At 34.3% G+C, this 119,208-nt stretch overlaps 4 protein-coding genes and 2 long non-coding RNA genes across 7 annotated transcripts; 4 read left to right on the top strand and 2 right to left on the bottom strand.

Moving 5' to 3' along the window:
* Positions 1–9,762: 9,762 nt before the first annotated feature.
* LOC120350404 lies at positions 9,763–11,691 on the top strand. The gene is made up of 3 exons (XR_005570747.1): positions 9,763–9,913; positions 10,265–10,369; positions 11,587–11,691. It is a non-coding gene; the product is annotated as an uncharacterized LOC120350404 (long non-coding RNA).
* A 12,958-nt stretch (positions 11,692–24,649) lies between these two features.
* On the bottom strand, positions 24,650–31,025 carry LOC120350402. Its single transcript, XR_005570746.1, has 4 exons — positions 30,937–31,025; positions 29,024–29,098; positions 27,404–27,481; positions 24,650–24,918 (listed from the first exon to the last, which is right to left on the bottom strand). It is a non-coding gene; the product is annotated as an uncharacterized LOC120350402 (long non-coding RNA).
* A 1,607-nt stretch (positions 31,026–32,632) lies between these two features.
* Positions 32,633–63,290, top strand: LOC111052880 (lateral signaling target protein 2 homolog). Of its 2 annotated transcripts, XM_039423569.1 has the most exons (12): positions 32,633–32,910; positions 45,462–45,608; positions 48,438–48,569; positions 50,079–50,392; positions 51,224–51,395; positions 51,972–52,081; positions 52,612–53,541; positions 55,115–55,177; positions 56,100–56,216; positions 57,072–57,226; positions 60,291–60,490; positions 62,329–63,290. In XM_039423569.1, exons 1-12 carry the CDS (start codon positions 32,836–32,838, stop codon positions 62,464–62,466), a joined length of 2,553 nt encoding a protein of 850 aa, XP_039279503.1. In that variant the 5' UTR covers positions 32,633–32,835; the 3' UTR covers positions 62,467–63,290. The 2 variants fall into 2 exon arrangements, with proteins under 2 accessions (XP_039279503.1, XP_039279506.1); XM_039423572.1 differs by lacking the exons at positions 32,633–32,910; positions 45,462–45,608 and adding an exon at positions 46,966–47,146.
* Positions 63,291–64,620: 1,330 nt separating this feature from the next.
* LOC111052884 lies at positions 64,621–67,123 on the bottom strand. The gene is made up of 2 exons (XM_022339694.2): positions 66,948–67,123; positions 64,621–65,812 (listed from the first exon to the last, which is right to left on the bottom strand). Exons 1-2 carry the CDS (start codon positions 67,082–67,084, stop codon positions 65,011–65,013), a joined length of 939 nt encoding a protein of 312 aa, XP_022195386.2. The 5' UTR covers positions 67,085–67,123; the 3' UTR covers positions 64,621–65,010.
* Positions 67,124–68,552: 1,429 nt separating this feature from the next.
* On the top strand, positions 68,553–71,527 carry LOC111052883. Its single transcript, XM_022339693.2, has 3 exons — positions 68,553–69,046; positions 69,790–69,907; positions 70,730–71,527. Exons 1-3 carry the CDS (start codon positions 68,658–68,660, stop codon positions 70,955–70,957), a joined length of 735 nt encoding a protein of 244 aa, XP_022195385.2. The 5' UTR covers positions 68,553–68,657; the 3' UTR covers positions 70,958–71,527.
* Positions 71,528–81,292: 9,765 nt separating this feature from the next.
* Positions 81,293–118,890, top strand: LOC111052888. The gene is given in 17 exon segments (XM_039423555.1): positions 81,293–81,434; positions 99,407–99,608; positions 100,745–100,768; positions 101,271–101,383; positions 101,990–102,114; positions 103,690–103,805; positions 104,569–105,318; positions 105,321–107,126; positions 107,601–107,801; positions 108,510–108,677; positions 109,850–109,985; positions 110,295–110,405; positions 110,622–110,732; positions 111,088–111,249; positions 113,564–113,850; positions 115,156–115,325; positions 116,128–118,890. Coding segments are annotated over 17 exon segments (4,842 nt in total). The 5' UTR covers positions 81,293–81,371; the 3' UTR covers positions 116,425–118,890.
* The last annotated feature ends 318 nt before the right edge of the window (positions 118,891–119,208 follow it).

Below are 119,208 nucleotides of genomic sequence, written 5' to 3'. Positions count from 1 at the left end.
CACTCTCACCTTAACAAAACAGTAAAAATTTACAATAATCGACAGTAATCGGCTTGAGATAACAGTAAAAGTTGCGACATAAATTTCCTATACCATGGGATATCTACCTACGCTAATGTTTCTCTATGGTAATAATCTTATGGGTTGCCCCCTCAATGGCGGATTTCAATTCCAAGTACGACACTAGCGCTGCATGTGAGTCTATGCCAACGTTAGTAAACAGAAGGTTGATCACTCACAGGTGTAAGATTCGAAGTGGTGGGGGGAATGCCAGCGTGACGTCACGTGTAGTAAAAAAGTGATAGAGTAACCACACTGAGCATACAGTTTATTCACTGTATCTTCAAATACATCGTCGTTTAATCCCCTCAAGATTGACCTAGAACTTAAAAATTCTCCATACTTATAGCGAATTAATCACCGATTCTAATGATGTTGTTTAAAATATCAAGTTCATTCAACTTTTATGAATAAAATGAAGTTGAAAGTTTTTCAAGAATCTAAGCACGTTACACGATAAAGTTAATAAGCTGGAAAAGCGTTAGTAGACAACGTTATACTATTATAATTTCAGATTAACCTATAAAAAATCTTGATAAATCAATGCATTTCAATAAAACAATAAACCGATCCCGATAAATCCAATGAGTTTCATCATAGCCACCTCTAATACAAGGCCCCGGCTTACGATATTGCAACGTCGCAGTGTAGGCCTAGAATTTAATACATGATTGGTGAATAAGATCAGCTGGTATTTTTTAAAATCTCTTTCACCAATCATGTATTAGATTCTAGGACTACACTGCGACGTTGCAATATCGTAGGCCGGGGCCTTGTATTAGAGGTGGCTATGGTTTCATTCATATAAATGCACTGAACACATGCTGGTATCGAGCACATGTTCTACGAGAATCAAAATATCTCATCCCCGAAATTCACAAGCTGATGTATAGCCAAACTACAAAATATAAACACGACCTAGAATATAAAGAAACCTTAAGGGTTTGAAAGGGAAGGTTAGGAGGTGGGTTTTTTGCGTTTATATTGCAAAATGCTTGTATTATTCAAATGTTTTGTCAATTATTGTAAAGCAGAAACAGAAAGCTTGCATGTCAAAAAATGTTTGTGTTATATAATTTGACTATAGGTCACCGTATGACTTTCAAGAATGCGATATTCTGCCTACTCTGTACTACAGCCTACGTCACGGCTGCAGTTCCCCCACTCCAATTGCATTTCAACTAAAATACTATAGATGAGTGACCAACCTTCTGTCTACTAACTTTGAGTCTATGCATCTTTAAGGTCTTTGCTTAGTGAGCACCTAGGACGTATAAGGAAGCTATATTCCAAGTTTTGTTACAATCCATCCAGTAGTTTTCCAGAAATCGTGATCAGTGAGATAAGAATTTTATAAGTATAGATTCACTATGAAGAGATAGCAGACCTTGTGTGTCTGCAGCGTTATTGCCCTGACACCAGCTGGCTCAAATCTTTGAATAGTAGACTTGAGATGCGCGGGAATACTAGCGTCAGGTGATCAATTTTCATAACGGCAAGGAAAGTTGTGTGAACGCCACACCAGATTTTTTAGTTAGTTAGTCAATTGTAACCAGTATTTGTACAATAATTGAAAAGCAAAAGGCAACATTTCCCACTTCAAATTTCCTTTTATTACTGTTTAAAATGATTTACAAAAAGTTTTAAAATATACTTTATCATTTCAAAATACTAAATATATATCATACCAATAATTGAGGAGCAATGTAAAAAAATAAAGTAATATTTCGTTTTTTATCAGTTCACAATTTCTTATACTCAACAATCTTTCGATTTAAGATATAAAAAAAACTAATATTATACAACTTTTGTGATGATGAAAAAATATTGTAGCCTAAGTAAAGTATGAGCTTTCAAGAAAAATAATAACAAATTCTAAAATATATTTTTTCTACAACTGCGCATAAAGAAATAATTTACATACTCAATTCTCCTCGTAAAACAGCTTATTTCTGAGGAGAATCTACTTTTTCGCTCGCTAACCATCTGCACATGCACAGTAGATTTTCTTTACCTAAACATTCGCGCATGTGCAGAAGATTTTCTTTACGCTCGCTAAGCAGCTGATGGTAAGCAGCTCGCCAAAAAGTCAGATCTTAACCTAAAAAGTCGGTAATTGTAACTCCGCCGATATAAGTAATTTAACAGGTTTGGGCAGTTGTAGAAAATTTTTTGTATGTAATTCGTGCATAATGCTTCTTTATCGCTCTTGCAAAATTATCACGCTCTGCTTCACGTCGCGTGATAACTGTTTTGCTGGAGTGATAAAGTCGCGCATTATGCTCTTAATACATAAATAGCTATTTTCTACAACTGCACGTAAAGAAAGAATTTACATTCTCAATTCTCCTCGTAAAATAGTTTATTTCTGAGGAGAATCTGCTTTTTCGCTCGCTAACCATCCGCACATGCGCAGTAGATTTTCTTTGCGCTTGCTGATCAGCTGATGGTAAGCAGCTCGCCAAAAAGTCAGATCATGGCCTACTCAACTCATGGCCAGTACATACAGCCGATCAGCTGTTCAAAAGCGTACACTTCAACCCGTGTTTACATTGAAATCCCTATGTCGAATGGAATTTTTCATGAATAAACGTTAATAATTCAACTGATAACTACTTTTTCGAATAAGGGGTTGTTATTTTATTTTACCAATACAATTTTTATCTCTCATCATAAATTTCAAGGGTAGTAATCATTGAGTTCTCTTAATATTCTTAGTTATTGGTTAACCAATGTGTAGGTTACCCATGTTTTAAATTAGCTTTTTCAAATTCAAACATGTATTTCAATTATTGTAAAAAAATATAGTAATATAGTGTAAAGTTGAGTTGCTTGAGCTTTGAATTAGGCCTACCTATTGTTTTTTTCAATTTTGATTACAGTATTGCTCAATTTCTACGAGAGGAATTACAACCATGGCTTTTGTAGTATGCTAATATTTATAGCTTTATTAGATTTAAGGAATTTTTAGATTAAACATAATTTTTTTGAAAAGGTAAATTGGTAGGCTATTACTCATTTTATTATATAAGTCACTATTGTAATAAGAATTCTTATCAAATCATAACAAGAATGGCTTGAAATAGAAAAATTTTGCAGTGTAGGTTATCTTTAGTATTAAAACAGAACATACATTACGGTATCTCTAACAATATTATTATAAACGAATAGGCTATATGTGATCAATGATAATACTGCTAGCTTACTCAGTAAAGGATTTCAATATTCAGCCTGATCCAGTAACTTACATGAATCATTTTTATCTAATCTGTTTCTACTCTTAACAAAGTGAGTTTGGCACAATTTGAAAATTTGACGATTCCCCGATCCAGGACCGTGAGGAATACAGTACATCTTACTCATCGGAAGTAAGTACTGTACCGGTAAGTAAGTAAAGTGTTCTTTATGGGTTATGGCTGATCGATACAGTGTAAATAATAATTTATTGCAGAGTGAGATATCAGAGTTTTTATATTTATATCATATGTAAGACCATGTCATATCATGAAAAATCTATGCATATTCTTCAATAGCGCTAATGAACCAATGATATGTCTATTGACGCTCTGGTAGGATACTACTTGAAAGATTTATTCTTGGTCACAACAGTAATAATATGAATAATATCCTGATACATGAGAATAATTGTATGATCACATTGAATGGATATGTGCAAATTTACGTAGAATCATGCATGACCCAGAAAACAAAATTTGAAAAGTGCTATTGAAACACGATGTTTACACTGAACGCAACCAAGCACGCTTTCAGTGTGAGCTAGTGTTCCTTTTGCTCTTTTCAGATATTGTACGTTTCTTGTCTGCACGCTTGGTTATGCATAATTAAGCGCGCTCTTGAACAAATTATATTAATATTCATGATGGTCTCTTCTAACATGCAAAGGCTAGAGTCCCCCAGCTGAGTTAAGATTATCTGCTAAATGGCAGGGGAATCATAGCGCAATTAATAACCCAATTCAGTGTTGCTATAAATTTGTCATTTCATTCATTGAATTGTTATTTCATATGCTAAAAATGTGTATAAAATTTGAACATTTTCTGCTCATTTGGTTTTGAAAATCCTGATAAAACACAGATAAACACTGGAAACGCCAATTTCTAACACACCTTCTAAGCCCTTTCAATAGCCTACATAACTAATACACCTCAAGTTACCTGAAATTTTGTACCAAACGTAAGAATTTTCTCTTGAAAGCTAAGAAAACGCTGGTAAGAGCAGAAAAATCGCCTATTCTGGGCGATATAGAAGTCAATAAGGTTTAGTTATTTTAAATTTCTAGACCCTATAACTGAACAACATTAACAACATGTTTCTGTCAATTCTTGAAAAAGCGCATACCGTATTGGTCGTCTTTGAAATTTTTTTCAATTACGGTCTCAGTCACTACACCTCCGAGTTTACGGAGGTAGTGTCTTAGTGCGCCACTAGAAGGTTGAACATTAACTATATTTCATTTTGATAACTTTAAAGGGAAAAAACACTCACATTCTTTTGGTGTGGAGACGACCGTTTCGAGTTTCTGTTTGGCTTGATAATGTACAACACCAGCACTAAACGGTCGTCGTTACACCAAAAGAATGTGCTTTTTCAGTTTAAAGTTATCAAAATACAATACATTGTAATAATATTGGTAATAAATATGGATAATCAACAACGAATCAACTGAAACACGACTTTCTTACTTATCCGGGTGAGTAAATAGATTAATGGGTGAAAGAATGAGTGTCATTTCACTTCTACCTAATATATATTAATATAAAATATAATGTCAAAAACTGATATGTTCATACTTCATTCAGTTTTGAAGCTCTGCTATTTGAATTACAGCACGATCTTCAATAACTTCTCCTTTATCAATTACCCACAGTTGTGGGGTCAGAGGAAACACATACCGTAATCCAAAACACTACTGGCAGATTAATGATTCTAAACTTTGAAGAAAGTATAGGTATATACAGTAGTTCAATTGAAATATTATTCATGATTGTAAATGTCATAATTTCAATAAAAAAAATTATGGTGTTAAACTATACAGTTAATTTTGTAGACCTACCAGGGTACACTATTTTATAAATTGTAACTCATTCTCTATTAAATGTATGCCAGCCATGAATCATATATACGGTATATGTATATATATATATATAATATTTATCCTACACGATTTAAAATCAACACTTTTTTACTTGGAAGTTTTGAAATAATAATGAATTTAGTCTTAAACTCCAGAATAGAGTTGAGCGCAACCGTAAATACATTGTACTTAAATTCGTTTAGAAAGAAACTAATTTAGTTTATCAACAATGTTTTTATAATTTATTTTTGTTCAATAACATGATAATTCTTATTTATAAACCATGCCTCTGCTAAACTTGATACTTTTGTAAAAGAAGTAAGTTTGAATTTGAATAAGCTATCTTGAAACAAGTAACCTAGAAATTGCTTAACAAACAACTAAAAATATTAATATAATTCAATGATTACTACCCTTGAAATTTATGATGTAGGTTAAAATTTGAATTGGAAAAATAAAATAACAAGTCTTTATTCGAAAAGAGTGATTATCAGTTGAATTATTAACGTTTATTCACGAAAAATTCCATTCAACATAGGGTTTTCAATGTAAACACGGGTTGAAGTGTACGCTTTTGAACAGCTGATCACCTGAGTGTTCTAGCCTTGTAGTTCCGTAAGCAACGGTCAGATCTTAACCTAAAAAGTTGGTAATTGTAACTCCGCCAATATAAAAAATTTAACAGGTTTGGGCAGTTGTAGAAAAAAATTTGTATGTAATTCGCACGTAATGCTTCTTTCTTGCAAAATAACTGTTTTGCGCGAGCGATAAAGTCGCGCATCCTACGCTCTTAATACATAAATAGCTATTATCATCACCAAATAGTCTACTATAGGCCAATACGATACTGGTAATTGTGGAGCAATCTAAAAAGAATAAAGTGATAATTTTTATTCTACTTTTGTCTGTTCACAATTTGTTATACTCAACAATCTTTTGATGCAAGATGAAGAAGACGCTTCATAATTTACATGGGTTCAAACAATAATTGCATTTGACAAAATAATATGTCCTGTTTAAAACAAACAAATAGAAAATCTTGAACGTTTAGATAATATTATATAATTTCTAATTCATAGTACCTAATCAATCCACAATAACACTGACTTGAATAACTTATCTGAAGAAACCAGTAGTTTTGAAATCTACCTGGTATATAATGTGGCACTTTATGTTCTCTTTAGTTGCAAAAGAAGACTTTTTAGCTATTAAATCATCGTATGTCTCCCAAAGCCCGTCTGTTCTTCGGGTATAAGCAACATAATGACCTATTTCATTGACATTGTCGTTCCCGATAAAACCAACACAACCTCTCAAGTGGAATTGTGTACCATTAATATTGAGGAGTGTGGGAAGCTCTAGGAACCTGAGAGTGCACTGCAAAAGTCTTTGTAAATTGTTTTCAATTTGGATAGGCTCCAAAAGGAGATAATCTAAAACCGGTTTCGTTAATCTCCTTTCGCCACTGCATGCAAAACTGAACCCCTCAGTAATTTGTCTTTTTTGGCACTTTGTTTTTGTAGAGCACAGTTCGCTATCTATAATTGCATTCAAATATTTAATGTCTCTCACTGAAATACTGAATTTATGTACACTGAGAGAGGCACTCTGTTGAAGCTTCTGTTTTTCTCGCCACAGTTACGTGAAGTGCAATTGCTCTCCTCAATGAGAGTTGGCTGTGTCTTCAGGAGATGGCACGCAAGTGCAGACACACTTGTCTCACATTGCACTCTATTGATGCATTCAGGTAAGGCTGTAGATTCAAATATATTCATCAATATTCTTCCTCTCTCTACGTACGTGCTTCTTGAGATACCTTTCTCGACAATATTTTTCACAAATATAAAAAATGGCTATGTGGAGTTTTTAATAATAAATCTAAAATCACTACCATCTATGTAACCTGTGCAAAATAACTGAGCAAGACTGTCGAATGCACAAGTGTTCGACAAGATTATTTTTCTCCTCCAATAAAAAGTGGTTTTAACTGTAGATTTCCATTTTTCAATGAACCAATTGTCTCTGACGATTTTTCTTTTCGAAGGTTGAAAATGGTGAATTCATTATTTTGTGTCAGGTAAGAAGAATGTTTCCTTTTCCTATTATCTTCTTCGGTACCTTGTCCTCTCCAGTTTTCAATTCTCCTTGATTCTTCAATTCTTTGTAGTAGAGTCTAGTTCCCATCATGTGCTGTTGTCTGTGTCACCAGAGATTCTTCGATAGCTCTTTCTGAAGACTTGAGTACTATTCCTTCATTCTCCTCATTCTCACCACTCCCTCCATTATCTCCATATTTTTCATCCTGAATAAAATTTATTTTGGGCAGTTGCCAGCTTCATCCCTCCTTTAATTGCTTTAATATGCTGAAACACAAAATCATCTACTCGTAATGGAAGCGTCTTGTTTTTGAAAGTTGTGTTTTTCAAAATTCTAAAATGTGTTTCAACAGCTGCTGAACTGGCTGCTAATCCGCCATATTTAAAAAGTGGAACCATAACACTGGTCCACAATGGGATTAAGGAGGATCTCTCCAAAATATGTTTTATTAGTTCAGGCAAGTATTGCTGGTTTTCTCGATTACCTTTTATAATTGAACCTTCAATTTCTTTGAAAATATCCTGAATTAACGAGGGTATGGAATGGATTCCCCTCTTTCAAGAGATTTCTTCCTTCCTCTTGAGTTCCATAATCCGTTTCTTAGAACTCAGCATAATCATCTTGAACAAGGCCACCAATCTTTTGAATTAAATATTCCTTGCTCAACTCACTTGGAGTAACGCGCCCATCGTCATCAATGCCTTCGGTAAGAGAAATCGCAACCCTTATTATGATATGCTCCAAGATGTTGCACATCTCTTTCAAATCACTACATTATAGCACTTGGCACATACTTCTAATGAAAAAACGTTTCGTTATTCTAATGGAATTTCGAAAACACTTCCATGTGGTCATTAACTTAATGACATGAGCTACATCATTTCTTATAAAGCAATTGATGTCTAAAAAGTTGGTTCCATCATTTCTCACAATGCCTAAAAGCTGTGCACATCGATAAATGTATGCTTGCAGAGATGGCATAGTTGTGAATGCTTGAATACAAGCTGACATCAGTGCACCACTCATATCAATGACCACTTCATGCGGTGTAGGTACATCACATCGCAGAAATGTGGCCAGCCAGTGACGTATAGTCTCCGTATCTTGTCGTTGTGATAAGAAATTACAAGCTGTGTAGATTTTATTATTTCTCTTATCCCTAATCACCATGGAGTAGAGTAATATATGACAGATTTCACTCCAGGATCTCTTCTTAATATTTTAACCAACCCACCAGTAGCATCAATTGATACTGATATGGGATGGTTATTTTCACAGAATTCTCTGTAGACATTAATTTGTGTAGAGCTGTGATATCTTACTGCAAATTTATCATATGCTACATCTTGTATTATACCCTTATACCGTGATTCGTGCATAGCTCTTCCCAAAGAAACTACTGGGTTGTCATCAACATGAGCTGCTTTCAAATGTTTTGACTTTGCATGCCGGATCTGACTTGCAGTTGGCAAGTGGGCGGGCTCTACGTCTCCAAAATTCATCAACCTATCTGCCTGGAGTTTAGTAAACGTAGTGGAAGCCATGTTTTCATCTATCACTTTCTTCAGTGTCTCTTTCAGCATGCTTCCAGATAAATCTCTTTTTAACTTTGATGGATGTTTAACTGAAAAATCACCCTTGTAGGTGCAAATGAACTTTACTGGGTCCCCATCTCCAGGCAAATTTGGCATGCAGCAATGTAGTTGTGCTTTGCAGAAATTACAGGTACCATATATATTAATAGCATGTAACATGTCAGATGTGATTATGCGCCCCCTTTTGTATAAAATCCAACAAGGTAGTCGTGTGTTTTTCCATAAATTTTCATTAATAACGTGTGTCCATGTTTTCCTTTTCAGTTGTGCATAGCTCCTCTGTCCTTTTTTTCTATGACTGTCCTTATAATTTACTTGCTCAGGTCTTATGGAATCCCAATCAGATCTGCTAAGTGTCAAATTAAATTGTAGAATATTTTCAACTTCACCTTGAGAAGGATCCCTGCTCCCGGACTCCCTGCTGGTGGAAGAACTTTTAGATGATTCTACTTTTTTTGAAGATTGAGGAGAAGTAATAGTAATACCATGAGGATGAATGAGAGAGTCCAATAATCCAAATCTGTAACAATTGACAAAGACAATATGAAATATGAAAATTATTACATCGTGGCATTGGTTCTTCTCTATAAATCTAATAATCAAAATATTATGCTGAAACAAGTGATTCTTTTTATTCAAATGAATATAATTCGAATAATTATTATTGAACGAAAATCCTAATTAAGTGCTATAAATCACCCCAAAGACTTCTGCTATTGAAAATATTGACAACAGGATAAACAGCTAGATGGAAATTCGATATTCATTAATTATTAAATATACAATATTTGCAGAAGCAGAAGTCTTCGGGGTGATTTACAGCATTTAATTGAGATTTTGTTTAATAATTATTATTCATTAATTAGCATTTGCAACTTCCAATTAATTTCCATCTGTAGAATATAAACCCCCACCACGTATCTTGGATGGCAAAGCAAGGTAAACAGTGTGTACATCAGTTTCTCCTTCATTTGTACATCAGATTCTGTTTGTTTTTAATTGATGAAATGGAAAGAGACATGTTTTTGTAATTCGCTTTTCTTGCTTCTTCATTTAAACAACTGAGGTAAGTAGAAAATTCTAATCGTTATGGAAAGAATTCATGAAAAACATCATTGTTGAGATACTTGTTATTGAAATTTAAAACAAGTGAATTATTATGCTTCTGATACCACGTAACTTGTATTATAATAATGTTGTGAATCAGTGGTTTAACAACACAGATCAGATGGTTTTGAGTTTTTTCAAGAATACTGACTCTATTGCGTGAATAAAGGGTTAATATTGGTAAACAAAGTTCTAGTTTTTCATAACACCTACTATGAGGTTAAAGTTTAAGAAGGAACTTTGTCAATCTTCTTTCAAAATCTAGTTTTCAAGATACGTGTTATTGTAGTTTAAAAATCTGTTGTTTCAGGAGTGACATACGTGGTCCAAACCAAAGTAAAAATGTCAATGGAAAGTGATGAGGATGATATTATTGATGAGTTAATGAATAGATTGGAAGCTGAAGATACAATTCGTAAGTAATATTTATAATCATAGTCTAGATTGAATAGGCCATCATAAATGAATGATTTTGCAAGCCAATTTTGTATGCCAGTTGATTGGTAGCTTAAGCCTGTGTCATACCCAGCTACTTTAGTAGTTGGTAGCGAGGTAGCTGCTACTAAGCAACAAGAGTGACATAGGCAGCTTCTAGCAGCTACCACTATGTCACATTATTTGCTATTCAGTGGCAGCTGCTAAAGTAGCTTGGTGACACAGGCTTTATAGCCTTATTGGATCTGAATAGCATGCAACGGCAATAATAATTATCTGTTTTGCTGGTTACTACAGAATGCTTTCAAGTTTTCTTCTGACAAAACCCTTGTACAAAAAAAACCTATGAAATGCCTATGAGGATGGTTATAAAATGAATGAAAGTGAATGAGAAATTTTCAAGTGATAGTTGGTGTTATTATCAACAGACTGATAGCATAATTATTGAGTATCAAATTGTTTTTTAAGTTAAGGAAGTTATTAACAATAGGCTAGCAAAGTTCTTATTTATTTTCATTTTTTTCTGAGGATGATGCCCACATAAGCTCTTAGCTTGTGCGTGGATAATGGATGAGAGAGATGAATGGACCTACAGCTTTAGGTGGGTTCCAAACCACCGGGAAGCGATTTTGGAATACATAAATTGTATTAATTCAGAGGAGTTTGCCAAGCGGTCACCGTTACAACGAGAGTGGTAGGGCGCCGCCGCTTATCTAATCTCACCGATTAGAAGCGCCTCTACCAACTAGGACAATCTCTTCCCTAAGCTTTATTTTAAGCTTATAATTTTCTAAGCTAATATTGTTTTTGGTCCTTTACAGGTTGTCAATTTCCAGGAATGTGTTTTTACAACATGAATTCAACAAATTTTTGTTACAACACGATTTTAATTAGATGTGTGACCAACTGTCCACAATCAAATTTTTCATCAAATTCCATTTAATAAAATAATCTTGAATTCACAGCTGATTATAGTTGAGGTACCCCTACATTAGACATGGACTATTAAAATTCTATATTTATGAATGTCTTCTCTATGGGTACCTTACTTAATCAGTTGTTGGTTCAAGGTTATTTTATTGAATGGAATTGGATGAAAAATTTGATCATGGACACACAGCTTGAGAGTTATCAAAATAATATTGGCCTAAAGCATAGTTCCTACTTTTACATTCAAGACAATCCACTTTTTTACAGGAATAATTCGGAAAAGTGGTCCAAGAAATCAAGAGGATACCGTCATTTCACAGGAGGATGACATCATTTCACAGGAAGATAACATCATTTCACATGAGAACATATTTACACAAGAGAAAGACATCATTTCACATGAGGACATACTTACACAAGAGAAAGACATCATTTCACAAGAAGGAATAATTCGGAAAAGTGGTCCAAGAAATCAAGAGGATACCGTCGTTTCACAGGAGGATGACATCATTTCACAGGAAGATAACATCATTTCACATGAGAACATATTTACACAAGAAAAAGACATCACTCCACAAGAATTGGCTGTATCCTCCTACAGCAATACTACATATTTAAGTCTCATTGAGTCAGCTGATGTAGTGTTAGAAGGTGACTTGAATATTAGTGATATAGTAGGGCAGGACATTATGCTATCAGAAAGCTCTTTGAATATAATTATTGAAAATGACAGTTCTTTTGTTGAAAAGCAAGTTGATAGCCATTTATCCAGGAAAAACAACAGTGGAACAGACAGACATTGAACAAGATCCCGATGATCCTGACTTCATTCTTGACAATAGTTATGACAGTGATTCATCACATGATATAGATGAGGATAATGGAGAAGAGAACAAAATAGACAAAGAAAATCAAGTATTAATTCAAGAAACCCAGACCTCCATAGAAAAGGGACCTAATGGCTTAGTTGAGGCAGAACATGGTCCAGTTCAGGAAAACCCAGGAAGACAGAAAAGGAGAAGAAATAAAAGAGCTGTGCCCTCAGAATGGGAAGTGAACCGACAGAAACGGCTTCGTATGATGGGAAAGGAGTACATTGGATTCACTAGGAAGAAAGTTGGTGAGAAAATGGTTGTTGAGAAAAGTGGGGGAAAAGAAGAAAGAAAACTGGGCCCAAAGTGCAACTCCAAAGTTTGCAATGCCAATAAGAAGAGGCATTGTGGTGAAATTTCTGAAGAAGATAGGAAGAGTATTTTTAAATCTTTCTGGGCCTTGTCATGGAATGGAAAGAAAACGTTTGTGAATTCATTTATCACTAGAACAGTCCCAAAACGGAGTACTATAGCAGACCCTAGTAAGAGCAGGAGAAAAGGTACATTTTCATACTTTTTAGGACATAAAGGTGAGAATAAGGTAGTTTGTAAAAAGTTTTTTTTAAACACTCTAGCTTTAAAAGAATGGATGGCACACAATTGGCTTGAAAAAGAAGATGATACTTTGACTGAAGAAGCTGATGAAATCCTCGATCTTACCAATACTAGTATTGACAGTTCAAACAATGGTTCAAGACATGGAAGAAGAAGTGAAAAGGAGGAGGTTATAGAGGAATGGTTTGATAGTCTTCCACAAGTACCTTCACACTATTGTAGGAAGTCTTCCAAAAAATTATATTTTGAACCAGTTTGGGATTCTAAAAAAGCAATGTACAGTGAGTTTGAAAGATATGCAATGGCTAATCAAAAACCTTGGGGCAGTATAACATTATTTATGAATGTCTTTGAAAGGAAAAATCTATCTATATATGTTCCCAAGAAGGATCAATGCGATGTTTGCTCTTCTTTCAAAGCTGGGAACATTTCTAAGGAAACATTTGATAACCACCAAAAACAAAAAGAAAGGGCTAGAGAGGAAAAAGAACGAGATAAGCAACTAGCTATAGAAGAAGAATTATATTGTTTGACTGTGGACGTTGAGGCAGTGACCCAAAAGTTTTTAATAAAGGGGCATACCCATATGGAGGGTGACTTTGTTCACGCAGAAATTGAGGTAAAACTTAAGGGCAAAGAAGTGTATGTGCCTCATGAGTTTGTGAAATATACTCAGAAGGCTAGGCAGAAGCCTTTTCCTTACAACACAAAATACCTCACACACGATTTTTTTAAAGACTTTAGCAAATTATCCTACTACGATTCTATCATACCAGGACGTACATAAGGTGACCCTGTGGTTGTGGACATTCATTGCCTGCAATATGACCCAAAAGAAGTAAGGATTAAATACAAGCTCAACTTCGATGAAGAATTTCAAGATTTACCAAGGAGGCCAGCCAAAGTAAGGAAAGACATGCAACCTTCTCGGTTATTTAAGCATAGACTTCCTGTGACAGAGTCTAAGTGGAAACATCTTCAGGACCTAAAAACTGTGATTCCCAGTGATTACCATCAGTTCTATGATTCTCTACCATATAAGAAGGACAGAGGATAAGAAGGACTCGTGTAGTTTGAGATCTAAAAACCTACACATTTTTTTAAAATAATGCCTATCCTTGTCTTATCGTGCTCTATTTTCTATTTTTTTTTTTCAAAAAACAAGTGATTTTGTAATAGTAATGTTAGATCACTTTTCACGACTTGCAGTGCAGTATTTTTCATAATGGTAACTGGAAACTCACCGAGTGCAAGTCTTGTAGACTGTGAAGAAGGTTCACCAGAGCTGAGAGTGCACTTCAGAGTCTCTAAGGTGAGTTTCGACTTGCCTTAATATGAAAAATACTGCAATGCAAATCATGAAAAGTGATTGAAAAGTGATCTTTAAACATGCAGTCCTTCATTGATCAAGAGATTCAACAGTACTGTTAGTCAAACAATTTTCAATTTTTTAGTACTGGTATTTTTATATTTTATTTGAATTTTATGCTGAATAAACCAGTGTGAATTTTTTCCTTCCAATTCAGTGTATGTTTTGCTCCTCATCCCAAAGTTTATAATATATTATGGTTTATTTGTCATATTATTAATCAATAATATTTTTTCTGCTAACATTCAATACCACGTATCTCAAGCAATATTGGGTTTTAATACCACGTAACTTAGGTTTTATTTATTATTCTTGCTAAATCATCAACATATAAAATGAAAGCTGCTTAAATCAAGCATGCTAGTTACATTGAATTGTTGTAAAATTGCATTGTGTATATATAACTGAAAATGTTTAGAGGAAACAGTTTTTTCATTGTTGTGAAAATTTACGATTTTGTAGATACATGGTATTAGAGTTTAGCCGACGAAATGGGACTAAAACATCACCTTACATTTACGAGTATATCAATAAAATAATAGATTTCTAAGAGTTGAGAATATTTTTTTCAAGTTCAACACACTCAAATCATCAACTCTCAGTATTTATTCAGATCAAATAATTTTTTTGGGAAAGCCAGAGCAGAAAGTCTCACGAAGTAAGAAAATAGTGAGTAGGTTTTTGATTTTTGTATTCAAATTTTTCAAATAAGTGCAATATTTCTAAAGTTTTTAATTTATTGTGATACATTCTGTAATTTATTTAGAGTATAAAATCAACCTTCAAAATTCAAAATTTTGAATCATCATTCTTGGGCTGAAAATCAAGTGACAAAGCAGTGTGTGATTTCATAACCTTATCTTTTGAACAACATTAACATTTTATCAAAATTTTTGGAGAGAAATAGTACAGGCTCAGCCTAGTTTTTCCTCCAATTTCATAATTGTATTATGATTATAGTATTTTATACAATAAATGAATGAATGAATGAAAGTAGAGCTTAGTACCTTTTTCAAAAAAGGACATAGAGCTAGCAAAACAAATTATAGGCCCATATCTGTATTAGGTACCTGTTCTCTCAAAAATTTTTGAAAAAATTATTCATAATAGAATTTTAAACTATCTGGAAAAATTTAAACTTTTGAGTGAATGTCAGAATGGTTTTGTAAAGGGCAAATCAACAACTACAGCTGCAATAAAATTTTATTGGAAATGTTATAGAAGAGATTGATAAAGGCAACTATGCAATGGGGCAACTATACTACTTGATTTGTCCAAGGCTTTTGATAGCGTAAATGTCAATATTCTCTTGAAAAAGCTTTTTTCGCTGGTTGTGAGGGGTGTTGCTGGCAAATTGATTAAATCATATATGTCCAATAGGATGCAATACGTTAGTGTATGCAATGGAGGATATAGAGCGAGCTCTGATAGATTGAATATAAGCACTGGAGTCCCTCAAGGATCCATACTTGGACCTCTTCTGTTTGTTCTCTATATTAATGATTTGCAGCTCTCAATTCCCAGAATCTCGGATATCACACTTTATGCTGATGATACTTCCTTGTTATTTCATAGCAAAAATATTGTTGACCTTGAGATCACATCAAACTTATTCACAAATCAAGTTGTGCAGTTTTTTAATGAATGCGCCCTCTCTGTGAATCCAAGTAAAAGCCTGGCAATTCAATTTGATTTAAAGAAGACACATCCTTTTGAACCAGATATTTTTATAAATGACAGCTTTGTAGAAAATGCTAATGTAGTTAATTTGTTAGGTTTAACTGTCGATGACAAATTGTCATGGAATGAGATACAATCCATGTATTGTTCAGCATAGATTGAAGTTTTCCGACAAAGACCCTCGAACCTATGGTCTGAGACTATTAAATAAACTACCTAGATCTCTGTCCATGTCATCTGCAACTTTTAAAAAAGATCTGTATACTTTTCTTGCGGAGAAAGCATATTATAGTGTGGAAGAGTTCCTCACTGATAGATAAATATTGTTTATTTCATGTCTGTAGTATTTAATACACGTGGTTAGATTGCTGGCTGTGACATGCTTATTCATATGACATTCTTTAGGCTATTTTGAATTATTCTGACGATATATGTTATAAATAATAATAATAAATAAATAAATAAATAGATTTTATTGTCGTAGACCAATATAGGTAATTGACAAAGTCATAGTAATACAATATTACAAAATAATAGAGTCAAAGCAATAGTTTAAAGTCACAAAGTATAATAAATTACATCAAGTAGAATCGAAGAACTCTGTCAAACAATAGAAAGGTCTTAAAACCAGCCACTCAAAAAGTAATTTTTTAAAATAACAATATTTTCACAACATTTCATATCCAATGGCAACTTATTGTACATTCTCAAGCCTATGCTGTCATAGTGTTTCATGCTTATGACAAGACGTTGATATGGAATATCAATGAGGTCTTTTTTCCTGGTGTTATAAGCATGAATATTGGATCTTTTATTCAAGCTATGGAGATTCTTTCTAGTGTGCATGATTACTTGAAATATATAGAGGTTTATGACAGTCAATATTTTTGTTTTTTTGAAAAGAGGTCGACAGTGATCTAGATACCCTGCACCGGTCAATATTCTAATAGCCTTTTCTGCAAAAGCAAGACCTTATTGATGTGGCAGCTGTTTCCATATACTAAAATTCCGTATGAAATTATGCTTTGGAAAAAAGCAAAATATGAGTTTCTGAGGTATTTTTCCGGTACAAGATTCTTCAACTGCCTTAACAGATAGATAACCCTAGATAACCTAGCAGAAACGAAATTTATGTGGGGTTCCCAGGTCAACCTGTAATCAAACATTAAGCCCAAAAACTTTAAACTATTGTTATTGTTGTGTGTATAGTCCCTGAGACCAAATGTCATAAGCTGAGTTTTATCCTCGTTTAGTTTAAAGCCATTCGCTGTGAACCACTTGGAAGCCTCCGCCAAGGTATCGGCTGTCATGTTATGTAAAGTGTGTACATCTGAATGAGAATTAAGAAAAGTGGTGTCATCAGCATACAACACAGTCTTGCTGTTGATTGTGAGAGGAAGATCATTTATCATCAATACAAAGAGGAGTGGTCCCAATATTGATCCTTGGGGGACACCGTACTTTACTTTAGCAAGATCGGATCTCTCATTTCCTACACAAACAACTTGCTGGCGATCGCCAAGGTACGATCTAAAAAGACTAAGGCTCCTTCCACTGACTCCATAATAAGCTAATTTTTCAAGCAAAATATCATGATTCACGCAGTCAAATGCCTTGCTCAGGTCACAGAAGGCAGCCTGAGCAAAGCACCGGTTTTCAAAAGACTCAATTACAAATTTTATTAGTGCATCAAAGGCGTCAGAAGTGGATCTTCCCTTCACAAAACCAAATTGATGCTCAGACAGTACCCCAAGATTTACTAAGTATTCATACACCTGTATATACATGACAATCTCTAGAACCTTGGAGAAGACAGGTACTATTTGGATGGGTCTATAACTGGAAGGTTCCTCTTTTGAGCCCTTCTTATGAACGGGAACAACTTTGGAGACTTTTAATACATCGGGGAAAACACCCTGTGTAATACACCTGTTTATACAAATGGTCAGTACTGGCACTACAGAGTGAGCAATAGTTTTCAGAAGACAGCTTGATAGACCATAGAAATCTTCACTCTTCGAAACTTTAAGATTATGAACCACTTTAAAAATCGTCTCTTGACTCACCTCATGAAAAAAGAATAAGCTGTTTTGCACTTTATTTACATTATCATTGAGCAAGGTACTGGCTGTAATTGATGGCTTGTCTATCTTCTCGTGCACATCATCTACTGACTGAATGAAATAATTATTAAGTTTGTTTGGTTCAGGAGTAGATAAGTTTACAACATTCTTGTTGAAGGATAAAGTTTTGATAATTTGCCATGCTTTCTTACATTTGTTATTAGAAGATTCAATGATTGATGCAACAGAATCCCTCTTGGCTTCATCCAATGAATTTCTGTACAGTGCTCTGCATCTAAGATAAAGTGTTTTCGAATGTTCGGTTTTTTGTTTTTTGAAGTTTTCATGTAAGAGAGTGAGCAGAATCTTAATCTTACTAAGTTCAGGTGTGTACCAGTCAGCCTTGCATTTGAAATTCTTTCTATTATTAACTTGGGAAACTTTTTTTCTACAGGTCTTTCTAGGGATAGTTAGATTGAAATAATATAGAACTGTATTGAGGAAGGATTCGAATATATCATTTGCATCTGACTTTTCCATGACAGCACTCCAATTCACCAAATTCAGAGACCGATTAAATTGTAGTAATTTATCTTTAGTAACAGGTCTTGAAGTAATAGTGACAAAATCGTTAGAACTAGACTCAACAGAACCACAGGGCACACATATCGTGACACAATCATGATCAGAGTAGGAAAATCCTATAACACTTGAATTTGTCATATCAGGTTGTACGTTTGAAATAATATTATCGAGACAGGCTTGGTCTCTAGTGGGCAGAGTATTGAAAATATGATGATTAAATTGTCTCAATAGATTTTTCAAATTATTGGAATGACAGGTTTCCTGATTGACATCAAAGGCAGAATTAAGATCTCCACCAAGAACAATAGTATGGTCATTAAAGCATCGTCTAGACAAAAATAGAAGCAATTCCTCCAATTTGGCTAAAAATACTTTTGGGTCTCCACAAGGAGATCTGTACAATGATACGATAATGAGTTTCCTGGCTCCAATAATAGTACAGGTGGCCTCAAACTCACGTTCAATACATAGAAAATTCAGACTCAATTCTTGACTTTGAGAGTAAAGATTCTTACTGACAAATATTGCAACTCCGCCATTTTTGTGTAATAATCTACAGTAACTACTTGTTGCAATACAAACATCCATTTTACTATATACGATTTCATCAGTAAGCAACCAATGTTCACTTATACCTATAATATCAATATCTTCATTAATTACAAAGTCATTGAGAACATTTAATTTACCTCTCAATCCTTGAACATTTAGATAAGCAATTCTTAAGTTGTTAAGTTTTTTCAACTGTTAAGTTTTTGTGATATCTTTTTATAGATTTTGTGTATTGTTTTACAATTTATTGTAAATATTGTCTTTTGACTTTTTTAAATAATTGTAAATATTGACTTGGCCTGTACTTTCTTGTATTGTTTATGGCTTAATAAAATATCTTATCTTATCTTGTCTGTAGTCTGCTAAGGAAAACCTACCTGTAAAGAAAGTTGAAGTGCAAGTTGAATTATTACCTAGAATTTCATTAGATTGTTATGGAGTTGTAATTTAAAAATTCAAATGAATATAATCTGTTTTCCTATTGTTTAGTGTAACTGTTGGACTTGGAGTAGACTAAAGCGGGAGACAGCCACTCGGACGACGGAGCGCTCGGACGACTTTGTAAACAAACCATTTACCACTCTGTCGACATTGTAAACAAGCTATATATAGCTAATCCATGACGTAGGCAGCTCTCAGCGCTCCAGGAGGACGTTGGACAACACATCCATAGGAGTTTATTCATGAAATAAATTTCCACACTTCTATAGAAAATCAAGTGACACGAGTTTTGTGAGAAAATAGAAAAATAGTTTGGATTGATGGATTTTGGAACTGTAATTTGGACATAACGAGTTTAGGAACGGTTTACTATTGGGAAATCAGATCAGGTACCAAGATCATGAGCTGGAAAATATAAATTCAGCATAACTTAATACATTTTTATTTTATTTTCAGGAATAAGTCAATGATATATAAAATTAAAATCAGAATAATAGATATTTATTTTTTCCTCCAAAAATAAGTAAAAATGTAGTATGAAAAAACAATCAGATAGATTTTGTATATTCTCTTGAGTAATATTCAAATACCGGTACCAAGGCATAAAATTACAATCATCAACATTTGTAAGAAAAAAATTTATGAAGAGTCTCATAATAGAAACGACAGAACAAAAATTATATGCAATAATATAAAAATTCAAAGAAGGAAATACGGTACCGGTAGTTTGTTTTCAGATGTTCATATTTTTTATTGAATCAATAAGTCAATGCAGTATGTAAAATTACAATCATCAAAATTTGTAAGAAACATGTAGTGAGATTCTCATAATATAAACGACAAAATAAAAATTGTATACAATAATGATATAAAGAATTAAAAAAAAGAAATAGTTTGCTTTCAGAAGTTCAGCATGTCATCATTTTACTTCTAATGAATTCATGCAAAGTAGTGTGAAATTACAATCATCAAAATTTGAAATAAACATTCAGAAGAAGTTTCATTATAAAAATGAATAAAAACAACAAAACAAAAATACAGTAATAATAATATTAGAAAATTCAAAAAATGGATAGTTTATTTTCAGGTGTGTGGTGTGTATCATGTCACAGTCCCAAAATATTTCCCTAATATCTTTTCAAAATATTTCCCAAATGTTTATCAACTTGGATAAACAACATTATTATAATCCAATTGCAATGTCAGATAAAGAATTCATTTTTTCATTATTTAACCTGCAAACTTAGGTCAAGTGATCATAATGCACAATGGAACTGAAGCCACATGTGAAATAGAAAATGTAGTTGGACATATACAATACGAGCTTTGATTCAGTAAATGTACATGGATATTTTCTTCATGGTGTTTTTGAATAGAGAATTTTTCTCAAAAGAATATTAATTTTTGAAAAACTTATTCCTTTAAGAAACCTCAATTTCAGTATTTTTATTTATATTTAATATTATTGATCACCTACTTATTCCATTATCTCACAAAAGTAATAATCAGAAAAAAGTTTCAGGCCTACCGTACTGTTTTTGCACAATCTTAAAAAAATGATACCCCACTTCATCATAATATAATATGACGGGGTAATAAATAATATTTTATGATATATAAATAGTATTTAAATCAATAAAAATTATTATTGATATATAGACTAGTAGTATCAATAAAAAACTTTTATTGAGAAACAACCAAAATAAATTCCTGTTGCCATAATTATATAATAGCTTACTATAATAGAAAACAATCAAAGCAAAAGATTCACATAAAGAAAATATTTTTAATTATTTTCTTTATATTTATATTACAAGTAGCCCTATACAGGAAAGAGACAAAAGATTCACGTTTTCAATTATTCTACTGACCTGGGCAATAGTAATTTTAGTGAAACCCTTCATACTCCAATATCGCTATATACATCATCTACTTCTGATCAAAGAAATAATGAGACTATAAAATATTATTCATTGACCGAGCAAAGCGAGGTCCAAGATTCAAGTTGACTGTTTTGCTTTTCTCTTGATGTGTGTTCCGCATTCACAGCGAAACACTGTATTTACAGCCTGGTTGCACAAAATCCGGTTAAATTTTAACCGTGATTAATTTCACGAGAACCAATCAGAGAAGACTTTTTTGATGAGACGGCTTCTCTGATTTCTCATGGAAAAATCATTTCAATCATGGAAAATTTTTTCTGAGTTCTCGTGGAATTAATCACAATTAAAACTTAACCGGCTTTCTAGTTTTTGAAAAATTTAATTTGAACGTGGACTATGTCCCATTTTGGCAAGCAAATTTTCCAACTCCAGCTGTTTAAAGTATAGAACTTAACTAAATCCCGAGTTCGGAAACCGGTCCTTAATGCCCTTAGGCATTAAAAACCAATTTGCAAAAATAGACGAAATACAGCTGACTCAATTTGTGTTTTCTTCAGGATAATAATATTATGAGAGTAGAGGAATTTTCTCCATACTCCAATATTACCTACTTGCTTTCTTTCTAAGGGCTACTCGTATTTATATAAAAAATATTGAATGCAATTTATAATCCAGCTGACAGTTGATTTGTTTTTTAATAGAATAACTAGTGACCCCTGGGTTATAGAACTCGCTCATGAACTGTTGTATTGTACCAGCCTGCCAAATAGCATCAGCTTTTTTAAATGAATTGAAAAATTACATGAATAGCATCTAATTAATTCCAGCTGACTAAATGATAAAAAAATCAAAACAAATTTTTCTGAAATCAAAATCTCTGAAATCCGCAATTTGTAATTATACCCTGAGTTAATGAGAATTATTATGGAAACAGTTAAATATCTCTTTTACAAGTAGTATGATATGACATTAGGTTCCATGGGGATCCTATTCCAATTGAAAAAAAACTACTTTCTATCGCTTCAAAACTATACTCATCCAACTTCATTTTTCAAATAGGAACGTGGTCATATGATACATGATTTCGATTCAGAATTTAAAAAGAAAATTAATGACAAAACCTGCACATATCTAAATTAAAACTGCATTATCTAAAAACGTTTCAATGATCTCAACATTAAAGATAATACTAATAATTAATTGATCGAGCGAAGTGAGGTCTAAGATTCAAGTCGACAGTTTGCAATTTCTCTTAATGTTTAAATGTTTATATATTGCGCATTTACGGCGAAACGCGGTAATAGATTTTCATGAAATTTGACAGGTATATTTATGTTCCTTTTCAAATTGCGCGTCGACGTATATACAAGGTTTTTGGAAATTTTACATTTCAAGGATAATATAAAAGGAAAAAGGAGCCTCCTTCAGTGAAAATCAGACTATAGAATTATTCATCATAAATCAGCTGTCGAGTTGACTATAAATTGCATGCGTCATGGCATCTCTCATCGTCATGGCATGGTTATCTCTATGTAACTTGGTAAAAAATTAGCATCTGTGTAGACTATAATTGCATGCCTCATTGAATGCAATTTTTATGCACTATTAAATAGGATGCAAAGAACTTATAACAGCTCGTCTGGGCGCCTAGATGTCTTCTGGTTTTCTCGCGCTAAATTCTGGAAAGAGTTATATGTTAATTAAATATTGTGTAAGCATGATCTGATCAAATAATAAATAGTTAGTGTATCAGTGTGGATTTGCTTATGGTTTGGGACGTCGTTATAACTGCGCGAGGTCTACTGTTCACAGAACTACTAGTGATATAGAAATGAAATATATAGGTACCTACATTGAATAATCGAGTGTTAGTAAACACTAATAGTAGCTCTACTCACAATTTTAACACTGAACAAAAAAAAATTGTCAGAAAATTTGTCAATGTCAAAGCAACTGCTATCACAATTAGTATTATCAATTACGCGTATGTTACAGTCAATAGACAGGCAGACAGACGTTAACATTAATATAGAACTTATAAATGAAATAATTATGTTGAGTATTATTCAGCTGAAATCATGTGTCGGCGCATAAAGGACAGTCAGTGTGATACCAGCCTGCCAAATAGCATCAGCTTTTTTAAATGAATTGAAAAATTACATGAATAGCATCTAATTAATTCCAGCTGACTAAATGATAAAAAAATCAAAACAAATTTTTCTTCTTAAGCACTTTCAATGTTATTTGTATATCCTGAAAAAGGACGATGGAGTTAGGTCCGCCACTAAGTAGACCCACGTTAATCCACGAAAAGCAACCCACGCTGTGGAATGTTTTTTTAAACCATTGCTATAAAATTATTCATAATCAATCAGCTGACAAGTGATTATTCATTGCATGTATTACACAGATGTCTAGAGAAGCCTAGCAATGGTTTACAAAGCATCCCACGGCGTGGGTTGCTTTTCGTGGATTAGCGTGGGTCTACTTTGCGGCGGGCCTTAGTGAACTCTGCTGTCCAACGAACTTGACCTGTAAAAAGGTTCAAAGAATACGTGTTCAACATTTGAAGCTGATTGATTAATTCTCTCTAATGTTATTGTAGAACATACAAACAGATGGACAACGACTTTGGCCTTCAGTAAGTCAAAGGTGAGAACTCGCTAACGCTCGTTCAATAAATCATTGCAATTGTTTATTTATTTTATTACTCAGTGAAACCTGGGCCCTGTTTCATAAAACTTATAAGGCACGTAATACAGGATCACCATTCCAATTACATGCTCAATACAGCTGATAAAATCAGCCGTTCCTGTATTACAGGACTTCCAAGTTTTTATGAAACAGGGGTCTGGGGCCTGTTTCATAAAACTTACAAGTCCTGTAATAAAGGAGAATCACCATTCCAATTACATGTTCAATATAACAGATAAAATCAGCTGTTCCTGTATTACAGGACTTCTAAATTTTTATGAAACAGGCCCCTGATTGTATTTCTCAACTTTCAACATTATTTATTATTTGATGTTGAGCATGCATTATAAAATGTCTTATTGCAACAAAAAAATTTCTGTCTCATCATAGAAATATGAGAGATACAAAAAGAGAGATTCAGAGTATAATTAACTTTTAAACTTTCTTTTAGAAAACTCAGAACACATTTTGAAAATTCAAATTTCTAATATATTTTTCAAGCTTTCAAATGTATTTTCATTTCTGTCAAGGTATTGTTTACAAAAATCAGAATATATCACTTTTGTAAATTATAAATTCACACAGGAGGTGCTAGAATGGAATAGGATAATAATAATAATCAATAACAAATTCGAATAAATTCAAATTAATTTTATTTATCAAAGATATAATATTATTTGCTACAACTGTATTTGCTTACATCGTAATACCTGTCTTACAGACAGTAGTTTCATAAACTTGAATACTTGGCTAAGATGAAATACTAGCTTAGAATGCATTTCAGTTCTCTCAAACGCGATTCTTATTGTCCTGTAAGTGTCATCCCACACTCATCCACCATTACCCTCCATATCATGGTAACAAAACACCATATCAATTTTATCCACTGTCTTCAGTAGCCTGATCTGAAAAAATAAATTAATTGATATCAGTACCAGAAATTGAATATAATTTTCTTTTATCTTGGCAGCCACCAACATTTGTGACATTAATTGCATCAAAATTGTATTCCAAGAGCAGTATATCACGACTTATACAAGTTGCCAATCTTTATTATATTAAAGCCACATAGACAAGAAATTCACAGCCAATACGGCTGATTGTCACGGACAAACAACCTCGAAATCAATTAGGGAACGTACTGGAGGCTATGGGAAAACCTCCAAATCACGAAAATTTCACCTCCTGGCTCCCTAGAGACCCCCAAATTTTTTCGACATTTGAAATCAGCATCGCACAGAAAATTCGATAAAAGCTTTTTTGTTCAGCCCCCGGAGATGAGCCTATAGCCATAGTTCAATTTCAACCGAGTTCAAATGGGGACCCGGGAAATTGAGTTTTCATCGGGCGGAGCCCGCATCCCAGCCGGAGCGCGAAACGCGGAGCCTGCTACCCAACACTATATAGTCACAAAAGACAATTGGGCGGGCGCAGCCTGCCTCCCAGCCGGAGCGCGAAGCGCGGAGGCTGCTAACCCACGCGCGAGTTTCTAAAGAGTTGCTAAGTGTTCTTTCATGAGTGTAAATCTTTTGATCAGACCCTTGTCTGATTCAGCCGCCTTCATTAAACTATTCTACTATGAGATTTGTTGAAGCGTTTTCCTCTCACATAGAGCATTCATTTTATAGTGAGATATAAGACACTACAAATGCCAAAAAAATGTTTCTCATCCATTAGATTTTACAGTAACAAATTTCATGTAGACCTACTTTATAATGCCTGAATACAGGCGAAGTCATAGAGGTCTTTCTTTAAGCTAAGGTAACTTTTCTCCATTCAATACAGATAAGTGGAATTATCACCATTAATAAGACAGTCAAAGTCCTGGAATGTGACAGAAATTAATTGTTGATGGAAACATCTGAAGGCCACTTTTAATACGTCATACGTCAGAAATAAACCCTCCTCTACTCAGTTACTCAGGCACTTATTTATACAGCAAGTTAATGAACATTCCGTTCTTATAGTCCAGTCAAGAAAAGGCTATAAAGGGGAATGTTTGGAAGAAAATTTTTGACCCTACAGTTCTGTTTAGGGTAGTAAGGAGGTAAACATATCAAAAGTCCCCACCCCTACCCCATGTGCTAAGGGGGTGTGGGTGGTTCAAAGGTACCATTTTTTGGTTTCTCGTATATAAATCTAAAACTATGAATCTTAAGTACATAATTGTTACTGTATTTACAAAATTTAAGCTTACATAATTTCTTACAATATTCATCTCACAACTTTTTCTATACGGTATCTTCTCTAGTTTTCGAAAAATTTTTGAAAAAACATGTTTGCCTCCAATATATTTCAATTTTTGCTCTTATAACTTTTTAAAAATCGATGGGAAAAATTCATGCTGATTATGAGCTTATAACGCATTGAATTGTCTTCAATTTGATGTATAATTTCACACTTATACGCATTTCCCTATAACTGTTGCAGCAGCAGTAGTGTTGATTGTGAAATCTCCATTTTTTCAACAATAGACCAATTGACAAAGGAATTTGGAGGGAATGTTTTAGACACAATTTTTGACTTTGCAGCTTTGTTAAGACTAGTTACGAGAAGAACATATCAAAATTCCTAACTCATGTGCTAAGGGGATGAGGGTGGTTTCAAAATTGCATTTTAAGCGTTTTGCTCCCACGCTCATATCTTGAGAACAATGTGTTCAACTGACATAACTAACTATTCAAAAATGAAGCTTAATAAATTCTCTACACTTTTTGTTTGCTGGAATTTTGTGATATTCCAAAGTTACCAAGATATTCGCTCTTGAAGGCGTGTAATTGTTAAAATGACAGGTTTTTATCCAATGTTTTGCTCTTTCAGGGCTTATAACTCTCCAACAAAGCATCATAAAAACTGATGGTTATAGAGCATTGAATTCTCTTTGAAATGATGCATTATTTCACTATTCCAAGTTTTCCTTTCATAGTTATAGCAGCTTCAATGTAGGGGGTGAAATTTTCATTGCTGCAACAATTGATCGTTTAAAAATCACATGTGAAGGGGGTGTCTGTGAAACAATTTTTGACTTTGCAGCTTAATTTGGACCAGTTAGTAGGTGAACATGCCAAAAGTTTGCATCTTTATCTCCTCTGTTGAAGGTGTGGAATCGCTGAGTTAACACTTGTTGCAGCAATGAAAACTGCACTTTTCTATGTTTACCTCCTTAAATACCCTAAACAGAACTGCGGGGTAAGAAATTGTCTTCCAAACATTCCCCTCTATACCCTTTTTTGAGCATCCATTGCCTGGACTATTATATTAGCTTTAGTATGCTGCTTGATAGGCCATAAATTAATAGTTAATACTGTTACTATTGACTTGACAGTTAGTAGTAACAGTTGATAATAATTGTAAGAAAAGCATAATAATGTCTCCTCAAATATTACTTACAATTGATATGATGGGCAAATGCTTTCCTCAAAACCACAAATATCGAATAAGAAGATAGTCACATCATACAAGGTGGACCTGAAAAAACATTTTAATTTGCATTTTAATTCAGGTTTCCAAAAATTCAACACTCTTGTGAAAAATCATAACTTATTACTCTTGAAAGTTTTAAATTTTTGGAGAGATGAATTTAGAAGATTTCCTTCTCTCTTTGAAATTCAATGGATGGGACAGGAATAATTTTATCTGTCCCCCAGTTGTATTGGACGGGAATTGCAGGAAACTGAAAAATTAGGCGAACCAAAACTTATGATTTCTTGATCATCCTCAATGGATCACAAGGTGAAACACTGACCAAATGAATGTAACCTATAATTGGTATAGAGAAACAAGTTTAAGACTATCTGGAAATATTTCTCAGATCTTATATTATGTTATTTTATCATAGATTGGATTATTTCAAACAGTTGAGGCAAAACAACAAATCGGTGCGGTGGGGGGGGGGGCATGACCCTCTTGTTCCAGAAAAAAATTAGTTTGTTACTCATAAACATAATGAGTTAATAGAGTTAAAACACGAGGAGAAAAATTAATGTTCTTGCAGCTTACTGAAAAATGTTAGGAATCATTTTCTTTAGCTCACTCATGGATTTCCAGAATTAACTAAAATCTCAGTAATCACATTTTTATAAATGAATCGCTAACCGCAGAAAGGAAACATGTCCAACTGATAGCATTGCAATGGCGACGTTTTGAATAAATCATTTAGGCCTACTGCAGGTTTTGGTTTTATCAAGTGTTTTGTCACCCCTGTAAAATTATGAAAACTGGACATGGTGCCTTTCTGCGGTTAGCGATTCAGATAGGTTCACAAATATTATTTAATGGATTGAATTTTATATTATTAAAAAATTATATTCAAATTATGAATGTTCATTATAAGATGATAATGTACTAATTATTGTATGAATCAATGAACTTTTTTGAAACATTTATTTCTTTTGATAGAGTCCTGTTGAAAATATAAAACTTTCTGAGCTTACGGGGTTCCATGCCTCTATGCCCCCCCCCCTGGAGCCGCCACTGCCTCTAGGCACACATTTATACAACAAGTTAATTAACATTTCGTTCTTATTAGTTTCAGTATGCTGCTCGATTAGCCGGCCATTAAGTCTAGGGCCACACGAGCGCACAAAGTGCGTCCGTTGCAACTTACTTTTTGACGTCCGTTGTAGAAATACATAGAAGTGAATTGGTGACAACACACGAGGTACGTGCGTACCAAGTAACGGAAGTCGTAACGGACGGTGATTTTTGAACTGCGTCGAAATGCTACAATGCACGTCGAGACATGCAAAAGTTATTACTTCGTCTGGTTCAATTGCGAAAAGCCAACTGACGTTGACGCACCACACTCAACGCTCGTGTGGTGTCATTGGCGACGGCCGCAAAAAGTAAGTTGCAACGGACGCACTATGTGCGCTCGTGTGGCCCTAGCCTAATCGTTAATAGTAATTGTTAATAATTACTATTGATAACTATAACTAACTCACAGTTAATAGTAACAGTTGATAATAATTGTAAGAAAAGCATAATAAAGTCTCCTCAAATATTACTTACGTTTGATATGATTGGCAAATGCTTTTCTCAAAATCAGAAATATTGAATAAGATAGTCACATCATACAAGGTGGACCTGAAAAAAAAACATTTTAATTTGTAGCTTCTATACAATTATAAAATTTCTTGAGCTGTGTCTCACCACTGTTTCAATAGGCCTTACATTACAATAATGACACAAACACACAAAATCTTCAAACTCAATTATTTAATTCTATGTAGCCTATGCCAGATACATCTTGTATGTATTCTTAAAATAAGATTGACCATGATATAATATACAGTTAAAGAATAATAATTAAATTTAGGTAACACAAAGTAACTCATTAACCAAAGCAATTTTTCAAATCATTCTAAACTGTATAATTATGTAACTGATATATTATTTATTACTTCTTAAAGTCCAACTTTGTATATGGAAGTTAAAATTTTCATGTTTTTACTGTATATGACTATTGTCAATGCTAACTGTTGTTTAGCCTGTGACAAATAATAAAATTAATTGAATTGTATCACAGCAAACATTTTAAATAAAAAGTTTGTAGGCTATCTCCACCACAATCGGAAAATTGATTTTAGTAGTTTGAAAATAGAGAACAGTAATAAATCCCTGCATTGATGGTGCAAAGAGATATTTTTATCAGCAAAATTTCTAAAAGCCATTGTCTATAATATGAACAGTAGGATCCCTGAAGGTGGGCTAGGCCAACAATAGTTGACAAACAAAAATCTAATAAAGTGAGGTTCACGTTGTAATAGCAGTGTTTGATTAGCAATGGCGTTGCTATTATCATTGTTTATCATTCGAAAAAGCAGATAGCACTACGGCCGCTATTCCATTCTAGCTCCGCAATGTTGCCAGATGGTTTTTCAACAATGTGGAAGTATAATTAATAAACAAAATATTTTATCTCAATCATAAAAATTTATATATTACCGAATTGAAATAATATTGAAAACTATATTTTCTTGACGAATAAAATAAAATTTATTATTTAAAACAAGAATGAACAGTTGATATACCAGTATTAGGCTAACTATCGACTATAGAAGTCAGTTGCAAGGCTGAGAATCGGCAAGGCTGTTCCGCTATCTTTCTTTAATATCATTGTAACATGGACCTCAATATAGGCCTATAGGGTAGTCGGAGAGGTCTGTGTAAGCCAATACTACTCAGCCTGTACTGCATAGCATATCAGAAATAGGCCTATAGCAATAATCTGACTATCAAACAGACTTATTAACTTAATGGAAACCTATTTTCAACTTTAAATTTTAATAAAGGAACATATTATAATTATAATAACAAAATTTAGGTCTACTCAAAATATGTTGCCAAGATATTGTAAAATAAGCCGTAGGCTAATGCAAACGACTTACCATACTTATTCGTTTGTAAAAGAGTACTGTAGTCATCAGTGTACAATATGTCGATATCATCATTTGACAAATTACTTGAGAAATAGCCTAACCATAATTCATGTCTAATTTTTTGTATAATTATATTATAAATTGAGTTATTTTACAGAACAGTAGCTTACAAATTTCTATCCTAACCTAAGCTGTAAATAACTAATAGTGAGTAGGTTTTTGATTCATTCAAATTTTTCAAATAATAGCAGTATCTCTTGAGTTTTTAATTTATTGTGATATATTCTGTGATTCATTTAGAGTATAAATTCAACCTTCAAAATATTCAAATCATTATTCCTGGACTGAAAATTAAGTTAGTGCCAAAGCAGTGTGTGATCACATAACCTTAACTTTTGGACAACATCAACATTTTATCAAAATTATTGGAGAGAAATAATACAGGCTTAGCCTAGTTTGTCCTCCAATGACATAATTGTATTATGATCAAAGTGTTTTATACAATAAATGAATAAATGAAATAAATGAATAACCCTGACTTACCTTATTGCACTATGTTGTTATGTTAACCACATAAAAAGCCAAAATGTTTTTTAGTATATTACTAAACTATGAAAGCTAACTTTCAACTTACGCATGAGAATATATTCCACTTTTTTCCTAAAAATTTCAGTGCAATTATATGCTGCGCAGGAGATTACCATTTTCATAAATAATAATTACATAAATAAATAAAAATCTGCTATGGAAAACAAGCTATGTTTAACAACAATGTAAGTCAAACACCACAAACACTTACACAACAAACTCAAAAAAGTTTTCTATAATATTTCTATACGATGCATGACGTCACTGTTGTGACGTCAAGATGGGTTGATTTGGCAGTGGATGTTGGCTTCATCGACTTTCAGTATTAATATACAATGGGCCGTGTCTATTCTATAACTGCTCTAAGCATCGCCTATAATACTAAAGCTGATTTTACACGCTCAAGCCATTTGCGCAAACTGGCTTGCGCAAGCCAAATTTGCGCAAACGAGCGAAATAAAATTCTTTTGTTCACACGCTCAGTTCAGTTTGTGCAATTTGGCTTGTAAATTTCACTGATACTAACCTAAAAACCAGCTAAACTACAATCAGTAGCAGTTATCTATGGAAGCAGTAGCTATCCAAATCAGTTTTGATCTATATCAGATTGTTATTCACATCACGTATAGTATCCATATTATCACTTCACAGTCTCCCTGTCAGCTTCTTGGTCAACTGATCGCATTTTTTCTATTAGGGCATCATAAGCATGAGATTTATCCTAGCGATCACTGAATTCTTTGGACTAAATTTGCCATAGATAAGGTAAAGATTTATAAACTTCTATTAAATCATTCAGGAAATCTTTTTAATTTGCCATATTTATTCATTATTATGATATACTAATATTATAGACACTATTAATTATGAAACACTTGAGAACTAAACACTAATATATTTAGCATGAAAACTTGAATAGGTAATAATTAATAAAAATTACAAGACACAAACTAGAGGTTCAGTTGTAATTAGGATTCGCGTGCGCATACGCGAAAACGTACTTTTGGCCTGTCAGTTTGCGCAAATGGCTTGAGCAGTGTTTAAACGTTCATTCCAATACTCCAACCGCAAGCCGATTTAATGTCAGAGCAGAATTTGCTCAAGCCAGATTTTTTGGCTTGCGCAAGCCACCGTTCACACGCACAAATTCAACTGCACAAATGGCTTGAGCGTCTAAACCCGGCTTTAAACGTGAAACTCCATTGCTACCATTACTACTTGCTACCATTCTTTATCCTCCTTGCTTGCTACTCTATTATCTACTTTGACTATGCATGGAGTTGCAGCCTTAGACCAGTTATAGAATAGACACGCTGGAAAGTCTAGCCTCTGAAGCTAACATCTACTGTCATATCTCCAAATCGTGACGTCATCATCGGATAGGGAACTTCCAGATTGTGTCTATTTCAGAAGGATGTAGATTATTATTCATTAGAATGGTAAACTCCAGCTGCGCTCCCGCTGAAATAGACACAATCTGCTATGGAAAATAATGTAAACAAACTCTACAGAAAAGTTTTCTATCTGATGCTGACGTCACGATTTGGAGATATGGCAGTAGATGTTGGCTTCATCGACTTTCAGTATGAAAATACCAGAGGCCGTGTCTATTCTATAACTGGTCTAAGGTTGCAGCTCCTGGCTACTCTTTGTACAGTTTTGGCACTCGGATCGACACTCCACAGTCTGTGTTCAGTACTTCGTTCATTCCAGTTGTTTGATATTATTTTGTTGCTGTTGCATCACTGACGACCTCGTTTTTGTGAAATAAATATCCGTATTCACTGCGATTTCATTTTGATTTGTGTATTGTGAAAATGTTATCATCTCGATACAAAGAACTTTTTTTCTTTTATGTTTCTTAGCAGTAAAATCAGGATATTACCCACAAAAATGGAATCAATCAGAAAATGGTTCTACAGGCCAAGGGTAAGCATATAGCCTCAAACGTAACTTCTTAACTTATTTCTTTTTAGGCCTACAATTACTTTATAACTTATGGAAACGAATTTTGATAATATATTTGAGTTAGCCTTGATTTTTATACCGAGTGAAATACAGTATAAGTAAGAACTTTTCTATTAAGTTACTTCCTGTAACTTAGTAATGTATCTTTGGAACACATTTAATTTGTCTGAATTATTTTTGTAAGGCAATTTAGAAATCTTTGATTCATAATACATTTTATATCTCTCGTTAAAATGATTTGATTTGGTCTTTTGTACCGTTTACATTGACAATATGGGTATTGTTGAAAGGATTACAGATATCTTATCAAAGTATTGTGTTGACTTGACCCTCAATTTTTACGTTCAATTAGAGTAGTACCATACCATAACCTGTAATTTTTCTAGGTCAGTGAATTACATCTTGTAAAATCAATTTCATTGTCCATTGCGGTCGAACAATTGTATTTCAACTTTATTATGCTACTGTAGGTTACTTTGTAAAAAATATTTGTGATTTTTTAATTAGAGCTTGAATGAATATATGATTATATTTGTCGACAAGTTTCGCTCTCAAACAACTTAGGTCCAGTTCTCTTACTTTCAAATCTAAACAGATTTCTCTCTTGAAAGTGACATGATTGAGTGTTTGTAGTAAATGTATTTTACTCAATGCTGTCAATATCTTGATCCATTTATTTCTTGTCCATAATTCTATGTAGAACTATTATTTGGCTTCATCGAGCAAAATATATTAGTTACTTACTTGTTACAGTCAGTGTTTTATTGGGACGATTCTCTGAATAGTTTACGAAAACATGCAGTTTTTCTATATTTGGGGCTTGGGGCTTTAAAGAAATAGGCCTACAGTGTAGCATGAAGAAGATACATTTTGTCTACTTTTACATTATTGCTCTCTTTGCAGAAAGTCTTTAAGAGCTGATGATTTATTTAAAAATTTCACTAACCTCAGTCCGTCATACATAAATCCTCAGTTCATTCACTTGATGAACAGCATTGGGTTGCCAACTTGTCAACCAGGTCGACTACTAGACCAACCTAAGAAAGTTCATTCTAAACTTCCTAAGCTTTAGTTTCAGATATTATATCATTCATAACTTTGCATTTCATCTATCAAGTTTGAGACACATAGATGGTGAAAATTTTATCTTCACACTGTCTTTAAAATTTGATGTTTAGAGGTTCACTAGACTATCTATTTTTTATTGTAGATAGTTGGCATTTTATAGACTCAATTAAAATGACTTGAACTACTGGTGTCGTAAAAACGTTTATATTAATAATGCAGACTATATCATCTGTAATTTTGTGAAGTGGCATTTTCATGATTTATTATGTCTATCTTCCAATTGAAGTAGTTGTCAATATTAATAGCTCATGTTACTGTAAATTTTAAGTGGTTTCATCGATATTCTATTTGAGTGTTATCACCCTTACATACAGTCACTTTCTCATTAAATTTTTCAAATCTACTAAAATCGTATTTAATTAACTGATTACAGACAAAGTTTATGTATATCATTTGCTAAAAAATTTAACAAAGATAGTTTTACATTTTTTATTTGAGTCATAAATAACTGGTTCTCTTGGAAAAATTCAACACAAAACATTGTAACAACTAGGTTCCAAATCCTTCCCTCATTTTTTAAATAATTGACTGCCTTCTGATGTTTGTAACAACTATATTGATTTAGCCTATGATACTTATTCTAAATTATTGACTTTGAAAAATCTTTTTGTAGTGGACATGATTTTTCACTTAAATAGCCTTGTTCAGCTGTTGGATGTCTTCCTGATTCGAACAATGAGGTTAATATAGTTGGAGACCTAGACATTGAGAGATAACCGCAAGCACTTATTTTCCGGCTGCTATCAGTTATTGCTTTCAATTACAGTAGGCCTATTGGACGCTCTTTTCACTGGCTCCCGTATGATGTTTGATCTTTTCTTTGCACATTTCTCATAATGAACATGTTTAAGACCTTCAATGACAATTAAACGGTCTCTAATCATTTGGCTATAATTTTCAAATGTTTTTTATGTCGTTATTTTTTTGTAAGTAATTTTGTTTGAAGAAAAGGACTGAGCTGTGAAATCACCCTTAACTACCTTGTTTGTGCAATTTCTTAGGAGTTTTAGGTATGCAAATGGAGTGATCCTCATGAACTCTATGAAATTTTTCCAATATAAATTGACTTCTCATTTATGTTTTGGTGATCAATAGGGTTGTACAATAGGGAAATGGGTGAATGGTGTTTATTTAGAGTTTCAAGTTGCATGAATCAAAGTTTTACATGGCATCCGAACCTCTGGCTAGTGATCTGTAGCCTTCAATGAGCAGCTGTATTCCAGGGCAAAATGCAATTATTTTACATAATTATTATTATTTAGAGGAGCTGTGTCTTCCCTATGTGTTAGAATATATCAGATGGAAAAACGACTTCTAAAATATGTATGATTATAGCTTTTTACACTTCCTTATTAATGATTTCATTCGTTTGTAGTCAAACATGTTATAGTAGTCAACTAACAATAAAATAGACTGATACATAAGCTGCGTGAATTATTGGTTGAGGACTCAAATTTTTAAGGCTGAAAATGCCTTGTATGTGAAACGTTGGTCTACCTGGCAATTAAGGAGAGTCTAGCAATGCGCAAATAGTTGAAAGCATGTTAATAATGCTGATTGCTAACTTGTAATAGAATTCCGTTAACATGTTTATTGTCTTGGAAGAATGGAAGCTTTTTGTGAATGCTTCCCGCAGAAAGTAAGTCACTCCATTGTCTGCGGCGGCGAAAAGTCATAGCTCTCTGAATTAACGGTGCTCCATTCGGGTAGCTATAGTCCAACTGACAGCATTCTCCATGAACAGCATCAATGCTTCTTATTCAACCAATGATGTCAGTCAGTAGTGAGTCAGTTTGGAGTGGCGGGTGGCTCAGTGGTTGACTGCCTACACCTGTAGATTGGATTGCGTTGGAGGAGAATATTGGCGCTCGTGTTAGGCTACCTACTTGTTGCGTCACTCTAATGTATTCAGCTGCTGAATTCAGATCTCCTCGCATGCAATCCAACTCTCCCGCTCAACCATCGATGACGTTTAACTAAATTTCAATGATTTTCCTGTCATCGTTTGAACAAAATTTATTCCCCAATTGTTTGAGGAATAAAATCGTCAATTCAGTTTTCCTCGTTGCGATGAAAAATCTCTTATTATCTTAGGTCAAACGTCAATTTTCACCTCCGCAATATCTAATGAGAGGAGGCGGGCGGGCGGAGGAGTAGAGGAGTAGGATGATGAGAGGAATTGCCGAAGCGTGCGAATGAGAAAGGTGAAAACGCTTTCCCCTCGACCAAGCAGATCTTCTCCAGCTAACCAGCTAGCCGTATCTTAATTTTAATCATTATTGCGCAAAATATTAAGTCAATTATTTGAATTGAAAAAGTAAATCCTATCCATCTAGTTGAGCTTGTAAGGAATCTTTCTTCAGTACCCAAAATTATCTTTGAACTGACATTTTTATTTTAGAAATAGAATGAAACAAGTTGTAATTTTACAGATTAAATTCATTTTATTTTCACAAAAGATTTAAACTACTTATTGAATACTACTATTACTACTACTGTACTACTTCCATTTCAATTATTTGTGATTATGAAAGATTAAAAACTCTGATGGGAGAGGTACTTGATTTCAGTGCTTCTACGTAGAATCTAAAGCTATTTATTGTGGAATAAAATTTGTGATTCAGGTCATGTCCTAAAACAATCACTGTAGAAGGTCCATATCCATAGCAATGCTCAGTTGAAATATTGCCTCATGGCTTATGTTGTGTTCTATAAAAATAAAAGAATTGGAAATTTATCTTTAAGAACATTTGATTCTTGTAGGTCTATTAATGATACAACGTGCAATCTTTTTATTAATCTACATTGTATCTATTTTTCAATTAAAAACATGCCAAAATAGATATTTGTATCGAACATTATTACTACTAAGAAGATAATAATTTCTCAGTGTAGAAAGAATTGTATTTTCGGGTATCCGACAACACTAACATTTTCCGGACATTTATTTGTATTTGGATAGAAAGTTGTTAATAAGTCAACTATTGAAAGAATACATAATGCCATTTCAAGATGATTTACTGGGCTTCTCTCTATAAACATAGCTCATAACAAATCTGAAAAATACATTGATTTACAATAACAAGAGTTCTTATCACTTTTAAAATAATTATCTTGACATGAACATGAGTTGTATCAAAACATCCATTAAAAAGAACATTACAATTGTTCAATAGAATATTTAGCTATTTATAGAGATTAGAATAATCTTAATAACTCTTTCATTAAAATTTAAACTATGTTTCAAACGCGATAAACAGATTCAGTTTCAATCCCTGATTAAAATTTAAACTATGTTTCAAACGTGATAAACAGATTCAGTTTGAATCCCTTATTATTATTATCCTATTAATTAATTTGTTTAATGTGGCTTCCTTAGAAAAATATAATTGAATCGTATAATAAAATATAATATAAATACAATTTCTACGAAAAATATAAAAAACCCAATGTTAATAAAATATCCAGTGGAAAAGTATGATAAAAAAGGTATATTGTTCTATAATATTCAGCAATATTGTTTGTGAGTAAACTCATAATAATTTAAAGTCACTCGACCATCAATCAGATTTTACCTCAGAATTCAGAGGCTACTGGGTTCAATTCTTGGTCAGATGAAATATTTGTTGTAATGGCTTACCCTTACACCAATATGCTACCCAAAAGCTTAGGATAAATCTTCGCCTTTTCACAAGGTTTCTGGATATATGGACTTTTTATTATAAAAAGAATGAATGGAGTCAATAACAGAGAATACCTGTTCCTGTTATTTGATTTTACAAAAGAATGATCTGTATCGGAATGGTAACAAAGATTGATAATATTTTTGAAAGCTCATGCATTGTATTTGGATCTTGGATCGAGGTTATGAAATAATAGTAGTGGATTCGTTGTATTCTGCTCGAAACTAACATAAATTGAGCAAACGTTTTTTTTTATATTTTTCATCAGATTTTAACCTATCTAGTTACTAAGTTAGTACATAGTGATTAAGAGATTATTTAAAATGATCGTAAACTTGGCAAAATTATATCATTGTTGTTTTCAACTATATGTACCTTCAATGAAATTTTGTGATTTTCATTGTGACTATCTCGATGAGTCACTTTGAACCATGGTGGCTGAAAGAACTTTAGTGCACTTTTGTAGGTTCTACTGAAGGATGAAGGATGTCGACCATCTTAAAAAGGAAAATAATCGAATACCGGTTATCTATACGAATATAGTAGTCTTATTTATGTTTGCTATCGGTTGTGAGTGTGTTTTTAAAATGTTTGCCAACACCTGAATACATTAATTGAAATTTGCGACAGCCAATCTTTACGAATTTATTTCTGTGAAACGTCATCTAGTGAAAGCAGTCTCTGTGAATAGTTTAGGCTGAATGAGCATCTTCCATTTCTCACTTTTACTCAGGTTTCTTTAATTATTTGTTCATTACAGTATGAATATTTTCTAACCTTATTAAGTGACACTCGTTCATTGAAAATTTGTGAAGTGATACTGCTTTCTTCCAGTCGTCAATTAGTTGAATAATGCAGAATTTTTCCTAAAAATTAATATTTTCTCCTAGAGCTATCAATGGAGTTCATAAGCATTATTATATTATATGAAAAAGTAGATGAACTTAAAATTTATAAGTGAAGAATCTTATTCTAATATCGGCAATATTTTCTCTTTTCATAATGTAAATATCTTTTTGCGACTGTATATTTTTAAGGAAAAGAGGGGAAGTATAATTATTGATAACCGGATAATATGTTAATAAGATGCCAGTGAGAGAATAGATTCACCATCCTCCTCGTTTGTAGAAACGATTATAAGCAAGGAGTGACGAGCTGCTAACTGCCCCCCCCCCCAACAGTACAGCAATTATCGGCCCATCGGACGTCAAGGATATGTTGATGCGGCCCTGGCTCAGAGATCGCTGGTCTGTGAAATTCGGTCTTGAAATGTTAATTACAACGATGTTATTAAATAAAATATAACTCGATGGCTTCCTAAACATTCTACTCGCTTGCATATTTTCAGAAACTTATTCGCCCAGTCTTCGTGTTAGTACGGATTTTACTTACCCAATCTCCATAGTTGCGAGTTTTCCTTGTTTCTAGGAAAGCGTTGTTGAAATGTGCACGCCTTTTATACTAATTGGAATAAATTCCTAGAAAGATCGCAATATAAAAAAATAAAGCTCTTATCATAATCAATCGTAGAAAGATTACACGGATTCTATATTTCTTCTTCGCAAATGATGAACATTTTTACAGTTTATGAAATTGGATCAATTGTATGTTAATAGGTAGGCTATTTATCTAAAACTTATGTTCGAAGATAAATTCGAATAAATACTACTTTGTCACACAGTTCTAATAGAGTTATTGGTTTTAAGTTCCTGTTTCGATATATTTAATGACCTGATTGTTCCATCGTTCGATTATAGCCTATTAAATTTGTAATTTTCTCATTCCTTGTCTTTTCTCCACCCATACCTCGATACCTGTACTTCAGGAGTAATAGTTAAAATTGATATAAACTAGCTAATAATTCAACAATGTTGTTTTGAAAACGTAGGATATCTTAATAGTTTTCTAAAGTTGTTGCTGATGCGGTCGATCTCATTTAATTACCATTGAGCTACTCTGGCAAATTGAATTGACACTCAAAGAGAATTGCGCCACTCTGATATCTATGATTGAGCTCACTGGCTTCTTGTGCATTGATAAATAATAATTTCACATCTTTTAAAACATAATGAAAAGTTTACATGATAAACTTAATGATTAATAATTAGTTTTTTATTATTAAATTTGTTCTAGTGTATGAGAACTGCAACCTTGACTGAAAGCAACTTTTCCTTGATAGTGGACAGTCTTCATTGAATATTTCTAGTTATTGTATTGTAAAAATAAGCATTATTTATTGCATTATTTAATTCAATTATTATCCAGCAATTTATTTCTTTTAAAAAGAAATATTGAAATTTATTTTTCAGTTTTATTAGATCTTAATCTATCAAATAACAACATTAACTGTTCTGTGCACAGTGACGCTCCAATATAGTTGATAAATAATTAATTACTCACAAAAACGATGACTATTTTCTGATTGTCCCAGTTGGATACAAAAATTGATGAAAAATGTCCAATCTTACATAGGCAGCTATTGACAAGATAAGAGTTCAATCGGTTCATCAAAACATCTTTCAGTATTTTCTGCCTACAAGTGTAATGAAAGCAAGTAGAACACTTTCGTAATATTTATATCACAGACCTCTTCAGTACAGATCCAATCTAATATCTAAGTAGCTCCAGCTCCCTTTCCAAATCTCCTTGTTGATTACAGTCTGGGTTCTTCAAAACTTAATTTTTTCAAAAAAATCTTTATCTAATGAATACATGTTATGTTATAGATAGAAGATGATTTCTAGTGTGACTTGCATAAATGTCAATCCATACTATTTTCTTAGCTTGAAAATCTCAACACCTTACTAGGTTGTTGTTCGTTCTGTTTTTTTTCTTTACCATTAGGCTACTTGAAATCAGTATGCTCAAGTTTCAATCTACAGCTCTGAAATATATATATTTTCCTATTCTCTGGTAGAAACCCATAAAAAAGTTCTGAAAACCTTGAAATCACATGACCCACTAAGCATGTTTCAGTGATTGATTAGAGACACGACTTTTTTTTTACTTTTTATTACATATCCAGTAGGCCTATTCAAGAAACAGATGAGAGGTGTGAGAAATTATTGTTTGTGCCTCAGTCACTTCTAAGGAGAGAGTATTTTATTGATTCAAATACAAATCATACAATACAATTTTGAAGGGAACAACATGCATTGTTAAGACAGCTGAGGTGAGCTTGAGCTATCGCAGATTTGCAATGTGAGAATGCCCTGAGAAATATAGATGAGGTTACTGCTTCAGCTACTCGATTTGGAAATTATTGGGTTACATTGTTCAAGCAGTAATTTGGATAATTGCTGCTCTCTAATAACGTTGTTTTCATAGTCTCAGGCTACTCTGTTCATCCCCATTTATTGCTAGCCTACCATTTATCATTTGATTCTGACCTCAACATCAGAGGAATTGTGCTTTTACAGGGGTTAGGGCCGAAACACACTAGGCGTTTTCTCAGTCGAGTCGGCACGACGGGAGAGGAACGGTTCTGCAATTGGTTGATTAGGTTGGCGTATCGAGAATTAGTCAATCGGAGAGCTACCGATTCGGCCCTAAGTTTGCAAATTTTTTGTCAAAAATTAGGTACCTTCTTCCTGTGCTAGATTTTCTGTATGTGAATATATAAGCTACTACAACTAATTTAATCGTAAATCTAATGAAATAATAAATTGGGAAGCGGGTTTTCCGTTCTAAAATTGTTTAAATCGTTCTAAATTAGTTGATTTTTTTAGATGACAGCATTCAACTTGAAAGTTATACAAATCAGATGTAGTGGATCAGTGTAAATGTTAAAACATTTAAAATAGCATACATGACTTTAATATCAAATTTGATTTTATGTGCATGTGATATAAGTTTCTCTTTGAATTCTTAAGGCTTGAGGTTAATAGTTTTTAATCAGCGTTCAGCCAAGATTCAATATTAGAAATATCAGATATAGAATATTCAATTCATAATCGAGCTTCCTAATCTGAATTTTTATGAGATGTCATAGTCTTTGAACGTCACTGATAATTCTGTTCCAAATTGCGTTGTTTTCTGAGACTCGGATTACTCATCCCTTATTAGTTAATATCATCTAATAGGAAGATATTCATGTTGAACCTTACATTTTGAAACAGTTATTCTTCTAAATAAACTAAGATTGTTCGAAGAAGTATTTCATTGTTTCTTTTAGTGAATCAACTCATTTTTCTGGTGAGAATGATGTTCACATAATCTTTGACTTGTACATGGTTATTCGGATGTATTATTGTGAGATGAGATGACATGAATGGCCTTGCCGTTTTAGATGCATTCCAAACCTACGGTATGATTTTAATGTAAATGACTAAATTTTATTAACATTAAAAAAGAGTTACCAGTTGAAAAAGAGTAACAAACGTACGTCACTTACGATATTCATTCTTAGTGATAAGATACCAATTTCAACGTGACTGCTGAGTTTATAAGTTAGCTAAACAATCCCTGATTCTGTTATTGCTCTCGATGTCTGAATTTATACTTGCTTGATATAGTATCTAATAAGATCATATCAAGGTGTGGCGAAATTCAATATTTTACCCAGCAATTCAAACTGATTCATCATGAAATATTTATATCAGTGTAAGGTTTCAGTTGAAACCAATATCTTGTTTATTCAAACGGGACTGTTTCTTCATCACATAGTAAATCATCAGGAGTGGCAAGCTAAAGATTTTTTCACAAATTGAGTCCTTTCAATTATTTCAAATCTTGGAAGATCCCACAATTCTACTGAATCATCTCTTGTTAATCCTGTATGTACAATGATTCTATTTTTCTATTGATTGCTATTAATATTTTTATCTTCGTTTGTCTTGAGGGAATACCATGCCATAAACTCTTGGAAGTGTCGTCATTGGAATAAATAAACTCTGTTTTTTGCCGAATGATTCAGGAATTTACTCATTCTTCGATTACTTCCAAGAGCCCACTTGTATCTGTTTACGTCATGTCAAAACATTCATAAGGGTTCGATCAAGCCAGTAACTTCAACCTCATCTACTATAATAAAATCTTTCGAATAACTTCAATTTCCTGTTTCCCTATTTCTATATTCGATGAATGTGTATGAAATGACTTAACTATAATATCGTCTTATCTAATTTTATAATCTAATCTAATATTGTCTATATAATTGAGTACTTTGGCATTTGTATACTTATGAGTATACTGATGAGTATTCGTAGTCAATTTTTATCGCTTTTCTAGTGTACCATAATACGACTGATTACTATGAATAAAAGAGATGCAACATTAAAATATAATTCAATGTGTATTAGAACTTGATGGTTCTGTGTGAAGAGTAAAGCAGCTGCAAATCATTGTTATTGGAAAACCATTCTAAAGTTCATTATCCATACAATAGTTTGAATAGATCATAACAAAATAATGGTTAATATGCATCAGAATGTCTAATATGAATGAAAGATAGTCTGAATGCTGTTTCAAAATCTTGGTCATTACTTTCTTGGATCGTATAATTTATTTTATACCAGTCTCATCTCTGAATCTAAGACGGATTTCAGGCGATTGATGGATTTATTGGTAACCTGATTCTATGATTGTTTAGGGAATTTTCAATTGAGAAAGTGATGTACTTTTATCAATGTAATTTGACCAGATATGCTTTAGATCTTAGATTTTAGCAAAAATTTAATTTGAACGTTTACTGAGAAGTTGAGTTTTGCATTTTCCCAATCTATGTATTTTCTGTAATCATTTTCTGTAATCCGTATCATTATTACTTACGCCTTTAGCCCATATGTCTTCCGTGATCATCTACCTTATTATTTCCAGAAAATTACTGCATATTTAATTTGGAGGATGCGATTGATGTTGTGGTCGCACTATTAAGCTATCGATTAGATAAATTAAGATTTGTGCGCCTGCTACTCCCTCTGGAAGGGTGACCACTCCTCCAGATATAATTCATGAGTCCAATAATCGCATACCGGTGGTTTGGAACCCACCTAAAGCTGTAGGTTCACTTATCACTTAGCGTGTCCCTATACAATGGAGGAATGTTGTGGTGCCTTCATACTTTGAGTTTATACAGATGGATACACTTTGCATAGAAAAAATGTTCATGACATGTTACATGCCACTTGAGCTCTGCTCAGATTTGTGGCTTCACGTAACAAATGACAATAATAATAATAATAATTAGCCGTCTCATTACCCACGCACAAGCCTGGAGCTCTTGTGGCCTCCTCGCAAAAAATCCATATATATATATATATATATATATATATATATATATATAAAAGCGAAATGGCACTCACTCACTCACTCGCAGAACTAAAAATCTACCGGACCAAAAACGTTCAAATTTGGTAGGTATGTTCAGTTGGCCCTTTAGAGGCGCACTAAGAAATCTTTTTTTGGAGCTCTTGTGGCCTCCTCGCAAAAAATCCATATATATATATATATAAAAGCGAAATGGCACTCACTCACTCACTCACTCACTCACTCGCAGAACTAAAAATCTACCGGACCAAAAACGTTCAAATTTGGTAGGTATGTTCAGTTGGCCCTTTAGAGGCGCACTAAGAAATCTTTTGGCAATATTTTAACTATAAGGGTGGTTTTTAAGGGTTTTAAGTTCGTCTTTCAGCATGTATATTCTTCTTATTCTCTTAATTATAATTGGAAAATGTCCATACCATATGTTAATATAGAAATATAATCTAGAGAGTACCTCTTCGAAACAGTTGTTGACTGGTAACTAAATTAATAATTTTGTCAGGTTGGTATTAAGTTGAGTTGACTTTGTTAGGTTGGCACCAAGTTGAAAATTAAAATGCATTTATCGCGGAAAAATCGATTGGGCACTGCTATTCCTGGGAATATTATATTACAAGCCGTCAGGCTCGCTTCGCTCGCCATATCCGTTTAGTCTGGACCCCCGACTGGATCGTCCTAACATTATGATAAAAATGCTCAAATGAAAAATGCAGGCGAGCGAAGCGATCCTGCTGATCTCATTCTTGGACGATCCAGTCGGGAGTCCAGGGGCGAAGCCCCCGGGCTAGACGGATATGGCGAGCGAAGCGAGCCTGACGGCTAGTATAATATATAACTATCGCACGGTATGTGTAACACAACTAAATAAATAATTTATATAAAATTTTATAAATAAATTACTTTTAATTATTGTAAATTATATTATTATATCAAGTAAATAAATTATATTCATCCACACGTAGACACCAAGAGAATATTATAAACTTTGTGTGTTAAGTCTTTAAAGTATACTAAAGATAATTTACAAGTTACAACCATCAATGAAAAACTTTATACTTCTATAAACTATAAAAATATAGAGGCAGATTTATTAATCAGAGTAGGGCTTCGGAATCAGCTTCAATTTAATGTTTTCTCAGACGAACCCAGAATTGAAACTTGGTCGTTAGTAAGACGAATCGCTCAGAGTGCGAGGATGAAAGAGTATTGGAGATGAAAGCGGGAGACTAACGTAAATAGTAATAATAATAATGATGGCGTTTAGGATAATGGTTAATGGTGAATTACTGTGGTCATTAGCAAAATGAAAAAAAACTATAAAGAAATTTTTAACTTGAAACGTTCATTTATGTATATTCTCCTCAAAAGCATCAAGTGTTTTGCACAGCCAGTGAAAGTTTAGGACCCTAATAATGTGTGTTTTGTTTTGTGTTTCAGAGAGATGACACATCGCTTCTAGCTCAGTTTTTCTACGCGGACGATGCACTGAACCTTGTCGCCGCCGAATTGGACAGCTTTGATGGCCGCAAAGATCCTGAAAGATGCACTCTCCTAGTCAATCACTTGCGTCAATGCCAGGACAAGGTTAAAAAACCATTTAATTCTATTATTTATTCTAATTCAGTATCAATTGAAACACTATAAGATACAGAATGAAAAGCACTCACAAAACATATTCTTTTAGAATTTGCTCTCTAAATAACTAATTATTGAAACACTACAGGGTAAAAAGATACTCTCAAGAAAAAGTACTATTTTATTATTTGTTCTCTAAATCATTATTGATTGAAACCTTAGACAGGATAAAACATGTACTTACAACAAAACATGTTCTTCAATAATTTGCTCTCTAAATAATTATTTATTAAAATACTTACAGGATACAGATGCAGTCAATAAAAAACATAGGTATTCTTTTATCATTTGCTCTCTGAATCACTATTATTTGAAACACTAGGCTATACAGGATAAAAGATGCTACACTTTGAATTACGTTGGGTTGCTATGCAAATCAAGATCAATTGAGAAAAGTTTTCACTGAATTAGAACGACTAACACTTTGAAATATACATACACTATCCAGATACTTTCTCATTCAAGTGTCTGGTTCCAAGTGTTTTCACAATTCAATTACGTTGATTGGATATCTGTCAACCGGACCATCCATTCTAAAAAAATCGAGAACAGATTAGTAATCAAGAACATAAGTGTTACTGGACAACTAGACTATACAATCACTCCTAGCGAAATTCAACAAATTTTCTAATACGTTTGATTTCAAACCTTGAAAAATATGAGTAATAAAAATATTTCGAAGTGGAGCTCATTGAGAAAGTTTTTGTTTTGGGCCCGTTTCGATTGATAAGTGATAGGTCACGTGCTCACGTGTCATGGAAGCAAATTATATAAAAGAATTTTAAGATTTCATTGAGATAAATTATTGATAAATCTTTATAGAAAATATTCGAAAGAGAATCATGTGGAATCTAAACTTCTATTGTAAATCCATTGTTGTCATTATGGCATTATTTGTATTGTTAAATATTGTCTTTCAATATTTATTTTTAAATTCTCCAATTTGAAAACGTCCAGTTCTCTCACTCTTTCTCAAATTTAATGAACTATCAAGTTTATTTTCAAGTCTTATCTTTCAATTTACTGAGTTACTATTTGTGTGGAACACGAGTTTAATTAGGCTATATAGTTTTTCATTGAATTGTATGTTTAATGTAATTTTGTTGGAATAGTAATAAGGTGATTGAACTATTGTGATGTTTATCTTTTCAACTTGTGAAGTAGGCCTATGTCTCATTCAGTTGAGAGTGTTATAGGAATCTAAGCTACTGCGTACATATCTTTGTTCAATAATATGTCTCAATTACTCTCGTCTCACTATTATTACTTCTGTTGATCTCCACTGTTGTGCTGTAGTAGACAAACATGCTTCAACCGTTGTTCAACTCTGTGTGTTCACATAAGCAGGTGTTTCGTTTCAGATTTTTTGAAAGTTCTATTATTTTTGGTTAGGCCTACTTTGAAATAGATAGGCATACGAATATTCAACGTGGTCTTGTTTTTCAATTGTGCTATTTAATTCATTATGATCAGTTGAAAAACACCAGGTATGAGTGTGTGATCACATTAGGAATTTTGTCAATGCTTGGTTGACATTGACTAATGTCACCAACTGCCAACTAGAATCTAATAATTATTGTTCTGTGTCAAACTCTAAAACTAACTTATGAATGTGATTGCTTTGGTCGTTATTTAGGTCGTTTAAAATCTTGTGAACCCTCAGTTGTTCATTATCGCTCTATAAACAACTGTGACTAGAAGACTAGTGATAAATTTTCTCAAAGTCTTACGAAATGCTTAGCACAGTGATGGTAAAAATTAGATGATTTCTCAAATGTTGATTTTACATTAATGCTTGTATGTGGAATACCTTGTACGTATCTTGCTGTAATTTATAATCAAATAAAAGTACAATATGTAGTCTAACGTAAAGAAATTTGAGTAGAATAGACACCATATTATGCTTTAATTCACCATGGAAAAATTTTACTACATCTCTGACAATATTATTTATACATTACAATGGTGTGTGATAAATATAATCAGTAATGAATGAATTGTGGAATTAGAGTTTGTCTCAGCAGCTTGATCCTGGGTTACCCGAGACATAGAGTGGCGCTCTTGAAAAAACGGCCGCACTATATATTGGGATGAATATATATATATATATATGAAACTTCCCATTAATATAAAAACAATTTAAGAGTTTCCCCATAATAAAATCAGTTTTACTGAGGGGATGAATGCATACAATAATGCACATTGAATTATTGATCAATAAGGATTAAGTTTTATCTGTAGTTAGCTTTTTTATTTTTTTATGTGGGTTTTTAGTTTAAAATCTCTGTTTTTGTTCCCAATTATAACATATCTGATGCTTCCAATGTTGTCAAGGGTTTGTAACTTATTGAATAAAGAATATTTTATCTGACTTTGTACTGAAAAACAAAGAATGCAAGTACATTATAGTACTTGACAATGAAACAGATAGTAACTTTATTGATGTTATTGTGCTGAATTAGGCATCATCATAAGCAAAAATTCATATTTTGCTATTATTTATTTATTTTTTTTTTTATTTACAATGCAAATAACACTAATGTAATAACATTGAAAGATAAAATAATAAGACAGTCCTTGTGCTATTTTTCTTCCAAATTTATAGGTGAAAAAGTCCAAAGTAAGGTTAGAATTTCACGTGTTCAATTTTGATAAAATTTCAGTCCAAAACAAAAATGAAAACTATAAATTTTGAATTTATTATGTTATGTAGGATGTATAAAGTTGATACTTTGCAAAATAACTAGGATGAAATGATTATAATGTGTTTGTTGGCAGGTGTTGACAATATGCAACAAAATAATGGACGAATTGATACCAGACGAAAGGGCCGACCGAGACTTTAGAGTGAAATTTCCTGACGATGTGATGCAGGACAACCTGGCCGGCCAGCTATGGTTTGGCGCTGAGGTCAGTTCTCAACATTGTTTCCTTCAGTTTTAAATTGAGAACAAGTGAGGCGAACAGGCTGCAACTTCGTCAAGCTTGTTATCTAATTACCTGCAATTAGTGATGATACTGTATTAGTGTAAAGTTTGATTAGACTCTTAGGCCGGTTGCAGACGAGCGATGTGGGACCGACATACCACAGAACAATAAGACGATAACGCAGAGAGACTTTCACACTACATTCGAGAAAACGCGCATTAGTGCAACAGTTTCCAGATGTCTGTATCATACTCAGGTGTTTCTATCAGATGTTTTCAAGCGACTGCGATTGTGGTACAGAAGCTAGGGTAAGCGTAGTGCTGAAACCAGTGGTAAGACAATCGCAAGGAAAATATTCGCATACTACAGCGCGCAACTCCATGTGGAAGAATCAGTGCCACTGCCATGCCTGACAATGCATTCCATATGCACTGCGATTGTGGTACCACAGATGGAAAATAATCGCTCCCATATCCGACATGAGATAGTGGTTCGTCTGCAACCGGCCTTAAGAAAGCTATATTTTCTCTAATCGTTTATCTGCGATCGAAAAATCTAACAATTCATCTACTTATCTTCAATAAATTTCCAGATTCCATCTAGCTCTAGATAACTACTTAATATTATTGAGTTGTAATTTTAATTTCATATTCATTCGTTTCTCTGTTTAAACTATTAACTCTACTCGTAATAAATACTATTTTAGTAGGAAGTTACTATCACTTCAAGTAGTATCAATTTCGACTCTTTCAGTTGAACTTAGCAGTCTAATGAGGACACCTATAGCACTGTTTCGTTCTTTGTTAGGAAACAACAACAAATATTGTTAAACAGCAGTTTAAATAATGCAATTTTTCCTTATTTGATAATTAAGAATAGAATACTAATAAGCAGTAAGTACTTTGGTGCTAGCTTCTCTAATTGTTACACCCAACTTCACATTGAAATTTAATAGTTGAAAATAATATTATATAATATATTAAGGGATATCATTTCTACATTTCATATTATTTCACGGTCTGTCTTTCAAATAAAAATTCTTAGATCAATTCCATCCACAATTTATGGACGCCAATCACTTAGGCTGGCCACTAACGTAACATTTCACATGTATGATACGATTGTCAGAAAAACAAACAAGAATTCTCTGTTCACCTATACGGAGGTTTGTCGGCTGCTGACATACGTCGAAGCCACAGCTACTAACGTCCAGGTTTACAACTCGGACATGTGAAACGTTATGTTAGTGGCCAGCCTAATTATATCAATTTATATATCACATCATCATCATATCTTATTTATTTACTTGTCATACATACTATATAGACAATTTTCATACAATGCATTCAGAAACAAAATCAAATTACTAAATAGGAAATAAACTACTACACAATAAAATAATTAGAAATGATGGTTAAACTCGTGAGTACGGTCCAGAAAAGGTAGCGTTTAGGACATTTAAGTGACATGTGAAGTGTGGCTGTGTTTCAGTGCCTTGCAGCAGGCTCGAGCATAATGAACCGTGAGACGGAGAGCGGTGAGATGCGTCCGCTGGCCAAGGCGCTGACCAAGTCGCTGGAGAAGGTGCGCCAACTGCTGCGCGAGGCAGCCCTGCGTGCGCATGCGCCGCCCCCTCCCCTCCACGACTTGGCGCACGACCGCCTCGTCGAATCGCTCAAGATGTTCGACCGGCTGCTCGCTCAGTTCGAGCTCTGCTATGTCAGCGCTATGGTCCCCGTCAAGACCGTACAGGAATACGAGCTTCAGCAGTGTGTCATCGTCCTCTTCTCCGAAACACTCAACAGGTACTGTACTCTATTCCCAAATTAATGATGATACTATTCCCATTATAGGACTATTCATACTCGCTCAGCCGGCAATAGTCTCGAGTGAGAATAGTCACTCTGGGGTGGCTCAGAGCACTCATTGGCTGTCTTCCGGGCTCAACAAAGAATCCTGAGGCTCATGTTTCATAAGTCAATCCGCTTCTTCTGTAGAGCATTGTTTCTTCAACATGGAATATTAATTATCTCTGGTCTCTGTATGTTTATGTATCATTCGTCAGTCTTTGTCTACAAAATAAAAGATAGCTGGATGACTAGTGCTGACCTACACCAACATAATAATAATACATTTATTTCACTGCAAGTTAACAATGTTTACAAACATATTTGAAAAATTCAGATTAATTTAATAAAACAAAACATTTTCACTCGTTCAAGTAATTTATCCAGAACAGCACCGAACAAACATCTATGAATTCAAACTACATTAGTAAGAAAGTGTTCAATGCTCTTCAATTGTGTTTGAAAGCACCCCAGTCAATCCACAAATTCAAAGTAGGATTGAAAAAAATTGCTCATAGAAAAGTGTCTGTAGATACCAAATTCTCTTTGATGTTGAAGAATAAAAATCTTTGTTATTAATTATATGACAATAATTATCACTATAATATTCGTATTGCTATTCATGATAAATAAATATATATGAATATGAATAGTCCGAAAATGACAGTTTTTATACTTTGAAAATAGAATAAACCTTTCACACATTATCACCATAAATGAATTATAGAAATCCTACTTAACTCGGCTTATGATTTTGTGTTAAATTCAGAATTGTGTTTGATATTTCAGAGCATTAGAGAAGCACCTTCTGAGCCATGAGCAGGTGGACCAGTACGACCCAGCTCTGATGTTTACCATTCCACGTCTGGCTATCGTCGCTGGTCTTCTAGTTTTCCCCGAAGGACCACTATCTCTTGACGATAATCCTCAAAACATGTCTGAAATGTTTCGACCTTTTAGGGTGAGTAGCTTTTCATACAATCAAGTTGTATTAAAACCCGACATCAATTGAGTTTTTCGCTACTTCAAGATTATCAAATTACAATATAACTATCTGGTACTATTTTATATGTTTAGGAGGTTTGATACCGCTTTTCGTAATCAGATTTGTCCTAGAAATATAAAACTCGTCAGGTGGTAAGCCGTTATCATTTTTCTAGAAAAATAATAGTTATTATTGTTTTGTTGTAACTCATCATTTACATAGCAATTTAAACGATCTCAAAGCATGTTTGTAATGAAGAATCTCAGGAGCAAAATTTGAATCAACACTAATATCAAAATTGTTTTTAAATTGGAGTGAATATTAATTTATAGCATGGTCCAAAAAATGATTTGCCAAGAATTTAATTTCAACAAAAAAATACAATTTTTTCAATATCCCATCCTTTGTCTGCAATCAATCTATTATTTCCAATATATAATTTCTATTGATTTATGTAACTTGTCAAACTTATAACCGAAACTCTTTTGTGTATATCAATATGTTTTCTATTGAAGTCAATCAACTTATCAGTAGTTGTAAATTTTCTTTCAGACCCTCCTTGTGAAAATACGAGAACTACTTTGGACTTTATCGGATAACGAATTGTTGAAATTGGAAAAGATGCTGTGTTCTTGTGAGGAAGTGTCTCAGTCACCAATAAGGTAAGTTAATAATACTCTTTGAATTGAGTTGTATTTCAATATTTTGGAAGGTTTCATATTGGAAACATGTATCGATTTTATAGGCGAAGAGTAATATTCCCAGAATGTGGGTTAAGAAGAATTTTAACCCTTTAATGTACCAAATTAACTCTGTTGAAATAGTCTTATAAATTTTCAATCAATATTTAATTCAATCTCTGGGGTTTCATTCAATTCAAACATTAAGGTTTGATGTTTGCCTGAAATTACTTGCATGTCATACATTAATATAGTTCATCAATATGTGGGTTTTTGTTTGGTATCGTATCTCTTTGAAGTTGGAATGAAATCGCATCTCTATTCAGTTGGGATGGATTTTTATCAATCAATTTGAAAAGATTGTTTGTCATATTCTAACTTTCAGATAGGTTATTATAGGAATGTATTAAGTTCAGAACCATCAAATCAAAAAAGCTTTCTATCTCATTAATTACTCTTTGTCTGCATTATCACCTAGTTTGAGCCAACAATTTGTATTTTGTATGTTGCAGTGAAGTTGATATCAGCGAAGTAGATGACAACTCGGAAGAGTGCGCGGCCGAAACGTCGGAGTGTGAAACAGTGCGCGAGAGTTTAGATGAAAGGACGCTGCCAACGTTGAACAACGACGAGTGTGTGTTTGAATGTGATACTACGACGAAAGATGAGACACTGGAGCCTGAACAGAGCACTTCGAAGGCGAATGACGAGGACTCGAACAGTTTGAGCTCGCTGCTCGACTCTGGGCTGGGCAACACGCAGAGTGGGAGTGAGAGGGATAGTTTGTCGGACAGGTCGCCCGACGCGCAGCCGCTGCCAGCCGCCGAAGACACCAATCAAGCCACCGGCCAAGTGCTGCCAACCGATGACTGTGATATTATGAAGACCGAAGACAACCAAAGCACTAGTAGTGTAGAGCCGTGTGGATTCAGTCTGAACGGGCAATGGACTCTGCCGGTGATTCCGTGCTCGTGTTCGCAAAGTGCTTCGATCAACGAGGACGTGAGCATGACGCACCGTGGCCTCATGAACCGCGGCATCCCACAGGATGATGGCTCCTACCTGATATGTGGCTCGAGTCCCGTCACGTGTGACTGCTGCCAGCGGGCGCGACCCCCTACTCCCTCCTCCAACCAACCATCCAGCTCAGACGTCCACCCCGCGTTTGTTCATCCCGTTGTCGACGCCGAGAATCGCAGAATCATCCTGCCGAATGGAGCGTCGATCCTGTTTGATCGCAGTCCGCGCTGCTGGAAACGGAAGGCCGCCGACAAGCGGGGGCAGGGGGGCCAGAGAGGGCGCAGGCACCCGCCAGGGGAGGCGTCTGTCGACCTGCAGGTGCGCTACGCTCACAACTGGAACGCCCTTCACCGTCATCGCAACTCCACCACTGCCACCGCCCCCGCCCCCACCACTGCCACTGACATTCCACATGATAACATGTAATTACTAACACTTGATCTTATTTTATAGCTTCTGTAATGTTGCATACAAGTCTGTGAGATATTACTTCTAACATGAAGAGGAGAAACCCATTTCTCCTTCCACAGTTTGTAGAATAGACAGAGACGGTCATCCTGCGCACATTTGGATGCGCCGTGTCATTTCGCTTCACGTTCTTGTGATGAACACATCTCCATAATCACATAAACCAATATACCTGCTGCCAGTAAACAATTATTGGAAAAATGCCAGGCAATAGCTGGAGGGGGGAGTGTTGGCGCGACGCGTTAGAATGCTGCTAGGCAGTGGGAGTGATTAGTGGAGGATAGAGCATCGGACCTCTCTGTCTTCCAGAAAGAGCCGTGTTAAAAGTAATATCTCACTGACTTCAGTTCACATGTTGGCTCAGTAAGCTGGACTAGCCTGGTAAGGGTGCAATTCCTTACGAAGGCCAATGAAGACCAGTGCTGGCAAACCACCAATCCACACACTGGCGCTGGTCGACATTGGCCTTCATGGGCTAACATGTGGATGCGGCATCATCATGTATTTAAATCACAACCAGATAGTAGTTCACACTTCTGCAAATAGTAACTCGCATTCTGTTATAGATATTTCAATTACGAGAAAACTTTTGGAATTGCAGTAACGTGAGGGAGAATTAAGTACTGTGCATGCGCTCTGTTTCTCTTGCAATCTTTCGAACTCTTCAATAGCCGACCTTTTTCTTGAGACCGGACGTTCTCTTTACCTGAAATTCGAATAAGAGTGATTTCATTCTTCACAATATTGAAAATTTCTTCAATCTGGTGAAACCACGGGTTGCTACCTCAGTCCTTTTCTACAATTTTTCATTATATAATCTGGAATTCTGAGTGTTCACTATTTCTGAACTTCATACCACGTTTATTCTATCATTTAGTTGTGGAGTATACAGTGCATTTCATGCTAAACTATGGCTAGCATGTAATTACCAGCTGACCAGAGGTATTTAGCAATAAAACGTACTTTTGATTCCGTCCCACTAGTCATTACCATCAATAGTTCATGGTGGTAATGCACTACAGTTCGGTCGCCATAAGAATCAACACGGAATGCAAGAGTTTGGCTGAAGACTAAAAACATCACCCCATTCCTCTTTCATGCCCACGTTATTGCAAGAGGAAAGACAGGATTGGTAATGTTTCATAATATAGATTCTATCCATATTTCCGTGTCGCTTCTCAAACTAAAGGCCTACTAAAGCATCAGTAAGCCCACTACTTTTAGCTTTTAGAGAATTGAGGGTTAAAGCTATGCAGTCTGATGTACAGCAATGGAAATATATGCTACTATTCAAAACCATTGGCTACTAAAACTAAAAATCTTCTAATTCTTCATTGTTTTTTAATAGTATGTATCAACTTGAATTCAAATCGAGTTCAAAACAAAACTGTTTTTGTTCCTCTTTCATGTGTCATATCAGTCATTATAGTAAAGATCTCAGATCTATGAGGTTATGATACAAGTCACTTAGTTTTGTCACTTGAATTTTCAATTGCAACGTCTAATTCTTATCTGTTTTTTTCACAGGGAAGTCTCACATAGCCTGTCATCTTCTTGTTCCAGTTGTACTTGTAGTGTTCCTTCAGGCAGGTGTGTATTATAAGTAATTTTCTCAGTAATGAGCTTTTACAAAACTTAGAAGCCGTCATTATATCAGAATTCTACTTTTTTCAGTGTTGTTATAAATTACCAATGAATGTAATGAATGAATGACTTTTAATGAAATCAGACTTTCCAAATTTCTAATTAAATCATCTTTGAAAATGATCATCTTCTCTGCTCTCAGGCATGGCCTGTATTACTGCTAGACCGAAGGGGTCTACTGCTAGTATTATTAAATTGATTCAATGCCTTTTGCAATACATTATTGATAAACTGGAGGATCGTAAATCTATGTATTTGTCATTAGGATTACAATTTTTCACATAGTAAAATAACTTATTCAAATAAATAAATTCAGGAGCGATCAAAAAAATTGTGAGCTCTTGATCTTTTGTAAGTGAAACTAGAAATCTACATATTAAACTATGAAAACCGGATATTTTCTAAAAAAAAAACTAAAATGGGAAACACTAATTAAAATGAATTCTAGTTTTACGTATGTGCTTATTACTTTCATGCTCCCTTATCTTCTAATGTATTTACTTCTATTTTTCCAAGACTAGATTTCAAACTTGAAATTTTCTTTATAATTATTTTTTTACAGATTAATCTCATATTTGATTAAAGTTAAAAACATAAAAACATGACTTTTCACTGCATTAGTATTGACAAGTTTTTGTGATGAGATTTTGGTTCTACAATCTAATGTAATGCAATTTTGTTCGAGTATAGGATTTTGTTTCCTATAGAATGAAATTTGATTCTTATTCATGTATATATGTGTACATTATACATGTGTACTTTAGTGTATATAAATGTATTTGTACATTTAAAAAATATATTATTTGTGTTAGTCCAATTCAATGCGCAAAATGATTGTCGAAATATTGAAATGTGATTTTACTTGCAGCTATTGCATGAGCAGTGATACTTCCTCGTTCGATTCAGAGTACCAGGATGAAGAAGAAGTGGCTTTAGCCGTTAGAGCTGCGGAGGCTGCTTCAAGCGAAGCGCGTTCAAAATTCAGGTACACACTGAAATTAAATTTATCATTCTTGATTGTTAACAACAAAATTTGTTGACATTTAATAAAGTCGACTCGTAAAATAGTTGCATACAGTGGATACAGACTAGATAAGTAAGTGTATCAATTCATTTTCATGTAGTAAGCGAAACAAGAGATCTTATAATAAATGCGCAGTCACTTATAATGAATGCACGTTGGTAGTAATGTTCTTATGCTGGACTATTTCAATCAACTCTATTTCTATACTGTAATCCATCAAGTATACTTATATTTTCTCACCAATCACGTTTATCTCTAAAAGCCACTATATCTACTTGAAAAAGAACGTAACGAGATTCTTGTTGAAACTGTATTGATTACCACTTCAGCGAGCTTAATGTACTCTAGTAATTTAGAGTGTAATGCAGTTGCAAATTTGGAAATGAAGAGCAATATAATACTGAGCTACTGTTTTAAAATCCGTTTGAACATAAGATTTGAGAAACAAAATGTTTTCAAGTGTGACTATAAAGATACTTCTCAATAGAAGTGTAATTTTCTTAATACTGTCTACAACTTTGAAAATTCTGCCCTGTCAGTCATCAGAACAATCTATTTTTCCAATACCAAAATGCTTTCATCATTTTAAAAATTATCCAACATATAACTGCGAGATAAAGTCCAATTCTATTTATGATTATGAAGATACTTCTCAATGCATTCTTCATCATTTCGAAGCTCATTTTAAAAATCATCTTAACATACATCTGCGAGATACAGTCCAATTTTATTTATATAATTATTTTCACAGTTATTTATTGGAGTTTTGATTAATTTTATTTTCATAGTTATTATTGGAGTTTTAATGAATTGCAGGTCCAGTGAGGATCTCATCCATCGTTTGTTTGTTTGTATTGCTGGAGTTGCCGATCAGTTGCAAACCAATTTTGCGGGCGATCTACGCAATATTCTGAAATCTGTCTTCCTCATTAACTCTTCCGATAAGACTGATACCGAAGAAGAAGCTGAAGGTATTTGCTTATATTGCCTGCTCTCAATAGAATAATATAGAATATTTATCCGCCATTGTATACAATACAAAACATTAGGCTTCATAACATGTAAAACCAATCTACACTATCCAACGTGGCATTTCAAAATCATCAAAATATCACAAAGACTATAAAGTGCTCTGTCTTTTTGTGACTATGACTACTGATCTGTATTTTTAATCTTACAATAATTCTCTAACTATTAGATTGTAACCAAATTATCAAAATAACTATTGATGATTAGTTTAAAAGTGATCTATGCTAAATAGATCAAAATTGCAAACATCATTTCCTCAACAATGTAAGGTACCTGATTTTTTGACTGAAGTTTCCTTATTCTCAATCTCAAATTCAAGAAATACTCAAGACATGATAACTTATCGTCTATCGTTTCAATTTTTCAGTTCAGAACTGTTAAATAGGAGATTGATCAAAATACATTTGAAACATAAATATGTTGATCAAAGAAATCGAAAAATGATTTCCCAAACTAAAGCATACTTGGCTTAGAGTTTTAATCATAAATTACAGAATAGTATTTGAAGAATAGTATCAGAATAATTAAGTACATAAATTAAATGAAAAAGATTTTATTCATCCAAAGAATAGTCCAACAAACAGAAAAATCAGTATCTTATCATCGAAAAATAGAACTTTTTCAAAAATAGAATGATTTAACATAATGATAAGTTTCTTATATGAATGAATAAAACAAAAATGCTCCGAGGCCTAGCCTATGTGGGGTGGTATGCATAAATTGGTGAAATACAAGAAATATTTTTAATATGTATATTTGAATTGTTCAATTAATATTATAGAAATAACTACTTAGTTGGCCTACCCTTTTTAGAACTTTTTCACTTAAACACAACTAGATTGAGCTGAAACTAGTAGTGTTTATGTAAAAAGTATTGAAAAATGGTACTATGAAGCTATTTCTATGTTGAGTAAAGTATTAGAATGAATATCGGGGCACCGAGCTTCGCTCGTTATTTATTTATTGACTATTGATAAACCGAACACAATTCTTTAAAATGATTGAGGAAGGACTTACAGGCACAACCCAAAACTGTTTCTTCCCCCGAATTTTGATTTATACACTATAAATAGTCCAAAAAGTAGGCTATGTTCCATACACTTGAATTCAGGTTCTATGTTCAGTTCAAACATTTGAAAAAAAAAGTTATTAAGTTTATTTAGATTATTTACAAACCAAATTGAATAACAAAATAACACTCACTAAAATTGTCAAATAATGATCAACTTTGAAAATTATGATATACTCTAGTTTAGAATACAGTAACTATATTACCCACAATATTGCCATTGACTATCACTCTTCTGATTGGTTAGCTCGGTCACATGGTACAAATCCGCCATTGAGATTATCTATCCTATCTTATAGCATTAGACATTTGGAACTTGTTTTACCGATTGGAAACATATTATGAACTTAAGATGAGTTTGATATATCATGTTCGAAGAGAAATTGATTATACTTGAATATAGACAAAAAATATAACTTTGAAAAATACTAATCACGCTTAAAACATCAATTTTCCTTTCCTCGGACTCCTCGCGGACCACTTCTAAAGCTTTCGCGGACAACTTATTGGGAACCAGTGATCTATATAAATATGTAAAAAGATAAATTTCAATTTTGTGTATTTCCTCATCCCATTTATTGGATCGAACTTCAAATAATTCAATTTGTAAATATTTTTTGTGGCTCAAGTGAATATAACATTTAATGAAATATTTAACCATGATTAAGTGCAGATTAAAGACGTCTTGACTTCCCTGATTGATTCTCTTCAGTACTGAGTACCCTAGCTATAGCAATAGCTATTGATATGATTTTCGAGTTGCATTACCACGAGCAGTGGTTAAGATTAGAAATATCACTAAATATAAATAATAATGATTGTGTGTGTTATTTTTCAATTTCTTACATGTTCATTAAATTCATCAAGTAGTACTATGGCTAGAATAATTGGCTCTTCCAGAGTTTATATTCAATGTTGTGCTTTATTTTCGTCAGACTTATTGGTTGAATAAAACGAACTATTTAAATGTTATGGAATCTATTGTGATGAGAATTCCATCATGCTTCTAGAAATAGATATGAGAACTTTATTATTTGTCAATGGAACAAGATTTATCACAATATCATGACACATTTCAAAAGTTTTATGGTATTTTTTTTTTTGGAAAATTCAGCTTTCAAGTTACATTACCTACCTTTCATTTTTACTCGCTATTATCTACGATTTACTATTTCAAGTTCCAAAACTATATTGGGAATATAGAAAAAACATGAAAGAAATTATATCGAAGTTAATAATCACAAAAATATACTTTAATAAGTAAAAGCAAGCGATTTTACTTATAATCCCATATAAGCTCCATTGTAAAATTCAAATATTTGGAATCTTCATGGCGGCGGCGGGAAAAAAATCCATTGGCCATACTGTGGGTAATATAGTTACTGTAGTTTAAAATGATTATCATGTCATGTCAACAAATCAGATCATTTTGATCAAGTCGATTATATTTTCTGGCTAGATAATATTTCTCGCTGATTGATTATACAGCTGGAAATAATTCTGTCTCTCTCCCACACACGCATCTTCTGTTTCGACAGACGACACACGGGATTATCATCTGTTTTTGCAAGGATAATGTTATCCTTTTCATGTCCTTCAGCGAGTTTTCCCAGGGATGAGACCTAGTGCAATAGCAATAGAGTTTTTATATCATAAACCTACTATGTTCCAAATTTCGTGAAAATCGTTAGAGCCGTTTTCGAGATCCGTTGAACATAAATAACCAGATATAAAAAGATATACAGAAATTGCTCGCTTAATATAATAGGATATCTCAATTTGAATTTCAGTATTTAGCACAAGCAGCTGAAATTAATTCTTCAATGATATCTTATCAGATGTTTATTTTCATTTTCTAGTTGAATTATTTTGATATATTCGACCCTTTTACGAGTCAATTATGACAATAGTGATAATGAATGTTGTTTGGCGAATAGGAGGTGATTGCTGTGAGAACGGAGAAGAGGCGCTGGTGTGGGGAGAGAGTGAGAGGGCGGAGGCGGCGGATGAGCAGCAGCAGCAGCAGCCGGTGTCGCCCCCGCCTTGGGTGCCCGACATCCTGGCCCCCACCTGCATGTCATGTACGGCATCCTTCACTGTTGTGCGCAGGCGCCATCACTGTCGCAACTGTGGAAAGGTAACATCTATTAGTCTCTCTCATTTCCATTTCCCTGATAGTAGCTTATGTTGATTAATTTGTTAATATATTCATCAAATCTTAAATTGAGAGTATAGTATTGGTGTATGTAAATTCAACTAATTGTAGTTTTCACGGGACAGTGCCGAATTTGATAGGTTTTTCCTGGCGTTTGGATTCTTCGAAATACTACTTTGAGATCTTACATTTATAGTTTTATTTATTTATTTATTTATTTATTTACATAAATACATACATGGAGACAACAGGTTAAACCCTTATATGTCTCCTTGAAACATTACAACATTCTTCATTCAAAAAATTAGATTTAAAATAAACATCAAGCTGAGAATAAAACAAGAGTAAAATAAAATAAGAACAAAATAAATTATATAACAAAAAAAGCATCTTAACAAGAGAAATATGTTTTTTTATTAAAAAAAATCCTATCTTATAGCTAGGATTCCCATCTATCCTGAATCTATCTTATCCTATCTATTGCCGAAACTACTTTCCAAGATAAAATATGGGAGGTGGGAAAATATGCACTTAAAATATCTTACATGGGTACAAACCATGCAATACAGAAATAACAAAGAATCATGTGGGCACTGAGAAGAAAGTTAGAAGAAGATAGTAAGTTAGTATTACGTTTTTTAATTTGATTGAATACAAGATCTTGCGTGTTGAGTTAGTCAGTTGACGATAGTCAGTGAATTAGTCGAATTGATACTTAGTACTTAGTAAAGTAGATAACCTGGAATCATGCGCAGCATTACATTATTAACTTGCTCTTGATAAACAAGTTTTATGACAACGTTTTTTTATACATTCAAACTAAAAGATGAGGGTTTATAATAAATTTCTTGTTTTCATAATCAATTAGACCATACTTTTGGCTATAAAACCTTCAAAATCTTGAAGTGTAAACATAATTCCAAGCTGGAAACTACCACTTCAAATATAAATTGGAGCTGGATTCGCACATATCAGCTTCAGTGGAAGTGACCGTTACAGTGAGAATATTATTCCCATAAGTTCTAATGGGGCTCGCTCGGCCGTGCTGAGTAAAAATAGTCCAATCAGAACCAGGGGAGACATTTAGGGGTAGCCGGAGGATCCTAGCCCCCCCCCCAAGGATCAGATAAATAATCCAATTTTCTGACTCCAGCTGAACTTAGCTAAATCCCGAGCTCGGAAACCGGCCCTTTGTGTTTAATGTTTCTTTTCCTTTCTAACTGAAAGTTGTTCTCCATTTAGAATATGATCCCCAATGAAATCGTTAAAATTGTCATTGTAAAATAAAAATTAATCTGATTCCATGATTTTTAACAACCCTGTTTCGGTGTATTCCTACTTTTGGGCCTCTCTGTACATTTCTAATAAATATTTCATTATTTAATCTATAACTACTAATAATGTATATGTTTGTATTGATACTTCAACCACATTTTTATAAAAGAGAAAAAATGAAGCATATAATAACATCTTCGAATGTAATGTTTATGGGGAAAACCCCAGTACCCTTTATCCTTCGGGGGTATTTCAAACCCCCTCCCCCTCATACCTTCTGGTTTTTGCCCCCTATAACAGTTTGGTGAAATGGCGCCACTGATCAGAACTCATGGAAACTTATGATATTTTCACTGTGCCGATTAGTTCCAATAATATGTTTGAATCCAGCTTTGATATGTTTGAATCCAGCTTTGATATGATCTGAGTAAATTGCATTCTAAATGTTTATTATTTTATTTATTTCTACTTATTCATTTATTTAATTATTTTACATCACACAACTTCCAGAAAAGTACCACTTTTTAAAAATGTTTATTTTTCAGGTGTTTTGCGCGAGATGCAGCTCAAACTCAGTTCCTTTGCCTCGCTTCGGCCACCTGAAACCAGTGCGCGTCTGCAATCGCTGCTTCGTGTTCCACGTCACTCCCTTCCTCATCGATCAGATCACTTCGCTATCCTGAACCTCAAACCATGCATAACAAATCCATTGCAGTCTTATTTTTATATTCGATTCGATAATAGCTTTTTAATATTTTTTATATATTGACAGAATTGAATCTGCGCCTATATTAATGCTCTAGTAAACTGTAACATGTTGATAGGGGCTTAATTATACAAGCACATTAGCTCTAATAAGAGAAAAATGAACAATTATTTTTTAAGCAGTATAATAGCTGTTCAATAATTAATTATCACGGAAAATAGTCCAGTATTTGACAAGCGAAACGTTATTTGACAAACGTTGAATAGTTTTTATTAGAACTAATACATTCTAATTTTCTAAAGGAATATTAATTTTTGATTTTTTTTTAGTTTGAAAAATGGCCTAGTGAACTATAACAGATCTAGAATATTAGTAACTCAGTTCAACTCAATGTGAGTCAGTCAATTCATTAATACAATTTTTCGTCTTATTTTGTTTAGATCAACTTCATTTACTTTCAATCATTTTTTCCATATTCACTTCTATTTTTTTGATGGATGTATGAGGTTTTTCTCGATTTATTGTTTAACCATTGTAAAACAACACGACTTTACTGTGGCTGTGTGAAATGCAATTTTATTCCTTACAAACGAACCAATCTAGTATACTTTTCACTGCAAATAGATGTGTATAATGTTATGTTAGTTTATGCTCTTCACATGTTTCAATAGTTGATACGGTATAAGCAAATAAGAAACAAACACCAGTTTAATTTTAGTTATTTTTACTTGTCATTCTAATTAAATAGTGGCGATACTCTGTTATAAATTGGATTTTTTGATTAAACGTTTAATAATTGTTTGTTCTGAGTTAATTTTTCTCTCAAATTGGAAGTCTTCCACAATTCAATAATTATTAGCTACTTTTGTTCCCGTTTTCAATTCTCAAGCTTTGCATCCAACAAGAATATGTCAAATAATTCTGAAATTCTCTGACTTATTGCTCCTATGCTGCTGTAGAAACAATACCTTATAAGATTGGCCCAAGCCATATGATGCGTTTTCAGACAGGTCTGTAGGGCAGAAAGCTCTCCGCTGGACTGACTGGGTTGGCGTTAGGGGATTAGCTGATAATCAGTCAATCGGAGAGCTTTCTGCCCTGCCGACTCGTCTGAAAAACGCCTCATGTGGCTTAGCCCTTACTTATATAATGTTTCTTTGTCCTATGTTTAATCACATGTCGCATAAAGAAAGGTTCCACCTTCTCGACTTGAACAAGAGTGTCACTCTAGCTCTGATCATTTGATCAGGTCTTAAAAAGCTGCAAAATTCGCTTTTTTTATTTCATGAATAATCTTTGAGTCTCATGAATATTCCCTTTAATTTTTAATGTGATGCTTGAAAGTATTAAGTTATTTGACTACTAATGGTATCAATACCGTATTGAATTGCTGAATCACATTTTTAAGATCTAATACATTTTATAAAACACGACTTTGTCTTGTGAGTTCTTGAGCAGACTTAATTAATAATAAAGAAAATCCAAAGCCATAAAATGATTATACTCTTATCCCAGTTTCTCAAAATATTATCAAATCTTGACATGGAATTTTCGTCTTTTTCGAATAGGAAATAATTACTGAACTTTCAGAGAATTGGCTGATTAGCTATATAGATTCTCGGATCGTACTTCATAACTTACTTGTGAAATTGATAAATCATGTTAATAGTGATTATAATAGAGTTCATCACTGATTATGATTTTTCAATGATAACGATATTACTAACATGTAATTTTTGGCCACATAGTGAGGCTTCCCGATCTTAGAGTTACCAAAATAATATTGGAATGGTACTGTTTTACTGATCAATAAAGGGGTATGGATTCAACATTTTGCAAGTTTCTGGCTTTGCCGTTCTACCTGAATTGACCAAAAATGAGACTCCAGCCTTGCGAATGTTAATTAGAATGGAGCAATATGAATGAAATTTTTCCAGAGGAAAAAGCTCCAAGAGTGAACAAGAACGGAAAAAGAGAAAAATTAATTTCTCAGATAATAAAAGTTGAGGACAAACAAGAAGAGTGTCCATGAGTCTGAACAAGAGTGGAAAAAGAGAAAGATTCATTTCTCAGAAAATAAAATTTGGTGGATAAACAAGAAGAGGGTTAAGATAGTCCAATACATGTACAATTTTCATTCAGCATCTTGCATTTCGAGAGTCTTAACTTATGGCTAATAACAATAGCTTTGTGAACAGGTTTAACCATTTAGAATAATTATAGAACGCAACAAATAGTGATAAAAATAGTAGAGTTTGGTTATAAATTTAAAATACTTTCTGAATAAAAGGAGGTTATTCTATTGAATTAATTATAATTTTATTTAAAATTATTTCATTAGAAATAATCTGTAAATTTTATGTTTATACATGATACTGAACAATAAACTTACTTTACCGGACAGACATTAAAGTATTGTGATACGGTAATGAATTACAGTAAAATTGTATCTTTGAAAGTCTTGGAAAATGAAAGAGTCTGAAGATGAAACCCTTACTGTACTTTAAATCACTAAAGCACTTCACTTAGCCGAAGTTTTTTTGTGAAACTTGTTGTTAGCCGACTCAAGCAGGAGTTGTGCTATCTGAAGTTGATTGTGATGACTCTTACGTGCATTCACACTATCGGCAAGTGTCTGAGGAAAGGCGATCTTATGCCGACCTATCGACTTGATTATAAGGGCAGCCACATACAACACAAAATAGATACTGAAATACAGCGGGATGTACCACAATTTTCGACCGATATAGTAGTATCCAAAAAGAGTGTTTTGCTGTCGCTCCTCTTGGGGTGGTTCGGTGATGGAAGGCAGAGGCTGTTGGTAGCCTGAGTAGGGATACGGTCCACCATTATCGTGCTGATAGCTGTCGTAGTTGTAAAGGTGCTCGACATGTTCACCATGTGTGTGTTGGTCATCATGAATGAAACTAGTCGAATACTCCTCATGAGTGCTACTTGGAGGCTTCAACTCTTCCACAGCCGAATGAGTTTCACTTGCTGAAGGACTAACATACACTTCGCCGGCATGCTCATACGTGTTCACAAACGTGCTTGGGTGATACCGGTCTGTAATCTGTTGCTTTTCTGGTTGCTGATATCTGGACCATAATCTGTGGTCTGCTGTTTGCTGAGTGGGAGAGTAATTGTTGGAGGAATCAGCACCATACCCACCAGAAACCACTAGTGCTCCATTATAGTTTTTCTGATATTGTTTTGTATTCGGAACATTGGTTTGAGGCCGAGGCAGCATGTTGTAGGCAACTGATGAGTCATCGTCTGAAACGTTTTCCACTGAACCGACTACATAATATCCGTTAGAGAACCTGCAACAACAAATTTCCGTTAAGTTGTAAATGTAAATAATATAATAAAGTTGATTGCATTTGAATGCAACACAATAAAAAATAAACTACAGTGTAGGTGAAAAAGAGAAGCTATTATATAATATGATATTTAACTTTTTTTTAATACCGTGTACGGTAATATGTACGGTTGGTTGGACTCCTATTTTATCAATATGTATGAATTAGTTTGTAAATTGGTACGATAAACCATCATCTTTCAGCAGAAATGCATGGGTATGTAATACCTCCCAGGAAAAGGGGCCCCCCGGGAAATTTTTAAAATTTCGGAAGTTTAGGATGCATTTTTCGGCCTGATTTCAACAAAATTAAGGTTTGAGAGGCAGTTTAGATCTATTCAATTATAATAAATTGGTTTTGTAATATGTTTTCACTTGCAAAATTAACGTTGATTAAATTATTGTAGATAAATCTAATAAGCTAATAAAAGGATGACAAGAATAATTTACAGTTATTAAAATGCTATTTTCTGTTTCCAATGATTTTTTGAAATTTTGAGAATTTGTTGGGTGGGCTTCAGCCCATCCAGGCCTTATGGAGTCGGCGCCAGTGAACTCATGATAACAATAATTACACAAATATAAATAATATTCTGTACTTAGTTTATTTTTCAGCCAAGGGCTATGACTTCGGTGTAATTAGGCTATAATTTAATTTTAATGGAATGTACGTGTTTCTTCAAGTGTTTGCTTTGGCTGTTTTTTAGAGTGTAGGCCTAGAACTCAGAGTTGAGAAGTATACGTTCTATGTTAATACTCCACCCAGGCTAGCTTCCAATTAAATCAATTTTCAACAACTTGTTCAGCTATCCCTCAATTCATTAACATTCTTTTACTTTGATATTTAGTATTATTCAAGACTTTCTTTCTAGTTTGTCTATTTGGTGCTATAAAATTTGGTGGTATTTATTTTTCAGGGGAGTTTCTCTGATTTCTCATTCTAGTAGCACTATTGTTCATGAAATGACAAATGAAAATTCTTATAGAATTATACAATAAATTCTATTATTGCCCAAAATTTGAAAAGTAGGGAACCAATCAGTGAAGAGACGTCAAAACTACAATGATAGGTGAGATTTTTTTTTTCATTTTCATACCTTGCATTTGGAGCCTTTTCTACTTCACCAATGTCCATCGCGCAGTTGGAGCATGTAGCATCACACAGAAAAGAAACTTCTAAAAGTAGAAACAAAAAAGACAATATGAATGTCATCGATTTTCTAAGACGAAACATAGTAAGAGATTTGTGCCGACAGCTTGGAAAATCACATCTTTGTTGATAACGGTTCTGGTCTTTGCAGGGCGTCTCTGTCATTTTTTTCATTAGCACTCCACCTATAAACTACTAGCCAACATCTTCTGGATAGCTTGAACAAATAAAATTTGTGGATTCTAGTTTTGGAAAATCCTAGGTAGCCTCCCAATTTTCTTTGAATATAGGCATGAATAGAGTAAACTGTAATGTTGCACCACAATCTTCTGCCAGACTCTCCGCCAAAAAAATTAAACCAAAATGTTCGAAATTTCTACTTTTATTTCGAATCTTGGAGATTTTTAATCGAATTTTCATTTTATCAATAAATACAGTATTTACCGTACCGTATGTATGATTTCTCCAACGTTATCAGAAGATGGATTCAGAATTTATGATGAATGCTTATTTTTTATATTTGAATTTTCTCCAATAAGAGACGATGTCCAAACCCAAACCTTGTAAAATTCTGAATTTGATTAATGATAACAATTATTATTGATCGCATTGTTTTTTGAAAGGTATTTTGCCTGTTTCAATTAGAAAAAGCCTAATTGTAATTTCTGAGTGTTTGGAGAATTTTTGGCTATTGAATAACTTGTTATTTTCATAGAGATCTCCATGTTTCTCATAGAGTACGGCATATATAATTTGGAAGCTGGAATATGGAATATAGACTACCTACTCGACTTTTCATTTTATTCATATGAGGAAAATCTTGTTAGAAATATCCTTATTATTTTATTACACAATTTTTTCATTTTCTGGGAATGTGAATTCTAGGACTCTTAACACCAGTTTTGAAAATATGCCAAACGTACATCTGGATATGGGTAAGGTGGGTGATTAAGAATATAGATCAATAATATGGAAACACATTTTTGAATTGATTCCTCGATGAAAATTTGTCATTTTTAGTTGGTATGCTTGAGAGAAACTTTATGAAAAATATTAATGATATTACAGTATTAGATATGTTGCAAACTAACGGCTAGTGATTTTTGTAAGAAATAGGTATAACAGTAGATACTATCTCATCAAGTTATTTTTTGGTTTTCGACATACAGGAGTATCATAATTGACACCGTATAGTAACTGCAGAATACAATTGAATTCAGTGATAAGAACAAAAACAGAATTGAATAATAGAAAATATTATTTCACAAGAAGTGAAGAATTATATTGAAACGTGACAAAGATGAGAGGAGGTGACATTGATGAGTTTTTGTTGGCCAAGTAGAGGACATTGTAGCCCTACAGGATAACTTTAACGGTCCTATTGTTTAGCTGGTCAAAAGTGAAAAACTATGTCATAAATCTAGATCGATGGTGCGCGACAGAGATGCGATTTTTCCGGTCTCTTTTCGGTGCATGGAAGGAGAGCACACAGCTAGTCAGGTGATAATCTGATGACATCCAAGCGTGGAACGGTGTTAGTGAGCGATTAACGCATAAGTGCTAGCTGGACGCTTCGGAAATCTGGTGTGCTTGTTAGTCGAAAAATAGAAACAGAAAAATGTGCTAGTGACTTGTTATCAGGTGGATTTGGCTCAAAATGTGGATGGAAGCACTTTGTGAAAGACGAGCGGTGTCTTTTTTGAAACGAAATTTTTTCGGTCCGAGTGGACCCCTAGGTTCCAATCATTCCCACACTAGACTCCATTATACAAAATTCAAGGAATTTCAAAACCAACCCATTGTAGGCCAGGATATCACAGTCAATTTGGATACTAATTTTTGTCGTTACTGTCATGAGTACCGCACGAAGAAAACAACTACTACGATATCACGATGTTTCTCGATCAGAAGTTCTATTACGTTTACCCTTCTCATCATTTTATCACTCTTGACAAATAGTTCTTACGCCAATGCTCAATCCACATCTGTGACCACTGGCCTCACTCAAACACTTGATCCAGGAATTTCTACTTCGGCTATTGTAAGGTAACTACTTGGATATTCACTCACTTCATGATCATCAGAAATTATTATTGTTATTCAAAATTGCTTGAATTGAATATAAGTAAATGAGAATTTATCTAACATTTTCTATATTTTATAGCACTTAATATTACAACATGAAAGTTTCACGAAAAGCATGCTGATTCTTAATGACATTCATTCAGTTCAAATGAGTAAAATTATCACAATTAATAATTAAGAATTATATTGAAATATAGACTATTAATTTTATTTCTTTTTATTAAATGCGAAAATTATTATACCGTATGAGAAAGTGTGATAAATTGATCACTACAGCGTATAGCCATATGCATTTGTTTCTTTTAGATCCTGGAAAATTTAATAGGTACTGTAATAAATCAATTCTTATGAGGGGATTTGAATAATATTTTTTTATCAGACAATATCACTAAAATAAGCAGCTTCACCACCCACTGATTATGGAGCTAAAGACCCTATATTTCTTAAATTATCATCAATTCAAGAATATATTCTGATAGGCCTCTATAATATCTATATAATATTTCCCACTAAATAATAAGCAGCTTCACCGCCCACTGATTATGGAGATATAAAGGCCCTATATTTCTTAATTAATTGTCAATTCAAGAATATATTCTAATATTTTTCAATAAATATATTCATACTATTGTTATTACAATATATCAAGTTTGCCACAAAAATCGAAGAGTCACACTATTATGAATTCAAAATTCTCATTTCAGTCGAAAAGAAAAACTGGAATTTGTGGAGAATCAGCCACAAGCGAGAACTATTCCTGGCGCTCCATATTATGAATTTTTCATCAACGAAGCATCTTATAAATTCTGGGCTGTTTTTCAGGTGAGCATGTTCAGAAATATCTCCAAATGCTATAAGCCAGTACCACACTTATCATGCAGCGTTTTGATTCTACTCATGTCCGATATTTCAGAGTGATGGAGGGGTGATGATGAGAAGATCACATGACATGCACCATTCCAGGTCGTTGTTATCATTGATCATTATGTGATCGGGTCGGGTGGGAACGGAAAGCTGCATGATAACTGTGGTCCGGGCTTTACTCTTAGCATTCTACCTCATTTATTTACTCCATTTTAAATCATTTTACTGTAGGCTACATCTTATGGTACTTATTATTACCATTCATGAAATAGCTTATAGTTTTGCTTCTATTCATAAGTTTATTTTCCGGAGACTTATTTTCTAAGATAGAATATTTATCATAGAACTCAATTTTCATTCATGCTCCTATCCTCAAGTGAATTATGAAACTCATTCCCTTGAACAATAATATAGTCTTTGAAAAATGTATTTTATGTTATATGACCCAGGTACTTATTCTTCCATGCAGGTACTGCATTTTCCAAGTTCACTATTTCATTATCATAGCTACCGCAGGCCTAATATTGTATTGATCTAATGTATAGGCCTAATATTGGTTTTTTGAAGCTGCATAAGAATTGGAATATGATCAAACTTTCATTATTAAATAATTTTTTAACTACCTAACTACTCAATAGTTTCACCTCATTGGTCGAAGATTTCCACCTTGTTGACAGCGCAAATTGATCAATATTGTCTTTATAAATATTATCACAAGCTGATTAATTTCTCAATTCCAGTATTCAATAATAAGAACATTATATAATTTTGCGCTTACAGCTGACAACCGTGTTCATACTTCTGTACTCGGCTTTCGCGGCCATCTACTACGCCAAGTACACTTTCCTGACTGAGATCGAGACGCTCAAGGATGAGGACATCATACTGCGGCGTCGGCGACAGTTGCGCTCCAACACAGCCATGCAAATAATAGCTGCCACCACATCTCTGCCGCCTCCTCTCCTGCCGCCTCCTCACAGACGCTCACCAGGTCGAGGTCGCCACTAAATTAATGCTGTGTTGTTCATTTAATATCGAGGAAATTAAGTATACATTTAGAAAACTGGGAAAATTGGTTTCTCTAGACATTATAAAATATATTTGAATAAACAGAAGAAATGATGATTTTGATGGTATAATGTGTAATTTTGATGAGTTCCATAATGTATTGTGATAACAGGCAGTTGTGTTGTACTTATTCAGTGCTATGTGCTATGTTTCTCAGAAATCTAAAGTTTGAACAGGCGCCTGCTTCCAAAGCTGGCGCTTTACATCTAAAATATATAATCAGGATCAGCATTATCTTTCAACTGATTCTTTTATTTATTGAAATGCTCAATTTATTAATTTGAACAAATTAATATTTTTTGTTGATTGATTGATGAGATACGCTACTATAGAACTGTGAAACCTAGAAATTGATTGCTAGATACAGTAAACCTACACAAAAAGAATTAAATAGATCGTTTTATTCAATTCGTGAACTATGATAGATAGATAAATCTATTATAGATGGATTGATCAATAAAAAAACTTTTAACTTTGTATTTATAGAGTCACATTTTTATACAAGGAATATAATTCAAATGATTAAATCTAAAAATAAGTGTGCGCGTAAAAAATCGTTCTCCAGATACTACTTGAACAAATTCATAGATTTAAGAGCGTCAATAAAATCAGAAATAAATATAGCTTATCAGAGGTACATAGACTCATTACAATGCAACATTAAATCCAATATGAAACAATTCTGGAATTACGTAGGGAGTAAAAAGGAATCAAGGTCAGTGGCAGATTGTTTTGAATGGAATGGATGTAAATATACCAGTCAGGAGGTGCCTCAGGCATTTTCTGATTATTTTCATTCAACCTATATTAATTGCAATAACAATAACGATACTACGCCTCCGAAAACGACAATGAAGCTAATAATATTAATCATATTTTGCCACCTCTTGATAAACTTCAAATAAAATTTATCTCTGAGGAAGAAGTCAGCTCAGCCATAGATGACCTGAAAGCCACACGCTCTTGTGGACCTGATGGAGTGCCAGGATATATAATAAAGGATGTAAGGATATACTCACTAAACCCTTGAAATTTATCTTCAATTTGGCTCTCAAATCAAATAAATATCCTGCTAAATGGAAAGTTGCTAGGATAACACCCATCCACAAATCTGGTGCTAAAAATATAATCGGAAACTTTCGACCTATTGCTATTTTGAATTCAACAAGCAAGGTATTTGAGTATATACTTTACAGTAAAGTATTTAATCACGTAAAGCCTGTAATCTCCCCTTTTCAACATGGGTTCATGCCTTCGCGATCAACGGTTACTAATTTGCTGCAGTTTTCCCAATCTGTTTCCTCTGAGCTAGATGTACAAGGTCGCGTCGATGTAATTTACTTAGATTACAAAAAGCATTTGATACAGTAAGTTTCACAGTACTTTTAAATAAGATGCAATCTCTCAGAAGCCCAATACAAGACACTGTCTGTAAGGGGTAACAAATTGCAATTTTTTGGAGTTGAAGGTTTTGCATAATTATTATTACAATGCCGTTGCTCTGAAGAAGTATTCTCTACCTTGCCTATCAAAAGCTTGTTGCTCATAAATTATCCTTGTAATAAATTAATCTCAAATCCGGTTTGACGTACTTCAAATTCATTCAATGATCTTTGAAGCCCTGCAATATAATCATGATAAGTCCCCTGCACAATCTGTGCGAGGTATCTTGCATATAAGTGGCCGCAAGGACCAAGGAGTGTTATTAGCTGTCAGTTTAGACCTGGCCGAACAACGGGACCGACTTGGCAGCTTCAGCCCTCAGGCATTGAAAAGTGCATTCATATAACTCCACAACACAAATCCACTGTCATCTTCCTTACATGCTTTTCCATGTAAGCCAGTGACAGAGGGTTGGTTCCATTCACACTCAATTTCCTTTTGCATAATATGAATTGACTGTCATTTCATAATGAATAAAATATTATCAACCTTGGTGAGTGGCCCATTGGGATTTTCTAATGAATGATTTAATCATAACTATATGTTTTCATAAGAGTGATGAAACTCGTGAAAATGATTTGAATAGAAGTTTTAGAGGAGAGTATCAGGTACCGTATTTTAATTCCTGTAGAATGTATTTCAGTAATATTCTCTCTTTATTGGAAGTTATTCACATCATAAGATTATAAATTCAATTACCTATAACGAACTCCAACAATGAAAATCCATTAAAATTGTAGCCTACTAATACTCCTAATTCTAGTTTCAAAACTTTATTTTTATTTCATTTTTCTTACCGGTGTATTTAGTATAAATCAGTAAGTTCTTCTCTCATTCCATTGACATGAATTTCATCTGAATTTCTAATCCAGATTTTGAAAAAAATGTTCTCAATAAATATTCAGTAGAAATAGTAAGTTAGATGTTCAGTATCAAATCCAATGTATAGGGTAAATCTTTGATCGTTTCAATTATCAATATTTATTCTTATAATAAATTACAATCATACACCTCATCTAGCGTATCTGCATCATCAGACCTTAATAATGTTCCTGGTTTATGAGTTCAATGTTATTCTTCGAGTTGAGGGTTAGCAAAAAATTACGTACCTAACAGCTAGGCTATTATTAAAGAATTGGGTGAGGTAGAGGCGGTTACGTTTTTTATCAAAACACATTCTTGTAATTTCCTCCATAAGGCTGCTTATAATATTTTTTTTCCTTTTTTGTCTCATCTACGACTGTGAACTGTATTTTCGAATTTAAAACTTTAACGTTGTATATGATCTGGAAATAAATTATTTTGGTTTCAATTTGTGTTACGATTATTTTCATTCCAAGCCAATATTGCGAATCTCTGGCTCCAGACATTTTTGCTTATAACAATGATCGGAAGGAAGAGGCGATCATTTGCCCATTGTATAGCTCTTATTAATATGCAATGCGCATATGGAAACGGAAAAGAAGTTGTAAACCGACAAAAATTACAGACCGTTATACGGTACGTTTTCACTTTCAAGTTTCAAGTATGTTCAACAAGAAATTTACAGGCCACACATTTCAAAAATGCTATCCTGATGTTTCATAGCTTCCATGACTGAATTAATTGGATAGAATGACAAGATAGAATCATAAGACACAAAATGTCAATCTTAGATGGAATTAAACATTAAATCCAAAAGTAGGTACCGTACCTAATAGTATAATAGACTAGTATAGATTTACAATCACTGCATATTATTAATTCAAAGTAAATGATAAAATATATTAAAGTTGTCTGTAGATCACCTTTGCTAACACTTTTTATTTACGACTAGCAGGTAACCCGTGCTCCGCAAGGGTCTAATTAATTACTTGACAAACTCAAAACTTGACGTAATGAAATCTTGAAGAATTGGAAATAGGCCTACAACCATCCCCGGTAGTTTATATGCAAAATTTCTACTTGAATCAGTCTAGTAGTTCAGACGTGATGATGCGTCATTTGTGAATTTCCTATCTCGTACTTGTAGATGCCAGTTCTTTCCTGTATTATAGTATAGATGAAACAAAATAGTACCTATTGTATTATTTATTAATGAAAATGCTCCAGGGTTCATTAGTCTGTGAACGTCAACGTAGTATTGAAAAAATATCAATTATTATTGAATTTCATGTGCAATATCTATTTGAATTTTTATAGGAATGCCATTCCCAGGGGAAAGTGATGACCGATTCTTTCTCTGAGATACTAATATTATGAATATTTACGTTTCAGGGACGAGGAATTAGAAGAACTTTAATGATAGTGATGTATTGGATTCATTTGATGTATTTCTACTGTACCGTATACAATATGTTTCATGTAGTGCCATGAGTATTCAGACAATTCTATGAGTGTGTCAGGTCTGTAAAACTGGTAGCTGGTTGCATATTCGTGCAGAAAGCAGCCATCAGCTGCAGAACCCTGAGGCATAAATTATTCTCATGACCAGAGAGAAGGACGCATCACCAGCTGGGTCACTGATTTAATTATTTTTTGCGGCCGCCAACGCATCTTCACTTGCCCAACAACAAATGAATAAATATTTTCCATTTCACTACTCACTCACATCAGAAAAAGACAGATGGAATAAAATTTTCTTCGAATTTCCTTCACATGCTCTATGGTTTCAAGTTTAAGCTTTGACCTTTAAAAGTGAATAGCTCAAAAATTAAAGGAGATATCTCAAAACTTTACTGAACAAAACTTGTAGGAAATTTATCTAGCTTTATTTTTGTTCAGTTAATCATGTCGCTGAAATGCATTGTTTCCGAAATATATGCGTGTAAGCCAGAAATTAGAAAACGCAACTTTTAAACCACCCTCATCCGAGGGGTAGGGATGAGGACTTTTGATATGTTCACCTTCCAACTAGTCCAAACAAAGCTGCGAAGTCAAATTTTGTGTTCCAAACATTCTCTCCGAATTTCCCTGTCAATTGATCTATTGTTGTTAAACTGAACATTTTACACTCAACACTATAACGGCTGCAACAATCGTAAGGAGACTCGTAAAATGATGAAATAACACTTCAAATTGAAGAAAATATGCTCTATGAGCTCATGATTAGCAACATTTTTTTCAATCAATGGTTGAAAAGTTATGAGAGGCAAAAAATATGAAAAAATTGGAGCTGGAAGGGTTTTCTTCAAAATGTGACACCATCGAGAGCTCATACCTAGGAAACTAGAAGAGATATGGGAAAATGTTACGAATGAAACTTGTAGGCTAATTCGTAAGCTTTAATTTTGAATTCGTCAAAAATGTCCTAAATACGCATATTGTTCGAGATATATGCAAAAATAAAAATAATGGTACTTTTAAACCACCCCCACCCCCTTAGCACAGGGGGTAAGAGTGAGGACTTTTGTTATGTTTACCCCCTCACTATCTTTAAAAGAGCTGCGGTGTCAAAAATTGTGTTCCAAACTTTTCCTTCTATACTTTTTTTGAGCATTCGTTGCCTGGACTATCCCTTTCACATCTAAGAGCGAAAGAAGAAATGAATTTTTCCTTAAGATTAAGCCGTTAAATTGCCTCACAACTGATATACTTCAGCCGGGACCGACAACCGTCTAATGTGACCACCCGATGACAGGTTCCAGTTAGGACTTGTTACATGTAAAGCCGAGTCCATACTGAACAAATATTCGACAAACATGTTTGTTGAAACAGTTTGGGCAAATTTTATTGTGTTTGACAAACAATGTTTGCCCGTGACCAGAGTGGACGCGTCACAAAACAAAATATTTGTAAGTGGGAATAGCAGGTTTTTATGTTTCACAGCAAACACTGAAAATGTTTTGAAAAACAGTATTTTGTGTTAGACAAACAATGATTGTCCAAACTTTTTAAAATGTCCCTGAGCCCATCAACAAACATGTTAAGGGCATGCTGAACACCCCCCTGTTCAGTGTGGACACGGCTTTAGAAGATACAGTATAAAATGAGAAACATAAACTAAATTATATAATAACGGTTTCTGGTTGCGTATCACATTCAATGTAATTTCACATCTAAACATTATGTCATCATTATTGCCAAACCATATTTCTATATGGAAATCCTATATTCAACTAACAAGTGAATTATTGCACTTGGGAATTTCCACAGTAATAATCCTCAATAAATACGAAGAGGTGTAATAAAGAAAGCTGAAAACTCATTCGAAAACTCTACGTTTTAGATCCGATTACCCGGACTCGTGGGTCATCTTGTCATCGTCTCTCGACAATTCACTGGACAGAAAACTCACTGAGGATAGAAGCGTACCTTACAAAGCTTGAAATAACGACAATGAACCAAGTTCAGAGCTCCCATTCTGCGACGCGACGCCCACAACGAATCGCTTTTGACTCGCGCGAAGATTGTGAGACACGGAAACGCGTGAAACTCAAACACCTCCTTACACCTCAAATATTCTCAAACAACTAGCAGCTGTAGAGAGAAGAAATTAAAAAGTCCAAAGTCATGGTCACATTATCCGATGGATGAGATAGAAAATTGGAAGAGAAAAAACTCTTTCTTCATGGATGAAACTTAACGGTTGCGCATCAATCATTTTATGTGTTTACCTTGTTATTAGTTTCACTTTTTTATCAAAACGATATTGGAATCAGTGAGTTTTCATGCATTGCATGAAATTATATGATACCTAAGTGAAAAAGTATCTTAGCATTATCAAGCATTAAATTGTAGTTCAATTCAACTAAGGTGATACGGTAATGAATCAATTCAACCATAAATTACTAAACTTTGTTCGAAAACATAAACAACAAGGGAATATAAAATATAAATATTTTCTCCAGAATATAAAAGGGGGAGAATGCAAATCCCATATTTTTTATTAAACATTTCTTAAGTATTTGATTCAGTAGCTACAATCATAGAGTACCGGATATTCATTCAACAGGGGTGACCACCCACCCTCCTCCAAGGCCATGGACGCAACCCCCCTCCCCTGAAGTTGAAAAAATTTAGCTTCCATCCTCCCCCTTGAATTGGAAATTCAAGGAATGATTTTTTTGGACCCCCCCCACTCAAGAAAATTTCAAGGACGCAGTAGGCGTCCAAATCCTGTCATTTTGTTCGATACATAATAATAACTTCTTCTTACTTCTTGCGGCTCTGAAGTCCTGGGTGGACCTTGGCCTCCTGAACATGAACTTGGCCTCCATACTTTTCGCTCGTGGGCCCTCCGCCGCCAGCAAGAAAATTTCAAGGGCGCAGTCTGCGTCCATACCCTGTCATTCTGTATCCAATTATCGATAAATAATAATTGGGCCCCCTGGAAAATCGAATTGGCAGTCTCGTCACATAGCTAGATTGGATTATGTCACGTAGATCGGTTTTAAAAAAAATCAAGAATATAAAAGTGAATCATTTTAAATCTATATTCAATTTATTTTTCAATGCATGCTTTATTTCAATTCGCCTAGTGAGAATTCATCTTCGTTGTTGCACGACGTTTTCTCAGAGATGCAACTCTCATAAGCGATACATCAGTCTGGTAAGTTATGATCACGTCACATTATGGTAGACCACTTGCAAGCCGCTGCACCTCCACAGCCGCACTTAGCACCGCAGTTGACGCCTGTATTATGATTTGCGCGGGTCAATGCCTCTCCTCAACAACACGATTGTTTCTCATCTACCAAGTTTCTTATAGTACTTCCTAGCTCTCCGTCATAATTTCAGCCCTCACAACCCTCGATCATAATCTCAGCTGCGAGTACTCGGTTCTAATAGTGGATAATAACAAGCAGTCATCAGCGTCGCAAATCGGCCGGCCTTCAATGCTGTATGCCAATTTTCTGCACCGTCTTACCACTGGTCGGTCGCTACATCCATCCTGCAGTGCGCTGACTCCAGTCAACCGCAACATCTGCAGACCCGTCGCAGAGCAGGAGACGTAACATCTACAGACCCGACGCACCTCTCCTCATGCCATAAATGCACCTCACTCCGTTCATAAATCTGCGCAAAATAACCTTGCAACTGATTGTTTTTTCTCGTTGATGCCTCTCCTCATTAGGGCCTGTAGATGTGCCTTCAACACATTACTCAGAGTTTTGAGTTGTGCTCTGCTGAATGGTTATCGTCAAAGAGTTCACCTTCCAGGCTATAATTGACGAGCAACGTATGAAAGTATATTTACTTGAATTGGAGACATAGCACTTTTTCTAGTGAGTAGTGATGCATACTTTTCCTAATAAATGAAGGGAGTAGCGGAAATGTTTAAAAAATAAATAACTGAGAAATAGTTATGGGAGGTTCAATCAAAATATTGTTGGAATTGAGTTGATACAAGGAAAGAATTAAAAACACTTGAAAGTGATTAGAAATAACTCCACTATTATAAAGCCTAATAAATAATTGAATAAGTAGTTTCTTATTTTTTTCTTCATATGTTTTATTATTTAAATCATAGTCATATTATGTCAGTTTTTAAATTATTTTACAGTCCTAGCCTAGCTGTTTCTCACATCCTCCCCCTCATCGTCACAATCACATAATATCTCATGTATATAGCTCCATATTATATTAATAATGATTATTCATAATTTTTCAATAAAGATTAATTATCTTCGATTTATATTGTGATTCCTCTCATTTTCAAAAGGAATCAAATAACAAATTGATTTTAACTGTCAAATCACAATTTGTCAGATTAGATTAATGAGATCGGATCGACTATAAATAAACCCCATATAGTCAGACTAGCCGTCAGGCTCGCTTCGCTCGACATATCCGTCTAGCCAGGGGGCTCCGCCCCCTGGAGCCCCGACTGGATCGTCCAAGAATGAGATCAGCAGGCTCGCTTCGCTCGCCTGCATTTTTAATTTGGGCATTTTTATCATAGGCTATGTTAGGACGATCCAGTCGGGGGTCCAGACTAAACGTCTGGCTAAACGGATATAGAGAGCGAAGCGAGCCTGACGGCTAGTAATATAATATTCCCAGGAATAGCTTTGATTAAAGTAGCAGTGCCCAATCAATTTTTCCGCGATAAATGCATTTCAATCTTCAACTTGGTGCCAACCTAACAAAGTCAACTCAACTTAATGCCAACCTGACAAAATTATTAATTTAGTTACCAGTTAACAACTGTTTCGAAGAGGTACTCTCTCTAGATTATAGTTCTATATTAACATATGGACATTTTTCAATTATAAATTAAGAGAATAAGAAGAACATACATGCTAAAAGACGAACTTTAAACCCTTAAAAACCACCCTTAAAGTTAAAATATTGCCAAAAAATTTCTTAGTGCGCCTCTAAAGGACCAACTGAACATACCTGCCAAATTTGAACGTTTTTGGTCCGGTAGATTTTTAGTTCTGCGAGTGAGTCAGTCAATCAGTGAGTGAGTGCCATTTCGCTTTTATATATATAGATAAAAAACGAGATTGCACTGATTCACAATGAACAGACCTGAAAATCTACTGCACCAAATAAGTTCACATTTGGCAGTTGCTTAGTTTTGCCAAGAGAGGCGCACTACTAAGAAGGACTTGAAAAAAATCGAAAGATACGGTTAAGATAAGGAATTATTTGAAGCGTTTATCTGCGTTTTTAGGAACTAATTGACAAAAATGCTCAAATTTAATACACAGGCACAGTAAGGTGTTAAATGTTGTATTGAAGGGGTTTTGAATAAAGCCAAAGATACGCCCCAAAATCGATGTTTTTTGCTACACTTTCTCAGCTTTATCAAGAACTAATTGACAGAAATGCTCAAATATGACAAAGATTCTCAGCTAGATTCTAGAAATTTCTTATTAAAAGAGCTTCAAAATGTCGCCAAAGATATACGCCCAAAATAGTTTTTTCTCAGTTTTACAGAGAAATTGGAAATTTGGTACACTCCCATATTTAATATAGAGGATTTTCGAGTACTGATGGATAGAAATGTTCATATTCGATACAGAGCTGATTTTGTGGTGGATGATACGGCCGGGGATTCAGGGGGCGCTGCCCCCTGCCTAGACGGATAGGGTGAGCGAAGCGAACATGCCGGCTAATAATCTATAACATGTATATAGTTTCATTTAATTTAATTAATCCCAGAGCCAATTATTATTAATTGATTAATTTGTTATTTCAGTGTTTTAGTGTTCATAGCTGATAGAAGCGAGCTCATTACATTCCTACATCATACAAATCTCTTCGTAGTGGCTCATAACTTTCGATATCCATATCGAAGTTTGTCGATGGTTTGACATATTGTGGAACCGTACTTCCCTAAAACATATTAATCTTCCTATTTCCACTTCTTTATTTCTCAGAATCACCACTGAAAATTCCGTGTCTATATGAATGGAGGAAACCATGAAACGTGTTTATTGCCTATCGTCTTTGACAGCCGGTGTCATTGACATTAGCTCAGCTACGTCACTCCAGTCGTCAATAATCGTGTTATATGGTTTATGTCAAGGAATTAACAGTTAGACAGTGATTAATCAGAGCAGCTAATTGGAACTTATTAATGTCTGCTGATGTTCTGATCTGCCGCCTCTTTGTTTGTTTATGTTCTTCAACTGGAATGTGACTCGTGCTCCTCAAGATAGTGGTGTGTGGCCGTCGGGAGCTATTCAGTTATTACTATATTTTGAAAATGCTTTGTTATATATATACCTGAAATATAAGAGTTAACAACTATAGATATTGTGGTAGTTCTAGAAGCCGGTGCATGGCAGAAGGCCCTGCAGGTGTTGGAGGGAATTTTTCGTAGCCGCAGGGAAATTTGAAAGCGCAGAGAGCGTGGTGCAGGTAGCGTGTGTTCGGCGGAACATTCGCTGTGAAGTCGTTATGCCAGAAGGCAGCAGAGTGATGTTCAGCATGTGCTCTACCATGTTGTGAAGTAAACGTCGCCGGCATCAGGACAATGATGGATCCGCGCTCAGGATACAGGCGAACAATACCGCAGTTTATCGGACATTCTCCGCCACCTGTGAGTAAACTTCACTATCAACAGATATACATATTTTTTCATTAATCCTCTGATATTAGAATAGAATAGAGAAAAACTTTATTGAATCAAATGAGCTAATTCAAGCAAACCTTTTAAGAGAGATAATAACATGTGATTCTTACTGGAATTATCAAAAGATAATTTTTGATACTATATCAGAATGTGAGTAATCATGTTTTACTTGTAAAATCACTCCTAATTTCACCTGTAATGACTGTTGGATAGGGACTGGTAAATTCTTGATTAGGCTATAGCAAAAATGTTCATCACCGTTGTTCAAAACCTTTTAATGAACTATTTTGGAATAGGGTATATTTTTCTTTCAAGTAGGTAGCTTTTGAATTCTACTTCCCTTATGATATCTTTCTGAATGTAAATTGTTTCTCACAATGAAAATGTTTTATTCTTATTCATACATTTGAATTGAAATTAATTGTTATTATTAAACTAGAAAATTTTATTAATAGTTGGTACTGCATCTCATCCTCTCCAATCATTTCATACCCTTGCTTTATCTTGAACATTATATCAATTACGAGATATCTATTTTTTCCAGTACGATTTATAACTTATGTGTTGGAGAGATTTTATTCCTGTTCCTTGAAAATGAACCCCGCTGTTAATTGGTGTTCCCTCGTTAATTGATAGCTTCTTTTCTTAACATTATGTCTATTTCACCTATTGACATCACTTCTTCTTCATGGTTTGTATGATAAAGATTGATTCTTGCAGCTGACATTCATCTCTCAAGGTGCTTCTTCCAAAAACTGCGTTGGTGAAATGTGTTCATAAACACTTTTTCCAATTTGATTGCGAAGGGGTGTATCTAGTAATTCAAGATCATTTCAAGATCATAGACCAAGTTATAAAAATCATCATGTCATGCCTCATCATCATCATCGCCCACAACCAATGGTGCTCCATGAATGATGTTATTGTTGTCTATTTCAAGTTACCGAATGCTATAAATTTCCAAATTTCTATAACCACATGAAGAGTGTGAATGAAATATATAATTCATCAATTATTGTATATGCTACGCTAAATTCCAGATGATTGAACGCTCAAAAATGATGAATACGCATAGATTCCAGTATTAAGAATAAAATTAAACGTCGCATTGATTAGAAGTTTAATTCTACTTCACTGGTCATAGACCACTAAGTATACAATCCTCTACTCCATTCTACTGGAATGTAACAGTACATTCCGACATATTTAAATGAAAATTAAATTTAAAATAAATTTAATTCTACTTCACAAGTCAATGACCACTAAGTATATACTGTACAATCTTCTACTCCATTTGAACAGTACATACCAGCAGATCAAATATAAATAAATTTTAGAGTAGAATGGATCTAAATATTCATGAAATAAAGCGTGTTGATAAATTATGATATATTGAATCATTCATTTCAATGATACACACTAAGAAGCGGAACTCCAGAAGTATCTATATGATTTTAAAGGTCGATGACCTAGACCTCGTCTTCTTCTTCGAAATTTTATAATCGTAAACATTCTATTAGTATGGTAATTTATAAAAATAAGCTCCTTCATAAATTTCCAAAAAATGTATTCGAGGAACGCAGATTGGGAGGGGGGTCCCGAAGATCAGCAGTGTTTGTGGGTTTATTGGTGGTGGGATTTTCGAGTGTTGATGAACTAAAGAGGATGTATTTCAATCGATTTAGGTATGTACTGGCTTTACGTCCACTTCAAAGAATATCATGTGCAACATGCAGCACTCCTTACAATTGTAATTGAGATAACCTTTGAAACTCAAAATTGTATTATAACTGAGTTCTTGAAAGCCATTTTATGAAAAGAAAACAAGAAAAATATGGTTCAGTAAGATATTTGCTCAAATGAAAGTGAATTTGAGAAGAGTGAATTGGGATAACCTTATTTGAAACTCAAAATTGTATTATAACTGAATTTTTGAAAGCCATTTTATGAAAAAGAAAACAAGAATAATTTGATTCAGTGAGATATTTGCTCAAATGAAAGTGGATTTGAGAAGAGTGATACTGGCACCGGTTTGCTATCAAGAAGTATCAGTATTGAATCTATTTAGAATAAATTTAAGTATATCAAGCATAGTAACGAAAAAAACAATAGTACTGTAGATTTCAACGTTGAATCAGTAAACCCCTAATTCTAAACTTAATCCAGGCCATGGACATGTAAGGTATGAATGCCTGCATTCAGTGCATGTATGAATACAAAATAAAATTATTAATTGAAAAAAATAAAGTTCACAGAGAATGCTTGCAATAAATGTGCATGTAGGTATATTCCCAATTTTATAAATATAATTCTCCAATGGAATTATGGTTCTTAATCAAAGTGAAAAGTTAAAAATTCAGTCAAATGTTCCCTGGAATAAAATACTACTTATTATAGATTAAAGATCAAACAGGGATAAAACATGGGGTTTGCGCTTTTTTTTCTTCAGTTCGTTCGTATTGGCTGAGTGAAAATTGTCTCCATAAAGGACTAAGGGACTAAACATGTTCCACTTGAACCAGAGCTAAAAATATATCCAAGATCTAGTGAAATCAGTAATAATTTCTAATCATTTGAACTCCATACAAGAAATTGACATTAATTCTCATGTTATTTTTGTCAGAGACAAGAGATTAGTGTCCAATTTTTTTCCAAGAACCTTAAGGAAGGCAACCTGTCAGATGACTTACTCTCACATCAATACACCATTAAAGGTCTCAATACAGCATAGGGGTGATATTATATATTTTCGCGCACGTACGCACAAGCATGCGCAACACACCTCATGCTCGTCGGTAATTATTTTGTGCGCACGAGAAGTCAGACTCGAGTCACTTCATTTGGCGAATGTCTTCATGTGTTCTGCAAGTTTTGTCTGTCAAAAGAAGAAAAGAAGTCGAGTTTTTGTGTTCGTGCAATTACATGCCGGTTGATATGAAAGCGATCCCCTATAATTCATTTCCGAGTAGCAAGGAGGAAAAATTACTGGAATTGAATTTTTGCCAGCACGCCATGGGTGGTCACCATTCTGCAATACTCTCAAGAATGATGATGGTCACTTCTTAGGGAAAGGGAGATTCTTTTTTCAATGGAACTACCAAATGCAGGTAGTCGAGAGATGTTGTTGAAAGTGCTGCATCTATCCACGGCCCTTTAGTATCCAAATGCACTTCTGGTATAGATCCATATAGATCTTTTGGAATTTGACATAGGAATCTGGAAATTTATGAAGACCAGCAATTGACTTTAGATTGTTGAATCAAATTTCTTCCATCCAGATCGAAATTAGTTGTTCAATATCAAATTAGTTGTACAATACACCTAAAATAGAAGGATAGAATAGACATATAATAACATGCATTATTTCTAAATATTGTGAATTTAGTGTAAATTAGGCATCCAGATCTTTATCGATACTTTAATATATTATTCTCCTAAGGTTTTCATCCTAGCTTGAACTATTAGTAACTGATTAAACTTTATGATTCACTTTTACTCCTTATAATAGATTATTAAGGTACTCCTTGTCTGCTGAAATTCGAAAGTTAAATGGAATTGAATTTTATAGTCATCATAATGAACAATTCTTTTTGATTGGTAATATCATATACTATCTCGTAACTTGAGTTTCAAGTTTTTGTGCAGTGTCTCACAATATTCAGAATAATAATATTGTATTAATCTTTCAGTTGGTTTGAATTCTAAAAAAAATTCTTAATATAAGTCTCCTGATTTTGCTTCCCTTTAAATCATCATAAGCATATGGAATGAAACACTCCACCCTTTCCATAATATTTTATGTGCTAACTATAGAATTAAGTACCACACTATACAGTCTAGAAGTTACGATGTTCGAAGCGAGTTATCGGCACATTTGACAGAATCAACGTCACAGCTACACACTCAAACAGGGCTATTAATCTACGTGATACGCTTCTAATGTTTTGAAAATCGATGGGCATGAATTACCGCCGATACTTGAGCAGCGAGAGCGCGCTACCATTACTTTTTACGACCTTCACGCCTGAAGAGCGACCACAAAAAAGAAGAGCCGATGAACGATGTAGATGTACCGCTGGACCGTGCATGAGTTTACCTGTTCGGCATTGAGCATCGGGAGCGGGAGGACATGGGGCGGAAGAATGGCAAGTCTGGGGAGCCTTGACTGCACGTCGAGGACAGGCTACATTATGGTGAAGGGTCTCTTATCAGTATGTTAATCCGCTCACAGCATCCTCCACTGCAAAAAGTGGAGCCCTCCTTCCATCACAATCTTGGACGCTCTGCATTGAGCGTCTTGCCTAACCATACTCACATCGCCCCGTCAACCTGTGTAGTGTATATCTTCATTATCACGGTCATTATCGTTATGGACACGGTTCACCACCTGACACCTGACCATTCTTGCCGATGGCTGTCTCGATTACTGTATCCTCACATTATGTATGTGCACTTGAGGAAATGCTCTCTTCGATCACATTAGATAAAAGAAGTGAAGCAACGATGCTCATGTGCCGGTGTTAATAATTGTAGGAGCCTAGTTAATATTCATCGTACCTTACTGTAACTATATCATACTTCATCACAAAGAACTCTGCTCTAATCATATTTTGAGTCCAAACGTTGCCTCCTACATTATTAAGGAAATGGTCTTGAAACAAAAACGTTTTTTTAACATAGGCCTAACCATAGACAGTAGATGTAAGAGTTGAATGGGATCTCTGATGCTATGAATACTATTGTGAAAACGATAAGTACAACTATGACTATAATAACTCCGCATCATCTTGTTTGATCGTAGTTTCACCCATTCACGTTTAATAATATTGATTGTATTATTATCACGTACGATTGAATCAGCTCTATCACAAGCTTCACTTGGAGCACTTATCACAACCTACCAAGTATCTTTTATATTCTCATTTCATTTCGCTTCTCTAAGGATGTTTATACAAAACACAATAAGAGATGTACGGTACTCTTCAAGTTGGATCCCACAATCTTTGGATCAATAATAAGATTGTAATAGGGACTTGAAATTGAAATTTAACCTCATAAATAACCTAAATAGCCTGGATTCCTCTCACAATTTGGTTCTGCGTTGTGAGTCTAGCAATAAGTTCAATAATCTCAAATCTTGCGCGACCATTTATCATATTAAGCAGTGAATCTTGGTTTGTCCATTCAACCATACAGTTGACAGTTCAGGTTGAATGCTTTGAATGATTGCTCTTCCATTTACAATACCTCCTTTTTTCTAATTTTTCTACAACACTCAACCGACACGTAGCTCTTCACTTCCATTCTACTCTGTTCCGAACGTATCTGGTAACATTTTTCTATATAAACTGTAGCCTAGGAGTGCAATGATTTTAACAGCCAAACTAATTTTTAATTGAAGTACTACCAATTTGAAACAGAATGTCATTTCCTACACCTATTCAATAAGTCCAATATCGGAGCATAATCCAGTTGAATTTGATAGTGAATTCAAATTGAATGAGTTAAATGTGTAGTCCAAGTCAGAAATAAGATTATGAAGTGCTATCTGATCAAATAAAATTTATCTTATCCTGAAATGGTTAAGATTCTGATATACAACAATAAATAAAAGACGTTTTGCCTAATTTGTTACCTCTCTATAGTTTCAAACGGAACCTAAAGAAATCATATTTATGAACATTTGATTTTTTAAAGAATAAATATTGTTTGATTTCTCTACAGCATTACACATTTTCTTGTACAGTAGTTGTAATAGATTCCATGAAATTATCAAAATCATCTCATTTTTTATAGTTTCAAAAATTCGTTTTCATTGTTCATTTGATATCACATTTTTATACTGGTGACTTTCTGATACTGATGAATATGTTCTGTTTAGACCTAAACGTTGGCTTCTTTTTAATAAACTAATAAGTCTGGATTATCCTCTATGCAAACAAAACGTTATTTGGCAATAATTCGATAACCAGCCATGTGGTAGTCGGACAAAAGAACATAATGTTTGTTTGACTCTTTTTGATGCGCGTTGAAAATTAATGTCAAAGCTCCAGTTGTACATGTAGCTTACCCATACAATATTGCACGGCATGGAGATAAAATTCCGCTTGTCTAAGAGATGATTGCTGTCCTCTCTCATTAGACATACTCTGTCAGTGCTAGGCGCCAGTCAGGGTATTTCCATTTCCAACAGCTCCGTTATTCTATGAATAGAGATGATTTTGTTTGGATTTATTGAAGATGAATTGGGGACTAACTGAATCTTGGTTCACAGGATTCACTGCAATGTCTGTATGATTTTGTAATACTTGATAATACATAATTTCATTTCTAGATGAATTTGAGTTCATTCCTCAACTAGAAGTCCAATATAAGAAACCAACATGATTACAACCTGACAGATTCGAGAATCATCTCTCTAGAGAAATAATTCACTATCGAGAATTACTTCTAGAAAATCTAGAAAACAGATTCAGTAGCTCTTTCTTCAAATTTCAATTTCAAATTGGATTCTAATTTCTCATAGTACTCCATCTTCAGATTATTTAATTATTCAATTCATTCAGATTCAATATGAATCGATCACATTTCATTCATATTACAAAATTCTAAAACCACTTCACTTGTTTATAAATGTTTGAAGTGTTTTAAATAAAAGGCTACTTCATGTTTTTATATTGGTTTTAATAAGTACAAAAGTCTAGTACAAGTTGACAGCTCCTACACTTTATTCTAGAAATGAATGTTAATCTATTGTAACTGTTGAGTAAATGGATTGGGTATCAGATATCGAGGAGCAATATTTATAGAGCTCTTGACCTATAAAGGAAATGTGGCCCGGTGAGGTCCTGGCCCCGAGGCCTAGTGTCGACGAAAAAGTGTTATTGCCAGTTTGGGTCGAAGCCCAGCAGGAGACCTGCTTATGTGTTGAGATAAGAGGTGTCATGCACCAGTTCTCATTATTAAGTTGATGTATCTGCGGCGACACCAAATTATCAGCTCAGCTGCATCTCCTCCTCTCCTTTCTTTCTTCTCATCCTCCTTCTTTCCCCTGATATTATCCCTGATGCAACATTCATCTCTTGTCAGCAGCAGATCCGAGGATGTATCGCCTCTCTCCCATTGTCCTCCATTTGCTCCTTCGACCGTAGAGACGTCTTCAGAGTTTGGTTACAGTGATCCTCAATTAAAACTTCCTGCAAAAAAACGCCGTCTGAGTCTGTGAAGAGGTGAACATTCTCCGTAGAGCTAATCGACTTCCATCCTGCACAGATCACCAGTATCTTTTTCGACTAGCTTTTTTACAAATCACCCTCTTCCTCTTAAAAGAGAAATTTCGGCTTTTCAATAAAAAAATCAACTCTCATTTTGTGAATATTACACAACTCAATTGTAAGAGATTATTTCAAGTTTAACCAATTGGGTGCCTTATCTGGAATCTTAAAACTCTTTTTTTATAATTTGTGTCAAATAGTTATCCCCTTTCTGATGAGAACATCAAACATAAGAATATGACTTCTTGTAGTCCTTCATGAGGGTACGAGAAGGCCTGTAGCTATTGCACAAGTTTCTGAAGAAGCTGTCTCTTCATTTCCTATGCTCTTAAATATTTGTGTATTGATTTCTATCGCAGATCCAACAACCAACACCCATCCAAACATACTCTAGAAAGTCTAAATGCTCTTGAAGGAGGCTTCTTCTTGCTCAGAAATTATATTATATCAATTTTTTGTTTAGAGTGATAATCTTATTTCAGGTTTTGGAAATAAGGTAGAAACACAACTTCGAATCTTATTTTCATTATCGGTTTCTCTGTGTGCAAGCTTTGAAGTCGAAAGTAGAAACACAAATGAAGCACTGAATACTTGAGGATTGGAGGCACTGTATTACTGCACTGAGCGCTGTGTTATCTGCTCCTCACAGCTCACTATATCATCACTCATTTTATTATCAATGACCGAACTCACAAGAGGAAGGATTACAGGAAGGAATCCTATTTGAAATATTTTCAACATATTATAAGGATACGATTTAGAATTTGACTTTCCAATAAATTTAATTTTACATTTTCATCAATTCATTATTAAAATTCTTCTTAAAATCAAGTCATAAAATTGAGTTTCATCGGACATTTCTCATAGGAAATGAAGCGATGTTTGGGGTGTGATCTGGTGATGAGCCGTGACCGGCGATTGAGCTGGGAAATGATCAAACACACACTAATTCGATTCCCATCGATGGGCCTCGTCTGCAGCTCTGTTGTCGTGTCGTGTTGTGTCGTACAGCTGTTGCCGTTGTTGCTGTCTCACGATTAGGCGACAGGCAGAGATTCACTTCAAACTATCAGTATTGTCTGAACGGGAAGTAGTGTAGTTATTTATGAGAATTGCTGACAGTAAAACGTGAACTCACTGGCTACACGCAACACACGCGTCCGGCCAGTGTGGGAACCATCCCATCCCATCCGTTCGGCCAATGTACGCGGCTCTGGTTACGAACAATGACAGGCGTCAACTACTTACTGCAATTGTTGTCATCGTACACGGCCAGCCTGAAAGACAGGTGCGAATTTCGCTAAGAAAAACGCTCAGATGTGCTACACGGATCGATTGCAATTTTAGATGAGAGTAGAAACCATACAGTTTTACTACCGTTTATGAAGATGTAAAATGATTTTGAAAATAATATTTTTGAAAAATAGCAATTCTGAAAGCAAAAATAGCAATGTGGAAGTAGGCTACTGCATTGTGATTCTACCATGAAAGATGAAGATGATCTTACTTTAAGAAATTCAAAATAGTTTTTTCTCAAATGTATTAGATATCAAACATTTTCTATCAAAAAGTGTATTTTTGTCACTTACCGTATATTGAAAATCAAAGTAAGACAAAGAACAAGACTAATCATTGTTTATATGGAAATTGCAGCTCGTAGTGTGTTCGAGAAGGATTTTATATTTTGAATGTAGAATGAATTATTGTAAGGGTAACATAAGTTCCAGTTAGCAGCAGTGGGAGCTATTTTCTCATGTAAGAAGTTCACAAGTGTGTTTAAAGGGTGGATAGACTCGAGTTGTATGCTATTTGCTATAGCTTCAGAGTTCGGACTATAGACTGATTAAGTTCAAGTACTTATTACTCTTATCTTAATGTTTAGTTGAAATGTTTGTTCAGTTAGAGAAACCATGTGCTCCTTCCTTGAATGCTTCATTGATTGTATTCTCAAAGCCTTTTGACTGATATTTTATTCAGTTTTTCGAGAAACGATAATCTAATTGAGTAGAAAGCTCTTCACCTTCCCACAATAACCTGGTCTAGAGTTCTTCTTTATCAATGATCCAATTTCGACTGGAAAAGCAGATTTGATATGGATGCTATTACTCGTTCAACTCATTTGTTATGACAACGGATAAATGTTATAACGGGCAGTTGAAAACGTGTCTCAAACTAAGATCGATCGGAGAAACAGTTCTCTCAGCAGAAGCAGAACATGGAAATGGCCGATCGGAGGTTAATGGCGTTAATGGCTTGACAAAATTGCCGCCAGCCGCCTCAGGAGCTGCCTCACTGCTGCCTGCAGCTCGGCAACTCTGCAGTCGGAAAACTGCTACAAGCCTCCACCCTTGATCTTCTTACCGTCTCTCCGCTTTTTCAAGCCAACTCAGAAACCGATCGCATCTAAAACCCACCTTTCCTTCTCCCTCACCTCCACCCACTCATCTACGTTCCTCCTTCGCCCTCCATCCACACCAACCAACCGCAGAGCGATTCGCATCGTTAGTCTTCCAACAATGTGACACCTAACTGTAACCTATAATATTGCATCCCAGTAACAATTTGCGAGCGCGGAAAAGATGTCTTCGACTCCACTCAATCACACAGAAATAATGCGATTGGTAAAAACAATCGAGAGATCAACGACCGGATGGCTGGTATAAAATAGGCTGTTCTTTGGAGTTCCATACTTCGTTCATCCTCTATCTATGAATAATGTAGATTGTAGATCATGGAAACATTCTCCTTTGTGAAACTGAGTTTGATACGAAAACTATTTTGTTCAATAAATTAATAAACGTTGTGAATGTTGGATATTAAACGTTGTGAATATTACACACATAACATTTTAAGTTTAATAATATTGTCAAATCTTCATAAGCATTCTAGAACAGATATCATAGACGGAGCTATGAGCTATCATCAATAATAATGTAGCACGTAGCAGAAAGCTAAAACTGGCATGGAGTTTGATTGAGGATCTTGTGATAAATAGATTTGGAGTTTCATGTTTATGCATATTCTTATCCAATATCCCGGAGAACGAACCATTTTTATTCTACTAATTTTTTTTCTCAATAAACCCGTTGAAGATTGATCAGTGAGGATACAATTCATCTAGGTTACCAGTTCATACACTCATTCATTCTGTGTGAGTTTGAAAATAGAGATTCCTCTACTGACTCTTTTGAACATCCTCCACAAGAATTGTTTTTGAACCACCCCTCACCCAAGAATTTATGATCGTTTGATTAGATGGGCACATCTAATAAATGTGTGATAATCCCAAGAAGTTTATTGAAGTTTATGATAATCCCAAGCTATCTGGTTCACACAACTTCTCAAGAGAATATCACTAATAAATTATTTCTTTATTAACTCCTTCAATAAATTATTTCTTATAAAATTTTCAAGATTTTCTCCATTTTTTCTCCAATGCAAATTTTGTGATTCTTCTTATGCATGGTGGTAGCTCTATGCAAACATTCTGTACATAAAAGGACACTTGTTTCGCATTATCATGTTTAGTTGGTACTTTGTCCGGCATTGTGTGAGTTCCCACATTAGAAGATCCTCGTGACAATGGTGAGATAAATTCAACGAAGATTGTTACAATACAATGTAATCATTTGCTATCTGATTACTCAGGTGTCTCAAAGCGGTAAAGTTGCCCAATTTGTAAGGCTAATTTAACAATGGAGGTTTTAAAAAGTACTGTTTTCTTCCATTCATTTCTATCAAACCGTTTTGATTAAGTAAATGCCGCTATTTGCTAGTGAATGAGCTTCGAAACTGCATCCACGTTTCGCAGATAATTTATGACGCTGATAAACGTTTGATTTTTAGGCTCCTGTGAAAATAATTGATAATGTTGTTAAAGACTGTCAAATTAGGACTTGAATTTTGCTATTTCTTATTTTTTGGTTTGGATTGGTGGTTTAAAGGTATGCGAAGATAGAGATGGAGAAAATTATTTTTTCTTCGTGAACTTGATTATTAAAACCCGTCAAGCATTGTTGACTTACGATACGAGATAAAACAGATGAAAGAACTGAATAGGGAGCAACAAACTATGAATGCGCCTCGCTGGGTAATTGCATCCAGGCGCACGCAATGCCAGGTGCTACCAGTGTATGAAGTAATAGTCTCCAAAGACCGTTTCAGTCCTAATTATATTCGTCTATATTTTTCATTCCGGTTTATCTACAACAGCAATGACAGAAAATGAACTCGAATGGGTCTTTTTAGAGCTTATCTGTTCCCTTCATTATGACCGATTTTGTTGGTAAGAAAGTAGAAATGTTCAAGTGTTTAAATGTTCAAGTTCGTCATTTCCACTTTTGTGATTAATCTTGATAATATGATTTGAGCAGCAACATGGAGTTACATGTAAAAGAATGTGAATCGCTTTATATGGAGTGTTTAGTGGGAAACGGTTGTTTTTGTATTGAGCAGTAGGCTTACACGATAAATAGTGAGAGTTGGCTGTTGGGGAAGTCATAGATACATACTATGTCACAGTTGGAAGTTGTAATCACACTCTAGATTTGTACCCTTAACGGAGGGTCCTTGAAGTGAGCCATGTTACAAGACATTTTTACGCTAACAATGAATCTGTAAACCTAAAATTCAATGTTCCGACTCCCATCGTAACAATATTTCGAATGATTTCAATAAATTGAACCCAACGGAATCATTAATGATAGGTGAGGCCTCAACGACATTCGTGAAGTGAAACCTCAACGTCACGACCATTCGTCAGTATCAGAATTGAATGTTGATCGGGTGCGTCAAATTCGGATTAATGTTGGAGAGCGTCACATTCTCGGATCCTCCGCATCTCCCTCTCTACCCTAAGAAACATTTCAATTAAAGATCTCAATCATGATCAGTAAAAAGTTGGAATATCTATGTCAACGACAGTGTGGGGCTGAGGCTGCCCCAAAACTATAATCTATGTTTTTGGAAATGCTTCTTACACCCATATACAGTCTCCTTATGGTCTCCTAGGTTAGTTATTAGCTGGAATAATAATGACAATTATTGAGGAAAAATTTCTGGAAGATACAAATACTTCTGGCAGGTTCTTAAGACATTATTGAAGCTAGGTACTCTAGATTTTTTGATTATTATTCCAATACTAATAAATCTTTTCTGAGTATTTGTACTTCTCACAAATAAATAAGTGATTTTGAAGTAAGATGGATATAATTTTCCACTAGAAAACTATTGCAATTCCTTCTGATTTAGGAAAAATTTCTGGAAGATACAAATACTTCTGGCAGGTTCTTAAGACATTATTGAAGCTAGGTACTCTAGATTTTTTGATCATTATTCCAATACTAATAAATCTTTTCTGAGTATTTGTACTTCTTACAAATAAATAAGTGATTTTGAAATAAGATGGATATAATTTTCCACTAGAAAAATATTATAGGTACACGTTTTGCACGGACATCAAAAGAGTACGATTAAATTCAATGTAGTCTTTTTGTGATGCTGCGGTAAATAATCATCACCTTGTCCTCGAAAATTGTCTGAGTGAACAAAACCACACAATTTTCTTCCAGTGGCCAAATCCATTTTCGTGTAGAACTCATTACATGGATTTATTGTTCTCATTTTCAGCCTTTTGACGGCTTCCAGTAGGTATGACGAAATAATTGTAAAATCGACAAAAGAAATTCAACAATCCTTGAAACACCTCGACGAATGGAAACAGCAAAGGATGTTTCAGAATAAACAGCCTCGAGAACAGGATGCTGAGTATATTTGAAATTTAAAATATATTTTGAAATACTCATCTGACCCCGATAGAATAAACCATGTGACATGCAATGTGTGAATATAATCTCATGAGTTTTCCAACACAGAAGTGCATTGCCTTACAACTGCGAAATCATCCTTGCACATAAAAAGGATGTTAAATGAAAAACGTATGTGGAATAAAAATATTTGGCACATATTTTCAAATAATAGTCTTCATGAATTATGGAATGAACTGAAGTATCGTAAATATATTTCAAATACAGCAATCGAGGTCATCTGCTGTATCGACTGAGCTGGTTATAGCTGAAACAATAGAGCTGGTTCACAGCTTCGTCCAAAAGCTGATAAACGGCTGAGTAACGTGGTTCGAACAAGGATGATTGAAGGCATGGATACTGATGGATCAGGAAAATGATTGAAATACTTACACTAGTCATTTACATGTAAAACTCACCCATTTCCAGACAGATTCTCGCACGAAAAAATGAAGAGATCATAGGCTTTCCAAACTCCACTGCTTCTTTTATCTTCATTCTGCGTTCTCTCAATACACCAAGCTTGTCAATTATTATATCCAATATTATCCAATTAGTAATTAGCTTATCTATAAGTCTGTGAATTTACTCTTTTCATCCACTAATAATTACAATTTGAATAATTATGATGTGATAGAAGAAATCGAGGTCTCTACATCATGGTTGTTAATAAGAACAGTGGTAACATGTTTTTCACCAAGTTGTTAACCTTGATTGCTCATGCAGTCCATCAAATTTTATAATCTCAATAGTAGGCCTAAATCAAAATAAGAATTTTTAATGAACTTATTTGAAATAATTATGCACCATTCGGCTCTGAGTCACACATTTTGAACTCTTCCATGATGCTAATTCAACTATTCCATCACATATTCGCAGTCATATCAAAAATTGATTGAATGATAACGAATAATTACTAATTATTATTAAACGAAAATACCAATTAAATGCTGTAAATCACCCCGAAGACTTCTGTTACTGCAAATATTGACAACAGGGTAAACAGCTAGATGGAAATTCGATGAGCGCTACTATACTAAAATTATTTGTCAGCCCGGAGCTTTATAATTTTAGTATAGTAGCGCTCATCGAATTTCCATCTAGCTGTTTACACTGTTGTCAATATTTGCAGAAGCAGAAGTCTTTGGGGTGTTTACAGCATTTAATTGGGATTTTTGTTTTATGATAATTATTCATTAATTAGCATTTGAACAAATGCAACTTCCAATATATTTCTATCTGTAGAATAATTACTAATTTCTTTCACATTGAATTATGTACAAGTTATATAATGATTAGGAAAGGGTCAACAATCTATATTCATACCTCAAGGAAAACTCTCATTCAAAATAAATTCTCTCAAGGATCTAGTTTGAACTTGAGACACTATTTTAATAATTCAATTATTCATCAAATTCTAATACATGAATCATAACAGTTCAATGAAAAGTACTTATATAGATTCAGTCATTGAATTGATTCAAATGAAATTGTATGAAATCGTCACCCATAGCAATACAATAATTGAGAAAAAACAAGTGAAGTGGAGTTGGAAGGATCGAAGATCACAACACTCCTCAGTCGGTTAGATGAAGATCGCAGCAACGACATCATCGACAGGCAATGGAAGATCGATGGAGATCCATTGCGGTTGATTGCTATTATTTGCTTCTCGTCGACAATTCTTTGTTCTTCGCTGTGTTTTCTGTCCAGCCTCAGACATACAGACAATCCAAATGCCATCATCAGTGAGGATCTCGATCTCCACTTCCAGTGTTCGTGAGCAGATCGTTCTTTTTCTAGCTATTCCTGAATGCAGTCGATGGAGACGAATGTCGGAGAGAAAAAGAGAGGGAGGAAGAGAGTGCAGATGGAAAGCACAGTAGGTAGAAGTGAGTAAGGAAACTGAGGACTATGATGGACCGGTGCAGGCTTTCAAGGATAGGACGAGGGTAGTGAGGGTAGTGCGTGTAATGTCCGAGCGAGCAAATTGCTTTCTACAATACGTACCTTTTGATTCTTTGTTTTTCTTTTTATCCTTCTTCTATTCGTTTTCTTCTTATTGTGTACTGCAATAGAAGATGAAGATGCTCGGATGCTCAGACCTACAGGTGTTTCTCTCAGCAATCACTCTTTTTCTTCAACCGAGCGAGTAACCTGTGACTGAATCGAGCTTATTCAGGTGAATATACTCGTGGATTAACAAGTTTGTTCAAGTCTGATCATCCCGCTTATCAATCGGACATGGATAAAATTGATATAAGAGTAAAATTTTAATATATATATATAAGCGAGTTTATTTTACAGCTCCAGCCGTTTCTCGCATCCCATCTGCCATTTATTGCTATTATTCCAGTCTCCCTGGACCAGATTTCTATTCATCATACAAGTATACTCCTGCTTGTTTCACAGTTCGGGCGGTCTACCTCTCCTTCTTTTTCCAGGTGGATCCCAATTCAGTATCCTTTTGGGCCACCTCACTTCTCTCATCCTCTGTGTATATTCTAACCATACAAGTCGCTTCTTTTCAATATGCTCTACTGTTGTGTCCAGTTTCCCTATTTTGCTCCTTATCTCCGTATTCCTCACTCGTTGTAAAATTTACAACTTTTAAATAATTTTTCTTTGAATAATAGTCACAAATTAATAATATTACAGTATTATTCTCACATAATATTGCAGACTGTTATAAAAGTTTTAATGACGATAAATGCCATGAAACTCACTGTCCATACAAAACATGAACGCGTAAGTAGTTCCTAGTAAGAACTACCTCATCATTGACTAAAGTGTTTTTATATCAGAGAATGATTTCTACTCTTACTATAGAATGAACAATTATTGAACTTCAGCATGGATCCTTATAATCTATACGGTAGCACAAGGTTACCTTATTTTTCCTCTCCCTATCATTTTGATAGGCCTAATGTACTTATTGTATAAATGAATAAAGAGTTAGTTAAGTAGATAGTCTAGAATCTAGAGAGTCCTTACAGTCCCCACAATCCTTACAGTCTAGATTAGAGTGAGTCGATTTTTTCTTGGTGATCAAGTGAAACATTTCAAATATCAACTCTTAATAATGGTCACTATATAATGCACAATATATTCACAAGAGATTATGTGGAGCATTCTTTAAAGAACTCAGTCAACGTGAAGAAATAATCATAGAAAAAGTAATAATCTCACATGATAGTTCGTTCTATACTGTACATCATGACTCTTCTCTTCTTATTTGGACTGATATTCATAAAAGATTTTTTGTTTTACTTACCTTACCTTTGTTCCAGACCTAGATATTCATCTAATGTTTCTCTTGTATACCTTTGGATACGGTACAATAGTGTTCACATTTCTTTTAGTTTTAATTGATGGAACAAGATGCTCGCTGGATAGATAGCCACAACATTCGGATCTTAACTGTACACGGCGCCGGGTGTGACGAGATAATTAAGGTAAAGGTAACACTGTGACGTCACACTCCTCTTTCCGGACCAAAACTCAGTGCAGGTTGCCGCTCTATTATGATGATAAGCGGTGGAATTCGTTGGACGAGGGGAGGGAAGGGCTCATGTGATACCGTTAAAACTGCTCATTATTATTGCACGAATGCGTTGGACAGCTCGAGCTCGAGCTCGACTGCTGCTGCTGTCTCTCTTCTCTTTTCTAAGACCAGTTTATCTGACAAACGGAACTGTACATTTGATCATTTTAGATTGTTGTTGTTTAGTTAACTAAGCTAATGAACAAAGTAGTGTCCGGACCGCGGAACCGTTGCCTATCCGGAGACATGAAGGAGTCTCAAATGTTCCATCCGCTCATGATACTCATTCCACAACTTAAACACTCTGGCAATATTATAATTGTTACGTCCACTGTCATAATGATCCATCATAGTCATTGATACTCGTAGCTAGACGTACATTAGGAAAAAACTATATTGATAAGCATGTACTTAATTAATTACTTGATAAGCAAGGATTTACAGGTGGATGAGTAGGCCTAGGTATTGAAATATTTATTTGCAGAATAAAGCATAGGCTACACAATAAAGCATACGTTTACGCTTAATGGATTTGAACGTGGATGAGAAAGTATGTAACGTAATTTGCAATGATAGACCTATATTTATGTCAGAGTATGATTACAGTTAGAGATGAACCTGGCTTGGCTTACGGTATTTACTTTACATGTTAAGATTAATGATGCTTAGCTGCTCTACTTAGTAGAAGTTGATATGGATTAATTTTATTTGAGAAGCTTGGTAGAGCGTGTCACAACAAATGAGAAAAATTATGAATGACACATTAGGATGGATGGTATCCCCTTTCCACCAATTTCTCCTAATTGCTAAAGTAACTTGATGCAATTTAAACATAAAGGAGTGGACCCAGTGCAATATAAATAATAGTAATGCATCACATTTGTTCTTATTCTTACGAAAACATGATATTCCTAAGAAAGTAGTTGGATGAATTCTTGGAATATGACCGAAAAGAGCACTGTTTGAATTCCATTGACATGGAAAATTCACACAATACAGAATATATGCAGACCTAACTAATGAACTCGCTCTCCTGAATTCGAGAGTTTGAAATCCACATGATTGGAAATCTATTGGATGAGGATAACTATATAAGGTACTTTTCCCCGATCTCATAGCTAATCTGCTCGTAGATTACTAACCTGATCCGCGATCTTTTCTTCCAAATGGCTGATACAATAGGCCTGTTTGAGAATCAGTTTATCACTCATCCTATTAACATGCTCCAACCAGTCACTCCTGTTCCCATTTATTCTACTGTATCTCTCATTTCTGTTATATAAATATTAATGAGAAGTAATTTTCCTATTGTTTCAGGGTCTATACGCGAAGGACTCTTCGTCGTGGGTGCTATGGCCAGGAGCGGGGCCGGAGACGATGGGTGGAGGCGGAGGAGGAGGCGGCATGGAGAGAGGCCCCCCCAGCCGGGGGCGGCTATGGAGTGTGTTGCTAGGCCTAGCTGTTCTTGTCGTCGTACTTGCTGTACTGGCCATTGCTGCTCTCGCCATCTATATGGCAGGTCTGTCTGTTCCCCAAACTTCCCAACATTTCAAAATATATCAATTACTTTTCAAAGTTTTACAGTAATGGTTTACTTAACACTACATAGTTTATTCACGCAATAACTCTTCATTTACTTATAAAAAACAAGCTAAATAGGAAACAAATATGAGGTAGGAGTAGGCCTATCATTTTCAGCTTTGATGTTTGATATAGATGAATACAATACTTTTCATCAATTAACTTTAAAGACAGTCAATATTTCACAAAATATTCTTCATAGTTACTTTCTATCCAATTTGAGTTTGAAGTGATTTGCATTCTTGAACAAGGATTGCTCGAAACATTACAGTTTTGAAGAAGGAAGGTTTATTGAAAACTTCAAGAATAGAGATCATTGATCGTAGAAAGAAAAGTGAACAAGTAAGGAAGAGAATAATCAAAGATCTTGAAAGAAATATCCACAACCCTTGTCCAGTAGGTCTACATGAATCAGTTCTCCATCCTCTCTAGCTCTCTTCATCTATTATTAATTATTGATTCCCGAATTTGTAACAATATTATCACATATCATTACCAAATCTTTATTCTTTCACTTCCTATTACCTCTTCCACCATCGATTTCTGTTTTTTACATATAAATCAACTACAACATCAATTCAAATTCAATTCATAGTTAGACTATTCCATATCGATATTTCCATTCGGATTTCTATTAAAACACTAATAACTGTATACACTTCAATCAATCAATCAATTTTTATTCCAATCAACACAATATAATATACATAAAAGAAATGAAAACACAATCAAAAATAAATTTCCAATGAAATACCTACAAAACAGGCTTCATGGCGGGGTGTGCTGAAAAGAAAGAAAGGAGGAAAAATACCTAGCCAACTATGGTTTCCCATGTAATAGGCAGGTAGATGGTATAAAATTAAGGAAAGAATGGTGAAGAGGAGAAGAAAAAGGGAAGTATTGGAGAAGAAAGTAGGAAAAAAGAGAAAAAAATGTGCAAAAAATATAACTCATAACTGTATACAGTGTTTTTGTGGTTTTAAGCATTAACCTTTTGTAGTGAAATTTGAATGAAAATGTTTGATTTTTTGGAAAGTGATGGAAATATTTGAAAATTTGTAATTTCTGTTACAGCTATGCGGCTAGATACCGGAAAATGTAAGTAGTCCATCTAAATTTGGCATACATGGTAAATTAATAATTCAATATAGGATAATAATTTCAATTAGTGAATTAATAATACAGTAGGCCTACCTACTATTCATAATCCGTATCCTCAAATAATGTGCTGAGTTATACGCGTGTCTTTGTTTAATGGTAATTATTATCTTTTACTGTGTTTTAATAAAAAGTTACTTGTTTACTGAACTTTTCATCACTGAATCGTTGCTAATATATTATAATATAGCAATAACAGTAACAATTAAAAATAACTAATTTACTCTATTAGTTTTGTATAAATCACAATATTTTCTTTGTAGGGCTATCACTGAAAAAAACATTCCTGTACTCAACTAATATAACGATCTTATTTTCTAAAATTTACCTGCTATTTGCTATCTTTTGAACAAACAAATTTGCTATTACCAGCTCTTATAAAAAAACTATTGTTCATTTTGTTTAGATCTGATTTATTAACAAATCAAATTCTCTCTTTCAGTTCTCATATTCGATGGAAGCTTGAGAGTAACGTACGGTGATTATTTCACATCTGCTCTCCTCAATCATTCATCCATAGCTTTTAAGGATAAAGCTCAAAAGTATAAAATTATGGTGGGTAGTTTTCCAAGATAATTTTTGATTCTGTATAGAAATTTTATTGCCTGAATGATCAATGTTGAAATTGAGTTGCAGCAAAATGTCCGAAAGTATGTTTTTTACTTTCCTTGTCCTTTATTTTTGTAATAAACTGGAATGGAACAATATTTTGTCATTCCATTTTTTTCGTGGAGCTCACAGTCATAGTCATATTATTGTTATTGTGCTTAGCATTGGAAATGCATGAAAAAATCATTCCATTAGTTAAGAAACGAAACTAGGAAAACATGAGAAAGATAAAGTGAACATGATAAGGAAAGAGGATAGCCAGCTACACACACATCGATTCTTGGACGTCCGATTTTTTGCCGTCCTTATAAATTCTACCAGATCTTGAACAAAGAAAGTATTATTCTCAGAGTAATATTCTACGACCTTCCAATTTTTTCTGCTATTTATGTATTTAATTTTCAAAATAATTTTCAATTTATAGAACTTAAGATTGGAATTTCATTAATAGACTTCTTTCAGAAATAGGTAGGTACTTTAAGAAAGTTTATCCTGTGTTTTCATCATAGAGCAGCAATAATTGATTATTGATCAATCACTTCTGATTTTCAGGTTGAGAATCTGTATAGCAGAAGTGAGTTGGGACCAGCTCTTCGGCAATGCATTATTACAGGCTTTGCAAATGGAAGTCTTGTTGTATTTTTTCGTATAATACTTGATCGCCGAAAGATACCAAAGTAAGTTTGAGTATTAAACTTCAAATTCTCCCTATTATTACAGCTTCCTTCTCATTTTAGTCCTAGAAACTATTATAAGTTTTGGAAAATGATTTTTTGCTTTCTTACCAAATAATTGAAGAATCATATATTAGCACATACCGGTACGGTATCTTCCAAGTTTCTCAATTAAATATCGTTAAATACTGCAATATAAAATAACGAAGATTGAAGAGCTGGAAAACAGCAAAGATGGCTTCGAATCTCCAGTTTCCATATTACATTTTTGAAGTTCGATAAGGGAAAGTTTTTAATCTTTGAAAAAAATCATGATTCTTCATTTCATTCATGATTTTTTCAACACTGGGTAGTGATCTCTCTTTAAAAATATATTTTAATTTGATTCCAATGTTATTTAATTAATTACATTAATATCTAATTAGATTCTAATTTTATTAATTTGACTCATGGATGCAGTCAAACCTTTGTATAACGAAGTCGATTATCCCTAGAAAAAATTCGCTGCAGAGAGGTATTCGTTATTGAGAGGTTGTTCTGTCAAGAAAACTGCCACAATCTTATGGATCTTGTAATATCGTATCTCGGCAGTAAATAAATGAATATGGTACCGTACATAAAACATATCATTAACGTAGGTAGGGTACAAATTAGGTCAATTTTAATATGGGAATAAAAAAAATAAAAAACATGTTTTATTTTGGATATTTATAGAATGTAATAAGTAAGTAAACTCACCAATTTATTTCCAGAAAGCTTGATTCGTACTATTAGTAGAGTTTAATCAAAGTACATACTCAGTAGCAATATTTTTCAACTTCATTCACCGAAGTTATTTTACTACTTTTTACACTACTATTAGATTGAACGCAAAATTCGGAAATTTTGTCAATAACTTCACTATAAATAGGTACTATAATAACTCAACTTTCCTATTTTTTAATGTTTTATTTGAGAAAGTGAGTAATTTTCTGTTAAATTTTGTATTTGCATAAAACATCATGTTCAATAAACGACTCACATCTATTCAAACAGTCGAACATGTTGTCTGGTACACTATTTTTCAGTTTTAATCGTTGCCTGATAATTTTGAAAGTTTCTAGAACTTCTTGATCTGACAGATTCTTCTCCTCAGGTTCGTCACAGCAATCAGTTCAAAGAATTGAAATGTGTGATAAAAGCAAGATTGGGAAAGTCCAGTCGTTCACCTGCCTGGTCTACAAATAACAAGTTCTTGGAATTCAATTTCCAGTAACTTGCATTCAATTTCCGACAAGTGTTTCAACCTCTATTGACTGTCTACCACCCTATCTTCTTCCTACCTGAATTGCCATTATTTTTAGTCTATTGACCTTTCTGCTGAAACTAAACTATTCCTTGAAAATGATCATCTGCTTCCTATACACACTACATTTTTTATGTTGAAGTCAAGAGAAAACTTTGTTGTTGATTGGTACGAAATTCGTTAGGAGGATTTCGTTAAGTGGAGGTTCGACTGTACAATACAATAGAGACTTCATTCATAGCATACTTTTCAATTTTTATATATTCAATTCAATTGGAATTCGGTTTTTTAAGGAAAGTAACGAACATTGAAGATGCTGCAAGGATGATTATTCAAGCAGAAGCAACATCTCTGAAACCGGTTGCGATGAAGAATATAAGGGTTGACCCAAAACAAATTTACATAAGACGTGAGTATGTTTATTATTGTGATATTGCAATTGGTATGAATAGTATAAATCACACAGCTTTTCGAGGCATGAGAGAGAATCATGTAAGCTTTCCAGCTTCGTAAAGGCTTCTACTGTTATTGTGACTTCACTTTCCTTGTATATTCTGAGTTATTGCGAAGTGTTTCATCGATTCTTCATTTTTATTTTTCAGTATAATTTTCACGTACTAGTGGTGCTGAACTATAACTATTTTTCCACTTCTTTGCTTACTCTTACTCAAGTTTTTAAATAGCTTATAGTACCGTTTCAACTACATAACTGAATTAACAAAATTATTATCTTATCCATTATACATTTTCTCTTACCAGTGCTCTTATTCCAATAAATTGAATTTGAGAATTAAAAATTTTCATAGGACTACGATCACGAAATAATAACAAAATGTTTAAGATGTTGGGGATTTTTCAAGTTTTTCTTCTTTCAAAGAGAGTAAGCTGATATGAATCACTTGAATCTAAGATTAAAGTTTTACTTTCTAGACATTCATTCCTATCAAAATTGTTATTCTGTAGAACATTTTGCGGGTATTAGCTTAAGTTAATTTTTAGTAATTTTTCAACTGATCAGGTTAATGAGAAAATAATGTTGATTGCTAACTGATGGTTAGTTTTTAATGAATGAATATGATGAGAATATTATCTATCGTAAAAACTGTTACAGTCTATTGAAACACAATGAACGGAAATATTTTGCATAATGATAAGTTTTACATTTTCCACAGGTAATCTAGATCAACCAGTTAGCTACAAGTCTGAAGAGATCAGCTCGATGAAGAAACCATTGAAAAATGATGATAAAAATAACACAATTCCAACAGAGGTGAGGAACGGCCTAGTACACAAATCCACAGTTCGCAGTTCACTCTCCAATAGAACGCAGGATAATAAATCTACCAAAGACAGTGGTGCGCGTGGATCCTTCAAGTTCACTACTTCCGGGAGAAAGGAAATTGATTCGAAAGATCAAAATTTGACAACATCGGTGATAATTGAAGATGTGCAAATGCCGAAAACAAAAGTGCAGACCCACAAGAATGAGAAATATCGACCTCCATACGTCAAAACAACAACAAGTACCGAATCGGTACGGATTTTCAGTGTAGAAAATACAACCCCGAAATATACAGATATTTTTAGAAGATCAAGTACAAGAAGTCCAATAATTGTGCCTACTGTACCAATTTATAGGAGAAAATCGGAAGTATCTACAACTATGGGTACAGATCTTATGACACTTGTGCCATTCTTTCCGCAAAACTCGGATGCTCCGTGGAAGCCTGTGCTGCCTGAAAACTTCACCCGCCACCCGCAGAGGAGGCCGCCGCAGGTCACCGAAGACTACCAGCCAACGCAAATGGGCGTTGGTGTGGCCGAAGTCATACTGGAGTCCGGTGACATCGTTCCTGAATTCTCTCGCCAAGTGAATCAGATAATTTTTTCCGGCCCAAGCAGAGAAATCCACCTCAAGGTGTATTTACACCGGTTCAAGGGTCGGTGAGGAGCGAGGAGTCTAATGAGGGATCAAGGTCTAGTGAGAAAGTATCAACTTTCCAGCTGTTTGTAGAGCAGGATGACAGCTTGATCGACGACCGTCACATTCTGCACACTGCCAGTGGGGACATCATTCACAAGCCCGACCATCACAGCTATTCACCCCGGTCGGGAAGCTCTTCAGTCTACGCCCTGCCTGACTACGCATCAGTCAAACAATTTCACGACATGGACATGTTTTTAAAATCTTATGATGAGGCCGTTTCAAAGCAAATGAGAGCTGAAGATAGTCTCTCCAATATGGGGAGATCGAGTAATGCTAAATTTAATATGGGGCTTCTAAATTTGACCAATGAACACGATAATGTGTATCACGAATCGAAAACCAACCCAAAAACATCTCCAGCGCCGATGATGGAGTATAAATCTTCTGAACTTCCCATAGTTACCCTGATCCCAGTTCGTTCCAATTTGGGGATTGGACGTCCTCTCAGGCCGCGACCCAAGGCAACAACCATCAGCACAACCACAATGAGTTCCACTCCATCGAAAAATACAACTGATGCTCCTATAACATATACAGTAACGACTACTCAGTCCAGTCCTCAACCATCTTTGACATCATCAGCATCCACCAAATCTTTTCAATCTATCTTGTCAACATTCTCATTATCAACACTGGAATTTTCTCCACCTCATCAGACAAAGTCGTCTTTATCAGACTTACTGACATCTCCTCTATTAGCAGCTAACTTCTTTAATGATCAGCCTTCATCATCAACGCAGAGTTCATTTCCAATCGTCTCATCTGAGCTTGATAGCTCCCAGAAAACAACAACAGAATCAATACCATCTACAGATAGCGATATCAGTACGATAACAGAAGATTTAATCTCAACACTTCCTCCTACTGAAACTAATTATTTGATGGATTCTGTTACAGATTTAGAAACAACTATCCCAACAGATTCTCCAATTCATGTTTCAGATGATCTCACAACGAACACTCAAAGCTCAGCTGATGATACCACAATCAATATACCTACCACACAAACTGATGAAGCTCTATCAACTTTATCACCGTCAGCGGATGAAAAAGATGTAGAATTGATACAAATGAGTCGACAAGCAAAGATGAAGAATGAAGAAAATCAACAGAATGAGAATCAGTGGACGAAGAGAATACAAAATTATCCAGTTCCTGCTATTGTAAACAACTCAATGCGTTTCATGCTTAATGAAACCCAAGATAATTCTGGAGCTCATCCTAAGAACCGTTATGATATTGAGCTTCTACTAGAGGAAATTTTCAATAATGATACTTCTCCATTGAATATTCTCCTGACCTCTCTCACTTTGAACACAATCAATAGGACAAACGGTAATGATAACTATCGACCACATTCATCAAACAATGATCAAATTGTGGATTATCAATCAGATGATGCTAACATTATCAAAAGTATGAAGCCAATCGATGTCAACAGTTACAGCATTCTACTAGGAAATCACACTCTTCAATTTCCTCAGCATGTTTCCAGCAGTGAACATAACAACAGTGAAAACATTCTAAATAATGATACTTTCAAGTTTTTGACCTCCTCCCAGTATTTTTCTAAAGACAAGTTACAGGAGTCAGATGGAAAAGAAGTAACGCCGAAGTCTATTTCGTTGAGCTACGCCAATAATGCTGGACTACCAATGCTAACCAAGGTCTTCAACAAGATTCCAGCTAAAGATGCAGCAAGTGAAAAAACTTTTACTGCACAAAGTGTTCATAATGAATCAGGTAATATTCCAAAACTGATTCAATAATCGCATGATAACATTACTCTACTGTTAAATTTGAGTATTTTGTAATTCATTTATTCATTTGTCAAAAACTTAGAAACAAAATCATATAGCTAGATAAAATAGATTTTCAGACTGAAACTAGATTAAGTTTCAAAAAAAATTATGGCAGAACAAAGTTGCAGACAATTAGAATCAAGACAAATTCTAGGAAGAGCAAAAATAGATTGACCAGCACAAATTAAAAATGAAAAAATTTACAGGATGACGGAATAAAAACCATGCAAATTAGAATTAAAACAAAGAAGTTGGATTAGATTAGACGAAGAAAATAGATATTAGATTGAAAGGAATTGAATCCAAATATAAAAAGGACAGAATAAAGAGACTTGAATTTGATGGGATTTATTTCTTCTGATCGAAATATTTTTTTAAGCAGGTGACCAATACTTTTTGTATGCTTCAATTTCAGATTGTTCGAACACCACAATCAGGTGTAAGAGTGGTGAGTGCATCCCAGCGACATCTCGCTGCAACCATCTTGTGGATTGTTCCGATGGATCGGACGAGAAGAATTGTTCATGTGTGGAATTCCTTCAGGCTCAATTCTTGACAAGGAAAATTTGTGACGGTGTAATAGACTGCTGGGACTTCTCTGACGAAAACAACTGTGGTATGGAATCAATAGGCCTACTAAAATTTAGTCATAGATTGAGAGTACCGTACTACAACAAAATATAAAATTATTACAATTGAAATTATATTATATGAAAAATATTATACAATTTATTGAATTATATTATTAAAATTATTACAATTAGAATTATTAAAATTATATAACAATCAAGTTAGAAGCATTGTGAGGTGATGAAGTCACGAATTTGTAATAAACCGTAATTCTCCCCCACAAATGAATTCTCTTCCTCAGGTGACAAACATCAAAACTCTATAAACTTTATAAACTCTTTACACTTTATAAAAATTCAATTTTCAATGCATCATAATTTAAAAATCATAGAAATTGAATGAATAATCCAGTCTTTTTATTGAAATTCCTATGATTCCAGCATCAACTCATTTCATAATCCTCTTAAGTGGATAAAATTATGAAACAGTCTTGTTGTTAAAAAAATAGGCCTACATTACAAATTGTGAAAAGACTCAACATAATTTAGATCCGTATCATAATAGAAAGAAAGTCGAAATATATGTGAACTGTGGAATGTTGAAAAAGATAAGAGAGTTTCTCACAAATTTATGAATATAATTTCATAAACTAAAAGATTTTTTTCAAAAGTTCTCATTATCTTATAGTTAGTTTTTTATTGAACTTTCTGCAAATGTTCCATTATGATTTTTTACCACAATTTGTTTTTCTTAGAATGGTGCACACCAGGGCAACACGTATGCGCAGACTCGAGAGTTTGTATCAATCAAGAGCAGTTGTGTGACGGCAACAAGGACTGCCCACAAGGCGATGATGAGAAACAGTGTGTCAGCATCGCACCAAGTCTGGCACAAGCCAATGACATGACTTATTATTCTCAAGGTTTGTCCAAGAAATCTATTCATTTCAAAATACCTGATCGGATATTTCAAAATACCTACGAACGAGGTTCAATTTTTATGCATTCAAATATGTATGGATTAGTGACTATTTTCACTAAATAGGCTACTTAACGTAAGTTAAAACTTGAGGATTGGATATATTCAAGCTTCCAGACTCACTCGGCGTAGGCCTAAGTGTTGACTCATAGATTAACTTAGTTTTGATTCGATTTGACAAGGAATTGAATCATCAACCATTTAGCTCTTCTATAATAATTCATTCTAGTTCAAATTAAATTCAGCTCGAATATTCTGACTTTTTTAGTACACCAGTTTCACTTTATTACAATAAAATGTAAAATCCAGGAACATACTTTTAAAAGTACTCACTTCAATCGATAAATAATAATAGCTTACGGTATTGGGATACTCAGATGTGGTTTTTTAAAATATGATTTCAATAATAATTAAATTCAATACCGGAAAATTTGAGTATTTTTCATATTTAGATGATGTTCTTGTATGTGACTGATACTTTATTGTAGCTACTTAGTAACTTATGTAATAATTCAAGTTGGTTTTCCTAGGTCTGTACATCAATATTTGAGGAAGAGGTAATGTCATACGATTTTCAAAGAACTAACTAGACTACTATATATAATATTTCATCTATTTTTAGAACGTGATTAAATCCTCACAATTGATAATTTTAAATCATTGGAAATAGTTTATGAATATTATATATTTTATACTGCAGTTAATAATAAAAACAATTCTATCCAGAATAAAAATATGGCAGCTAGATCTAAAGGACTTTTATGATTGACTTGTGAGATTGCTAATACTTAAATTTATTTAAAATTTTTGCACTGAAGATGTGATGATTCTGGAAGAGAATTCAAGGAAACCTTAGGGAATGATATGAGAACTAAACAGAATATTCTATTATAGAATGTTCAATCTGTGATGTCTTGGATTTACTTTATATATATGATAACAAGTTTTCTCCATTAATCAAATTAACGGAGTATTAGGCCTACCGTATATGCTAATTACAGAGTAATATTATATTACATAAGAATGATTGGATTTGCATGCCATTTACAGAGTTATATCATAAGACTAGAACTATTATTTTATGCTAAACTCATATTCTTTTTCTTCATTCTACAGGATTTTTGATGGTGCGCAAACAAGGAAAGTGGGGGAAATTATGCCTACAAAATTTCAAAGATCTATTCCTCACGTCGAAATCAAATTGGAGTATATCAGAGATTGGTCGATCCATATGCAAAGCAATGACTTACAGGTAACACAACTTATCTGCTGTATTGTAATTATCAATCATGACTGAAATATTACAAGAGGTTTGTGAAGTGAATAGGCCTATGTATCTAGCCTATGAACCACTGGAATATTAGTTTTCGGAATTTCGCACTAGAGCGAATAAAGATGATATTAAACCTGGACGGCCGATACATAATAGTACATAAAATGTTTTCTCTTTGTTGAAATCCTTGAATGTTTTCACCATAATGCACATTATTAATTTATCAACTAGCTTTTCTCATAAATATCTTGCATGCGAATAGGAATTTATCACTCTACAATGTTTCAGCGACTTTATTAGAATGGATCGCCGAATGGATTATACGATGCTAGGAGGTCGTGAGCACATGGATTATTTTGAGCTATCAACAGTGGAGGATGATCAAGATAATTCATTCAGGTATTTGCTACAGAAAAATCCTATCAATAGAGTAATTTATTACTATGTTATTTGACTAATGATCTCGAAATATTGATAAAATATGAATTATGTACAAGGGGTGAGTTGATACTTTTCCACTTCAATGTTATTATATAAAGGGTTAACTAATAAAAATAATTAATCTCAACCACCAAAATAATAATCTAATAAGACTTCTATCATTTCATGTTTCAGACCGAATCTATCGTTTTCGAGAACAAACTGCTCTGATAAAGAAGTGGTGCAAGTGACTTGCAAAGGACTCGAGTGTGGAATGCGCCCTCAAGCCAGCACTAAAATAACAAGGTAGAAATACACAGAGATTTATTAGCCATGGATATTATGGTGAAAAGAGTCAAAGCATGTATAACCTTGATGGGTGGAATTATATGATTTTATAATTATATGAATGCCACCGTTTAGACTAATATAATATTAACTCAGGTTCTTTTTCATATATACATCAAACAGGTGAATAAATACGAATACATTTATTATAAAGCGAAGATGGAGAGATTTTACATTTAAGCTCTATTCTTATTTTTTCAACTTTCTTCTTATTTCAAATAAGTTTGGGGAAAATTGCTGTTGTATCAATCGTTTTCTTTAAAGCATTTCTCGATGATGTAAACATGTGATGTTGTAATGGTATGTGTTGTAGTGGAGCAAGGGGCGTGCGACACTCGCGCATCGTTGGCGGGGGCAACGCGGCTCACGGGGCGTGGCCGTGGCAGGCCGCTCTCTACAAGGAGGGCGAATTCCAATGCGGCGCCACTCTCATCTCTGACCGTTGGCTGCTCTCCGCCGGGCATTGCTTCTATCGGTAATCCACCAAATTTTATAATATTATCTATTTAATTGATTTTTTTAGATATGATATCTCTATTTTGCCTATGCTGATGATGTGGTAGAGACACCACAAGACCATAGGAAATCTGCAGGATAGTGGAACATGAAGCAGAAAAAATAGGCTTGAAGGTTAACACTGCAAAAACTAAATACTTGCTTGTAGCAGCAGCACCTGGAAGAGGATCTCCTAGGAATTGGGTTGTAGACAGGAATGAAATAGAGGGAGTAACATCATTCAAGAGTCTCGGAGCAACAATGATCAGGAGAAACGAAATGAGTGAGATCATCTGTAAAAGAATCCAAGCTGGAAATAGAGCATTTTACGCGAATGCAAGCTTATTCAGGAACCGCCTGATAAGCAGAGAGGCCAAATTAAAATTATACCTCAGTTAAATTGAACAGGGAAATTAAACAGATATTACAGATCATTAAATTGATCAGAGCTTAGTACGCCCTGTAGTGACCGATGGTTTGAAGACGTGGATAATCGACAGAAAAGGATTAAAACAAACTCCATATCTTTGAAAGAAGAATACTGTGGAAAATTTATGGCCCAGTACGACATGGGTTGAAATAGCGAATCCGTTCCAACAAGGAATTGGAAGACTTGAGGAAAGGACAGACCATAGTTCGATTTATAAAGGCTCAGGCCCGGTTGCACAAAAGCCGGTTAAATTTTAACCATGATTAATTTCAAGAAAACCAATCAGAGAAGGCCTTTTTGATAAGACGGCTTTTCCGTATAAAATTTAACAGGCTTCTGTGCAACCGGCACTTAAAGAATCAGGTGATTGGGTCATGTGGAGAGGATGACCGCGAGCAGAATTACTAAAATTGTGATGCGGGAAAAGAGGAAGACCCAGAAACAGATGGCTGGATGAGGTGTTGAATGATGTGAGGAGTTTGGGAGTGAGGGGATGGAGAGGCATAGTCGATGATAGTCAATGAGTTATCATGGACCCAAGACTTAGAATTAGATTAAGAATATTCAATGCACTAGTTCGCAGTAAACTTGAATATGCTGCAGTAGTTTGGGGGCCTTATAATGTGACAGACATTCACGAAATTGAAAAAATTCAAAACAGGATTTTGAGACATTTATACATAAAAAAATCAATTGCTTTTGCCCCTTTAATTTCCCAACTAGTGAGTTAAGATCTATATTTAAAGTGCACTCCCTAGAATTACGCAGATCTGTAAATGCTCTATTGCTATTATTCAACATTTTAGTTGATTCAACATAAAGTTCATATTCCATCATTCATAAATTTATTGAATTTCAATGTACCTTATGCTAGGCCTAGAAAAAATATATTGTTCAACATCCCTTTTGTGAGAACTACTCATCACTATAATTCGTTTCTTATTAAAAGTCTAAGATTATATAATACTTTGAATTAACATAATAGATCCGTTTTCGAACACATTTAATGTATTTTATTGTGAAATTAATTTATCTTGTAGCTCGTTTGAGTCATTAAATGTTATGAGCTCTGGCTGAAACTCTTTTGGTTTTCTTTATCTTTATTATTATTATTTCAATTTGTGATTTACTTTTTATCTTATTCTCTTCTATAGTTCTTTCCATATTTTTTTCATCTTTCAAGTTTTCTTTATTATGTAGTATGATTATCCATTAATTTTGTAAAAAAGGCTCTTCATGGTATTGTCTGTGAGCCTTTATATGTATATATAATATGTATATGCATATCAATAAATAAATAAATGATAGAGATGTCTGGAGGTTGATATAGTTTCGGAGGTCAAGGCTCACCTTGGACTGAAGTGCCATATAAGAAGAAGAATATCTCTATTCTTTCTTTAAATCAAAATGAATGAAGATTCAATACTTGGATAAAGCAAATCAAGAGAATACATTTTTCTAATTGAACATCAAAATTTATATTGACAACATTTTAATATTTTTTTAGCAATACCTGATTATAGAGGCATTATGCTTGCGGGTATCTCTAGACAATAGAAAATATTTAGTGGCAAATCAGTTGCGCATACAAATGTTTTGCAACCTTGACAATGCATTCAAGTAAACGATCAACTATTCTTGACCAGTTTGCAACGGTACTTGTAAAACAGTCACACCGTGTGCGCTTTGCCTTATACGAATGTACTGGCACATATCTAAGCCATTATTCAGTCATTAGTGTTTATTTAGTCTATGGTAGGTATTGGAAAAATATACTATCTATAATTATTGTTGAATGGGAATTCATTGATACTGGGTAAGTATGACTTGTGAATTCACTGAGTCGAATTCTTTCTGTTCGCAGAGCAGTGGAGGATTTCTGGGTAGCCCGTTTGGGCGCCCTGCGCAGAGGCACCAATCTGCCGTCGCCCTACGAGCAGCTACGGCCCGTGTCACGCATCATCCTGCACCCGGGCTACGTGGACGCTGGCTTCGTCAACGACATCTCACTGCTGCAGCTCGAGACCCCTGTCACGTTCACCAACTTCGTGCGGCCCATCTGCCTGCCTCAGCCCAACACACCTGTCAGGGACGGAACCATGTGCACTGTGGTCGGGTGGGGACAGCTTTTCGAAGTCGGCCGGATATTCCGTAAGTATGCTCAGAGAAAAATAAATAATTTAACAGTATCTTTACTCTAAGGTACGGTATAGTTAGATACCGATGATGGCATATCTGATAGCATTCTGTCTCTCGTCTGCGTTGGTTGCATGACTTGGGCCACCACAGGCTACTGCTCGTTTTAGTAGTTTTTCTGTCATTTTTTCTACGGCAATTTCAAATTGGTTGAATCGTTGAATGTTGTTTGTAATTTGGACTGTTAATATACGCTAAATTAAACCGGAGTATTCAATTGAATTTCAAACTTATTAAAGTTTCAAAAGTGGAATAACTATGACGCTGTTGGCAGTCTCCAACAAATTATTGTGAATGTTAAAAATTCACATTTTGATAAATCACAAATTGTTAACGGTACAGTATCAATAGAGAATATACAAAATTAATGGAAGTGCTAATTCATATTGATCTGTAATATGAAGATATTACATAAAAAATATGTGATTCTTGAAAAATGTACTGGAAGTCATTTACTGGAAGTCTAGTTACACACACATCGATTTTTGGACATACGATTTTTCCTGTCCTTATAAACCTGATTGGATTGAACATAATTTGGCAAACAAATGATGTGTTCATGTGTTTGTCAAATTTTGTTTCTTCTTTGGCTTTGCCTTATCCCATTTAAATGGGATCAGCATTCCTTTCTCTTAGACTGCCTCTCTACAAAGCTCTTTCCAATGCTTCCTCTCTCCTCCAACCGCTCCCCCGCAAGTCAGCCGCTATTCTATCTCCCCACCTCATCCTAGGTCTACCTTGTCCTCTCACACCATCCAAAACCAAATCCTGCACTCTTCGTCCAACATAATAATCCTTCTCCCGTCGCTGCACATGCTCATCCTTGGCTTCTGCATTTTCTTTCCCAGTGGTCCAACTTTTAAAGTGCCTCTGATCAATTCATTTCTTATTCTATCTCTTCTTGAAACTCCACACATCCATTTTAACATTCTCATCTCAGTCACTTCCATCTTTCGTTCCTGTTTCTGTGAAATGGGCCATGTTTCTATTCCATACAGTATAGCTGGCCTCACAACTGATCTATACACTTTTCCCTTCATTTGACAATTCACTCTCTTATCACAAAGAGCACCGCTCATTTTTTCCAGTTCATCCATCCACAATTTATTCTATGCTGTATTTCTAAATCAAGTTTTGTTTAATCTGGTGAATTTTATAACGACGGCAAATAATGGACCGTCCAAAAATTGATGTGTATGTAACTGGATGGCAATTAAATAAGCAGAAAAATCACCAATTTGATTGTTATTTGTGTTGTAGCCGATACCCTGCAAGAGGTGCAGCTGCCTGTGATCTCTACAAATGAGTGTCGGAAACGGACTCTCTATCTGCCCCTGTATAGGGTGACCGAGAACATGTTCTGTGCCGGATACGACCGTGGAGGAAGAGATGCTTGTCTCGGGGATTCCGGTGGACCTTTGATGTGTCAGGTAGGTACAGTTATCTTCAAGAAAATAAAAATGAATTATCATGAAAGTCAATGATAAATTAATAGAAGTTGAGGGGTGTTAAACTATTCAGTATTGATGGTTTTGATTTTGAATGTAATTATTTCATGATAATTAATACTTTTTATATTCACCGAATTGTTTATAATGGAAAAATAATCAACAAAATATATTATATACTCAATCCATGAAATTATAATCTACTTTCATTTTATCACAAAAATGAAAAATAATAAAATTCAGTAAAAGAGTGAAACATTATATTTATAAGTATTGTGTCAATTTCCTGGAGTATTAGCGGGGCTCCACGTTTTTTCAATTTAAATAAAGGGAAACCATATTTCACACAAATGAAAAATGATAAAATTCAGTTGAAGAGATAAGAATTGTATCAATTTCCTGGAGTATAAGCGGGGCTCCACGTTTTTTTTTTAATATAGGGCAACCATATTTTACAACACGAATGAATATAACGCTGTACCATTTATTGTAATACTGTTAAAGTGATAAATCACTAGTTTATTGAAAATTGGGTAAGAGTATTTTCGAATTGAACATATTACAATTTACTGTCCACAACGTCTGTTATTGTCCACAACGGATTTTGAGTATTAATTGTTTTTTGTAGCCTATATATCCCACTGCAAAGGGACTTTCTGATCACTCGGTATATAGTGTGTCGTATAGAATCACAACAGCGCTGATCAATTGTGTTGCTAATCAAATTATTGAAATAGAATGAGATGATCACAGTTGATTTAAGATTTTGTGACATTGTTTCCAGGAGAGTGACGATCGGTGGTCGCTGGTGGGGGTGACAAGCAACGGATACGGCTGCGCGCGGGCGAATAGACCCGGCGTCTACACCAAAGTGGCCAACTACCTGAGCTGGGTGCAGACGAGCATCGCCGGTGCAGACGGCAATGCGACCGGTGCAGACGGCAATGGCGGCCCATCTCAGCCGAAGCGGCCCGTCTGCCACGGCCACCGCTGCCCGCTCGGCGAGTGCCTTCCCGCCACCCGACTCTGCAACGGCTTCGTCGAGTGCAGTGACGGCAGTGATGAGAAAGACTGCTGGTGAGGTGCCAAACGCGGTCAGCATTTCAAAATATTGCCAACTAAAGAAATTGTTCTTTGGAGTCAAGTGGTGAGATGGAAGTAGTGAGAAAAACTGTTGGTGAGACTCAAAACAACAATTTGATCACGTTCAACATCAAAATAATATTGTAGTGTGAAGATGGACGTGCCGGAGAAGTATGTTGGTGATTTTCAAATAACAATTTTAAGGCAGTCAATAATAAATTCTTCGAACAGTGATACATCACAGATTGAATTGGATAATTGCCTTTATTGAGTGCGGGGTTAGGACGCTAGGTCCTCTCTCCCACACGACCCTAGCTGATTCTTGAGAGTGTAGAGATGGAAGTGACAGAGTATATTAGTGAGATTCAACAACAACCTGAACGCGTTTAGCATAAACACATCTTCCCACTGTTGAACAGTTACACATTGGTCTGCTTTTTGGAGAGAAGAGATGAAAGTGGTGATAAAGACTCTTGGTAAGACTTAAAACAACAATTTGAACGCATGCAGGTACGAAATACTATTGCCAACAGAAATATATATTTATATTCAACAATGCATTATGTTTTGTACCGTTGGAGATGGATTTGGTTCTCGTTAAAATTTAGATTGAGGTTTTAGGAAATGATTAACGGCTTCATTAGAAGGCTATGTTGAACAAAACTGATGGAAACTTAGGTTCAAATACCACAGGAAATCGACTGTAATAAGTAATCCAAGTTCTCAAAGGGCAGTCCATCAGGTGACTAAAAATCAAAACCGGTCCCATTTCATGACCTTGCCAAAACAAAAGCGGTGAAATTCTCAGGCTATAATAAACTACGGTACATCAATATCAACAATAACAATTTCTAGCCAACTAGATAAGGCTGTAATATCAATCATTTACCAGTTAACATTTAAATTTTCATCATCACAAGGGATGAAATATCACAGATATTTCCAAGAAAGAAAACACAAGAAAACACCCTTATTTTGTGTTTTTACCTGTGGCACTTGAATAATTTTAATTTCCAACACAAACAGTTACTGAATCTAGTGGAAAATTGGTACTTGAATGTTATGTGTTACGACCGTTCACCTTAAAATAATCACCAACCAGTGATGTATTGATTATGGGAGTAATGGAAAATTCATCTCATTGTAAGTTAATGGAGTGTTGAAAAACTTTCTGTGTAGAAATAATTTATGATTAGGAATATTTCAAATTTGGTCTCGTGTTTAATAGATTTAATTGGGAATTATAAGCAGAGTGCAGATAAGAGAAAGATATCAAATACAGTGAGCTATAACATAAAATAAGCATTTTTACTAGTGTATGCTTTCTCATGGTTATGATGATTTTCAGCCGACTTGAAATGATTTTTGAAACTGCGATGAATTATTTATGTTTTTACTTTTATGCTTTCTCAAGTTCTGTATTTCATAAGATAATAATTATTACTATAAAAAGATTAACTAATTCAATTATAAATACATTAAACCTTCAAGTCAGTAATTACTAGTAGGCAGATGAATCTTATGAATTAATAAGAACAGAGAAATGATACCATTTCTGCATCGAAAGGATTCTTTATAAATGTTATATTGCACTTTAAAACAAACATGATATCTTTTATTAAATATTTAATTTTGGACTAAAAATTCTCTGGAATTAGCAGGTAAAAACTTTGTTGTGCCTCAATATGTTTGTATTGTATAGGCCTATCTATTTATATTCACGAAGGCTACATTGATTAGAGAAAATATTTTTATGATAACGTTTGATCACTATTTGTCATTGACTAAGATCTTAAACAATTTCAAATGAAGGTTTGTCATTTTCCGTGATGATTCCGTCTTACACAGTGCAAAATGGTTTCAATTTTCCAAAGGGTATTTTTGATTGAAGAAACCTCGCTTGGTATAGATTTAGATAGGGGTTTCTTGACTTGAAATCCTTTGGGTATTGATTCGACTTATCAATAGTCAAATTCGAAATTGACTATTTCGCAAATGTTCACACATTCATACATTCTGTTAAATTAAAAATCTGGATTCAAGTTTCTTAATATTATATTTACTTGTTTATGTTATGAGCTCAACTTTTTACGTATTTTTTATTTGTTAGTTCTATCTTATTCATTTCTTATTCTAAGTTCAACATTATCATTATAGCTGTCTTCAGTAGATACAAAAATATTATGTAATTCATCAAAATTTATAACTTGAATAATAATTATTAGATTTATTGAATTGACTGTGATAATAGAGTAGGACTATTCAATTTTACTCAGCTTGAAAAATGTCAAGTAAATTAGAATGATATTTTGTATGTAGTAACATTTGACTACATGGTATTTCTATTTATATAACTTCTCTCCAGAAATTATAATATATATATCATTTCTATCCATGTAAATTTTTAAACTAAAAATGAAATAAACAGATTTCTGAAACAAAAATAGTTTTTTTCTTTATAATAGCAGGGATTTTTGAAGCAGAGAAAAATCCAGGTTGAAAAAACTAAAAGTACCGTAGTCAAATTTGCAATTGCAAATTCATTTTCCAACATATTAAGCTAATTAGTGGACTATGAAGGAAAGTAATTTATTTTATGATTTCTTTGACAGAACATCAAAATCTTTCAAGTATGCTCAACTAATAAGCGTGCATAAAGTCAATTTGATGTTGGACTTGCGCCCAGTTCACTTCGCTCAAAGCTACTTCCTCTCCGTAATGAAGCCATTACTCAATTATTGGTGTCAACAATTTAGCAGAGCTTATAGTATCATAGCCTATT

This window comes from Nilaparvata lugens, chromosome 1 (assembly GCF_014356525.2).
Source record: "Nilaparvata lugens isolate BPH chromosome 1, ASM1435652v1, whole genome shotgun sequence".
Lineage (NCBI taxonomy): Eukaryota > Metazoa > Arthropoda > Insecta > Hemiptera > Delphacidae > Nilaparvata > Nilaparvata lugens.
The sequence above is the reverse complement of the archived record's forward strand: the minus strand, read 5'-3'. Positions and strand labels throughout refer to the sequence as shown.

What these genes read in the sequence shown, in the direction of transcription:
- LOC111052884 (XM_022339694.2), bottom strand. Translation starts at nt 67,084, where the DNA reads ATGTTTCGTCTTAGAAAATCGATGACATTCATATTGTCTTTTTTGTTT. An exon ending in GAAAAGGCTCCAAATGCAAG is followed by an intron (nt 65,813 to 66,947) that starts GTATGAAAATGA and finishes TTGTTGTTGCAG; the next exon opens with GTTCTCTAACGGATATTATG.
- LOC111052883 (XM_022339693.2), top strand. Translation starts at nt 68,658, where the DNA reads ATGTGGATGGAAGCACTTTGTGAAAGACGAGCGGTGTCTTTTTTGAAA. An exon ending in TCTACTTCGGCTATTGTAAG is followed by an intron (nt 69,047 to 69,789) that starts GTAACTACTTGG and finishes TTCTCATTTCAG; the next exon opens with TCGAAAAGAAAAACTGGAAT. An exon ending in AATTCTGGGCTGTTTTTCAG is followed by an intron (nt 69,908 to 70,729) that starts GTGAGCATGTTC and finishes TTGCGCTTACAG; the next exon opens with CTGACAACCGTGTTCATACT.
- LOC111052880 (XM_039423569.1), top strand. Translation starts at nt 32,836, where the DNA reads ATGTTTCTTAGCAGTAAAATCAGGATATTACCCACAAAAATGGAATCA. An exon ending in AATGGTTCTACAGGCCAAGG is followed by an intron (nt 32,911 to 45,461) that starts GTAAGCATATAG and finishes TTTGTGTTTCAG; the next exon opens with AGAGATGACACATCGCTTCT. An exon ending in AGCTATGGTTTGGCGCTGAG is followed by an intron (nt 48,570 to 50,078) that starts GTCAGTTCTCAA and finishes GCTGTGTTTCAG; the next exon opens with TGCCTTGCAGCAGGCTCGAG.